This window comes from Arachis hypogaea, chromosome 10 (genome assembly GCF_003086295.3).
Source record: "Arachis hypogaea cultivar Tifrunner chromosome 10, arahy.Tifrunner.gnm2.J5K5, whole genome shotgun sequence".
NCBI lineage: Eukaryota > Viridiplantae > Streptophyta > Magnoliopsida > Fabales > Fabaceae > Arachis > Arachis hypogaea.
The window spans coordinates 30462882-30601117 of NC_092045.1; the positions used below are offsets into that span (position 1 = coordinate 30462882).

Here is a 138236-nt window from a genome sequence, read left to right on the forward strand (position 1 = left end):
CACCACTGGCGTTTAACGCCAGGTGTGCAGCACTGGGCGTTAGCAAAACGCCCAGAAAAAGAATTTTCGCGTTTAACGCCAGCCAGGGCACCTGGCTGGGCGTTAAACGCCCACAATGGGCAACAAATGGGCGTTAAACGCCAGAATGGGTGCCATTCTGGGCGTTTAACGCCAGAAAGGTGGGGGCACCAAGATTTTGATTTCCAATCAAATTTTTTCAAATTTCCCTTTTCTTACCCATACTTTCTACATAAATGCATCTCAACCTTCATCATTCACTTTCAAATTTTCAAAAATCTAAAATCATTCTTCAAATCTCTCAAATCAATCCAAATCTTGTTCAAAACTCACCCTTCTCTCAAATTCTTTCCATATCTTCTCAAATCTCCTTTCAAATTTTCTTTTTTTCGAAATCTCCCCTCCCCACTTTATAAATACACGTTCAGCCTTTAATTGCCCACACCATTCGAATTTGCTCCTCTTCTCTCTCTCTCTTCTTTCCTTTCTTTTGCTTGAGGACAAGCAAACTTCTAAGTTTGGTGTGCTTTTCCGTGATTACTAAGCCAATATTCATCAAGATCATGGCTCCTAAAGGAAAACAAACCAATTTAAGAGGAAAGAAAGAGAATAATCCAAAGAATCTTTGGAATCAAGAGAAGTTCTTAACCAAAGAACATGAAGACCATTATCACAAAATAATGGGTCTGAGGTCAGTGATCCCGGAAGTTAAATTTGATCTGAAAGAAGATGAATATCCGGGGATCCAAGAGCAAATTCGAAACAGAGGATGGGAATTCTAACCAATCCTGAGATAAAGGTTGGAAGGAATATGGTTCAGGAATTCTACTCAAATCTGTGGTTAACAGATAAACAGAGAATGACTGGAACTGCTTACCACACCTACAGAACCATGGTCAGAGGAAAAGTTATGTACTTCCATCTGGACAAAATAAGAGAAATCTTCAAATTACCTCAACTGCAAGATGATCCTGATCCTTTAATAGGAGAATGGTGAGAGCAGATAAAGGGTTGGATCAAGTTCTAGAGGACATATGCCTCCCTGGAACTAAGTGGATAACCAATTCAAAGGGTGTCCCAAACCAATTCAAGAGGGGAGACCTCAAACAATTGCAAGAGGTTGGCTATACTTTATTGGGCGTTCCATACTGCCCACTAGCAACCGTTCTGAGGTAACGATCAAGAGAGCAGTGATGATTCATTGCATTATGCTTGGAAAAGAAGTGGAGGTTCATCATGTGATTGCTTGTGAGATCTACACAATTGCAAATAAGAATTCCACTGAAGCCAAACTGGCTTACCCAAGCTTGATTTCCTTACTCTGTAAAGAGGTGGGGTAAAGATGGGAGTAGATGAATTCATACCCATTGAACATCCAATCACCAAGAAGTCAATGAAGGACAAATGCAAGACAACTATATCAAGAGGAGGGCGCAGGAATTCCTCCCTGAATTCCCTAAGATTGACTACTGGACCAGCCTAGAAGCATCTATCAACAAATTACAAGAAACTATGGAGCAACTGAAGGAAGAACAGCAGAATCAGAATTGCATGCTCTGCAAATTGCTGAAGGAACAAGAGAAGCAGGGGCGTGAACTCCAAGAGTTGAAACGCCAAAAGCCTCATCTCAAGTTGAGGGAGCATCCACTTCTCAAATCAAGGTTGTTGAGTCCTAACTCTGTGAAACTCTATCATTAGGAGCCTATTCAATTTTTGTTTTCTATTTTTATTTTCTAGTCTCATCTTATATCTATTTTTGAGTTTGTTCTTAATTCATAATTAATAAAATTTAAAATTCATGTCTTAAGCTATGAATGTCCTATGAATCCATCACCTCTCTTAAATGAAAAATGCTTTAATCATAAAAGAACAAGAAGTACAGGATTTCGAAATTTATCCTTGAAACTAGTTGAATTAGTTTGATGTGGTGACAATAATTTTTGTTTTCCGAATGAATGCTTGAACAGTGCATATGTCTCTTGAATTTGTTGTTTGAGAATGTTAAAAATTGTTGGCTCTTGAAAGAATGAGGAAAAAGAGAACTGTTATTGAGGATCTGAAAAAATCATCTAATTGATTCTTGAAGCAAGAAAAAGCAGTGGATACAAAAAAAAAATTTGAAAAAAAAGAGAGAAGAAAGAAAGAAAAAGAAAAAGAAAGAAATAAAGTTGTGATCCAAGGCAAAAAGAGTGTGCTTAAGAACCCTGGACACCTCTAATTGGGGACTCTAGCAAAGCTGGGTCACAATCTGAAAAGGTTCACCCAATTATGTGTCTGTGGCATGTATGTATCCGGTGGTAATACTGGAAGACAGAGTGCTTTGGGCCACAGCCAAGACTCATACATTAGCTATGTTCAAGAATCATTATACTTAACTAGGAGAATCAATAACACTATCTAAAGTTCTGAGTTCTTATAGATGCCAATCATTCTGAACTTCAAAGGATAGAGTGAGATGCCAAAACTGTTCGGAGGCAAAAAGCTACTAGTCCCGCTCATCTAATTGGAGCTAAGTTTCCTTGATATTTGGAGTCTATAGTATATTCTCTTCTTTTTATCCTATTTGATTTTCAGTTGCTTGGGGACAAGCAACAATTTAAGTTTGGTGTTGTGATGAGCGGATAATTTATACGCTTTTTGGCATTGTTTTTAGTATGTTTTTGGTATGATCTAGTTAGTTTTTAGTATATTTTTATTAGTTTTTAGTTAAAATTCACTTTTCTGGATTTTACTATGAGTTTGTGTGTTTTTCTGTGATTTCAGGTATTTTCTGGCTGAAATTGAGGGTTCTGAGCAAAAATCTGATTTGGAGACTGAAAAGGACTGCAGATGCTGTTGGATTCTGACCTCCCTGCACTCGAAGTAGATTTTCTGGAGCTACAGAAGCCTAATTGGCGCGCTCTCAACGGCATTGGAAAGGAGACATCCTGGGCTTTCCAGCAATATATGATAGTCCATACTTTGCCCAAGATTTGATGGCCCAAACCGGCGTGGCAAATCAGCCTCAGAAATTCCAGCGTTTAACGCTGGAACTGGCATAAAACTTGGAGTTAAACGCCCAAACTGGCATAAAAGCTGGCGTTTAACTCCAGAAAAGGTCTCTACACGAAAATGCTTCATTGCTCAGCCCAAGCACACACCAAGTGGACCCAGAAGTGGATTTTTACGTCATTTACTCATTTCTGTATACCCTAGGTTACTAGTTTACTATTAATAGGATCTTTTGACATTGTATCTGTACCTCATGACACTTTACACGTTTCTTTGTGTAATTTCCACGGCATGAGTCTCTAAACCCCATGGTTGGGGGTGAGGAGCTCTGCTGTGTCTTGATGGATTAATGCAATTACTACTGTTTCTCATTCAATCATGCTTGCTTCCATTCTAAGATAATACTTGTTCTTAACCCGGATGAATGTGATGATCCGTGACAATCATCATCATTCTCAACTATGAACGTGTGCTTGACAACCACCTCCGTTCTACCTTAGATTAAGTAGTTATCTCTTGGATTCTTTAACCGGAATCTTCGTGGTATAAGCTAGAACTGATGGCGGCATTCAAGAGAATCCGGAAGGTCTAAACCTTGTCTGTGGTATTCTGAGTAGGATTCAATGATTGGATGACTGTGACGTGCTTCAAACTCCTAGCAGGCGGTGCGTTAGTGACAGACGCAAAAGAATCACTGGATTCTATTCCGGCCTGACCGAGAACCGACAGATGATTAGCCATGCTGTGACAGAGCATAGGAACATTTTCACTGAGAGGATGGGAGGTAGCCATTGACAACGGTGAAACCCTACATACAGCTTGCCATGGAAGGAGCCTTGCGTGTTTGATGAAGAAGACAGTAGGAAAGCAGAGATTCAGAGGACAGAGCATCTCCAAAACCTCAACCTATTCTCCATTACTGCAAAACAAGTAACCATTTCATGTTCTTTTGCTTTTCACAATCAATCCTGATAATTTCTGATATCCTGACTAAGATTTACAAGATAACCATAGCTTGCTTCAAGCCGACAATCTCCGTGGGATCGACCCTTGCTCACGCAAGGTATTACTTGGACGACCCAGTGCACTTGCTGGTTAGTTGTGCGGAGTTGCAAAAGTGTGATTGCAATTTCGTGCACCAAGTTTTTGGCGCCGTTGCCGGGGATTGTTCGAGTTTGGACAACTGACGGCTTATCTTGTTGCTTAGATTAGGACTGTTTTATTTTTGTTGGTTTAGAGTCTTTTAGTTGAGTCTAGTTTCATATTTTAAGTTTGGTGTCAATTGCATGCTTTTGTTTTTCTTTTAATTTTCGAATTTGCATGTTCTTAGTCCCTTTTTGATTCATAAAAATTCTAAGTTTGGTGTCCTCTTTGTGTTTTTCCCTTAAAAATTTTCGAAAATTAGTGTTTGATTTTCTAAAAATTTTAAGTTTGGTGTCTTTTTGTTGTTTTTCTCTTTCCTCTTTTCAAAAATCAAATCTTTTTCATAAAAATTTTTCAATCATATCTTTTTAATTGCTGTTTTCAAAATCTTTTTAATTAACTAATTGATTCAGTTCTCAATTTGCTTTGATCTTATTTTCTTTTTTATTTTCGAATTTTATTTTAATTTCCTTTTGTTTTATTTTATTTTTTTTCGGTTAATTCAAAAAAAAACAAAACAAAATTTATCTATTTGCAATCCATATCATTTCCCTTTATCCATTATGGACATAAGTGGGATTGATCAGTCCAGAAGGACTCTGGGGTCATATGCTAACCCCATTACAGCTGCATATGGGAGTAGCATCTGTACACCTCCCATCAAAGCAAGCAGCTTTGTGCTAAATCCTCAACTCATTATCATAGTGCAGCAAAATTGCCAGTATTCCGGTCTTCCACAGGAAGAGCCTACTGAGTTTCTGGCACAGTTTTTACAAATTGCTGACACAGTACATGATAAAGAGGTGGATCAGGATGTCTACAGACTATTACTGTTTCCATTTGCTGTAAAAGATCAAGCTAAGAGGTGGTTGAATAACCAACCTACAGCAAGCATAAAGACATGGAAATAGTTGTCAGACAAATTCCTGAATCATTTTTACCCTCCAAAGAGGATGACACAGCTAAGGCTGGACATCCAAGGCTTTAAACAAGAGGATAATGAATCCCTTTATAATGCCTGGGAGAGGTATAGAGGTATGCTAAGGAAATGTCCCTCTGAAATGTTTTCAGAGTGGGTACAGTTAGACATCTTCTACTATGGGCTTACAGAAAAAGCTCAGATGTCTTTAGACCACTCAGCTGGTGGATCTATACACATGAGGAAGACAATTGAAGAAGCTCAAGAGCTTATAGACACTGTTGCTAGAAACCAATATTTGTACTCTAGCAATGAGTTCTCTCCAAAAGAGGAAGTCATGGCAGTAGTCACTGACCCTAATCCTCAAGAACAGATAATTGAGCTTAATCAACAATTGCTCCTGATGACAGAACAGTTAGCAGACTTTAAAGAGATGCTTCATGAAACTAAAGTTGCTAACAAGAGCATAGAACTGCAGTTGAATCAAGCAAAACAGCAAATATCTAAACAGATAACAGAGGAATGTCAAGCAGTTCAACTGAGGAGTGGGAAGACACTGAATACCTCTGCTCAAAAGAGCAGAAAGCCAAACAACGAACAATTGACAGAGGATAACCAAACCACTGTTCAAAATCCCTCTGAGGACAGTAAGAGCCCAGAGAGGAATATTATTGGCGTTCAAACGCCAGAAAGGGAAGGAAAGCTGGCGTTAAACACCCATTCCTTGCCCAGTTCTGGCGTTCAAACGCCAGAAAAGGGGGAAAAGTTGGTGTTAAACGCCCATTTTCCACCCAATCCTGGCGTTCAAACGCCAAGGGAAGATCAGACACCTGAGAGTGCTGATAGTAATCCCTCTAACAAGGCTTCTTCAACCACTTCTGTAAGGAATAAAACTGCAGCATCTAAGGTTGAAGAATATAAAGCCAAGATGCCTTATCCTCAAAAACTCCGCCAAGCGGAACAGGATAAGCAATTTGCCCGCTTTGCAGACTATCTAAGGACTCTTGAAATAAAGATTCCGTTTGCAGAGGCACTTGAGCAAATACCTTCTTATGCTAAGTTCATGAAAGAAATCTTAAGTCATAAGAAGGATTGGAGAGAAACTGAAAAAGTGTTTCTCACTGAAGAATGCAGTGCAGTCATTCTAAAAAGCTTACCAGAAAAGCTTCAAGATCCAGGAAGCTTTATGATACCATGCACATTAGAGGGTGCTTGCACCAAGACAGCCCTATGTGATCTTGGAGCAAGCATCAATCTAATACCTGCATCCACTATCAGAAAGCTTAGGCTGACTGGAGAAGTCAAACCAACCCGGATATGCCTCCAACTTGCTGATGGCTCCATTAAACATCCATCAGGCATAATAGAGGATATGATTGTCAAGGTTGGGCCATTCGCCTTTCCAACTGACTTTGTGGTGCTGGAAATGGAGGAGCACAAGAGTGCAACTCTCATTCTAGGAAGACCTTTCCTAGCAACTGGACGAACTCTCATTGATGTACAAAAAGGGGAAGTAACCCTGAGAGTCAATGAGGATGAGTTCAAGTTGAATGCTGTAAAAGCTATGCAGCACCCAGACACACCAAATGACTGCATGGGCGCTGACATCATTGACTCTCTGGTAGAAGAGATCAATATGACTGAAAGCCTAGAATCAGAGCTTGAGGACATCTTCAAAGATGCTCAACCTGATCAAGAAGAACCAAAGGAAACAAAGAAATTTTCGAAAATTCCTCAGGAGGAGGATAGGCCTCCCAAACCTGAACTCAAACCACTACCACCATCCCTGAAGTATGCATTTCTGGGAGAAAGTGACACTTTTCTAGTGATTATAAGCTCTGCTTTAAATCCACAGGAAGAGGAAGCACTGATTCAAGTGCTAAGGACACACAAGACAGCTCTTGGGTGGTCCATAAGTGATCTTAAGGGCATTAGCCCTGCTAGATGCATGCACAAGATCCTGTTGGAGGATAACGCCAAACCAGTGGTCCAACCACAAAGGAGGCTAAATCCAGCCATGAAGGAGGTGGTGCAGAAAGAGGTCACTAAATTACTGGAGGCTGGGATTATTTATCCTATTTCTGATAGCCCCTGGGTGAGCCCTGTCCAAGTTGTCCCCAAAAAGGGAGGCATGACAGTGGTTCATAATGAAAAAAATGAACTGGTTCCTACAAGAACAGTCACAGGGTGGCGTATGTGTATTGACTACAGAAGGCTCAATACAGCCACCAGAAAGGATCATTTTCCTTTACCATTCATAGACCAAATGCTAGAAAGACTAGCTGGTCATGATTATTACTGCTTTTTGGATGGCTATTCAGGCTACAACCAAATTGCAGTAGATCCTCAGGACCAAGAGAAAACAGCATTTACTTGCCCTTCTGGCGTGTTTGCCTACAGGAGGATGCCTTTTGGTCTGTGCAATGCACCTGCAACCTTTCAGAGGTGCATGCTCTCTATCTTCTCAGATATGGTAGAGAAATTTTTGGAAGTCTTCATGGATGACTTCTCAGTATATGGAGACTCATTCAGCTCCTGTCTTAATCACCTAGCACTTGTCCTGAAAAGGTGCCAAGAGACTAACCTGGTTTTAAACTGGGAGAAATGTCACTTTATGGTGACTGAGGGGATTGTCCTTGGGCACAAAATTTTAAGTAGGGGAATAGAGGTGGATAAGGCAAAGGTAGAGGTAATTGAAAAATCACCACCACCTGCCAATGTTAAGGCAATTAGAAGCTTTCTGGGGCATGCAGGATTCTACAGAAGGTTTATAAAGGATTTTTCGAAAATTGCAAAACCTTTGAGTAACCTGTTAGCTGCTGACACACCATTTGTGTTTGACACACAGTGTCTGCATGCATTTGAGACCCTGAAAGCTAAGCTGGTCACAGCACCAGTCATCTCTGCACCAGATTGGACATTGCCATTTGAACTAATGTGTGATGCCAGTGACCACGCCATTGGTGCAGTGTTGGGACAGAGGCATAACAAGCTTCTGCACGTCATTTATTATGCCAGTCGTGTTCTAAATGACACACAGAAGAATTACACAACCACAGAAAAAGAGTTACTTGCAGTGGCCTATGCCATTGACAAGTTTAGATCCTATCTAGTAGGATCCAAAGTGGTTGTGTACACTGACCATGCTGCTCTTAAATACTTACTCACAAAGCAGGATTCAAAACCCAGGCTTATAAGATGGGTGTTGCTTCTGCAAGAGTTTGATATAGAAATAAGAGACAGAAAAGGGACAGAGAACCAAGTAGCTGATCATCTGTCCCGAATAGAACCAGTAGCTGGGGCGTCCCTCCCTTCTACTGAGATCTCTGAGACCTTCCCAGATGAGCAACTCTTTGCCATTCAGGAAGCTCCATGGTTTGCAGATATTGCAAATTATAAAGCTGTGAGGTTCATACCCAAGGAGTACAGCAGCGTGCAAAGAAAGAAATTAATTTCAGATGCCAAGTACTACCTCTGGGATGAACCATATCTCTTTAAGAGATGTGCTGACGGAGTGATCCGCAGATGTGTACCCAGAGAAGAAGCACAAAGGATCCTATGGCACTGCCATGGATCACAGTATGGAGGACATTTTGGAAGTGAGCGAACAACCACTAAAGTCCTCCAATGTGGCTTCTACTGGCCTACTCTCTATAAAGATTCCCGAGAGTTTGTGCGTAACTGTGACAGTTGCCAAAGAGCTGGTAACTTGCCTCATGGATATGCCATGCCTCAACAAGGGATATTAGAGATAGAATTGTTTGATGTATGGGGAATTGACTTCATGGGGCCATTCCCACCATCATACTCAAACACTTATATTCTGGTGGCAGTGGACTATGTATCTAAGTGGATAGAAGCAATTGCTACACCCACTAATGATACCAAGACCGTGCTAAAATTCCTCCAGAAACACATCTTCAGCAGGTTTGGTGTTCCCAGAGTACTAATCAGTGACGGGGGCACCCATTTCTGCAATAGACAGCTATACTCTACTATGGTTAGATATGGAATTAGCCACAAAGTGGCAACTCCGTATCATCCACAGACAAATGGGCAGGCTGAGGTCTCTAACAGAGAGCTAAAAAGAATCCTGGAATGGACTGTGATAGCCCGAAGAAAGGATTGGGCAAAGAGCTTGGATGATGCTCTGTGGGCATACAGAACAGCATTCAAGACTCCTATAGGAACCTCTCCATACCAACTGGTGTATGGGAAGGCCTGTCATCTGCCCGTGGAACTGGAACATAAAGCCTACTGGGCAACCAGATTCTTAAACATGGATGCTCAGTTAGCTGGTGAAAAAGATTACTCCAGCTAAATGAGCTAGAGGAGTTCAGACTCATTGCCTTTGAAAATGCAAAAATTTATAAGGAAAAAGCAAAGAAATGGCATGACAAGAAGTTGTCAACCAGAGTCTTTGAGCCAGGACAAAAAGTTCTGCTCTTCAACTCTAGGCTCAGACTGTTTCCAGGAAAACTCAAATCCCGATGGAGGGGTCCGTATGTGATTACAGGAGTATCACCATATGGATATGTTGAGCTTCAGGATATGGATTCTGACAAAAAGTTCATTGTTAATGGACAGAGAATCAAGCATTATCTTGAAGGCAATTTTGAGCATGAATGCTCAAAACTGAGACTTGAGTGATTCTCAGTAAAGGTCCAGCTAAAGACAGTAAAGAAGCGCTTGCTGGGAGGCAACCCAGTCATTAGGAGGTTGTATGAATTGTTCTTACAGAGGCAAGTATCAAAAATGAAGGAATTCACAGAGTTACAGAAGGATTCAGCTCAAAAAGCAGAGAAAAAGAGCTTACTGGCGAAAAAACGCCAGTAAAGGGCATTTTGGGCGTTAAACGCCAGAATGGGTACCATTCTGGGCGTTTAACGCCAGGAATGGTGCCATTTTGGGTGTTAAACGCCAGAATGGGCACCATTCTGGGCGTTTAACGCCAGGTGTGCAGCATCCTGGGCGTTTAGAAAAACGCCCAGTGATAAAAGAATTCTGGCGTTTAACGCCAGCCAGGGCACCTGGCTGGGCGTTAAACGCCCAAAAGGGGCAACAAATGGGCGTTACACGCCAGAATGGGTGCCATTCTGGGCGTTTAACGCCAGAAAGGTGGGGGGACCACAATTTTGTTTTCAAATCAAATTTTTTCAAACTTTCCTTTTCTTACCCATACTTTTCTACAAAAACACATTTCAATCTCTCATCATTCACTTTCAAATTTTCAAAAATCTAAAATCATTCTTCAAATCTCTCAAATCATTCCCAAATTTTGTTCAAAAACTCACCCTTCTCTCAATTTCTTTCCATATCTTCTCAAATCTCCTTTCAATTTTTTCTTTTTTTTCGAAAACTCCCCTCCCCACCTTATAAATACACGTTTGGCTCCCTCTTTCCACCACACCATTCGAATTTCCTCTTCCTCTCTCTCTTCTTTCCTTTCTTTTGCTTGAGGACAAGCAAACCTCTAAGTTTGGTGTGCTTTTCCGTGATCACTAAGCCAAGATTCATCAAGATCATGGCTCCTAAGGGAAAACAAACCAATTTAAGAGGAAAGAAAGAGAATAATCCAAAGAATTTTTGGAACCAAGAGAAGTTCTTAACCAAAGAACATGAAGACCATTATCACAAAATAATGGGTCTGAGGTCAGTGATCCCGGAAGTTAAATTTGATCTGAAAGAAGATGAATATCCGGGGATCCAAGAGCAAATTCGAAACAGAGGATGGGAAGTTCTAACCAATCCTGAGATAAAGGTTGGAAGGAACATGGTTCAGGAATTCTACTCTAATCTGTGGCTAACAGATAAGCAGAGAATGACTGGAACTGCTTACCATACCTACAGAACCATGGTCAGAGGGAAAGTTATGTACTTCCATCTGGACAAAATAAGAGAAATCTTCAAACTACCTCAACTGCAAGATGATCCTGAATCCTTTAATAGGAGGATGGTGAGAGCAGATAAAGGGTTGGATCAAGTTCTAGAGGACATATGCCTCCCTGGAACTAAGTGGATAACCAATTCAAAGGGTGTCCCAAACCAACTCAAGAGGGGAGACCTCAAACCAATTGCAAGAGGTTGGCTAGACTTTATTGGGCGTTCCATATTGCCCACTAGCAACCGTTCTGAGGTCACCATCAAGAGAGCAGTGATGATTCATTGCATCATGCTTGGAAAAGAAGTGGAGGTTCATCATGTGATTGCTTGTGAGATCTACACAATTGCAAATAAGAATTCCACTGAAGCCAAATTGGCTTACCCAAGCTTGATCTCCTTGCTCTGTAAAGAGGCTGGGGTGAAGATGGGAGTAGATGAGTTCATACCCATTGAACACCCAATCACCAAGAAGTCAATGGAAGGACAAATGCAAGACAACTCTATCAAGAGGAGGGCGCAGGAATTCCTCCCTGAATTCCCAAGAATTGACTACTGGACCAGCCTAGAAGCATCTATCACCAAGTTGCAAGAGACTATAGAGCAACTGAAGGAAGAACAGCAGAATCAGAACTGCATGCTCTGCAAATTGCTGAAGGAACAAGAGAAGCAGGGGCGTGAACTCCAAGAGTTGAAACGCCAAAAGCTCTCCTCTCAAGTTGAGGGAGCATCCACTTCTCAAAATCAAGGTTGTTGAGTCCTAACTCTGTGAAAACCTCTATCATTAGGAGCCTATGTTTTTGCGTTTTTTTTCTCATCTTATATTTATCTTTGAGTCTTGTTCTTAATTCATAATTAATAAAATTGAAATTTTATGCCTTAAAGCTATGAATGTCCTATGAATCCATCACCTCTCTTAAATGAAAAATGCTTTAATCACAAAAGAACAAGAAGTACAGGATTTCGAAATTTATCCTTGAAACTAGTTGAATTAGTTTGATGTGGTGACAATAATTTTGTTTTCTGAATGAATGCTTGAACAGTGCATATGTCTCTTGAATTTGTTGTTTTGAGAATGTTAAAATTTTTTGCTCTTGAAAGAATGAGGAAAAAGAGAACTGTTATTGAGGATCTAAAAATCATTAGATTGATTCTTGAAGCAAGAAAAAGCAGTGAATACAAAAAAAAAAATTTCGAAAAAAAAAGAGAGAAAAAGAAAAAGAAAGAAATAAAGTTGTGATCCAAGGCAAATAGAGTGTGCTTAAGAACCCTGGACACCTCTAATTGGGGACTCTAGCAAAGCTGAGTCACAATCCGAAAGGGTTCACCCAATTATGTGTCTGTGGCATGTATGTATCCGGTGGTAATACCGGAAGACAGAGTGCTTTGGGCCACAGCCAAGACTCATACACTAGCTATGTTCAAGAATCATTATGCTTAACTAGGAGAATCAATAATACTATCTGAGTTCTGAGTTCTTATAGATGCCAATCATTCTGAACTTCAAAGGATAGAGTGAGATGCCAAAACTGTTCGGAGGCAAAAAGCTACTAGTCCCGCTCATCTAATTGGAGCTAAGTTTCCTTGATATTTTGGAGTCTATAGTATATTCTCTTCTTTTTATCCTATTTTGATTTTCAGTTGCTTGGGGACAAGCAAAAATTTAAGTTTGGTGTTGTGATGAGCGGATAATTTATACGCTTTTTGGCATTGTTTTTAGTATGTTTTTAGTATGATCTAGTTAGTTTTTAGTATATTTTTATTAGTTTTTATTTAAAATTCACTTTTCTAGACTTTACTATGAGTTTGTGTGTTTTTCTGTGATTTCAGGTATTTTCTGGCTGAAATTGAGGGTTCTGAGCAGAAATCTGATTCAGAGACTGAAAAGGACTGCAGATGCTGTTGGATTCTGACCTCCCTGCACTCGATGTGGATTTTCTGGAGCTACAGAAGCCCAATTGGCGCGCTCTCAACGGCGTTGGAAAGTAGACATCCTGGGCTTTCCAGCAATATATGATAGTCTATACTTTGCCCAAGATTTGATGGCCCAAACCGGCGTGGCAAATCAGCCTCAGAAATTCCAGCGTTTAACGCTGGAACTGGCATAAAACTTGGAGTTAAACGCCCAAACTGGCATAAAAGCTGGCGTTTAACTCCAGAAAAGGTCTCTACACGAAAATGCTTCATTGCTCAGCCCAAGCACACACCAAGTGGACCCAGAAGTGGATTTTTACGTCATTTACTCATTTCTGTATACCCTAGGTTACTAGTTTACTATTAATAGGATCTTTTGACATTGTATCTGTACCTCATGACACTTTACACGTTTCTTTGTGTAATTTCCACGGCATGAGTCTCTAAACCCCATGGTTGGGGGTGAGGAGCTCTGCTGTGTCTTGATGGATTAATGCAATTACTACTGTTTCTCATTCAATCATGCTTGCTTCCATTCTAAGATAATACTTGTTCTTAACCCGGATGAATGTGATGATCCGTGACAATCATCATCATTCTCAACTATGAACGTGTGCTTGACAACCACCTCCGTTCTACCTTAGATTAAGTAGTTATCTCTTGGATTCTTTAACCGGAATCTTCGTGGTATAAGCTAGAACTGATGGCGGCATTCAAGAGAATCCGGAAGGTCTAAACCTTGTCTGTGGTATTCTGAGTAGGATTCAATGATTGGATGACTGTGACGTGCTTCAAACTCCTAGCAGGCGGGGCGTTAGTGACAGACGCAAAAGAATCACTGGACTCTATTCCGGCCTGACCGAGAACCGACAGATGATTAGCCATGCTGTGACAGAGCATAGGAACATTTTCACTGAGAGGATGGGAGGTAGCCATTGACAACGGTGAAACCCTACATACAGCTTGCCATGGAAGGAGCCTTGCGTGTTTGATGAAGAAGACAGTAGGAAAGCAGAGATTCAGAGGACAGAGCATCTCCAAAACCTCAACCTATTCTCCATTACTGCAAAACAAGTAACCATTTCATGTTCTTTTGCTTTTCACAATCAATCCTGATAATTTCTGATATCCTGACTAAGATTTACAAGATAACCATAGCTTGCTTCAAGCCGACAATCTCCGTGGGATCGACCCTTGCTCACGCAAGGTATTACTTGGACGACCCAGTGCACTTGCTGGTTAGTTGTGCGGAGTTGCAAAAGTGTGATTGCAATTTCGTGCACCATGAACCAGAGAAGAAAACCGTTAGAATTTGAAGTGGGAGAGTATGTGTTTCTACGAGTTACACCCAGAACTGGGATTGGAAGAGCAATCAAGACCAAAAAGTTGAATCCGAGGTATATATGACCGTTTGAGATCCTATGGCGTTTCGGGCTGGTGGCATATCAAGTGACTTTGCCACCTCACCTATCTAACCTACATGACATGTTCCACGTGTCACAACTTCGTAAGTACACGTCGGACGCGGCTCATGTGTTGGAGCCTGAGACGGTCGAGTTGAGGAAAAACTTGACTTTCCAAGTGACACTGGTTAGAATTGATGACACCAGTGTAAAGAAGCTGCGAGGAAAATAAGTTTAGTTGGTTAAAGTTGCTTGGAAGCGATTAGGAGTTGAAGAGCATACTTAGGAATTAGAATCCAAGATGCAAAAGGATTATCCCGAGCTTTTCTCAGGTAATTCAAATTTTGAGGACTGACGAGCGGATTTCTATCGGTAAAAAATTTCACAAAAATAATCACATTGTAAGTATAGTTTCTAAACCAACAAAAATCCTTTCATACAAAAGTTTGGTTGTCACAAGTAACAAAACCCAATAAAATTTATAACCGAAGTATTTAAACCTCGGGTCGTCTTCTCAAGGAATTGTAGGGAAGTATGATTTATTATTGATTATGAAAAATAATATTTTTGGGTTTTTGAAAGGTTGAACAGGGAAAATAAATTGCAGGAAAAATAAATTAATAACTAGAAAAATTCTTGACAAGATATGAAAATTGGACGTCCTATCCAAGTTATCCTTATCAATTATGATGAGAATTGGATTTTTGCTCCCACCTTATTAACATCTAACTATGAAGGTAAGTTAAGTGGATGAATCAATTTGATTCCTCAGATCCTAGTCAATTCCTAAGAAAAGACTAGAGTTATTGGAATTCAAATTAATTAGCAAAGATAACAATTATCAATCACAATGAGTTTGATAACTCAAGTGTCTCCAATTAATCAATTCACCAATTAAAGACAAGAATATAAAAAGCTAAGTAAAAATCATAAATCTGAAATACCTCAAATTATATTAATAAAAGAAATCAAATCTAACATGGAATTTCATAAATTAAATTGGAAAAATAAATAAAAGAAACATTGAACCTGAAAATTGAAAAGAAGAAATTCTAATCCTAAAAAAAATCTTAAATCCTAAAATCTAAGAGAGAGGAGAGAGCCTCTCTCTCTAAAAACTACATCTAAACCTAAAATTGTTGTTGAATGAATGTTGTATTGGCATCCTCATGAATGGATACATTCTCCCATTTTATAGCCTCTAATCTATGTTTTCTGGGCCAAAAATTTGGTCAAAAACAGCCCAAAAATTGCCTCCAGTGATTTCTGATACGTCCAGCATGCGGCAAAGTGACGTGTACGGGTCGTCCACACGTTCGCACGGATTGAGTTTTTTGCCGGGTCATGCGTCTGCGTAATCCACGCGTGCGTGTCGCCTAGCTTCATGGCAGCTATGGCAAATTATATATCATTGCGAAGCCCCAGATGTTAGCTTTCTAACGCAACTGGAACTGCCTCATTTAGATCTCTGTAGCTCAAGTTATTACCGTTTGAGTGCGAAGAGGTCAGGCTGGATAGCTTAGCAATTTCTTCAACTTCTTGTATTCCTTCCACTTTTGCATGCTTCCTTTCTATCCTCTAAGCCATTCCTGCCCTATAAGGCCTGAATACACTCAACACACATATCACGGCATCGAATGGTAATAAGAGGGGATTAAATATAGAAAATTTAGGGCCAAAGAAACATGTTTTCAATCATAGAACAAATTCTGGGAAGGAATTGTAAAACCATGCAAATAGTATGCATAAGTTGGTAAAGAGTTGATAAAAACCACTCAATTGAGCACAAGATAAACCATGAAATAGTGGTTTATCAACCTCCCCACACTTAAACATTAGCATGTCCTCATGCTAAGCTCAAGAGAAGCTAAAAGAGTGAATGAGGAAAAGTAAGACTCATGCAATGCAATGCAACCTGTGTATATGAATGCAACTATATGCTAAGATGTTTCTATCTACTTGGTTAAAAGTAAATAAGTTCTTCAAGATTAACATAAATCAAATTCCACTAATTCAAATCATACAATAAGAAGCAATTAAACTTGTAAGAAGATAGCTCATGAAAGCAGGGAACATAGAATCAAGCATTGAACCCTCACTGGTAGTGTATATCACTCTAATCTCTCAAGTGTATAGGGTAATTCACTCTAGTCTCCCCTAGTCATGCTTTCTAAACTTTGTTCTTCACCTAACCAATCAACAATATTTAATGTACACATGCAAATATCATGAGGTCTTTTCAAGGTTGTAATGGGGCTAAGGTAAAGGTAAGGGTGTATATATAAGGCTAAGTGAGCTATAAATTGAATCCTTGATTAGTCTAAGATCTCACCTAACATATACATACTCTATAAAATTTAAAATTATACCTAGCTACCCAAAATTCCCATTTTTTTCATCTCATACTCATGCATCAACATTTCTTTTAATTTTTATCACATATGCATTGATCTTTTTCTTAACTTAACTTAGCATTGGGGTAATTTTGTCCCATTATTTATTTACTTATTTATTGAATATTTTTTTGGATTTTTTTCTCTTTTTTTATTTATTTTTTTTAAATAGAAAAAATAAACATAACTTATCAATGCACATGGATTTTTAATTTTTCTGGTCTCATATGAGTATGTACCCAAATTCTCAATATTTTATCAAAGTAAAAACATAACACATTCCCTTATTAACCCATGTTCCCACAGTTTCTCCACACATAGTTGATACACAATCTCTATTTTAGGCTAACCAAAGATTCAATTGGGGTGATTACTTGTTTTTCCACTTAAGGCTAGTGATGTGGTAAAATATAGAACAAATGGGGATTAAAAAGTCTCAAAGTGGCTAACAAAGGTAAATGGAAGGGTAGACTATTTGGGATAAGTGAGCAAAAACAAATGATGGCCTCAATCATATGCAAGCATGTAACACATGAAACATTGGACATATAGACTGGAACAAAATATAGATTACAATCATAGAGAAGGAAACACACAAGAATAAAATATTATGGTTAAATAATGTAACCACGCAATTAAGCTCAAATCTCACTGGTTTTGTGTGTTCGAGCTCTAAAACCATGTTTCAAATACAACTTCAAACAAGTTTAGCAAAAATTTTCAATTTAAATTAGTAAAATTTTTCAAAAATAGGGTCCTAAAAAGAAACTTATTATTTTTCAACCAAGTAGAACATACATGCAACTAATTATTACTATGCAATCTATCCTATATGACAAAAGAAAAATTTAAATTGGTGTTAAGAGAGATAAGTTACCTCCGGGATTCAGGTACTAACCGACCTCCTTACACTTAAAGTTTGGCACCGTCCTCGGTGCCATCAGTCAGGAACAAAAGAGGGGTTGGGAACAGCATCTTTACAGTCGGGGTCATTATGGCTCCCAGTGCTGGTGGAGTCCGGAGTGTCTGGGTCTTCCTCAGGTGGTTAGTTGCCAATAATCAGCTCCTTGAGGTGTGTAAAAATGCTAATAGATTGAACCGGACCCATGTTAGGCTCAAGTCCAACATATATAAAGGTTCATTTAATGAACCCTAACCTGATAAACACACACACAATTTAGAAATTGAGAAGGAGGAGAGGAAGAAGAAAACCTTATTCACCTCAATCTTCTCAAGCTCATATCTTGAGCTATAGAGCTCCAATTTGCGTGCCGTCAGTGGCTACGCGTTTCTTGTGAAGATCTCTACAAAACCCATCCAAGAAACTCTAGAGGTAAGCTCGAAATTCTCCCAGTTCTTCTCCTCAAAATTTCGGGTATCTAGGGCTTGGGATTAAGTGAGTTTTTGTGATTCTTGGTGTTTAGGTTCACTTTAATCCTTGCTTAGCTTTGGGTTTTGACATCCAAATCTGTGCAAAAGGTAAGAGGCTTTGAAATCTTGTAAAATTTTGATTTATGTTGAGCCCTAGGTTGATTTTGTGGTGATTTATATGAATATAGCTTGATTATTGTGAGTTTGGAGCTTGTTGGTGCTTGTTGGAGCTACATTGGTGGTTGGATTTTGGTTGAAAGCTCATTTGGTTCATATTAAGAATTGGCTAAGATATGGTTTCAGTTTTCTCTATGTAGTATATAATATTCATGGACACTTAGGCTAGTGACCCATAAGATAGGATTGGATTTGAAAGGTTGATGAGTTGTTGGATGTAATTGTATGATGATGCTTGATAACATGATGATTTTTAAGTCTGATATTGATGATCAAAAGTGATATGATGAGGATGATTGATTTGTGACAACGAGGAGTGAATTATGTTGATAAATGTGATATTGGTGTTGATTGATTGGAAATGTAGTTAGAAAATTGTTAATGAAGTTTGATATATGAGATATATTGATGTTGATGTGATTGGCGAGGAAAGATGAAGGAAGAATGTGGTAATTTTGGTGTAATATGATATAAGGGGTTGATTTTGATGAAAAGTGGAGTTTGGAATGGTTTGGTTTGGTTTTGGTTATGTTTTATAAAGAAATTGTGGAAATTATGATTATGGGTAAAAGTTGAATTTTGGTGAACTTTGTCTGATCATACCTTTTGCCTCGATTTTCAAAATTGGTTGAAATTTCTTTAGAATTAAAGATCTTTGAAAACCCTTTAAATCGGTATAAAGTTTGTGAAATTTAGAATTTTGTAGAGGAAGTTATGATCATTCAAAAATTGGTGTTGAAAATCTGAAAATTCTGCAGAGTTACAGAATTTTATGTTTTCTGGTAGGTGCGCACACACACTCTGCATAAATGGTGACCTGTGCACACGCACAGACCTATGCGTCTGCACACACACAGATCTGTGTGTCCACACACGCAGAGGCCGGTAGTCTGCTTGCAGTGCTGGCACAGCCTGTGTGCGTTCACGCCAATGGAAAAATTGCAATCTGTGCGTTCGTACTATGCGCACGCACACGATGGGGAGGCCAGTTTGTTGGGGGTGCTGGCACAGGTTGTGTGAGTGAACAGACCGTTTTATGTTTTGACACCTATGCGTACGCACACCCCTGTGCGTACGCACACTTTTAAAAATTTTCCTGGGCCTACGCACGCACACGCCCTGTTTCTCAAATTTTGCTTTGTTTTCAACTATTTCACCTTCCCGATAAGGTTGTAAGCTTCTATAACATCTTTTTGAGACTTTTGGGCTTATTCTTGGGTGCTCAAACATGGGAAATAGTTCAAGGGGTTTAGATACTATTATTTGGGAAAAAGTTAGCAAATGGAGTACTAGGTTTCTGTTGTACTGGGGAAGGTTTGAGGATGTTTGATGAATGGTTGATGAATGAGATGCGAAATCAAGGAACTGAAATATGAATGAACAGGGGTTGAAAAGAGTCTAGGTCTCTGAATGAAGTGATGGATCCATCTTGTACTAAAAATGTTTTGAAAACCACTGTACCACTTTTTCATTGAGATTATGAGACACTATGTGTCCGGCAGGGGCCGAGGTTGGATCCCGCCTGTCGAGGTAGCGGCGGTGGCGTAAGGGCGGTGGTTCGTCCCGCTTGCGCTTAGATGTGAAGTCGGAGGCAATAGATCTCGCTCGCATCCCTTCGGATCATCAAAGCGTGCAGGCGCAAAATCCTGGACAGTGATCCGAGCACTATATCTCGGGGGTTTCCCGCACCATGAATCTGAAAGGCAACATCTCCATGGAGATTTGTCGGGTTGGCAGTTGAACCGACAATGTGATATCACAGTTAGTAGGACAGGCATTCATCATGTGCATCTTCTACCTGTTTGTATGCTTTCCCGACTTGATATTGTTTTTCCTATCTGTTTAACATGTCTAATCGCTACTTGTATTAATTGTTGTATGCCTCTACTTGTGTTTTACTTGTATTGTATATACTTGTGCTTTTACCGGGGTTGAGGAGGTTCGGAAGGTGATGGCAATGGGATCGCATGGCAGATTGGTTGGTGAAGGCTATGGGACAGTGGTGTTTGATTAGAATAAAAATCCCCTAAGATAGAATACTCTTATATGGTGCTACGGCTTAAGTTTGGTTGAGGTTTTTCATATTATGCTTAATTGTTTTAGAATGCTTTAAGCTTGAATCTTGTGATGGATATAGAGTCTAGGATTGCCTTTGGTGTCCCGGGGTATTATATCCTACATCACTGGCCACTGTTACCATACTAAGAACCTCCGGTTCTCATGCCATATTTCTTTTGTGTTTTTCAGATTCAGGTCGCAACCCACCTCGGTGAGTTGTCTGGTTGGTGATAAAAGCGGAGGATCCGGATACTTCTTTTGAGTCTTTGATGTGTTTTGAATATGTCTCTCACTTTTGTATTTTGTTTCGTCTAGAGGCTTGTGTTTGAGAGAACAAAACTTGTATAAGTTGTTTTTACTGTCTGATTTCATATATGGTCTGTACATGGCTAGCCGGCTTAAACTCCGCAAGTCGTGGCTAGCGTCTTATGATATTATACTATTATACTATGATGTTTTGTTATTCTATATTTGTTCTTATGCGTTAAGTCAGTAGCTTCGTTAGTACGTTTTGCATTTTTGAAATCCTATTTTTGAGTTATATTCTTCATCGGGCTTGTAGATATTAATAATTCCTTCTATATAATATATGTAAAAGCTTAGAACTATCGTAACCTTTGATTAACCTTTGCTTTACGATGCGAGGTAAGGCTTAGGCTAATTAGGGTGTTACAAACTCTATCCATCAACAATTCACATAAAAAAATCGCAAATAAACCAATACGAATTATATGACTTAAGTATCAACATTCATCAACAATCAAGAATTCTCAAACACTTTTAACAGTTCAAACCTACTAACCTAAATCAAACCTATCTTAATAACCTAAATCCACTAAAATTAGAAAATTGAGTGTTACTAAATTAAACTAACTAAAATGAAAACTTAAGATTAGCAATCATATATGTTGAATAATCTCCTCAAAATAGTTTGCATATAAAATACTTAAAATAGTACTTATGCTATCAAACCATCAGGCTAAATCGTCATCCGTATGATGAGAGGTGGTGGAGGAGCATCTGGCTGGGATCCGTGAGAGGATTTTGGCACCATGGTGTCTGTCGCTGGAGTCGGCATCGTCAAAATAGTGAGCTGCTGAGCAGATGAAGGTAGTGGAGGAGTCCACCCTGGTGAAGTAGTCGAATGACTTCCTGGTTGTGGGGATGGCACAGAAAAGGGAGCCACGTAGTTGGGGTTAGGGACTCTGATGAATGGCTGGTCCTGTATACCCATTGCTTGTGATGTCACAGAGTAGTTGTAACAGAGGAGGTGACTGAAAAGTCTCAGGGGTACCAACAAAAACCCTCCCCTCCCTCTACTATGACCACAAAACCAATTCATGACACCTCTACCTGTCGTCATGTCTACAAAGATCATACCAATTAACACAAATCCTCCTACATTTATATTATTTGAAAAATATTTTAACATAACCTCCCCTAAAAAAGTGCTAACATTCACGGTGATAAATCGCACAATAATCAGAAGCTAACTAATCCGTTAAAGATTCTATTCTCAAACTTTAGAACTACTAAAGCATGCAAATCATCAAGCATTAAGAATTCAATCACTACAACAAAATAGCATTTTGGCGATGGTTTTTTTAATGCTAGGTGACGATTTTAACTGTCACTAAATGGTTTTTTGACGGTTAAAAAAGCGTCACAAATTTGAGGGTCGCCAGTTGACACAGTGATAGTTTTGGACCACCGTTGGTAAGGAGTGTCGCTAAATTGTTTGTGACAGTTTTTAAAATATAAAATCGTCACTAATTTGTAACACTTGTAAAGGTATTTTTTATACTGTATTTCGCGACATTTTAAAACTGTCGTTAAATTACTAAGTCTTGTGACAGGTTTTCCTTATATTTCATGACTATTTTAAACCGTCACAATATTTAGTGACGATTTGAACCGTCACTAAGTTACTTGATTTTACAACAGTTTTTAGGCATATTTAGTGACTATTTAAACCGTCACAATATTTTTAGTGACAATTTTTGGATTTAAAACCATTACTAAGTTACTTATTCCCGTGACAAATTTTTCCTGTATTTAGTGACTGTTTTAAACTGTTATAATCTCTCCAACATAAAAGATTTTTATTATCAAAAGTTGAATTCTCCAAAAATGACATTGTATTTCAACAAATCTAAATTCAATCCCATAAGTTTTACAAAAATAACAACAATGTTGGGCTGCCTGTATATCTGATATAGTCCCACTTATTTCAACAGTCATCTTCCCTAGCACGCTCCTTGTCTCCTGAACCGTAACACTTGCTCCACTAGCTTACGCAATAACTTACGCAAATGAACTGCAGTAAGTTCAACGGCCTTATGAACTCCAGCAGGATCACCTCGTACTTCAACAACACTATCATCTCTCAAAGCATACACAAGCAGGTTTTCTGTTTTAAATAGTACATTATTCAAGAAAATTAAAACTCAGTAACCAAAATCTTTTAAGATTAAATATCATAAATATTTCTTGCATATTTTTTCATCAAGTGAAGGAAACATATAATTGCCATTTTTAACAAGAAATTAATGAACTCTCTAAACAATTATATTACAGCAGTCTGATCACTAATGCAGAAGGGAAAAGGGAAAAAAAGGGGGGACTGAATATAAATTGGGAGAATATATAAGATCAACTAAAAGACCACTTGATAAATAATTCTGAAAAAGTTAAGTGTACTGGTTTCCAAATATAAGCAAGGTATCCTAATATAATAGAAAATAGATGGAAACAAACTTAGCAAGGTATCCTAATATAATAAAAAATAGCTGGGAACAAACCTGATCCAAGAACACGTATAATACAACCATAGCCATCTTGAATGGATTTTATGGTGGAATCCTGCTTCCCAACCAGACTTCCTGCTTGAGTATCTACAACTAGAAGGAAAACATTATGGCCAAGTTCTTTCTCTGGCCAACTCTATTCATAAATCATTGTTAATAAATAGTAGTCTAAAGGAGTCAACTGGGCAACACCATTCACCTAACAACATTCGGGCACCAAGTAGCAAACAGATTTCAAATAAAATAAAATGCACAAGTATGAAAAAAAATGTCACAGAAAATAAAAACTGGAGAGTCCTGTAGAATATAAATGAAAGGATAGGGTATCAATGAAAAGACTGAAGACAAGGATTTATTAAAAATTATGAGGCCTTTTCTTCAAATGAGTAAACCACTTATTGCATGAGAAGAAACCACACACAAATTAGCCATCCGAACTACTGGCTTCTGGGGATTATTATCCAATATGCGCATGTTGGAAAGCTCACTCTCAAGGTCAAACCGTGTGAAAGTTATCATTGCAGCGAGCTGAAAGCATTTTATGATTTCCACATTGAAATATAACTGTTACACTACAGGCATTAACGGATCATGGCTGAAAGAAAAAGTTACACATCATTCCATGCAAGAAATTTTATAATTTGCTGACTTTTATGTCACATCCCATGCTTCATCCCATTCAAGTCCTTCATCATCTACAAGTAATCGCTGACCAGATATAGGAGGCAAGAAACAAGTCCAATATATGCGATAACTTCGAATTCTATCATAGTTGATTTTTATCCAAGGTCAGCTAACATATAAAGTGTTTTCAATACAAATCATGTTACTATCATTAAGCTGGTGATTATGAAATATATTTAGTTTAAGAAGAAAGCATCACCTGTATGAGTAGTTCAGTTTTTAGTCGTCTACTTGCTTCATGTTCACTGCGTGCTTCACCGCGTTAACTAATGATTGCATCAATTTCATCAAGAAATATGGTTGAGGGGGCATGGTGTCTTGTAAGCTCAAATAACACCTTTATCAACTTCTCGGAATCACCTGTAATCTAGAATAAATTTTGTAAAAATATAGGCCCAGTTGCCCACTATATTATAAACTAAACAGAGAAGAACAAGGAGCACTTTGAAAGCTCTTTGTCTTCCTTACAAGATAAAGGCAATTTAATCCAAACAAAGGAGGAATCTAGGCATTCAAATGAAGCAATGTCATCTAAAATACAAGAATAATTCTAGATCCTCCTAAGGAATTCTCCCAATAGTCCTCATAATTGCCAAACAAGGAAAAATATTTGAATGCTCTGAAAATGTATTTAGTAACTTCTGAAAAACTTCAATGTCTTTTACACAAGCATATCCTCATTCCATAACTCTTTTAGCTCTTTGATCAACAGTTGTAAGTAAACATCTATATTGTTTCATGGCATCTTTTTTTCAGGAATTATCATTGAAAGAATAAAAGACGTCCGCTTCATACAAATCCAAGGAGGAGTGTTGTAAGGAATGAGAATAACTGGCCAGGTACTAGAATTTGCATTCATACTACGATAGGGATTAATACCATTAGTAGCTAATGCCAAACGTATATTTCGTGGATCCTCTACGAATGAAGTGTTTTTTAAATCAAACATCTTCCAAGCTTCTGAATCTCTAGGATGCGTCATTACACCATCTTCCTTAGGAGCAACATCATGCCATCTCATGGCCTCGGCTGTCTTTGAAGACAAAAATAACCTTTGCAAACGAGGTTTTAGTGGAAAGTAACGAAGAATTTTAGCAGGCACCTTCTTCCTAATATTCCCATCATTTGATTCTTGAATCTCACCACCCTTTGTATCTAGTTTCCATCTAGACCTCTTGCAAACTTTACACATTTCTTTCTACTTGTCTTCACCCCAATACAGCATGCAATTGTTCGGGCATGCATGTATCTTCTCATAATTCATACAAAGCTTCAAGATAGTTTTCTTTGCTTCATAAAATGAATTCGAAATCTTTACATGTTCAAATGCATCATGTAAGAGTTCAAATATCATCGATATTGCCTTGTCAGTCATCCCACATATAATATGATACATCTTCACTAAAAAGGACAATCTTGAATATCTTATACACCCTTCATACAAAGGTAGTTCTGCATGACTTGCTAATTCTTCAAACTCCGCTACATCAGATACATCTGGCATCACTCTTTCAACTCCATCAATGTCTTCATCTGACTCTAACGAGACTTCATTTGCCCAGTGCATATCAGTCCCCAAAAGCATCTCCAAGCATGTCATGAATAGAATCTTGATTAAACAAATCATCAAAAGCATTTGAAGCATCACTATTTGAGAGGTTACTACTGGGATCCCCTACCTTAGTCTCTTCGTGATAAAACCAAAGTGTATATTCTTTCGAGAATTGGGTACATATCAAGTTATCATACATCTCACCCTTTGTCACTATTTTTCTAAAAATGCACTTCAAACAAGGGCATATAGTTGCGTCAGCTAAATTATTTTCAAAGGCAAAACCAATAAACCTCCTAACCCCTCGTTCATACTCTATTGAGTTTCGTGGCTTTGTGATCCATGACTTATCCATTGAACCAATATAAGAATATTCCTTCAAATTTCAAACAAGAGTATATCCTTAATTTTATCTATAATGCAATAAATACTAAACTATGAAAAGTATCATGCAATAAAAATATAGTTTGTGCAGTAGTAAAAATAAATATAAACTAAGAAAAAAACTAACTGAATGTGACGATGCCGCAAGGAAGCTCCACCTTCTAACTCTCTTACTTCCAACAATACTTATATGAACCTTCTCTCTGCATTCATATAGAAAATTCTAATGAGAAAATTCCAGGTTGACTTCAAGGACTTAATAAATATAAACTTTCATTTTCACTTGACCTCAAAATTCCACCGTGTGGGCCAGAGATTATTATCAACGAAAGCAAGCAAATACAAGTCAAACCATGATGTGCATGAGGCAAAACCACATATCTACGTCAATCATATTAGATATGCATTATTAAAATAGTACAATAAGATATTTTTTAAAAATTATCCATCATTTAGTCTTTAAAAAAATTAAAAAATAAGTAACTTTTCATAAAAAATAAGTAACTTATAAAAATATATATTCAAATTAATTAAATAATATTATTTAAATAAAAAAATTGACTAAAAATTGAAAATTTAAAAAATAAATAGCATTTCTCCTATTATATAAAACAAATATAAAATTGAAATGTGCTTCTGCCACTTGAAATCAAGTCCGAGGTTCAAAAAATACTAAAGACTTACAACCAGTCATCCAAAAAATATTAAACTAAAAAAAAGTGCAATAAGCAGACCTGCAAAACTCTTAACTTAACTGTTGAGCGCACGTTATTACCAGAAAGACACTCCCAAACCCAGTTCATAACAACACTTACAGATGAGAGGCTAATTTTTTTTAAGAGCAGATGCAGGTTCAAGGCTTGAGGATAAACTTGCCAGGCTCGATGTATTTTACTTCTAGCTGATCAACTTTGTTAAATTTAAAACTCCTGATTCTCAATGCCTCAGGCTCCTTTGAATCCTTATGGTCGACAATTTCAAGGGTCCAGCCTTTGTTTTGAACTGAACCACTTGCATTAACCTATTAAAAAAGAAGAGAAAAAAACTCGCATTAATCTAAACGTTAAATAAAAAATAAGGTCTTCCATGCATGTGTATTAATACTGAACAAGACAAATTTCAAGATTTGATTAATTTGGGGGTATGTAAAAATAAAATGAAATAGAAACAATGAAATTATAAGGAAAATGAAAATATAAAGTATTTTGGATTCATAGAAAAATTTAAAACTTTTATTTTTTAAAACTGGGATATCTTTACTAGTTATTTGGATAAGTTGGAGTCTAGTAGATTGTAGGATTGACTTGATTTTATTTTAGTCTATATCTGTTATGGTGTTAAAAATTTAAATTATTATCTTCTCTCACCAAACTCTAATTGTTTTATTTGCGCTACATCTAGTAACTATTCCTTCTAAGCAGTTAAGACACAATATGCAAGTCACACAAGCAGATAAAATACCAGAAAACTATCATTATACCTCCGCATTATTAACAGCATCAATGATAAGAGTCCTATCTAAGGACAAATTTTCAATAAAAATATTTTGACCCTTAATCGCCAGAGTAGACCTCTGGAAAATAGAGCTTTTTCCCCTAATTTTGCTCTTGATCCGAGAGTAGGTCAGACCCCATTTTGGCTTCCAAGTGATGCGGGGCCAAACTTCAACCTCTTGCCCATTGAGAACCTACACTACTGGATTAGCTACTTGGACACCAACCTGGTAGAAAAATAAAAAGAAAATACAATTTTTTACAACCTGAACCATATCATCGAGTTAAAGCAGCTAACATCTACGAAAGTCAGATAAAAGCACAAGAGATAAATAAAGGTTATTTTCTTAATTCGGTTATTTTTCATGTATGAAAATACTAATAATAGATAAATAATCTAATAAGAGGAAACAAAGGCATCCAACATATGCAGATTATTGGTCCAACACTTTGGATCCCCTGCATTATGCTGGGGGAACTAGTTCACAAGAAGTGGGGTCCTTTCTTAACATCTTCAAAGCATATAAACAAAAAGCTAACTTAAAGAAAGTCAAGAATATTTTGAAAGCTAAGTGATAGGGCACACCGAGAAAGAGAGAACATATATATTCTTTTTGACTCAACTTCCACATTCCAAAGTTGCTATTAAGTCAATGAAGGAAGATCAAAAAATGATAATGAAGCTCAATGCTTGATTTAAAATTTCGAATTCTTTCCCAATTTTGGGGCATAACAAGAAATTAGGACAGTATTGATGGCCTAGAAACAAATTAATTAGCAACAAAAACATATATGACAAGTCTGGATTTTGTTTAAAGCATCTCTATCTGGCGACAAATCAAACGAAACCAAAGTAGTAAGTTCAATGCCCTTACAATTGTTTATACTGAATCAAAAGTAATTTTCCAACAGGCAGCACATAGTCAAATCATGCCATAACATTAATTTGGAGGATGGTCTTGCATCATGCGTTTAGAAATGCAAATAGGGCTAATCACTATCAATTATTAGAAATGAAAAAGAGGAAGAGACACAATTAGCAATATAAACTCAGAGCCAACTAAAAACATTATTAAATACTCAATTGAAGAGCTAATTCACAATATAATATGAACAAAAGTAAAACATCAAAACGGAGACTATAATAAACCTAAACATAAGAAAATTTTTAATGTCAAACTTATATGGCAATAGCAATAGAAATAAGAGAATGTAAAGAAAAAAATTAAACAGATTTGGTTGAAGCATTTTATCGAACATGTTGAATATTGTGGTTGAAAGAGAAGAAATGGTTACCAAAAGAGCCTAGAGATTAAAGAGTTCCTGCTGAATTTAATCACACATTGAATTTACATCTCATAAAGAGGCAATATCAAGGCTAATATAATAAAATAGATCAATGAATAAAGAAATTTAAAAAGTTGAATCCATATATATTAAGACATCAAGTCATCAATAATCGATTAATCAAAAAATAAGATCTTGAGAGAGGCACAGAAACCAGACGAAAGCAAATCGATCAGTGGAGAGAACTGATCGAAGGCGAGAGAGTTCAGAGGCAGTGACGGAGACTGGGGGATCGGAGCAGAGAGGAGAGCAGCAACGGCGAGAGCAAATTTGAAGCAAAAACAGAGCAATGGCGGAGAGAGGCACAGAAGAGAAAAAGAGAGCAGATCGGAGACGAGCTCAGAGGTGGCAGCAACGGTGGAGAGAGAACAAATAACAGCAGCAAAGAGAGCGGACTGACGCCGGAGATAGAAGTGACATTCTCATTTATTCTCTTCTAATCTCAACGCCAGTTGCCAATTGAATCAGTTAGGATTTTGAAAAATAGAAATGGATATCAGAAATAGAAAATAAGAAAAGAAAAAGAGGGAAAAGAATAGATTGCTATGTTTCTTATTACTCGGACACTTAAATTTTTAGTGACATTATAAAAATTATATAAATAAGTGTCACCATTTTATTTAATAACGACTGTTTAAATAAGGGTTGTAAAATAAGTGTAGTTATTCATCTAATTAGGTGTAGTGAATAAATGATGTTGTAACGAGTACAAGTAAAATTTTAATAACAATTATTAAATTAAACATTATTATGATGAGTACTATAAAATTTGTAATGTACTCGTTACTAACCTATCACATAATAAAAAATTTTAAACTTTATAAAATACAACTTTTTTCATAAACTCTTATTATCAAACTAATTGAATTTGATTTAGCATTGACTCCATATAGATATAATTATTGGTGTATTAAAATAATTGCATGGATTAGATTTATACTATGGAATTTACGTTCAATTGATATTTATAATCTTTTTTATACTTTTTGTAGTATATTTTTTTATATTATATAGTATTTTTTTTAATATTTTACTAATTTCAAATATTAAAAATTAAATTTTAAATTTTAAATTTTATAATTATTTATATACGTGGGGGCTTGATAATTCGAAGCAGCCAACTTCGAACATACTCATGTATAATTCGAATCTATCCGATTCGAACTACTTTCGCTACATGTTTCCATAATTCGAATCTCTCTCAATCGAATTACCATAAATTATATTCGTATTCAAATCACTCTGATTCGAATTACAATTACGACATGTATAATTCGAATAGACTTAATTCGAATTATTAGTAACCCAATTAAATCGAATTAGTCTAATTTAAATTATTATTAGTTTTTCTAATTCGAATTTAACTCATTCGAAATATATAAGACGATAATTTTGAGAAATCCAAATAACGTTTTTTATTTTAATAAAATGGTATAATTTATGCCTACTTTTAGTTTGTTTTTGTGATTTGCCTTCAAATTCATTGAGAAACTAATATATAGTAATTAAATAAATAAATATTTCACAAGTTGATCACAGCAATGAAGAGCACGCTGCATAGGACAAAATAGGTCCCTGTGATTACCTCCCATTACAATCCAAAATTTAGTTTTTTTGAAACGAATTAAGATAATTAATTAATGGAAAAATGCTCAACAAGTGAAAAAAACCTAAAATAGGCGAAGTTGAGAACTAGGAATCATAAAATCAGAATAAAAAATAATAAAAATATTATTTACATACTAATTAATTTTTTTATTGAAAATAAAAAATTTAAATTTCTTAAATAAATATAAAAAAATTATATCATTTAAATTATAGTTTATTAATTATATATTAATGGTCAAAATTAGTTATTATATATTTATATATAAATATATATATAATTTAATTTATTTTTAATATGTATTTTATATTTTAATATATTTAATATTAATAATTAATTTTAATATAAAACTAATATAGTTGAAAAAATAATCTCCTGCCTTGAATGACGCGACACCGTCGGTATCCAGAATAACAACAATGTCAACACTAAATTAAGAAAATAACTAGTTTTTACATACTTTATTCAAATACTAACTCTAATAATTGGATTTAATTATTGTGTCACTTGTCTGTTTTCTCGGTTCAATCTGAAAGCCAATTGCTATTTGAGATCCATTGTTAATGTTGGTATTGGTGTTGGATTTTGGACAATATACAAAGCTATGATGTACAAACACTCGTATAAATATAAAATACGATATGATATTAGATATATAAATTTAAAATTCTTATAAGATATAAAGACATAGTATATATATAAAATATAAAGTATTTTTTAGATAAATTTTAATAATATTTTAATATTTTATTGATATTACAACATAAATAAATTTTTAATTATTTTTAATGTTATTTTTTTAAAGTTAAATTACATAGTTCGTCTCTACACTTTCAGTGAAATTGTAAATTGATCATTACGCTTTAAAAGTTTGTAATTAGGTCCGTAAAGATAATTAAAATTTGTAATTTAGTCTCCATCGTTCAAAAAGTATTTGGTTTAACAAAATATTCTCAGTATATTTTCTATTTTAACAGAATATTCTCAGCATATTCTGAAAATATTCTGTTAAATTAATATTTTTTGACCGACAGAGACTAAATTGTAAATTTTAATTCTCTTTAGGGATCCAATTACAAACTTTTAAAGTGTAGGGATAAATTTATAATTTTACTGAAAGTGTAGGGACCAACTGTGTAATTTAACCTTTTTTAATTATATAAAGTATTTAATTTTTTTTGTTTTAATAATTAATAGATATATACTATTTATAAACTCATTTTAAAAATACTTGTTAAGAATAAGGATGGACACGTTGACACGTGATGGTATTTAGGTGTGTCCAAATATATATGTTCGAAGAAAAATATTTTAATTTTTATTAAAACACGGTTTGACACATAAGACACGCGTGTCGGACGAGTGTCGATAAGTGTCATGTCCAAAATGTGTCTAAACTGCTGACACAACAATTCAAGGAAGTGTATGTACTTCATAGATATGAAAAGAAGTAAGGAAAAAAAGGCAATTGGACTGCATTTGGTTATAGACACCGGTAGAGACATAAAATTCTGTTTGACAGATGAGATATAAACAAAAATATTGTGTCCAGAGATATTGAATTAGTGTATTTTGTATCCTTAATAAAAAAGATACAAACACACTAACCAAAAAATACAACTTATTTTTTATTTTTTTTATTATTTTTGTTAATTTTTTATAATTATATTTTTTTTTAAATTTTTTGAATAAATAAATAAGAATAAATTAAACTTTCATAATTTTTTTAGTTTATCACGAAACAAAATATAAAAACATTCATTTTTTATATTTTTATCTTTTGTATTTTATTTTTAATGTCTTATTTTATCCTATTCTAAAATTTAAGTACAGTCTTAATGAACAGTACAAAAAAAAAACAACACAAGTCAATTCCTCTTTATATATATAGTACTTAATGAACAGTACAAAAAAAACAACACAAGTCAATTCCTCTTTATATATATATATATATATATATATATAATTTAAATAAAAGTTGAATATTTATCAAGTTGTGTAAAATTTAAAACAATAAAAAATTTGCATATTTTTCTTTATATATTTTGTGTAATGTTCCATTTAGCAAAATCCTTTGTTTAAGTTACGGTATTTTTACTGACAAAAATATTACGGCTTTTTCTAATATTAACTACTTAATTACTGAGCCTTTATATCAATATCGTGTTCTAGTTTTGTGAAAATGTTAGAAAATTTTATTCAAATAAAACCATTCATCAAAGATCTTCAGATAATAATAGTCACATAATTATTAATAATAATAAATGTTATTCAAGTAATTTCAAATAAAGTTCAAATACAACACATATCCTTTTGAATAAAATAAAATCTTAAGCGACAAGCACGAGGGGACTCTATGAAGCACTTAACTCATACAAACTCCACTATTCGTCCGCAAATTCATACTGAGTCTTTAAAAATCTGTTATTAAAAGAGTAAAAAATTTTGGGGTAAGAACTGACCAACTCATTCTTAGTAGAGGATGAGAATGTCGTAAAACTAAAGAATAAAATACAAATAATCAACCTATAACTCAAGAATGAGTATCCTAATGAATCCCTTAAAATTCTTCGAGTCCTACTTTAAACAATTTAGTTATTTTTCTTCAAATTACATTATTTAATTAATTTTCAGTTACATTAATTAATTCTCAATCACTCAGTTGACAGTCACTTTTATAAATCAACAAGTTCAAGTAAGATACACAATACAAAGATACAAGCAAATTACGCAAGTCAAATAGCGAAAAATTTTACAGATAACATAACACTGCAACAGAAAGCACACCCAAGCAATTTATACAAATGCATATGATGAATGTCTATTTCTATTCAGGCCGCGAACTCACGTGTCGGTTCGTTACCCGATACCCGATAGTGATCCTGAGATAGGTATTACGTATTGTCATCCCTACCTCAACCAACGTCCTTTCAATTCCATGAGCGTTGCATATCGTCGTCCTCATGGGAAACCTTCCTTCCGATTTCAAGTGGACATTACGTATCGGCGTTCCCACTGAGCCTTATCATTCGAGTCTCAAGTAAGTGATCCCACTGAGCCTCATACATAATATCTCAAGTGAGCATTATGTTTTGCCTTTCTCAAGAGATTGTGCTCAAAATCAAATTCTTTATTAATTTAAATCATTCAATCTTTTTCAGTCTTTTCCTCAATCTTTATTCCTCAAACCTCAAACCTCAAACCTCAATCCTTAATTCCTTAATCCTTAACCTTTAAACCTTAATTTATCAAAACTAACTTCAACTGCATTTTCAAACTCAAAAGTTTTTCTCAAGGACTCAAAAATTTATTTTATTTTCCAACCATAATCTTAATTGAAACAAACATCATTTATCCTAAATAATCATTTTTATTATTTGAAATTCCGGTAAAGCGCCCCAAAAATATAATTTTTTATAATTAATCAAACCAAAATAGTTAATTCCTTTCACAAATTCTGAGACATTAACGTCGCATAATCTTCAATAATTTATAACAGAACAATAACAATATGAATTTCAAGACAAGAGCTATTCACTGTACCAAAAAAAAATTAAGGATATATGACAACAACACCTCCAGTAATGCTTCTGGCGACTACAATGTTGTTCCCGATGACAGAACTGGGCCCAGGCAATGATGTTGATGTGTCCAAGCACCTCCTTCTCACATGCAGCAGCGCCAACATCCACCACCATCACTTCCTCTCTTCTGGTCAGACCTAAATGGACACGGCGGCGGCTTCTGACGAGCTCCGACGACAGTGACGCGAACGGCTACGGGAACAGGGGAGACATTCCTTCTCTGTCACGTTTCCCCTCTCTTTCTCATCTGAGCTCCTCTTCTGGCGACTCTGCGATGGCAATGAAGCACGATGGTGACGCGGGCTTCAACGATAGTGATGATGAAATAGTGATGGCAGTTTGGCGGTGGATTTGCCCTTTGCACGTGCTCTCTCTCTCCTCGCGCATCTCCCTTCTGGTCACGCGGTCCCTCTTTGTCAACATCGCTTTATCTCTCGTCTGGCTCACCTAACTTTGATTTAATTACTTTTGGTAAAAATAGCTTTCTGAAAATAAACCCATAAATAAATATAAGAAATTACAAATAATTCATTACTTAATTTTTTAAGAAATCCGGGGTCTTACAGTGGGGTGGTTCTGAATTCTTCCTCTGTCCTGCCTAACGGCGAGTTGGAGGACTAAGTCCGCCGATTCTCTTCTTTTTTATTAATTTTTTTTATTTTTTATTAATAAATCATTAAATATTAAACAATATATAATTTCACAACCATTTCAATAAATTTATAATTTTAAAAACATAAAAAAATTTATAATTTCTAAATTCACAAACATTAAAGTCTTTATAATTCTAAATATGTAATAAACGTAATCATCAACCAAGTATTTTGAAACAAAATAATAAAATTAACATTGTAAAAAATAAAACAAACATTTTTCAAAATGTATAATTAAATATCTTCAAGTCTCTAATCAATCAAATCTAAAACATAATCCAAATTATAACTTAAAATATCTTCAATTACAAAAAAAAAAATACAGACCCACCGAGGAAGCTCAACCCACCCTACTGAAACCCGCCATAGCCCGCGAGTTAGACGAACTTTTTAATTAGAGTGGTTTTAAATTTTCAACCCAATCCATATTTTTTGGTGAGTTATGCAAACTGGCTCACGGATTTTGACTCGTTTGCCACCCCGCCTTTATAAAAAAAGATATAAAATTGAATTTTTAAAACATTTGTAATGTATTTATTAAAATAAAAAATTTAAAAAATTTTATTAATAACAACCTCGGCATATAAAGACACATAATCTAAATCCTTAAATTTTTTATTTGAACCAAAATCCTAAAAATAGGCAAATGCCCAACAATGCTGACGGGAAGTTTGGACTTGCCAGTATAATTTGAAAAAGGGTTATGCTAGATAATCAATAACTTTTTTAAACAATATGAATAACTATCAATCAAATTAAAATATACTATATTTTTAAATTAATCACCTAAATGTTAATATTAGAATAATCATCTGCATACCTAGTGAAATAAACATTTAATATATCTATTGTTCATTTTTTTAGTATTTTTATTGTCTACTTATACTTAAAATAAAATGAAATATTCTTTATATTTAATAAACCTCGGAAACCTAATCACGTTAACATGCCACAAATTACGTTTTGGGGAGTATTATATAGATGCCAGCTACGCATTTTCTTAGAATCCTAAGTCCTTATTGTAGCAAAGAAGTTGAAACAATGGTGCAAATAAAGAAGCATCACCAAACACTAGTTTTCGTCTTGTTCTTGATTATCCTATTGTCTTTAACAAGCAAGTCAGGATCATCATCATCATCAGAGTCATCAAAAAATCGAAAGCATCACTTTGTTTTAGTGCATGGATCGTGCCACGGAGCATGGTCGTGGTACAAGGTTATTACACTTCTCAAATCATGGGGTCACAATGTGACTGCCTTAGACTTGGCAGCTTCAGGGGTCAACCAAAAGCAGGCTTTGGAGCTCAAATCAATTTCTGAGTACTTTGAGCCTCTGACTAAGTTCATGGCTTCATCAGTGGGTGAAAGTCAAAGAGTAGTTCTTGTTGGTCATAGCCTTGGTGGCCTAGCCATATCCCATGCCATGGAACATTTTCCTCATAAGATTTCTGTGGCGGTCTTTGCTGCTGCTTTGATGCCTGGTCCAATGCTCAATATCTCCACCATTAATCAAGAAGACCAGGTATGCACCTTCCCTCACTGGCAGCTCTTTTTTTCCATGCTTGCTGCTATTTCAACTCCTCAAATTTGTTGTTTCTTTCTTATAGTTTTCGTCTTGTTAAAAAGAATAAAAGCATCTAAAACTTTTTCTCAATTTTTTTTTTAATTTTGGGTTAATTTGAAGTCACTGGAATTCTTTTTAAATAAATAATCTAAATATTTTATTTACTGATACGTTATTTAAAAAATATTTATGAATTTACATCATATTACTTATCTCATTTATAGTAAGTTTAAGATAAGTATATACATATTTTGTCTACACATAAATCACATTCTTTTATTATATCTCATCTGCATTTGAGATATATTAATTATTTTTTGTTCATATCTTATTTATATAAAAAATTTTCTCAATTTACAATATAAACGTGTTAAACAAATTTTCATCTATATAAAAATCACATTCTTTTATTATATCTCATCTGCATTTGAGATATATTAATTATTTTCTGTTCATATCTTATTTATATAAAAAAATTTTTCGATTTACAATATAAACGTGCTAAACAAATTTTCATCTATATAAAAAAGTGCATTTGGTAGTTTTCGTCACAGTTATCTCAATTCTCTTCTCCACTCTTTTTAAAATCTTTTTGGTTTTTCATAAAAAGGGATATAAAAAGAAAAGGCCATTGCTAGACAATTACTACGCTTATGATGAAGGACCAAACAAATCTGCCACGAGATTCTTCTTCGGGCCAAACTACCTCGCTACTTACTTATATCAACTTAGCCCACAACAGGTTACTATTTCTAATTCTCAGCTCTAATTTGTCTATTATTTTATACAATAAATAAATAAACATAACTCGGTTTAAAATGTGCATGAAGTAGTGATGTACTATTTTCGTTTGAATCTGTCTAACAGGACTGGAATCTAGCAACAACACTGGTAAGACCACGAAAAATATTTAGTGATGAAGATATGATAAATGTGTTAGCCCTATCGCACACAAGATACGGTTCAGTGAGTCGCGTCTTTGTTATGACGGAAAATGATCATTCTGTAGATCCGAAATTTCAACGGTGGATGATTACATATAATCCTCCTAATTGTGTTGTTGAGATCTCGGGATCCGATCACATGGTCATGATGTCCAAGCACATTGAGCTTTCTCATAATTTACAAATAGTTGCAAACCGTTATGATTAATAGAATGTGTTTTTGTGTAGAGCGTCTGTACGAGGTATGTCGTCACTTTAAAGGGAGATGTCTTGATTTCTTCTTAGATTAGGTATATGCCAAACTTTAGAAAATATTAAATACATAGGATACTTGTAAAAGACACATTAACGCTCAAGTTAAATAAAGATTCAATAAAATCTAATTTTAGAATGTTGTTACAATGTCTTCGTATATCTTTTACCCTCTATTTTGTTTGGAGGCCACTTACATAAAGACACAAAAAATGTCTTTTTTTTAAAGACATTCATACGTGGCATAATATGATTGGACATTTTTATTAAACCGGTTAATAAGCTATTTTTTAATAATTCAAAATAAAATCGGTTTATTAGAGAAAAATAATAAAACTAATTGTTCGTATTATAATTATTAGATTCGGTTTGTTCCGATCAATTTACACAATATAAACCAAATTATATTTAAATTTTTTATAAAAAGATAAATATATCCTTAATTTTTTATTTTACAAACATCTAAATCTCTAATAATTTAAAAATACAATTAAATTCCTATTAAAAAAAAATTCTAACCCTAATCCATTATCCTGCCCAAGCCCAAATTCAAGCCTAAGGGTGAAATGGTGAAGTAATTTGCAGCCTCCTGGGATTCTCCCTAACTCACTCGATCATGCTCAAACCTGGAAAGAAGGGATGTTCTCGGTAATACAATTCATCAATTTCCAGATTCAAAGTCGCAATCTTTCGAGAATTTACAGGAACTTACAGCAGGTAAAGTGGCTGCTAATCTTGAAAGCCTCAGGTCTGTGATGACTCACTGCAGTGCTGATAGAGTTATGTTGAGAAGGCATTCCTCAAGCCAAGTTCTTCCTTCTGGAAGTAAGAGACTTTGGTGCAAGATGTTTCTCTGGAGCCATAGGAACATACATAGACCTATTTCAAGCAAATCAACACAGGTGAATCCTGGTGTGGCTGTAACGCACAATCCATACGGGTACTCTTCCGACACCCTTGAACCGAAGCACAAGCAGTCACCAGAAAATGTGGAATGGTAAGTAGTATTGTATTCCATTCATTACGATTAATCACACGAAACCTTACCAGTTACCAATTACGAACGTGAGTGTGATTCAGAAGAGAGACGAGAGGATATTTCGGTTGAGTAAGAACAAGGCTTCTTCGAAATCTGCAGCTGATACAAGATTTGAGTTCTGATTCTCTCATTTTAAGGCTCTTCAGGTAATTTAATTTAATTTTTATTTTTCCCTTATTCTTCCATTTACGTTGATAAATGCTAATGCAATAGTGTGTGAAGTAGAGTTCTGTTTTTGTTTTTTTTTTTTCACGTTAGCTTAATACGCTTAGTATGTTCGCAATTGTTGATTCGCGGTGATGAACTGATTATGCGTTTGGTGCGGAATTTGCAATGCAAGCCTCAGAATCTTAGATCCTACTATTGTAATTTGGAAACAGCGAAAACTAGTGCTTTATTTGTTGAATTTTATCAAAGAAGAGGAAATTTATTATGTGAAGAAGTTTAGTATTTTGGAAATGGATGATAATTAATTAAGGTGAACTAAAGTGAAGTTGTTCTGTTTAGCTATAATATAGAATCCTTGAGACTTGAATGTTTTATCAAATGCAAGGGTGTTCTAAGAGGCGGCGCAGAGGTGGCAGTGAAGCGAATATCACAAGAGAATGACGGCGTGAGAGAGTTCCTAGCAGAAATTTCAAGCCTTGGAAGATTGAAGCAGAGAAACTTGGTTGCTCTGAGAGGATGGTGCAAGAAAGACATGGGAAATTTCTTGTTAGTTTATGAATACATGGATAATGGGAGTTTGGATAAGAGAGTGTTTTGTGATGAGAGCATGATGCTGAACTGTGAAGAGAGAATAAGAAATATCAAAGGTGTGGCCTTTGCTGTGTTGTATTTGCATGAAGGTTGGGAAGAACAAGTTCTGCATAGGGACATCAAAGCTAGCAATGTGTTACTTGATAAGGATATGAATGGAAAGCTTGGAGACTTTGGATTAGCAAGAATGCATAGCCATGGCCAAGTTGCTAGCACAACAAAGTTGGTTGGAACAGTTGGTTACATGGCTCCAGAAGTGATCAAGACCGGACAAGCCTCGACTCGCACGGATGTGTACATGTTTGGAATCTTGATTTTAGAGGTCATGTGTGGAAGGAGGCCTATGGAAGAAGGTAAGCCACCTCTTGTGGAGTTTGTGTGGGGACTAATGGTTAAAGGGGAACTAATGAATGCACTTGATGAGAGGTTAAGTGCTAAAGGAGACTTCAATCTGCAACAAGTTGAGAAGGTTCTTCAGTTGGGATTGTTGTGTGCATACCCTGAACCAAAATCAAGACCAAACATGAGACAAGTTGTGAGTATTTTAGAAGGGAACAATGAGGGAGGAGAAGAATCAGAGAATGAGAATGCGGATACTTGTTTGCTTCTAAAGTTGAAATCTGGGGATATTTTTTCTGAGTATTCTAATTATTTTAGCTATTCAACACACCCAACATTTGAAGATATTCGCCAGTCTAATACTTCTTCAATGTCTCTTACTTGGTCTAAATCTGTAGTTGAGGGTAGATGAATCTTTTTCCATCAACGCAATTATGGAGATGATGTGTTTAGGTGATGAATTTTTTGATCCATTTTATCACATTATATGATTGATGTAAATAATGTATCAGAGCATAAATGAATTGATGAACATATGATTGTGATCTAGTAATTCTTTTTAAACTCCTTGATTATATTATTGAGGACATTTTCATAGAAGAAATCCAGCTGTCAATTTTTTTCATATTACATGATGAGGAATGAAAGCCTTTCTTTGGTTAACGTAAAGAAGCAAAATAAGCACAATATTTTATTTATTTATTTATTTATTTTTATGATGTCTTAAGATTGCTGTTAGGTAAAAATTTTTGCTTAGTCTGCACCTAATAAGCTAAAGAAAAGAAAGATACACATTACATAACCAAGAAAAAGAAAACGTGATCATTCATCATTCATTCAACTTGAGATTTGTCAACAAACTACTCATATATAAACCTTAGACAAGTATTATATCAATTTCTAGTTTTTCTATGGTCTTCATTGTATTTTGTTTTCTCTTGAATGACAATACATAAATTAATTAGTTTTTTTTTTAAAAAAGTCTTATTATCTACTCCATGTCAAATGGTTTAAATATCAGAAGGCCACATTCCATAATATTGAATGACTACAGTGACATGTTAAAAGTAAGCAAAGATGATTTATCTTTAAGTTCTAAAGTAATTGTAATCAAGGGGGAAATGTCTAAATCACCAAAATTATACTTTTTTATCCAAATTTTGCTGCTAAAAAAGTTGTATGTTGATTTTAGAATTGTTTTCGATAGTAATTCAGTGTGCGGGAAAATAAAGGAAATAGATGGTTCTGTTAATAATAACAAATGCTGATTCTCTTGTTTGTAGGTACCCAAGGGATGGGAAGCTCTTTGTTAATGTTGTTTCGGTAGAAAGTGGTAAAGCTATTGCAAAGTCAAGCAAGGTGCTGGTGCAAAATGGGAGTTGTCAATGGTCAGATAAACACATTGAAATTATAAACACATAATATAGTCATAAAAAAGTTAATTACAATTAAAGACTTTGTTGGCATTATCCATTGAAGCTGTACTCTCTCATTTTTTACAATGAAGCAAAGCTACAGATTTGTACTTGATTGATTCTCCTATACATATCTCTAAATGTATTTACACAGCATGACTCAAAACCACGACGAAACAAAGCCTCCTTCTAAGCAATGGGTTTGTCAAAAAGCTTAACATCCATGTTCACATTCTAATACTTCTTTCCTCCTATTTGCTATCATAAACCAGGTTCATGAGCCCAAAAAGCATCTGAATCCAGACAAAAGAGAGAAAAATCGTGGATTTCTCTATTTGCTATGTGCCAATTGACAAAGCGAGCTTGTATCGACTTGAACAGAAAAAGGATGACCGGAAAAAGACAGCATTTATCATCTTCCCTGCAAGATCATATCCAAACTTGAAAACAAGGACCAACATAAAATATACTAGAAGCAAAGCAAAAAGCCCATCTAAAAGCAGTTTCTCAAAGGAATAAATAAATGGAGTTATTAAAATTTTTCTTTTTTCATCACAAAGACAGTGTTTTATCTGTGATAACTCAAAACTCCAGGAACAAAAAATTATGAGGGGCATCCAGCAGTTATTGGCAAGTGGTGGGCTACTGGAAAGAAATAAATAGAAGCTACAAACCCAAATTACCTACCTTGGAAATTTGGCATCTCAAGTATTGCTCTATGTTAAAATGTCTATAGTGGACAAATGAAGATGGCACCAATTTACTCAGACCATGCTTACATCAGTACTGTCATAAGCTTACATCTTAGGATTATGCTTTATCTATTAGAACACGTTGTTCATTGGAACCTATATAAATTTTGAAATACCATCCTTCTTTTCCAGAACAAAAAATAAAGCATACTCAAAGTTGTTGGCTATTTTCATTTTTTTTAGTAGATAACATTTTCTCGGTGAGGGTTCTTTACTTGTAGAAAACAACAAATTAAATGCACACAAATTGAGGATTCACCCAAAATTCAAGAATTATGAACATAGAAATCCTATAGGTGTTGACAAAACAAAACAAAATCAATATGCTAATGAATTGTAAGTTGAACAAGCATCAAAATATAGCCAAAAGTGCCTCATCCAAGAACAGTGTGCCTAACATTTTCGCAATTTAATCTTTATAGTAGATACAACACATAAATAAAATGCAAAACATTACATAGGCATTCAATCAAGCATGTGGTGTGCAATGTAGAAATTCAGCATAATCAAGCAATTTTCAGTGGAATTAAATCCATAATAGCCATAATCTAACACTTGCAACTTAACAAAGATCTACTAAACTAATCCTAACCTATCTTAACCGCTTAAATCCACTAACAACATGCAAATTCTAACTAACTAACTAATTAAAGAAAATAGACTAGAAAGCAGAGCAAAGAGAGAACCTGAGGTAATGACTAGGGTTCTTGAAGCAGAGAAACGGGAAAAGAATGCAGTGATGACTAGGAGCGTGACCCTTTGACCGAGCCCCTGTCTCGACAGGGCAAGCGCCGGCGCCTCCTGGAAGAGAGTGTCCTCACTGCCACTGAGGAAGGCGTGTATCAGCCCAAGAGCAAAGAGACTAGGGCTGCCTATGAGGCATGCTGAGTGTCATTCAACAGCATCTTGGCCGGCAGCCTCTTAGCATTGTTAGCGGCGCGACTGATGAGATTCTTGCAGTGCTCAAGAATGATGCTGTTAAGAATCCGGATAAGAAGAAGGAAATTGTGAAGCTTTTGAATCCTATTCCTAATCAAGTGTTTGAGAGGCTGTATTTAAAATAGTGTTAAATAAAATATAAGTCAACTATTTAGGTTCTGAAAAAAGATTGGGTTTTTGGCGTGGTAACCTAGCTAGCTAGATGTGATACGAGGGAGAAGACACTCCAAAGTTGAAATTTCCGGAAATTAAAAGGCGATTTTGACTAAAATTTTAATTTTTGGCGCAAAGTAAATGAGCTGCTTTAAAATAATTAAATATAACAAATTTTAAAAGTAAAATTTTATCTAAAAGATAGATATTTAAAAAATTATATTTAATATTAATTTTATAATATTTAAATTAAATTATGTTTTTAAATTTTTGTTATATAATAATCTTAAAAGATAAATATTTAATAAAATCAACATTTGAAATTAAATATTTCTTTTATATTAATAGATAAGATGGATAAAATAAAATAAATGTCTCGAATTATTTAAAGAAGAGCCACAAATCTAAAAAGTTACGTTGAATATTTATTTTTTTAATATTTAATATACCTTAGTCTTACGAAAAAAATATAATTTTTTTAATTTACGTGATTTCTTATTAATTTTTACCATAAATATGATTAAATCTAACAAAAAAATGAAAGGATAAATTCGACGCGAAAAATACAATTCTTCAAAATGACAAAAAATAACGTTCTTCAGCCAGTTTCGTTTGGTGTATGAGAGGCAAATTGACAGAAGGACTAAATTGTCTTCCGTTTATTAAAGTCAGGGACTTTTTTGTATTTAAATTTTGTTAGAGATGTATTTGTCAAAAATTTAATAAGTCAGGGACCTATCTGTCTTTTTTCCTTTGATTCTTTAGGCTAAGAACAAATAATTAGGTATAATTGTGGTATAACTAGTATAATTTAGTGAAGTGTAACTAGTATTAAATTAGAACAGTTTTCTAGAGATTAAACTAATATAATCCTAATATTAGAATTTAGTTATTTAAATAATACTTATGGTATTGAATTCTAGACCTTAGATATTTATACATTAGCATTGTGTTTGTAATTACAAACAGTAAAAATACCCTGACTAGACTGAATGTACAAAAATCACTCAAATTCAGACCATCTTCTTGACTACGATAGGAAACTAACAATTGTAATATGTTTATAGAAAAAAATAAATAAAAAAAGAAGCTAAGGATATATTTGTGTACTTACACAAAAATATTACTAGTTATAAAAAATAAGGATAAAAAATTCAAGATATTATAAATAGTTATAATAATATATTAGTTTACATAATATTAATAGTATATTGTAAAGATAATTTCATTTAAGTAAAAAGGTTTTTGGAAGAAAAAAAATATTAATAGTATATTAATACTTACAAAAAAAATTGTTACACCAACTATTAATCTAAGTAGCAGAAAAAAATTAATATTTTTAATTTATTATTTTTTTACTTAATGTTATTAGTTAGCCTACTTATGATACAATATTATAGTGTTAAATAAATTTAGATAATATTTTTTTATCAAGAACAAGTCTAAAATAAAATATTAATGATTTCAAGTAAAATTTTATCAAAAAGATAGATATTTAAAAAATTATATTTAATATTAATTTTACAATATTTAAATTAAATTATGCTTTTAAATCTTCGTTATATAATAAATTTAAAAGATAAATATTTAATAAAATCAACATTTGAAATTAAATATTTCTTTTATATTAATAGATAAGATGGATAAAATAAAATAATTGTCTCGAATTATTTAAAGAAGAGCCACAGACTTCTAAGTTACGTTCAATATAGTTATGTTCAATATTTGTTTTTTTTAATATTTAATATACCTTAATCTTACAAGAAAGAATATGATTTTGTTATTTTATGTGATTTTTTATTAATTTTGACCATAAATATGATTAAATCTAATAAAAAATACAAAAGGATAAATTCGAAACAAAAAATAACGTTCTTCAAAATAACAAAAAATATAAGTGTTATCTAGCGTATATGTATTCTATCGAATTTTGTTTGGTTTTACTTAAGGTTATGATCTTTGGGATGGATTCTGAACTGTAATTTGAATTCATTTATTAATGTGAACTTAAAAAAATGCCCATAAATATGATTAAATCTAACAAAAAAATGAAAGGATAAATTGAAAACAAAAAAATAACATTCTTCAAAATAACAAAAAATATGAGTGTTATCTAGCGTATATGTATAATCGTAAGCTCCAATAATTTTATTATACAAAAATTTGCAAAGTTGCTAACTTTTCTATAGAGATGTTTTCGGTAAAAAATTTTTAACTAACTATCATAAAATAATTGCAATAATATTTATATTAATAGAAAAAAAAATATTCATTAATAATACAATTATTTGAATTTATAATTTAAAAACAAATAATTTATCAAATTATCGTATAATTTAAAAAAGGTATAATAGTAATAAATGAGAATATTTACTTTTTTCTAATATTATAATCATATACTCCAAGAATAATGCTAAGACAAATTTTTTATTTTTTAATCATTTACTAAAAAAATAAAAAGGAGTAAATTTTCATACATTTTCTACTTATAAGAATAAACAATTTGAAAAAATGATAGTTTGAATTTAAATTTAAATTTGAATATCAAATAAAAAAATTAAATATCTTAATTATTTGTTACAATATCTTAACAAAAAATTGGATTTAATTTAAAAATTAGATATCTTTTCGCATTTATTAGGATATCCTTATTTCCAAAAAAAAGATTTTTCGTTATCTTTGTTAGTTATCTCTATAAATAACAGTGTTTATCGTGATCTTTTAAATCTAACACTTTTTAGTAATTTTTTTAGTCTAATAAAAATACTGAAATTTATTTGGCTTAAGCAGCTCTCACTGGATGCCTTTGTAACTTATAAGGAAGAATCAGACATGGACTTATCCGCCTTGGATGAGAAGGTAATCCATTTTCTGGGCTACAATACTCGAATATGCATTACTTTCTTGGCATACTCTATTTAACATGTCTTTAATTATCTTTTGTGATGTTTATAGTTGCTGTATTGTAACCTTAGTATACAAGTAACGTGTCTTATTGTATGGCATCTTGTAGCTTGGAAAGGGTGTTGCCGAGACACTGTCGACGATGATTCGCGAAGCTGTTGTGCAAGGGATAACAGCAGTTCTCCCAGAAATTGTGAAAACGGTTGGTTCTTCACCAAAAAGTGGGAGTGACGGTGCAAGGCTTTCAATTACTACTCCAATTGTTAAATCGCCGTCGGACACCTTGAAACGCAGAAAGCTTTCAAATACTCCTGTTACTCCACTGTCAGACCCTTTGAAAGAAATACTTGATGCCAATCCCTCAATGTATTTGGGTGACGAACCAGTCACAAAGAAGAGTACTTGGAGGTGCAAGGGAAAAAAGCGTGGATTACCGGTCAACGCAGTTAAGGTTTTATCTTTTTATTTTTAAATAACAACCATTAAATACCATTTAGGGGTGAAGAACTTTTTAGTATTCTCACATATTGCTATATTAATGTTAAGTCATTAAATACAATCTCTTCCTCAACTTATCTCCTTTTCATTAGACATGATGTCTAGCTTCATTGTTGAGTATTTTAGGCTCGTGAGTACCGATTTTTTCTTTGGTCATCAAATTGTGCATGTTAGTGACATTAGAAGGTTGATTAGAACCCTAGTTAATATTAGGGAGCTAAATTTTATTTGCTGATATTTATAATAATTTTATTGATGTCGTGTCATTTGAGATGATATTATTGACAAATAAGTAACAGCGTCTAAAATAATTATCATATTTTTTGGAGTTGCAGAAAGAATTGCAATTTGCGGAAAAGCATCCTCCGGGGTCTCCATGGATTTACTACGACAACCACGATCCAAATATGGACGGAGATGACATGCCACGTGTGAGTACTTACCTATTTGAAAACCGTTAGTCTATGAAAAATTTTTCATTTATAATACGCAAAAAAAAATATTTGGCCGATTTTGTGTGTACACTTTGAGTATATAGACATAGTCAAACTTTTTAAAACATACGAAAGATTAAACAAATGACATGTAAAGACGGTTAGTAATCATAGTTGGTAATAAAAAAAGATTGAACTTATAAATTATTTATATTATTTTATAATTGTATTTTTTTTTTACTTTTTGTTGATCAAAATAAATGAGTACTAAACTTTTTTTTTGTTGCTATTTTTTTAGTGTTTGGACCTTTTATTTCGGCCAACTAAAGAGATGAAATTTTTTAATAAAGAATTGGCCATTACATATTTGGAAACAATATGGATCCAGAGTAAGTAAAATTAACTTATTTTTTAATTAATATTTAATTTGTCATATAATTTTTTTATAATCTACTATACCACTATAGTATAATATTCTAATTTTATGAATTTAGGGAAGTGCTTGTTCCAAACGATCATTGTAGTGGCACACGCAAAACTCTTCTGACTATAATGCCCGGCAAGCCAATAATTGGTGATGTAAGAATTAGTTTTGTAGCATTTATTTATTTATTATCCTTGTAAAAATATTAAATTTGAATTGGTGCAGAATAACTCTGATTTTTTGTACTCCATAGGTCCTTACCTTAGTTTGTTCGATGCTCACCAAAGGATATTTTGGGCCAAAAGGATACAAATATGCTAACCAATGGTTTCTGCCACCGACATTTTTTGTAAGTCCCTTGGCATATCGAAATTTAGTCTTCAAATTTAATATATCTTCCCAGGTAGACTAGAAATTAACATAATAAGATTCCTAACTTAGTTTAATATTCATGGCAGCAAATTGTGTTAAGCCCGAAACAGAACTGTGTTCGCACAATGAAATACATCAAGGATAACTTCATGGGAGACCTTGCCACTTTACATCAAGTTCGTTAATTTTATTGAACTTTCAATTAATTCATATAATAATATTTCATGACTATTTTTAGTTAAGGTTATTTCCGGATGTTGTTGTAGATTTTTGTGCCAATTCACCTCAATAGCCATTGGTTTCTCATAGTGGTTGATTTACTTAACGAGGTCGTGAAATATCTGGACTCTTTCAAAAAGGGCACATTGGTGACAGAGCGTATGAGTGCCATTAACACTTTGTTAAATTATCTAGAGGAATTTTTGTCCGAAAAGAATTTTGGTGAAACACCTTCCTTTAGAAACATTCAATTTTCAAAGTATAAAGTCAGAGAACCAGATGTCCCGCAACAATCTGCCGAATCGTACGTTTAAATTTACCATTTATCAAAGTAAAAATTTAATTTTCTGGCGGTTTGTTATTTTGTTATTTTTCTTTTGTTAATATGTGCATTGAATTGTGGCAAAGGAATAATTGTGGTATTTGGGTCGCTCAATGGATGCAACTCACTCGCTATTGGAGCCTCGGTAATAAGACATGGGTAAGAAAAATAACATTATTAATGAAGTTATGTTTGTTCCATTTTGTAATATCATTGTTATTGTCTGTTAGGTTATTTCTGATTACACAAGGATGCGTCTAGCTGTGGATTTGGTGAATGACGAAAATAACTCAAAGCGGGATATCATAGAGAAGCTTGCTGTCACTGACTGGAATAAAAAGATACAGCAGTCTGTCATGCAAACTTAGGACGTTAAAAACTTTTTTATTAGAAATTATGGATTGAATTAGGCTATTTTATTTTTCTTTAAAATACAAGCTAACTTTATATCTTGCACTTATTTCTTTGACTTTTTAAATATATGGATTTTTTATTATTTATAATGATTTATATCTTGCACTTAGGATTTTTTTAATTCTTGTTATTATCTTGAAAAATTTGGTGCGTGAGATGATATTTATAGTGTATAATCTACGATTCATGGAATAGTTCACTTTAGTATGTTAGTGACATTTACCTGAACACAGAGCAACCAAAGTGTATACATCTCATTATTGGCGGATTCATTGATAAAAGTAAAATAATATATATCAAAATAATGTGGTATAACTTGGCTAATATAAGGTGATATTTTAGATAAAAAATAATAAAATACACAAAAAAAAACATTGGTTAACGTCAAAGCAGTAGCTGCGATATGGTTTGAACTCAACCCCGCTGCTTGAGTTTCCTACTAAGATCAATGCTCAATGTATCTATCAGGCAGAGTCATGGCTCGCTACTGCACCAGCACAAACATGCCAATTGGTACTGAATATATATATATATATATATATATATATATATATATATATATATATATATATAATTAAGTAAGAAATTTTTGTTGAAATTTTCTTGTACTCAGCCCATAGAAAAGCATATTGACAATATGAACCATGTGTATAGTTACCATAAAACCCTAAAATTGATGCCAAACTAACCTACACTTGCACTGTATTTCGCAGTATTCACTTCATTGTCGTCATCGTCAACTTGCATATATTAATATAAGAAACAACCTTTATTTTCGCCGTTTCTCTTCCAGCCACATTCTAGGGTTAGGGTTTCTTCTGCATCTGCTTCAATGGTAACTCTCTTCCCTCTCTCTCTCTTTCTCTCTCTCTCTATGTGAATTTGGATCTGAATGGAAAATTGAATGAGTGAGTGCAGGGGAAGGGAACAGGGAGCTTCGGAAAGAGAAGGAACAAGACTCACACGCTCTGTGTGAGGTGCGGCCGCCGCAGCTTCCATCTCCAGAAGAGTCGGTGCTCCGCTTGCGCCTTCCCTGCTGCCCGCAAGAGAAAATGTAGCAACTTTTTTTTTAAATAAAATTCAATTTTTTTGGTCTGCTACTTATATTGAGGCAAAGTTCATTGAGACATTACTTATCAATTTTGATTTCCTTCGACCTTTATAATTCTTCAACATATCAATACTGTAAGACATTGTGTTTGTTTAATGAGAGTTTTTTACATCCAAATTTTTGCTCTGAAGTATGGTAAAGCTGTGTTGATTTATCTACTTTGATCTTACACATGCATAGTAGTTTCTCCCGCAGGCCTCGCTTTTCCACTGTGTTGATCAGTCTTTCTTAAGTGTCTAAGTGATTACTGATTGATTCAATGCGGATTCATATAATGTAAATTCTCTAATGTTGAATGTGGCTAATCTATAATTAGATTTTGTAGTAATATGTCTTTGCATATTTGTGTAATTGAATTATTTCAGGTGGAGCTATGTGTCTCGGAGTTTTATTTGCTGCTAATATTTTTCCTCTGCACTAGTTACTTTGCTTGACTTGTTTTTTCTCTAGTTAAAGCAGCCAACATAGGTTTTAATATAAGAAATGAGAACCTGGTTGTAACAAGCTCAGACCACTAGGCATAGAAAGTTAGAAACTTAAGTCCAAATGCACAGCAACCAAGTTAATATATGAAATCCAATCGTATTACCTAGAGAAGAAAGGAAAGCGATAAATGAGTTTAGGCTTTTGGGTGTTCTTGGTAAATGGTATATAAACTTGGCTCCTTTTGGAGTTTACATAGTAAACTAAGATTTTAGCCCCAAAGAATAAACTATTGTATGTAATATTACCAATACGTAAATGTAGTTTACTTTTTTTTTTAAGAAGAATTTATAATTTTTTTAATTACAATATTGAATATAGGGCATTCAAGAGTCTGGAACCAAAAGATTTTGTCGAATTGACTCAGATTGGTTGGGTGAAGTTATGTTTTATAATAGTGTTATATTTTTATATTATATAATGTTATTTTTATTTTAAAATAATTTATTTTGATATAAATGTTATATAATATTTATTAAATTTTAATCTTTAATAGTAATATTTTAATGATGTTATATAAAACTTATAAAATTATAACTTTAAAATTGGCCTTATAAAGTATTAGAATTATTTGAACTAACTAAATCCTGTTCCTTACGGGCCATAAAAACCCCTAATTAAGATCACCCCTAATTAAGATTAACGGTTAAAAATGACTAAAAGTATATTTGAAAATTTTTCAATTAAACAGGTCACCTATTATAAAAATAATAATTATAGAGAATTAGAGATAATTGTATTTAGCTGAGTGACCGATAGAGGGAAGAGAATAACTAACTATGTTGCTATATCTTGTGTAAGTGCTTTATACCTGTCATCGGTCACCAGACAGCAGCTTGCGTTGAGAAATTTCAAGCCCGAAAGAAAAAAAAAACTTACAATGATTGCATTATTCTCAAAATTTACAGTTTTGTTTCCTCAAGACGCCAATACTAATTACAAAACCGAAGTTATGAACGGGAAAATTGCCTTCAACTCATCAACTTGCAGAAAAAGATAGGTGATGGGTTGCAAAGACAAATAGGGTCACCAGAAAATTCACCTTTTTTTCTTTTTTCAGGAGAATAAAAGAAAAGAACAAGGCACAAGCATAATATCTCCATGTACAATTGTGTCTCCGGACCTCATGCAAAATTATACTATTCACTTTGGTGATATGAATTCTCCAAATCTATGATTTTCTTCATGCACTTTCTTGAATACATCATCTAGTTCTGGAAATGCTTGCAACAGGAGCAGCTCAAGGAGGTCAAAAGCGTGCTGCTTCAAGCACACAGATGACTACACAAAATAATGTGTCATGCACCCAAATCATCAAAATATTGCACAGATTCTTGCACAGGGAAAAGTCTAACAATTAGCGCGTAGACACATCACACTGGATGATCAACAGGTGAACACAATTAAGCTTCTTTGAACAACGTTAACATATTAGACAGACATTACCTGAAGGAAAAAATAATGTTGCAATTTATTAGCTGGCATAAGAGGTTTAATTTATGGTTCAGAATTTGATTTCACTACTAGTGTTACCTACAATGGTATAGCATAGACTATTCTAGTCGTATATTTTGCAACTGTACAAGAGACCCTTTTGAATTTTAGCATGAATAAGAATCAATAAGATTTTACTTATATAAATAAAAAACTATTGAAACTTTCTGCACATTTCAGCCGAGTGTAACAATGATAAGTTATGATAAATATCTAAAAATTTAAATATTAAAAATTTATCAACCTCAAAGCAAAGTCTTATTAAAATCCAAGAATTTAACTAACATCTTAAACCATACTCTCATGAGTATATACAAGTACATGCTACTGCATCCCATTGAACTTCGAATAATGTCCTTGTTGTACAACCTGTTCTCCACATCACAAATAAATTTGAGAGAATTAAAAATGACTTCAGCGAATTATAATGTGATTTCAAATAGTTTAAGACTTACCAAAACACTAAGTTTCTCTCAATGCAATTATTCATCTCTTTAAATTTATACCTGTAATAGCCACTGATGACTTCCATACGGTGGGATGGGATTCTCATGGCCATTAATCAATCCTGAATCACCTAGCCCAGACTCTTGCTGCACAGGTACATTTACTTCTGTATTTGGCACTGCTAATGTCTCTTGAGAAGCCATAGGGTCCTTGGAAAGCTTCTATGAAAAATTAATACATGGAGTCAAAAATTCTATCAAGTATAACTACAACATAGAGGTCACCAGTTTATTTTAAATCAAATAACAACTAATGCAATATTGTATCTCACTGACCTCCTTGGTACCAAAGCTAGCTTGTGCGCCATTACCAGTCTTATCCCCCAAATCGTCACCGTCATTCCTCACAGGACATTTATTCTTTACATGACCAGCACTGTTGCATTTAGTGCACCTCCGTTTACCCCTTTCCTTTTTCCCCTTGGGTGCTCCTTTTGTCTTGACCACCGAAGGGTCACCAACAAAGTTTGGCGTGGTAGAATCTGTTGTTTGTCTTTTCAAGTCAGATTTTTGTTCTAGTGTTTGGGTCCAACGACAGACTTCATTCATAGTGTCATGGAAAGAAGGACCATCTTGAACTCCTAAGAATACCATCCACGTAGCTGCCACTGATAATGCGCCATAGCGCATTAAAAATTCTCTTTCTCTGTCTTGCGTAGTGCCTCCAGCAGAACTTTCATCCAGATACTTCTTGGCATCCTTCGACCATCTTCTCAAAAGAAGACTATCTGGCAACTTCTGTAAACCTACCCTTTTCATTGCACAAAACATGTGCCTGCAAGGAATGCCTTCACTACTCCACCGACTACATTCACACTCCATATGCTCAGTATTGCGATCGTAAAGTACGATATAAGTATGTTGTCTCCTGTCACACTCCTTAACTTTTAACACAACAGTGGTTGATATGTTTTCCTCATTTATTACATCTAATGCAACTACTTCTTGAATCTCCTTTTTTACTTCTCCAAGAATCTCCCTAGTGTAAAAATTGGCAGCAAAAAGCTCCAACGCTTCTAGCCCAGTAGTTAGAACGGGCTCCCCATACAGCGTCTTAAATTGAGAAACTAATTCATTGTTTCTATAGTCCCTAAGAGCATGTTCAAGATTTTGGACCAACTCTAGAAGACTTTGGCGAATGCCAATAAACCTCTTAATGAAGTTGTTTATTGCCTCACACCTTGATGTTGTTCTAAATCCAGCACAGAATTTATCCCTCAAGTAAGCGCTTGCCCAACTTTTCCTCTTCTCATATTCACTTAGAACCCATTCATTTTCCTCCAACCCATATTTTTTATCATATTCTCCCAATATTCTTCAAATTCTTCCGGATGCCATGGAGCATACAAACATCTTCTGAAGTCGTTGGAAAAATTTTTGTTTTTTATGTTTGCCGTTACATTCTTCTGAATGTGCCAACCACATAATCGGTGAGTTGCATCCGGGAAGATTTCTCGAATTGCTGCCTTCATTGCTTCATCACCGTCTGTGACCACAACACTAGGAGACTTGTTCAGCATGACTTCTAGAAAGTTTTGCAACAACCACGTATATGTTGCAGTCCGTTCGTCCTCTACCAAGGCAAAACCAAATATACATGTTTGGCGGTGATGGTTACAACCTGAGAAGATTACCAAGGGCCTTCTGTACTTATTCTTCCGGTAGGTTGTATCGAATGCAAGCACATCTCCAAAGCACTGATAATCGGACCTACAAATGCCATCTGCCCAAAATAAATTTGCCAGCCGACCTTCATCAGTAGCACTGTACCTTGTCATGGCCATCGGGTCGACATCTGCTTTCCCAAGTAGATAGCTAATGGTCGCATTGGAATCCCCACCAATGAGCATTGCACGACGAGCTCTTTGAAAGTGATTATCTAGGTCCTTCTTTGTGAACCCGACATTGGCATAACCACCGGCTTGGCCTACCATTAGTCCCATTATTTTAGAGGTTGGAAGACCATGATCATGCATGGTATTCGCCTGAGCTTTTTGTGGCTCAGTCAACCCTCGGTGGTTTGGAATTAGGTGTACCAAACATTGTGGGACAAGATCGTGGTTGTGCTTCTCGACTAATTTTTTAACCCTCCAAGTCGAAGTTTTAGTGTCAAGATACACCGCAAGCATGGCTTCACAACCAGTGCGAGTCAGCGCTCTATGCTCCCGCTTCCTACTCAAACTAGATATGTATTTCTCGACTCTTTTTCCTTCCTTGCTGCAAAAAAACCTCCTTCTACGCTGTGTTCCATCTTTTCCACGTGCTGTATCACCCTTGCGAACTCCAAACCTGAGACACCTCGCATAACGTACATACAAGTTATAAGCTGCATCTGATGTTTCAAAAGTCTGGTTTATAATATCATCGGCCGTCACAGTCACACACTTACTACTGCTGCCACCACAATCACAAGTGCAGTTAACATTTTCTTCCACACTAGTCATCATGGGATCTTCGACGTTGTCTTGTGAACTGAGTGGTTCCGAGTCAACATCCATTGCACTCTAATGATATAGTAATAAGTAATAACTCGTAACTATAGCTAGATATATATGAGCAAGTAGAAGAGTAAGGCATGGTATATATAGAAGTTAAGACTTAGGAGTTAGGAGGAGACATCACGAAGATTGGGTTGCTATGTTGTATCAAATAATGTACACGTAGAAAGAGACAAGCAATTGAAGAGGTTTCTCTCTTACTTTAATTTCTAATTCACAATAAAAAAATGGGTAAGTAAGAAGCGTGATACAGTTGGATACAGGCCATGAAAAAATATAGTAATGCATGCCTAATATATGCTATATGTATCACAATCATCGTAAAGTGATCATCAACATTATAATATATATCAATGTCTTGATGATATTATTAGTTATTACATTATGTTTCAGAATGTGTGGTCCCATTAAGCAAGCTGTCATTGATAACTACATTTTATGAAATAAGAGAGACACCGTGCACTATTTTCAAATTTAATTTAGATCTATTACTTCCTATAATAACTTTACCTAAAGTTCATCAGCCAAATAATTAATAACTCAATATATATTACTAATTAATGAGTTCGGCAAGTGAGAGACCAAAGGATAAGGTATCTCGTGGACCACATAATGCTATATAATGATTCTGATTTCTGAACCACATGTCTCAAGAGCCTTATCCACAAACCGCAACCTTGCTCTAAATGCATGTTCACTGTTTCGATAGAGCAAAAATGATGGCACTAATAATAGGAACTACAGTCTTTATCAACAAAAACAAGATAGAGGCGCGTGCAGGGTCAGGCCATGATCATATCCTGTGCTTCATTTTCTGTCTCTTATAGTTAAATCTTCTTTAATGGCTGCTTGTCATGTGAGTCCTGTGATTTTTAGAACCATGGATATAATGAAGCTTCAAATATTGGCTCCGCCTGAGAATCTTTCAAGGATGAACACCATGAGAATTGGTGACAGACCTCTCTGGTTTAGACCCTTCACCATAGTTAAAGTTGGGGAAATAAACTTTGGCTCAGGCTTGGTTAAGGATGACACACTTGCTGAGAAGAAAAGGGAGCTTTACCAGGCAGTGGAAGGTATCCCATTTCAACAATATTGAATCTACTTTTTCTTTTTCTTTCTCATTATAAGCTTTTAGCATTGTTTAACAATGCAATGCAGAAAGGGTATGTGATATGTTTGAAATCAAATGCAATAAACAATATGTTTCAAGGAATCAACAGGGGGATTTTTGGACTCCCATCTTCCAAGAAATTTGAAATTGAGAGTTTGGTGCAGCAGCTAGAATCTCAGAATCCAACTCCAGAGCCAACTCTAGAACTAGACAAGGTAACTTCAACTCTGCCTAAATTATCTGATATCTGATTGTGATTGCAATTTATGATCTATCCCTATCAATAATTTCTATTACATGGAAGGTGGCTGGGTGCTGGAGGCTTGTTTATAGCACAATCACAATTCTGGGATCAAAGAGAACCAAGATAGGCCTCAGAGACTTTATCTCATTGGATGAGTTTTTTTCAAACCATTGACATAGCCAAGGTACAAACTACAGAATTTTGAGTAGAGAGATTGTATATAACTTTGACATTAGAAGATGCAAACTGTGTTTCCAGTATTTCATCTTTGTAACTTTTATCTACTGAGTTTGAGCATTGGTCATTTGATTCTAAAATGGAGAGCAAAGCGGTTAACGTGGTCGAGTTCAGTGCAAAGGAGTTGAGTTTGTTGTCAGGACAGCTTAGTATTGAGGCTTCTTTCAAGATTGCTTCAACAACAGTTAAAGCTCTACCCTCTTGTTTGACCAATCTTAATTCATTTCTCTGTAATCTATAACTATTGCTGCTGAGTAACTACCTAATTGGATAATACTTGAAATTCACAGAGGGTTGACATTAAGTTTGAAAGCTCTACCATTACTCTTGATCAGGTAATGCTATTAGATACTGCATTTTTTCTCTAGCCTAATTAATCGGATTTGAATATTTGTCTGATTTTTCCAAGTTCAAATTACTTTCTTCCTTGCATTCACAGTTGATGCATGTATTCCGGAAAAACTATAATCTTCTGTTGGGCATCTTCAATCCAGAGGGATGGTTGAAAATCACGTATCCTAAGATCATATCATGGACAAACTAAAGGGCTGTGAAACACGCTTGTTTTTCTCTGTCTTTTATTCTATCATTATTCTATCATTGATGAAAATTCTTGTTGTTTCTTATTTCAATCTTTCTCATAGATATGTTGGTGACACCATGAGGATTGGAAGGGACAACAAGGGATTATATCTTTGTGCTGGAAAAAATTGAAGATAGAAGTCGTAATCCTCAAGGTTAAGTAGTATTTTATTTACGATAAATGTTGGGGTGACAATTTTTAAAAACTCATACTTTGACTCATCACTACATCATCATAAGATAGAGTGTGGAACTTGCTTTGATGGTGGATTCACTCTTCATCCATCCTTTAGTGAATGAATAAGGAGTTAAAGATGAGTTTAAAAAGGTTATGTCATCTTAACATAACTCGATAGGTTTGAGTTAGACATGTATATTTTTATTAATCCATTTTTAAGTATTTTATCCCCTTTTTTTTTCCTTGATAAAACTAGGGGTGAAAATTTGTGATATGTTGATTATAACTACTGTTGCATTGCGAGTATTAGTACTCACTAATGGTAAAGTAATTTTACCAAATGCTTTTTTTTGTAGCTTATGCATATTAAAAGTTACTTTTATTTTGATTTACCAAACATAGCTAATACAAATCTTGAAAAGTTAAAGTTTTATCAAATCGGGCCAAAACTGACTCATCTAGACATCTACTGGACAAGACTTGGTTGTTATAGTTTATTCATAGATTTTCTTTTTCCTGTGTTGTTTTTTTCCCTATATTTGAAGGCTTTTGAGTGTGGTTTATTATGATCTTTGCTTCATGCTTTGTTTAGTTATTTACTTTTTTATGCTTCAACTGCGTTTTGAATAAGTGTTCCCTGAGTAAAATCTTTTGGACAGCCTTGTACTCCCTACAAAGTTAAAATTTGGAGTCCACACTGCGGAACATTCCCTAACTTATACAGAGGTTTCGTGCAGGAAGAGGCGAAACACCAAGAACCAAAGGACAAGGTGGCAGCGATGGCGATGGTGAGGAGGCAAAGGATTTTGGAATGCGAAAAAGAAAACATGGAGAAGAAGCCCTTCATGGACATACAAACTGAGACCAAGAGATTCAGGCAAACAACACTTGATTTGATTTTTCATTTTTAGCATTCAGCAACAATCGTTACAAATCAGTAACAAGTAATCCCTAATCACACTAAACCTAAAATCAATAAATCTAAACAAAAATTTCAGTAATGATTTGATTTCTATTTTTAGCAGCAGCAAGAAAATTTCAACAGAAGCTTCAGGAATTAAAAAAAGAGCAACAGCACAAAATCAATTATTTGATTTTCCATTAACCCAGTCACAGTTTCACATTCAAAAATCAACAACGTCACATTCAAAAATCAACAACAGGGCATAAAAGGAAGAGAAGAACTGAAGTGAAGGCAGTGCCACTAACCTTCGACAACGACATGGACGGCGCCCGGCGAGACGACAGCGAATGGCAACACAGCGGCGAGCTGCTCCAAGTTCGAGAGAATCCAGAGAGGACGGGGACAGGAAAAAGGAGGACGTCGAACTAGGAGAGAGGAAGCAAAGGCGCCGACAGCACGGACGGCGGTGGCACCGCGGCAGAACAGTTGCAGGGAGAACTTAGGGTTTTGGTAGGGTGAGTTTGGAAGGTGCTTCAGGTGATAGTGATATATGTATGATTCACGTATTGGGGAAATGGGTGGGTGCTAGGGAAAATGGGTGGCTGTTAGGGGAAAGGGGTGGGTTTGGAAAGTGGATCAGACCTTTTTACAAGTTGGTTTTTGATTGAACCGGTTAGACCGGTCGGTCTAGCCGGATTTTAAATATTGAAACTGGTTTTATTTTGGTTAATTAAAAAATTAAAAAAAAAACCAATTCACTAAAAACGTCCAATAATATGACGACACGTAGGTGTCTTTATAAAAAGACATTTTCTGCAACTGTGTGGGAGCATTCCCCTTAACATTATTCTATTTCTTTATTTCAAAACATCCAAAGATTAACGTCCACATACATTCATTATTTTGCTCTTAAATCATGATTTAATTACCTTCTCACATCCTTCAATTTGGAAAAATTATTACCGAAAATTCGTCTAAAAGAAAACACGTGTAGGACATATTCTGATCTATATCTAAACATTTAAATATTAAAATTTTGTTAAAGAATCCATCTAATTTTCTAATTAATCTTTTCCTTTTCAAAATAGATGTGGTAATTACAAAAACAATTTAACTGAGGTATTGAAAATTAAGGGAAATACCATCAAAATAAAATTTTTCTTGCAAAACGGGGTTTACTTTCCTTTGATTTATTTTTTCTAATTGTTTGCATTGCTTATATATTTTATTTTTTTATTTTCTCTTTTATATTTTAAACAAAAAATACTATGCACATATAAAAAAATCAATTACTAAATCAATCATCATGTATTATATTCATACATATTAATTCATATCTTTTTTTAATTAAATACTCAATCAATAAAATGATCAAACTTGTATCAAATTTATCAAAGTAGAATAATAAAAAAAATTTACAGAAGAAGAATAAAATTTTATGAAACACCAAAGATATATTTTTATACGGTGAGTGAAATGTCTTTATTATCAATAATGTTGTTAATACATTCATGCTTTATGTTATTGTTATGGATAAGTTTCATACACTCTGTGTAAAGGAAAAAAAAAAACAAAGAAATTAAGTTTCATAGTTTTCATACTCCATGACAAAAAAATATGTATAATCTTAATGTATGAAATACCGTAAATAAAATAATAATTAGTTTAAATCTATCTTTTATGCTCCATCTAATAAAATTTAGGAGAGTTTCATGCACAGTAGAGCTGTTGTGAAGAACAAAATTATTAGAAAAGAACTTGATTTCTTTATTTGTCCAAATATAAATAAAATGGTGACTCCTCCTTTAATTTTACTAGTCATGTAGACATGTAGTGAGGAGAGGAAAATAGAGAAATATGGTGTGGAATGAGATTGTTTGATGTTAAAAGAAATAAACATTGAGGGCCTTTAGCCTTCTTTCTTAAAAGAGAAAGAATTAAAAATGTTTTCACTTTTAAAAAGAAATTCAAATTCTTAAAAAACAAATAGAAAATGTTAAAAGCAAAAAATACAAACCCGTAACATTGAACTGACAATGGAATACAAACCATCGTTTTTAAGGAGATTAAAAAAAAAACTGTTCAAAGTAATAAACAAAGTAACATAAGTAATACTACACTTCAATACACTGTTATAATCCACCATCAATTACAATCACACACCTAACACCTCATTAATGTTTTTTTTTTTTTAACTTATAACCACACTAGACAGGCACTCTCTCTCTTTTTTTTTTTTTTTTTTGATGACTTACAATCACACCACACATGCATTTTTTTTTTTTGCATTTTTTATTTTTTTTTTGGATTTTTTTAAAACAACTATAATATAAAACAAATCAAATTGCAACTGACAAAGTGACAACGAATCTTTTCTCTTCATCAACTCCTTTGATATGGCTTGGTGTTGCCTTTTGGTCTTTAACTCCATCTTCGGAATTGGACTTCTCTAATAGAACTGTTAATATAATTGTGTCAGTTTGAAGAAAGATAAATAAAAACGAAAAATTTAAACTTTATTAGTAGCAGTAAAATTAAAATTTAATGTAATGTGATACTTCACTTTAATTTAAAGTCTACTAGAAAGACAAAATTATTGATAAATAAAATACAGTTTATTTTATACTTAAATTAAAACAAGCTTTAAACTTATGAATTTTCCCTCTACATTTCTAACAAGAGAAGAAAGAGGGAGAGGGAGAGAAAGGGGAAGATTGAACAACATTGCAAAGTTTGGTTGAAGTGTTCACAGTTTTAGAATTTGCATTAAGTGCATGATTCACAAATTGTATTATAAAATCATTGGAAAAATGTAAAGTGAAGAATATGATGAACAAGTAAAGTGAAATTAAAATACTATTTTAATTAATTAAAGGAGTTTTAATACTAGCTAGTAACCAAGTAAAATGTATGATGAACAAGTAGTACAATAATAGAAGAGAGAAGGAATATGATGCATGTCCCTTACATAAATCTCTGAAGTGGGTATGAGAATTATGAATAAGAGCAAAATGCAAAATGCAAAACATTTAACTTGGTAATCTTTTCCTTTTCTGGTCTTTCTGGTTTGTAGGTGATTAGGTCCCACAGGAAAACATACAGGATGCATGCAGAAGAGACCTAATTAACAGGGGTTGATATTTAGGGTATTTACATATTCTGTATACATGATTTTGTAGAATGAGTATCCCTTTCTGTTTGCTTCCTAGCTTATAAAACAAAGCTAATTCTTTTAATAAATTTCAGGAAGTAAGCTTTATTTAATCTCATCAAAACATGGACTAAAAGGATAAAGGAATTAAATACATACCCCTTCAAATACGTTCCGTACAGCGCAATTGAGATCACCCTCAACCAAGAACGCATGTTTTTCTCCAAACGGGTCGACTTCAGTATCTTCATCAAACGGGTCGACTTCAGTATCTTCTTCGTCCTTGAATTGAACTTCCATCCACCTGTTCACAGATACTGTACCTGCACAAAAACTTTCCATCTTGCTGCAATCGATTAGCAACAAATGAACCAAGGATGGAAATTTTATCCCAATGTTGCCATTGTAAAACCTTCCAAGGTTTGGTAGAGAGCGAAGGGACAGAGTTTTCAGTTTATGAAATACTATTATCTCCTCTCCTACATGCCCTGATGACTCTTCTACTTCTTCTTCAGACACAATCTCTTTCAGTGATTCACAGTTTTCTATGGACATATTCTTCAGCTGATGCAGAGTTCTGCTTGTTGAAGGTGTGAACAAATTCACAAGTCCATTGCATTCTGATATGTTCAACTCTATCAGGCTCGAGAACGATACCTCGCTTGGTACTATGCTCCTCAAACTATGACACTTGTCTATTTGCAATTTTTCAATATTTTCAGAAATGTGTTGCACCCAAGAATGCTCTAACCCAATGGAACTCAGCTGAGACAAGGAACTCAACTGAAAACACTTCACTTGTGGAATAATTTCTTTGACACAATCCATGGTAGGTCTTTTCGTGCAGAATATCTCTTTGAAAGAGCTACAACATACAACGAGCTTTTCTATGTTGGGCAGCCGTTGAAGAAATTCATATGCTAAAGTATCTGAATCATCATGAAAACATTGCAATTGAAGAGCTTCTAATTTTGGAAGGTTGTTCACATGCAACATCATCATGATCTCCTCCTTGCTGACGGCTAGAAACTTCAAGTACGGGATTACCTACAAGGGAAAAAAATATTATCAATTCAGCATACTACATAAATGATAGTCAAAATAATCAATAAGACATGCATGTATTAATGTCATAAAGATTAACAAGACATGAAACCTTTTCTGGCAAGAAAATGGCTTCATTCTCTGCTTGTGGATATTGAAATTTCTGAGACTCAAATTGGAATGTCTTCAACTTTTCACAGTGGAATAAGTGCACTTCCTCTAGCTTGGGGCATTCTAGCTTGTGCGGAGCAGGGTAAAAACATTTCAATTCTGCCAAAGACCACAATTTTATGGTGGTCATGCTTTGCAATGCAAACTCTTTAGGAGCTCCTTCAACAACTACTTCATCCTTTGTAACAATTTCCACCAATCTATCACACTCGGTTATTTCCAGTTTCTCAAGTTTATTCAGATTTTCAGCTACAGATATTGGAAACAAGCTTTGAAGGTTGTTGCATCCATGCACGTACACTGCTTGAAAGCTCTGAAAGTAACTAATTTGTTGAGTAGGATCTGAATCCCAAACATGTTCAAGATTTGGTAGCTGCTCAATAGTCAATTTCTTCAAGCTGGACCTTAAAGAATTGATCTTTGTGTTTTTCACTTCATGTGTCACTTCAAATATTGCTTTCACAGAATCACCTTGTCGCACTACCAACTCTTCCAATTTACATAGCAAACTGAGTATGTGAGAGGGTATTACAATAGACGTGAATTCACATCTTTCCACAATCAAGATCTTCAATCTGATGAAGCACAAGGATGGAACTCGAAATGGACCATTCCATATTCCATGTATCATTGGGTGTTCACTGAGCTTCAATTCCTCTATTCCCCTCACAAATGTTGCAACCTGTGCATGAAATATAACGAAAATGTTAAATTAATCGGTCCACATGTTAATTGACTACACAAAATCTAGTATTTTGATCTAACTTTAATTCTCATTACGTATACATTTTTCATTACATCCTTTTTAGAAATTAAACATCTTACATCTTCATAAATTTTTCTAATTTTCACTTAAAAAAGTCATATCATCAGTTAAAACTATCACATAAATTTTTTGCTTTATATCTTGAGTATTTATACAAAATTTAACTACTTAAATATATTCTTCTAATTCTCTTATAATCTTTTTATTCTAACTAAAACCCTTCCACACATTTATACATAAACAGAAAGAAATCAAAAGAGGTGGAGGAATAATTCATTTAAAAATTTATACAATACAATTCTTCTCAATTGTTAAATTATTAATACATATATAAAATATTTGTGCAAATTGTGTAAAAATTATATCATCCAATGTAAAATTAATGGAAATTTTGCAACAATAATGATGCACATCATATCTGTTTTTAATCCAACATCGGATATAGGTCGGCATATTAAAAACGTGCTATATATATAGCATATCACTTGACTAAAACTGTGTCGATCAACGCTAATTCAAGTTACGATACGAATTCTGACAGTTAAAGAATAAAGTTTGGTAAAGTAAGTAATTTTTTCTCGTTACAAATTAATATTTGTTGTTGTAAACACTTAAAATGTATTGAAAAAGTTTGTCTCTTAAAGGAAAAGTAAGAAAGAAAAAAATAAATACATACATACCTCTGTCTTATAATTGTTTCTTAAGGTAAAATTGAGATCAACTTCCAATGGGATTCTATCATCTCCAAGTATAACAAAGACTACTACTTCTGATAACTTGTTTGTATTGATGGTACCTTCACAGAAAGATTCCATGCTGTTGCACTCAATCACTTTCAATTTCTCCAATGATGGAAAGCTTAAGGTAAAACCCCCATTATAAAATCTTCTAAAGTTGTTTAAACTCTCAAGTTGTAACTCTTGCAGCTGCTCAAATACTATCTCATCATGAATTGATTCTTCTCCTTCATTAGACACGATCCATTGCATGGATTTACAATTAGATATTTTCATCTCTTTGAGTTGAGACAAACTTTTAGCTGTTGCAGATGTGAACAAATATATCATGCTATCGCATTCAGATACAGTCAAATGCGTCAGATTGGAGAAACATACAGGAGAAGAAACTAAACTTGTTAAACCAGAGCAGCTTTTTACTTCTAAGGTTACCAGAGTTTTGAGAATTGATGATTCTCGTATCCAAGAGCGTTCAAATCCTATGGAAATTAGTTCAGAAAGAGAAGCCAACTTCAATTCCTTAAGATGTGGTAGAAATTGGGTGCAATCCAAACTAGGCCTTTTAGAGCAGAATATCTCTTTGATTGAACTATTTTTCAGTTGGAGAGTTTTTATACAGGACACCTTTTGGAGAAATGGAAGTTCATCAGACTCAAGCTCAACATTAAAACCCTGCATATCAGAAACATTTGTGTCGCCAAAGTGGCTTCCATCACATTCTTCATGTCCAATCATCTTCGCTTCTCTTTCACCAAACAACAAGTTGGTCAATTTAGGAGTAACCTGGACAGAGGAAATGAGGCCATCAATTCAAGTTGTTAGAGAAATAACTAAACCAAATGGACTTAAGCTTATATTATTAAAATTATAAGAATGAACACCATACAAGAGAAAAATATAGGCTATAGCACAACAAATACTTTATATAATTGATAATTTTGTTTTTGGAAGTGGGAACGAATATATAGACTCGTGATGCTGATCGCAAGACATGTCCACCAATATATTTTGAAGAAAGATAAAAGAAAATATAAAGTACATTATTTTTACATATAAATCATACAGTAAGAAGAATTTATAGGCACTGTCATACAACACAATTCATTATCCATATTACAAGATTTTTTAACATATTTACCATTGGTAGTCTCATGTAGGAAATATAAAGCAATCGCATGATTAATAAGTACCTCTTTGAAAGAGATTTGGTCCTCAATTTGCGGATCATCATGACCATTCGGTGCCTTCAACAAGACACAATGCAATGAACAGTAAAAACAATTGAAACTTGGTAAATCCAACAGTATCAATGAAGTCAAACGTGGGAACTTAATAAGGTTTGAAATTGCTCTTTCTGGCATTGTTTCAATCCCAGCAATGATTTCCACCAAGCTTTTACAATGTTTCAACTCTAGATTTTCAAGATTGACAAGATCCTTGCCTACTGATTTTGGGAACAAGCTTGCAAGTCTTTTACATGTATCAACATGCACTTGTTGTATAAGTTGAAAGTCGAGTACCCTGTCAGGATCTTCATTCCAAATGCTATCCAAATCCGGCAGCTTTTCTAATACCAACTCCTTCAGTGAAAATTTAACTGGTAGGAGTGTCTTGTCTTTTGTCATGCATTTCACATCAAATATAGTTTTCACAGAACTACATTTTTGAACTTGCAATTTTCGCATGTTATTTAAAAAAGGAAGTAAATGAAGAGGTATTACTTCGAATAAAAAATCACATCGATGCACAATTAGGGACTCCAAATTACGGAAGTATGCTTCAGGAACTGGCATTGAGACACGCCACATGTCTTGAAAATATAGGCTTTCTCTGAGACCAATCTACACGTGAAAACAAGAAACTTAATTACTCCTTGTTTGGTTCTCTTGAAAGTTATTTCTCATAAGCACCTATATAAATTCAAATTTAAAATAGAAAGATGCTACTAGGATTCGTCTTGCTAATGTCATTCATTATTTAACGGCATCTTATTGAAATGTTCTAATATTACTTCAATGTTATGCGAGTCTAAGTTTGTAACTAGTGTATTTAATCCACCCTCTTATTTATTTATTCTGTGTAAAAATAATAAACACAATATTAGTTTAGATGGTAAGTTCTTTTATTTTTAACTAAGAGATTTTATATTTAAATTTTACAAATAACTATATATATATAATGAAAATTTTGTATATCAAACTTCTTTCAATATTTATATAATAGATAAGTATTGTGTTAGTAATGAAAATTACTAAAATAAATAATCTTCCAATATATCATGACATATCTTTTATTTTGATTTTATGCGACAAATTCCATTATGATATCATATAGATTTAATTAGATGATAAATCATTTAAGTTAAAATGTTTATAGTTGAATTTTTATTCCACGCACTAAATATTATTATAAGAATTTAAAAAAACATTTATTTTTTTATAGTGTCATAATTATTTACATGTAATACGTAATTTTTTAAGATCCTGCAAGTTACAAAAATATAATGATAAAAAAGTTATAAAGGAAGTCAAATGAAAACTGAATAAAGTCATAGAATTTCAAAAATATTGTAACCTCTCCTTATGAAAGTAAAGTTGTTATATAACATTTCAATATATAAAAGCAAAGAGCATCTATATCAAATAAAATATTATAACCTCTCCTTATATATATAATATACTAAACCTGGAATTTGTTTATTTTTTGTCTATCATTCCAATTATGTAGTTTATAATATGAGGGACATTTTTACTTTGAAAGAATAAAAGAGGTACTATTTTGTTATTCATTTTGCGAATGGTGGTATCAACATCATCTTCCCATTGGACTTCATATGGTTTATAGCTTTGTCCTGAGCGCAACTTGACTGAATTTAGATTCATTATGTGGATGTGGGGACAGAATGTTGTCATCCTCCAGAGTGTGCGGCCAACGATGGATAAGTGTTGCAATGATGGAAAACACAAAGTACGTTTGCCTGAGTAAAACCATCTCAGCATTGGCAGCTCTTCAAGATGCAAAACCTGAAGCTGCTCAAATATTATGTTCTCATTAGATTCATCATCCTCTTTGCATATTATCTCTCGCATTGAACTACAATTGCTTATCTCCATATGCTTGAGTTGACTCAAACTTTCTGCTGTTGAAGATGTGAACACATACAACAAACCATAGCAATAATCTACAACCAATTTCGTCAGACTAGAGAAAGACACCTTGCTTGCTACTAAGTTCTTTATATGCCAACACCACTTCACTTCCAATGTTTGGATATTATGAAGGATGGGGTGTATCCAAGAGTGCTCCAAACCAATGGATTTGAGTTTAAAAAGAAAAGAGATGCTTAACCCTTTGAGATCGAGATGCGATAGGAGTTCAACATCATCAGCCTTAGGTTTTTCCTCAAATAGCACCTCTTCTTCTGACTCTTCAAATTCAAGTTTTCGAGATTTTACTTCCCAAGTCAACTTGGCGCCTCTCATATCAAATGATAATTTCTCCAAGCTCTGAAATAGGAGATTAACCTAACAAGCAACACAATCAATGGACTCGTTTTAAGAACAAAATAAATTACTTTGGAGATCTAATACTGAATAAATAATGTAATTCATATAGAAAGTTGATTTCTTTATTTCTTACTTTTTTTGAAAATTTTATGGGAGAGAAATAATTTCTGCAACTTATTTTTTGTATTCTATTAATTGCTATAAAATTATAAAATCGTTATAAGAAGTACCTGCTGGATTGGAAGTAGAACCTGCTGATCTACAAAAGCCTCTGCCTCTTGACAATTGAGTATCATCCATTTACAGACTTGTATATATAGTTCTTTTAGCTTCGGAAATTGAAGCTTTTGTAGTCCCGGATAAAAGTATTTGAGCATTGGCACCTCTCTTAGCACTAGTGAAGTCAAAGAAGGAAGCTCAAATGTTTTGGTGTCTCCTAATTCTGAAGTTCTTTTATCTTCTGCAAAGATTTTTACCATTTTCTCACAGTCTTCTACTGAAAGATTATTCAGCATGGCAAGGTCTTCAGCAATAGATGTTGGAAACACATATTTCAAACTCTCACATTTGTTAATGCTTAAATCTTGCAGAGCAGAAAAGTGAATAATTTCAATTGAATCTTTGTCCCATACATGTTCCAAATTTGGTAGATTTCCTAATGACAAATTTTTCAGACGGAACATACCCATTGCTTTTAGGACCTTATTGGCATTCAATTTTGATGTTCTTTTCTCCTGTGCAAATATTTTTACCAACTGCTCACAGTTTTTTATTGAAAGATTGTTCATGGCGAGGTCTTTAGCAATGGATATTGGAAACACATACTCAAGACTATCACATATATCAATGTTCAAATCTTGCAGAGCTTGAAAGTGAATAATTCCTTTGGGATCTATGTCCCATACATGTTCCAAATTTGGTAGATTCTCTAAAGATAATTTTTTCAAACGAGACAACCCCATTGCTTTTGTCACCTGCTTATTGTTACTCTCATCCATATTAAAGATGACTTGCACTTCATCGCAATCGGATACTTGCAGATCTTCCAAATTCTTAAAGCAATGAAGCAAATGAGATGGAATTACATGCACAAGATAACCACATCTCTTCACAACCAAAGATTTTATATTCTGAAACCTGTTCACTTGCACCAAGGTTTTGTCACACCATTGTTGTTTTAACTCTGGATAATTTGAAAGTTCCAAACGAACCTATAAAATGATTGCGAGAAGAAAAAAGGATCATTTCTTTGCTTTTGAAACTACTGTATGTCATTGAATTATTGTCACTGAATTATTTTCCTACAGAAATAAGTTGTTTAATTGTAGAAAATTACTGTCATTGAATTATTTTAGTTATAAAGGTTTAGTTATAAAAAATATATATATATATATATACATACAAGCTTTTGTTAAGTTATTTATTCTGAAAATAAGAAAAAATGCTTTTGCTCATGAAAACTTGGACATGAGAATCCAATATGTTAGCAAAGAATTAGAATATATGAAATTCTTCGACAGAAAATTTAAAATAACTTAAGTAAAATCAAAATCAAAAAAGATAGATGTGTTAATATAAATTACAATATATATATATATATATATATATATATATATATAAGTAAAAAATTATACGATTCATAATGAAATTAAAAACATTGAGAATATGAATAAAAATTTTCAATTGAATATAGTGCATGTCGAAATATGACTAGTATAAAAAAACAATACAAACTTGTAATTTAGTTCAATATTTAGGAACGTACCAAATCCAAGTAGAAGGGAATTAAGAACAAAAATATGAAAAATGAGCATTTAATTGTATAAATGAGGGAGCACGAAGTACCTTATCCGTAAACAGCATTTGAATGGTGGCATTCAGGTCTCCTTTCCAATACCCTTTCTCTTCCTCATCATATCTTTCCCAGGCAAGTACGATTTGTAGCTTGGGCGCTGTTATGTGCTTTGCGGTGAACGTTTTCATCTTGGGACATCCTCTCAGAGTCAATTTTTCCAACAATGGCACCGAAAACTCACAATTTGAGTTGCTACAGAAACTTGTGAGGTTGCTTAGTCCTTCAAGTTGTATAGTTATCAACTTGGCAAAGACAATTTTAATCCCCTCGTCATTTTCCTGCTCATCCTTGGTAACTATTTCATTTAATTGAAGACAATACTCTACCTTCAAGGTGGTGAGTTGAACCAAGCTCTTTGCTGTTGAGCATGTCATTAGAGTTTTCAATTCACCACAATAATATACATGCAAGTATGTCAAGTGAGTGAAGGACATCGAGGAATGTGCCAATCTCCTCAATCTGTAGCAGAATTGCAATTTCAGGCGGTGCAGTGATCTCTGAAGAGCAGGATCTCTTTCAAATCCAATATCCTTCATCTCTCCTGCCGACAAAGTTAATTCCTTAAGTAGCAATACGGTTCCCAATCTTTGCTTCGGTGCGGTGTTTCCACTTGGCACGAACTCTCTAATGTTAGAATTATCACTCAAGTACAAGATTTGTAGATTAGGAATGGTGTGGAGGAAGCAGTATAGAGTCTCGTCATGATCACTCTGCCAATCCTGCAAGTAAAGTTGTTTCAAAGAGGTAAAGCGGTACTTGCCTGTGTTGCTCATTAACCACTCTACTCCTTTAGAGTCGATATCCAGATGCTCCAAGTTGGACATTACCTATATACATCAATTTATACAACTCATTATCAAATAAACTCCAATTAAACCTATCCAAAACCTGTCATTTATTTTTTATTTTTTACCAAGATAAGGAGACTCGAACTTACGACTTCTTAAGTAAATGAATATAAAGAGACTATGCTATTTAAGCTATAACTCATTCGCTCTCCTTTATTCTTTGAAAGGGGAAATTTGTGTGCATACATAACATTTTGTTTTGTGTTATGGCTATGTTTTCATGTTAAAGCAAACCATATACTGATATACACTAACAAGGGTTTCAGGGTTTGTGCTTCATTGCTCCTCATTATTATAAAAACAATATTTTAATACAACAAATTATCGGATATAATATTTTTGTAAACATAAGAAATTTTTTAATATACATTTTAACTTTAAAATAAAATTATATTTTATAAAAAGATATTTGTATAAAAATAATTGAAAAACAATGATCATACTTCTTAAATATATAATAAACAATAATTCAGACACTTAAATCTTCTTATTTTCTATAGGAAAAGTCTAGGGACTAGCAACTTTGTTAAATTTTGGCCAGCATGTAACCAGTAAAGAAAAATGAACCATTGGATGAAATTTCACACTAATCTCACACCATTAAAATCATTATTGATAGTTATTTGATGACTACAAATCACAAAAGTTGCTGGTCCCTAGCATTTCTCTTTCCTATATATCTTTTTCCACTTCTTCAATCTAATAAGTGACTGTCAAACACCAATCGCGGCAATGGAAGATTATTAACCGTTTAAAACAATGAATCAATGATACATCTTTAATAAAAACACGCATAATATATAATTGAATGATAGTTTATCTAAAACTAGAACAAGAAAAAAAATATAATTAATAGATACTTTATCTAAAACTAGAATAAGAAAAAAAATTTACTGAGTGATAAATAGTTTAGATTGATTGCATAGTTAAGATTACTAAAATTTAAAAGGTTGATTTTTCTGAAAGCGTATCTATATTTTAATTTGGTGAAGAGAATTTTATTTCTATGCATAAAAAAATAAATATGCATTTTATTTTGAAATGATGATATATTTCTATTAGAAATAATAAATAAGAATGTAAGTATCTATCATGGCTTCAATTTTGATGCACACAGTATCTTTGGGTGTTTGAATACACACATGAATTCGTATTTTATAAATTTAGACTTGTACCCCCTTAAAATCTTATTCAATAGTGTAATTCTTTTCTTTGTTTATATACAATTTTACAAAAAAAAAGGGTAAAACTAAGAAGGATTATGGCAGTGATGTAGTTAGTGAAACATCGGAACTAAAGAAATTAGGCAAGCACCAGAATCACCGAAAAAATGTTAGAAATTTATCATTTTTTATCGATACTTGACCAATCTTCTAAATCTTAATTATTAAATTTTAAATTTTAATATTATAAAAATAAAATGTATTATTGACTAATATTGATAAAAAAAATATTTAGTCTTTATATACACATTTTCACATTGAAATTAATTTTTATCTTTATTATTTATGATTCTCTGTATTTCTACCTTAAAGATAATTTTCAAAACCATTTAAGGTACTAAAATGATATTATTAAAATTTACAAGAAAAGGAAATGATTTGAGGATATATATTGACTAATTAGAAAGAAAATTTCACCATTTTCTTGAAATGATATGAGATTTGTTAATAAATGTCTCCAAAATATTTGTTAAGAATACAAAGTAAAATAATTTTATTAATAAGATAAGTTTTGAAGATTTAATGATATAAATGCATATAAATTTACTATCTTCTTATATTTATCAATATTAACTCTTGTTTTGTTTACAGGAATATTAATTTTCCTTAAGCAGCGTACTTAATAGTAGTAATTTTTCTTTCAATTTATGCTTAATGTCTATGAGGTCATGACCATTATGTGGTGGATATGGACTGCAGAAGACAATCACATCATAGGTTTTGGTAAGCACTCTTACCTTTTCAGCCGATAAGAATGCTCTTTGTTCTTCATTGGCACTTTCTGTTTTGAATATTTCCAGATTTGGACACTCAATCATTGTCAGTTGCGTCAAGTTTGGACACTCTACAATATGTCTCCCTTTGTAGAAACATCGGATGCTTGGTAAGCTCCTAAATGACATGGAGACTACTTCAGGAAACTTCAATGTTGTTTCTGATCCTTCATCACACGCAATGATTTCTTCCAAATTACCACAATATTGTATCGAAAAGCTTTCTAGTTTTCCCAGATCCTTGGCTATAGATGCTTGCAACACATTGCTCAATGTGTTACATGAAGAAATCTCTATGCTCTGCAGATTTGTGAAGTTAACCACTCCTTTTGGATCTCCACTCCATACTTGCTTTAGATAAGGGAGATCACCCAAATCAATAACCTCCAATAATGCAGATTTATTTGTGTCATTTTGTTGCAGAGAACCTTTGATATTAAAAATGGATTCCACCAACGTGCACCGATGAACCTTTAAGCTTTTCAAATGCAAATACCAGCATTTCGTGTGACTAGGGAAAATGATTTCAAGCTTATTGCAATATCTAATATCAACAAAAATGAGACTTGGAAATGAATCTGCACTGACTTCGTCTTCATGTGGCCATATATCTTTTAAAATCTCCATTTGACTCAGCTGGATTTCCTCTAACTCAGGAAGGATACGAACCTGTTTTGATGTAATAAAAAGTCATTATTCAATGAGTCACGTAAACAATGATCAACATTAGCAAATAAAATGCATGATTGGTGAGTAAATAATAAAATTATAATAATGTAACATGAACAAAAACATAAAAAATTTATTATAAACTTTATCATTGTCTCACGCACCTTTGAATTCTCATTCTTTCTTCCTTCTGTGATGAATAACTTTTCCATCAATGGACACCTACTTATAGAAATGCTTTTTAATTTATTGAGATTGCAAGCCACAGACAATGAACATATATATGTCAAGTTACAACAGTCTTCCATAGTTAACTTTATCAAGTTCTGAAACCAACTATTTGAAGGTGGATTGCTCCATATCTTGTGAACCTTGATTGAAAACAACTTCAAAGTTTCTAAGTTTGGAATTTCCACCTGCAGGAAAAAACCAAATACAAACTCTGTTACTCTATTTGAAATCATAGGTCTTAAAATGATAAATACATATTACTTTAATTTGGAAGAAAGCCATACATTTTCATTAAAGAGAGAAACTGAAGTTGTGGCACTCTGCTCATCCGTTGCTGGGACAATTTCCCTGTCATTGATATTGTAAAAACTGACAAATGACAGTAAATCTTGTAGTGCCAAAGAGCATAACTTGTGAAACTCAACCTTATTGTTGGATCCTTCTCCTTCCTCACCAACAATTGCCTCTAAAGAATCACATTTAGAGACATCAAATGTTTCTAGACTAGTAAGAAATTTAACAATGTAAAGAAAGAATATGCTCTTCAATTGGGGGCACATTTTCACTTTGATTGTCTTTAGTCTAGAGAATGATGAATCTGTAACAGGACTACAACATATCTTCTTTATGTTAATTAGGTTGAAGAGGCTAAGAAACTCCAAATTGGGAAACACATCTTGAGGTTGTGACAACTCCATTGAATTCACAATATATTCAATTTCTTTGTTATTTACTGTCGACAAGTGTTTCAAATATGGAAATCCATCCAAATTTAGCTCATAAAATGCATTTTGAACTCCATGCAGATCTCCCAATAGCAAATTCTCCACTTCTTTGAATAACAATTTAACTCCTTTGAGAGAGTGAATATCCATGTCAGGTTCTAGCTGCAGTGCCAATGATCTTGAAGTTTCATATTTGTTGGGCATCTTGAAATCTCCAGTGGAAAGTGTCTCAAAGTCTCCAATCACAATCTTGTAATCATTCAACTCGTGAAAGAACAAGTCTGTTGGCAAAAACTCAGCATTGGGGATGCAAACATCTATAGTATTCAATTCATGCAAATGTTTCACCTGAGAAAGAATTGAAATTTGACTATGATTTACTTCTCCCTCCACGTCCAGTTTTATCAAGCTGTTTCTTATATACAGTTCCTCCAAACTGGTGAAGCTTGATAAAGAAAGAGATCGAGTAAATCTGTTTATTAAACAGTCGCTAATGTCTAGCAACTGTAACTTGCATAAGCACTCTAACTCTGGTAGCCAATCTTCAATTCTAGATCCTGAAAGGCTAAGAATTCTTAAATTTTTTAGTTTATTTATAATTGAAAAGTTACCAAGAGTGCATTTCTCCAAGCAAAGCATTCTGAGGTTTGCTAAGCATTCAATTGAAGACGGCAGAATTGATAGATGGAATCCTGATAATACTAATACTCTGAGATCTTCCATTCTTTCAAAAAATCTGTCTGGTATTTGCAAACTTGGATCATCATTGTCGATATGGAAGAATTTGAGTTGAGGGCAGTTCAAAACTTTTGGGAGTTCAACCATGATATGACTCTTGTGTAGATGAATTCCAGTAAGCCTCTGAAGTTGCTTCTTGTCAGGCCAAAAATCTAGTTTGTCATTTCTCAAGATAAATACCTTGCGCTCCTTGCATGCTATGGATAGAGCAGCATCTCGAACTATATCATGCATCTCGAAATGATCAATAGAATTACAATCCAACATCAACCCTGAATCTTTTAACAACTTGATTGATGACTTGGATATTCTGTCGTGAGCTTCCTTCAGTGTGTGGACACCTTTAAGTATGCCCAAGCCATAAGAATACTTCACCAAGTCTGCAATCAGTGATTGATGACTTATTTGAGCAGAGACTAGAAAAATAGACTTGAGCTCCTCACTTGCTAGATGATCATAATTCTTCTTCACGTAATTCTCCATGTCCTCTCTTGCTTCATTTGGTTCTTGGTTTCCGAGTCTTTGTAGTTCATCTTTTAACTCCGACTCGCTCTTATTTCTTAACGACTTTCCGAGTATAAGAACAAGCATGGGTAACCCTGCACAATACTTGTCAAGCATATCGGATAACTCCGGATTTTCATTTGGTATTCCCACCACCCTCGTAAACAATGCTGAAGCTTCGCCAGGATTTAATTTTGGCACAAGGAAAGTTGACTTAACATTCATTTTAACACGCAAAACTTCTTCAAATCTTGAAGTGACCAAAATCTTGCATCCCTTGGTGTTGCCAGGAGAATTTTCTTTTTTCGCTCTTTGCTATTTTGCCTCATTTCTTTGATTGTGCATGACATCACTTGAAACATTGTCATCATCAAATGGAATCCCTATCTTGTTCAAATCCAGTTTATCCCAAAGGTCATCAAGGATCACAAGGGTATTCTTCTGCTTCAACACATCTCTCAAACGAGCTGCTCGCCTGTCGTCACCTTCATTTGCAAAAGTCAATCCAAAATGGTCGGCGATATCTTGCTGAACTTTTCGAAGGTCTGGATCTTTCTTTACGGTTGCCCAGGCCACCTTCTCAAACAGTATTGTATTGCAAGTAGCTTGCTCTGCAATTTTGTAGAGCAGAGAAGTCTTGCCCACACCACTAGGCCCATGCAGCCCAACCATCCTCACCCTCGAATCTTTTAATTTCTCCATGATCTTGTCGATTATACCCTTTCTTGATTCAAACTCATGATAGCGATTGCTATCCGCAATCTTTAGAACTTTTGGACCACCAGAAATCGCTTTTGTAACTTGGGAAAATTCCTTATTTAGATTGTCAATACTGGGTGCCAATATCTTCTTTGCTTTCCTGCCAAGTTGACGCCTGTGCCACAAGAAAGGCAGAGCCCCGCTAGAGCACCCCCCGCTAAAGCAACTTGTCTTGGATTCAAGCATTTTGTCATCGTGAAACTCCTTACTTTCTTCCCTCTTTTCCGCCACCTTCTTAAGCCAACCTTCAGCAGTTGGTGTGATTTCTTCTGCATTATTTTTTGCAGCGTCAACAAGGTGCTTCACTGTTAGCTCATTCTTCTCAAGCTTCTCATCGAGTTCTTTTATATTCTTAACGTGATCTTCGTAATAGATAATATAATCAAGCTGGCGAATACTCGCTTCAAGGAGTAAGTCAATCACTTTTTCTAGTGGTTTACACGCAAGGTTCCCCATTCTTCTAGATGTTCTACTGATATACCTCCATCCTGTAATGCAACGAATCCACGTGTTCTTAGTACCTTGGTTTAAATATACTAGAATGAGACCCGCGTGATTCACGGACGATAAATTAATGATAGTATATAGATATTAAAAATGATTATGTTTTGTAGAATTAAATTAAATATGTGTAAATTAAAGTTAAATTTAAAAGGTGTTATTGTTAGAGTTGTTGTTTTTTTCTTTGTGTCGTATATTCTTGTTAAAGCATGTTTTTTATGAATTGTTGAGTTGTATGCACTGTATATTGTGTTGTTTGTTCCATCTTTGTATGTATGTTCTTCTTTCGAAGATGTATCTTAAATTTGTATGGTTTTCTTTCTCTTTACTCTCTTAATGTGCATACAGTTTTCTAATGACATCTACAATAAAAAGAATAAAAATGTGCAGAATTTTTTTTAAATAAGTTATTTTTAATAAGAATAATTGAAATAGTATAAAATGAAATTACTTGTTAATATTTTTCTTTGACCGACTCTGTGATAATGTCTCAAGTGATACAAATTCAAAATAGAGTTGGAAAATGTTCAATTTAAAAATACAATTTAAAAATATAATAAATATATTTATTTTATATTTTTTTATCTAATATAATCATTTCTAAGTAAAGAAACTTTTCTTCATTTGTAGGTGTTAATGTTTTACATAGACGAACCACACGAACTTTGATAAACTAATTGTCTGTTTATTTGGTGATATGATATTGTCTAAAGAATGATATTCTATTGAGTAAGTTTGAGATGTTGTGTAGTACGAAAATAAATTTCTTGTGATAAGAGAGTTATATAAGTAGATCAAATAGTATGTAATTTAAATATTTATAACGTAAAATTTATTATGATTAATAGATTATTATGATATTTGTAATATGGATGTTTATTATATTTAATGAGTTATTTATAAAAATTAATAAATTAATTATTGGGGTTATAAATTTATTGTATTATTTATAACAGTAAAATATAATAAATATAGGGATATGAATTCTTGTAGGTTACAAATTTGGTTAGATATTATTAATTTTTAATTATTGTCATTGGTAATTATGTAGCCTAATTTGCAAATATTTCTATTACTTGTATTTTTTTATATATTTTATCTTTTTTGTTGATTTGGAAATAATAGTTGATTTGGCAAAAAATTAGTGGTTGATTATAAAATTTTCCCAAATAAGTAATATTGCTGACATGTCATTAATAAAAAGAGAAATGTGTCTTAAAAGTAACATGAGTAAACTTATGTATCTAATTTTATATATTAAGAATAAATTGGTTCATTTTTATTTATAAAAAAACAACGACTAAGAATAATAAAATAAAAAGTGGTAATAGTAGATCCAAATATTCTTGAATTTTATTTCTTAATTATTTCACAGGATTTAGGTTTTCTAAATTTTGAATTTTATTTTAGAGGATAAAGTATAATTTTTTATCATTTATTTTATAAATGAGACCAAAAAAATACGAGAGAGAAAATGTTTAATAATAAAAAATAATATTTTATTCTCTAAAGTAAAAATTCAAAATTTAAAGAATCTAAATTTATTTTACGATAATGGTCTCAAAATAAAAATGTTTTAAACAAGAATAAACACTCAAAATCACTATTAAATGAGAATCCGAGGGCTAATAAAGTTGCCATCTTATAAAACTAACAAATCATAAGCATTAAAAAGCATATAATGAAGGTAATAAATGCCTCAAAAGCAGTTACTCTGAAACAAAGGAATAAAAGGTGGGAGAATTCAACACGTAAGAATTTTTAAGTGATACAAATTTAAAATAGAGTTGGAAAATGTTCAATTTAAAAATACAATTTAAAAATATAATAAATATATTTATTTTATATCTTTTTATCTAATATAATCATTTCTAAGTAAAGAAATTTTTCTTCATTTGTAGGTGTTAATGTTTTACATAGACGAACCACACGAACTTTGATAAATTAATTGTCTGTTTATTTGGTGATATGATATTGTCTAAAGAATGATATTCTATTGAGTAAGTTTGAGATGTTGTGTAGTGCGAAAATAAATTTCTTGTGATAAGAGAGTTATATAAGTAGATCAAATAGTATGTAATTTAAATATTTATAACGTAAAATTTATTATGATTAATAGATTATTATGATATTTGTAATATGGATGTTTATTATATTTAATGAGTTATTTATAAAAATTAATAAATTAATTATTGGGGTTATAAATTTATTGTATTATTTATAACAGTAAAATATAATAATTATAGGGATATGAATTCTTGTAGGTTACAAATTTGGTTAGATACTATTAATTTTTAATTATTGTCATTGGTAATTATGTAGCCTAATTTGCAAATATTTCTATTACTTGTATTTTTTTATATATTTTATCTTTTTTGTTGATTTGGAAATAATAGTTGATTTGGCAAAAAATTAGTGGTTGATTATAAAATTTTGTCAAATAAGTAATATTGCTGACATGTCATTAATAAAAAGAGAAAGGTGTCTTAAAAGTAACATGAGTAAACTTATGTATCTAATTTTATATATTAAGAATAAATTGGTTCATTTTTATTTATAAAAAAACAACGACTAAGAATAATAAAATAAAAAGTGGTAACAGTAGATTCAAATATTCTTGAATTTTATTTCTTAATTATTTCACAGGATTTAGGTTTTCTAAATTTTGAATTTTATTTTAGAGGATAAAGTATAATTTTTTATCATTTATTTTATAAATGAGACAAAAAAATACGAGAGAGAAAATGTTTAATAATAAAAAATAATATTTTATTCTCTAAAGTAAAAATTCAAAATTTAGAGAATCTAAATTTATTTTACAGTAATGGTCTCAAAATAAAAGTGTTTTAAACAAGAATAAACACTCAAAATCACTATTAAATGAGAATCCGACGGCTAATAAAGTTGCCATCTTATAAAACTAACAAATCATAAGCATTAAAAAGCATATAATGAAGGTAATAAATGCCTCAAAAGCAGTTACTCTGAAACAAAGGAATAAAAGGTGGGAGAATTCAACACGTAAGAATTTTCACCGTAACAAAAATATTGAGTACCGTCAGATTTAGTGTCGTAAAATAGCAACAAATTTATCGTTAGATTTATCGGCAGTAACGATATCAAATTCGTAAGGTTAAATAATTATCGGTAGATTCTGTTTTTCGATAATAAATCCAATGATAATATTTAAAAGAAAAATAAATTAAATTGGTATGTTTATTATCGTTGGATTTATTGTCAAAAAAATCCGACAGTAATTTTAATTAGTGAAACATTACGTTTTGGTGACTTGCAAGGGTTTATTGTCAAAAATTTTTGACAGTAATTCTAACGATAAAAGAGGCATAAATTCAAATCACGAATCCTCTTCTTTCTCATTCGGACCTAACTACTCTCTCTCTCTCTCTCTCTCTCTCTCTCTCTCTCTCTCTCTCTCTCTCTCTCTCTCTCTCTCTCTCTCTCTCTCTCTCTCTCTCTCTCTCTCTCTCTCTCTCTCTCTCTCTCTCGTTGTTACTACTATCTACCGCCACCGCAACGTTGACGACCACCGCTCCAACATCCACATCTTCCCTGATTTCTTGTTATGTTCTTTATTATAGGTTCTTGAACAACTCTTTTTTAATTCCTTTAATTTTAGTTTAATTTAGTTTATGTTTGAGTAGAATTTCCATTTTAAGTCTGAATCAATTTCAAAATTAGTTCAGTTTAATTTTCTAATCTTAGTGGATTTAAGTTGATTAAGTTAGGTTAGATTCAATACATTAGGTTTTGAATTGTTGAAGTGTTTAGAATTGTCTAATTGTGTTAATTGTTGTGTCGATGACTATTTTACTAAGAAAGTGTTGCTGAGATTGTTTGATAATTATTTCATTTTAGTTTAATTTAGTTTAGGTTTGGTTGAAATTTCAATTTTAATTTTGAATTAGTTTTAAAGTTAATTTAATTTAGCCTTCTAATCTTAGTGAATTTAGATTAATTAAGTTAGGTTAGATTCAATACATTAGGTTTTGAATTATTGAAGTGTTTGAAATTGTCTAATTGTGTTAATTGATGCGTTGATGACTATTTTGATGAGATTGTTTGATAATTTGATATTTGTAGACATGCAATCAGGCTGCTGGCCGTAGTTGTAGCCATGGTCGGGGTAAAGAGAGGGTTTCTTCTAGTACTACCGGAACTTCTGGATCCTCTCCCTCTACACCAACCACCCCGGTGACGCCACCTTGACACTTATTGAATCTTCCTATTATTGGTCTCAAAAGAGAGATGAAGTGGAGAGTCATGTGAAGACTTGTCTTGTGTGCCAACAAGATAAGATTGAAAATAAGACACCAAGTGAATTGTTGGAACCTTTGCCTCCGTCAGAGCGACCGTGAAAAAGTGTGTCTTTGGATTACATCTCTGTTTTATCAAAGTCTGAGAAATTTGGATCTATTCTCATAGTAGTAGATTGATTTTCGAAGCATGCTACATTTATATCTGTCCCTATTGATTGCACTGCAGAGGAAGCAACACGATTATTCTTCAAGAATGTGGTGAAGTATTAGGAATTACCTAAGAGCATCATCAGTGATCGAGACCCAAGCTTCACAAGACGACTATGGACAAAGCTGTTCAAAATACATGGATCGGAGCTTCATTTTTCAATAAATTTTCATCCTCAAACTGGTAGACAAACTGAGAAAGTGAATGCCTTACTCGAGTGTTACTTGAGGCATTTTATAAGCGATATTCAGAAGGATTGAACAAAATTCTTACACATCATTCAATTCTCATACAATCTGCAAAAGGGTGAGTCTATAGAAAAGAGCCCGTTCGAGATTGTGATTGGACAACAACCGCTTATACCATACTCTCTTTCTTCCTCTTACTCAGAGAAGAGCCCTTAATCTTGTCATATGATTAAGTCATGGGAAGAACAAGCAAATGTCACTCGTTCTTACCTTGACAAAGCTGCAAAGAGGATGAAGAAATAGGCAAATAAGAAGAGGAGTCATGCAAGCTATCAAGTGGAAAACAAGGTAATGATTAAACTTCTTCCACAACAATTCAAAGTCTTTCGCAAGGTTCATGAGGGCTTAATCTGCAAATACGTAGGGCTATTTGATATCATTGGGCGTGTTGGGGAGGTTGCTTATAAAGTACAACTCCCTCCCCTATGAAGATTCATCCAGTCTTCCATGTGAGTATGCTTAAACTATATCATGAAGACCAAGATAAACCGAGCAGAGGTGACTCGAAGCGAGCTCCACCTGTGATAATTAGATCATTTGACAAAGAGATCAAGGAGATCCTAGCTAATTAGGTTCTGCGATGAAGAGGAGTACCACCAAGTGTCTAATATTTAATCAAGTGAAAAGGACATCCAATAATAAAAGCTAATTGGGAAGCTCGTAAAGATCTGCGGCAATTTCAAGAATACCAAAAGCGTTATCATAAACAAAACATGACGAGAACGTTTGCATAATATGTGGGGAAGAATGTCACGGTAAATTTTAGAAAGTTAGATTTAATGGTGTTTGTATAGTTTTCTAGAGTGTTTAAGAATGCTGTAGATAGCTCCAGAACATTCTAGAATGTTCTAGAAAGTCGCAAAATACTCTAAAAGGCTCTAAAAGACTTTGGAAGGTCATAGAGTATTCTAAAAGAGTGTAAATGCATATAGAAGTATAAAGAGCAATATGAAATAATCTAAAAGTATTTAGAAAAATGTGGTAAGATAGATATTTGTAGTGAAAATTATGGATGATCAATCTGGACCGTTGATTAGATTTAATCATAACAATTCATTGAGAGAGTGAATGGCTATAAATAGGAGTGAAAGTTAGAGTTTGGATGTAGAAAGCATTTGTAACAACTAACAAACACTTTCTTTCCACTAAAGCTTCATTTCTCTTGTGTTATCTTATATTCTTAGCTTTTTTGTTAAACTAGTATTTTTACCCGCAATACTATTACGGGAATATAAATCTTTTAAAATTATGTCGATCCTGATATTATAGATTATGACACAAAAAATTTATAGCATTAAACTACTTTTATAAAATGGTCGGAAGGGACAAAAGTCCCCGTTGGCTAAGAAGATCAGAGTCTTAAACAAAATTAAATAATAAGTTTTTTAGTTATTATTTTCAAATGAAAGAGTTTAATTTTTTTTACTTAATTTTTCATTCGTTATCTAAAATTTGAAAGAATTTAACGTATATATTTTTATATTTGATTAGATATTAAGTTTGCTATACAAATAGAAATAATTAATTTTTATGCTTGTTATTTAAAAATAATATTTTTTCTATATATATAAAAATATAATTAGATATTAACATAAAAAAAATTATATTGATACTTATAAAATTAACTTATTTTTTTTTAAATTGAATCTTAATTTTAACTTTTAGTCACAACATTAGTATTTTTTTAAAATTATATGTAATAAATATTTAAAAGAAAAGAAGTGAAAATGTATATTAAAAAGATAAGCAGTAAAAATTTAAAATTAAATAAAAAATATGTATATAATAATATTTTTATTTAAATTATATTATGTTGTTAATTTTATTTTTTGTAGAATATAAAAGTAGAGAAAAATAAAAAATGAGAGAAAGATAAAGAAGATGAATAAGAGAGGGAGTTTTTTAATTTTGGAAGTTAAGAAAATTTTTTATTTTAATTATAATGAAAATATCTGGTGACACATTTTGATTTGTCAAATTACTAATATAAAATATGAATTATAAATTATATATAGAGTGGGAAGGATAAAGAGAAATAAAAAAAAGAGAGAGGTAGATAAGAAAATATAAGAAGGATGTTTACTAATTTTAGAGAAAAATATTTTCTCTAAATTTTAATGAGTGTCATGTGACACATTTTAGTTATTAAATTAGTTAGTAATATATAAATATAATATATAATATAGTTATATTTCAATTTTAGTATTTTAATTTTAATTTTAATTTATTTTAAATACAATTAGAGAATGTTATGTTATATATTTTGATTGTCAAATTCGTAATTAGTCATTGATAATCATATATAAGAGAGATAGAGTGAGTGAAAAAATGAGAGAGATAGAGAAAGGAAGAGGGAAGAGAGAAGAGAGAAGAGTTCTTTAATTTTGGAGAGAAAAATTTGATTTTAATTACAATAAAAAAGTGACATATGTCACATTTTGACCTTAAAATTATATATATATATATATATATATATATATATATATATATATATATATATATATATATATATAATATTGAGAGTTAGACTGATTTTATCTTAATTTAAAAGGTTGAATAAATCCGAATATCAACACAATAATATTAAAGTGTGTGCAAAACCGTAACGAAATATTCTACTAATTTAAATTCTTTCTAAAGTAACATTTTTTTTTGTTAATGTAAGAATGTCACTTAATACTCAAAAAACACCTAATTATCCATGTTCTTTTAGTATCCTTTAAATAGAGGTTTACATGGACAAGTTTTATGATTTTTATGTGTTTGTAAAATGTAAATTATATTTTTTATTTTTTATATTTATAAGATTATTATATCTTTAAATTATTTATTAATTTGAGCGTTGAAATATTTTTTGCTTAAAGATAAAGTATCACAAAATATTTCCACTGCCACCAATCAGCGAGGACATCCTCTTCTGTCGTGCAATCGTCCAATTCGTACGTTAATTCAATAAGTTCTTCGAATTTGACGACATTTTCAAGTCACTGGAGTTGTAGTTGGAGGGTCGACGCCAAAAAATTTCTGAGCCGCATAGGCCGGCCGAAGAAGGATTCGACGAGCTCCCATTAGATTAGCAAAAGAGTTGAAGCAGAGGGTTAGATTTTTCAAATAGTCCAAGAAACTGAGGAGAGAAATGAAAAGGTGTAAGGACGGCGAATAAGAAGCAAAAATTTATAAGGCTGCCTGCAATTGAAGATGGGAAGAAGTTATTGATTGTGTAGAATAATTACTGTGAAATAGAAGTTCAGGACATCAAGGGCAAGAGAATTCAAAGATGGAATTTTGGAGATCCTTGTTGTGTGTTCAGTCTCTTTTAAATTTGTGGCGTATTCTTTAACTTTATCAGCCTTTTAATTTAAAAGAAGTCTAAAAAGTCAATTATAACATACGCAAACTCAAGTTAATTTTTTGTAATTTTAGTTTTGAAATTTAAAAAAGAGGAATGTTAGGGCCAGCAATTTTAGTATTTTGTAACTATTAATTGGTTATTAATAGTGTTTTTAATGGTGTGAGATTACATCTAATGGTGAGAAATCACTTACTTTTTTTATAGTTAAATACTGGTCAAAAAACACAAAAATTGCTGACTCTTAGATTTTTTTTTTAGAATAGTGGAAGTTATTTATTTTATACGATTCTACTAGAGAACCAATTAAGAGTATGTAGCCAATTAGAACTACTAATTTTAAAATAAGAGATCTGTTATACAAAAAAAATAATTCTCTACTATTTTTAATTTTTTGAATTTTAAAATTAAAAATACAAAAAATTAATTTTAGTTGACTCATAATGTAATTGATTCTGTAGACTTTTTCTTTTTATAACATATCTGTTTTTCAACTAATTGAATCTAGTTGGTTACATATTAGTTTTCTAGTAAAATCGTAAGAAATAAGATAAATTTTATTCAATTTTTTTAAAATAAAAAAATAAGTTACTCCTTGTGGCTGTTAATAATAATTTTTTTGATCTATATGTTGGTGTTGGTAGTGATCATGATCAAAATTATTATTATAATGACAAGAAAATTGTAAATGATATTTTTTACGTCTAAAAATTGAGTGATAATAATTTTAATGAATATAAAATTATGTTTTGTCTCATTTGATCGCTATCGTTACTAAGTGGTTGTAAATATATCGTTATTAAGTGGTTGTAAATATATTGAGAAGCATAGCAATGATATTCGTCCAAAGTGTTTGATTTTCGCCGATAAAAATCCCTTTTAAATTGTGTTATTTGGAGTGGGTTATAAATTAAACTACTATTAGTGAAAATTTTTTATTATTATATTACATTATGAACAAATTAAAATATGTAAGGGAGACTTAATAAAAATAATGGTGGAAAGAGAGAGACTTAAGAAGTTCTCTACGAAGAATAAAAAAGATTTTTGAAAAAAAAATAAGAACAAGAAAGAATTATCACAAAAAAATTTAAAATTTTTAAAATTTTATATCCTTGGTTTTTTATTTTTAAATTTTTTATTTTATGGCTGAAACTAATTAATAGGTGTACATTATTAAATAAAATAAGAAATATAAAATTTTTATAATAATTTTATAATTTGCAAAAAAAAGTTATAGTATGAATAACTGGCTAGGTTATCAAAATTTAAGTTAAATTAAAAATTAATCTTAATTATGATAAATCAATCAATTTTATTCAATAATTATTAGATATATATTATAAAAGATTATTTATTTTTTATTTTAAAAAATATTGCATAGAATTTATTAAAAAATAATCTTAAAAAGTAAAAACGATAAAATAATTTTAAAAAATTTAAAAATACGATAAAAATGATAAACAATAATTACTCTCATTTTTATTAATAAAAAATAATAAAGTGGTCAATAGAAATAATGACATAACAAAATTGAAAAAATATGTAGCATTGTCAATTATTTAAAATTAAAAAAATTACAATTTTTTCAAACAATCCCGACCAACAACATTTCTGCCAATATCTGCTAACTCTTATTTATAAGTGTGTTTAATAGAAGTGCCTTTGTGGATGTGTCTAATAAAAATGTCTTTTTTTATAACTGTGTTTAATAGAAGTGTCTTTATAAATATATTTTTTGGATGTGTCTCTTTATATATGTGTTTAAAATATAATAATAATTAATCATTATTGACAATAAATTGGCAGATAATATATTGATACCCTATACTTTTCCTTTTTCAAATCATCCCTAATTTCCTTTCTCGATTTCTCCTGTTTTTATCTCTTTCCAATTCCAAATAATTTCCTTCACAGCTTCTTTAGATTTTGTTCCATTTTTCCAAATCAAATTTTCCACAGCCACTATCCTCTTTTTTCTTTTCTTCTTATGCATCATCCTACGGCACATGTCTTCTTCTTTTGCGTAAAAATCCTGTTACTCCTTTTTGTCATGACAGGCCTCACTTGTGGAAACATATTAAAATATTATTAGAGTTATTAGTAATTGGAAACTTAATTAAGTTAATAATGACTAATAATTAATAGATAGATGCCTCTTCCTCAACCATTTTATCGAAATTCATTTAAGATGGGATTACTGGAGAAGTGATACTATTCAGAGCCACCAAGCTATGACGATTTTCATTAAAATTCATGCAAATTATAATATATATACATATCTTTTATCAAATAATTTATCGCTATCTAATTTATTTTAAATTTAGTTATAAATTCACTTATTCTTAAATGAATTATATTTTTATTAAACAATAATTATAAATTCGTTTATTTTTTTTATAATTATATAATATCTATTAGTATTATTTTTTAACAAATATTTGTAGTATATAATAATATAATAGATATAAAATAATTAATAAATGATTAAAATTTAAAAATAATAGTTATTTTAATATAAAAACAAAATAAAAATATTTATGATAGAGTAAAAATAACAAAATACTTATTATTTTAAAATAACTTAATATTTTTAAAATATTAATAAAAATATATTTTTTAAATTATAATTTTAAATTTTTGACTATTTTTATTTTTATTTTTTATTTATATAGTACCGAGTCAATCAGTTCAACCAGTGACCTACTAATTTAAGCAGTAATCCAATGACCTAATAACCTGATCGGTTTGATCATCCCATTCGATTCTAACAACTATAGTTCCAATTACGGCAACCACATCATCCTCCTTTGTCGTTGCCCTCCACCTTTCTCTTTTTTCTTCTTTATTCATGCTCTATTTCTTTGTTCGTCCCTCTCTTCATTTTTTTCTTTATTTTTTTGTTATATATATTTTTATTTTTTTTACTGGATGTTGTGATATTTCTAATTTTAATGTGGGTTTTGGTATTATTGTGTCTGTTTATTGTTGTGATTCTAAATATTGAAAAGAAATGTGTTTGTAAAATTTCTTAAAAATCTCTTTCGTTCTTTAAGATCTCTTTTATAGTGGGTGTTAAGTGGAGAGAAAAGAGAAAAAAAAAGGAAAGACAAAAAAAAGCAAGAAGATATGGGATAAGGGTTGAAAAAGAATTTATTATGTCATCTTTTTTATTAGTCACCTAAGTATTTTCTGTAAACAAAACCAGGAGTAATTGATATATAATTTATTTTGTCAAATTTTAAAAGCTTTTAAAAATTATTGTGTCATTCAATTTTTTTTAAATTATTTTTTAATGTTAAAATCTTTCGAATATATATTTAATAGTTTAGTCTTCTACCTGATTATTAACTTATAAAGAGTTTATCCCTCATCAAACTAATTAGCAAACTCAATATTTTCTATTGATGAAAATGAAATTAAATGATGGTTAGTTATTTTTGTTAAATTTAATATCATTTTTTAAAGGTCAATCTTTTGAAGTTATTTATTTTTGTCAACAATAAATTAGATATTATTTTGATAATTAATTCTAAATTTTAATTTTATCTGTACCATTAAAAGTCTTGTTACCACGAGTCATAAATGCACATTTTTAAAATACCATAAAAAATATTTGACTAAAAACATTTTAAAATAAATTTTTATATTTTTAATAAATTAAATATATTAAAATTTAAATTTTTTGTTATTATGTTCTTAATATGCTCTGTTAAAATATATATATCTAAGTTAAATAAACGATCTGTGATATATTTATTAGGAGTTATATACCAACAAATAAGTTATAAAGCAAGTTATTTAATTAAAATGTTTAGAGTTAAAAATTATCATATTATAATTTTTGAAAACTTAGACACAATTTTGAAAACTTAGACGCAATTACAATTTTTATATTACTACAGAAATCGCGATAGAATATGAGATTTAGAAAATGAAGATAAACTGTTATAAAATGTAGCAGTTTATATTGGAACGCGTACAAATAGAAATCGCTACACCCTGTAGCGATTTCTGAAGGATTTTAACAATGAAAAAATTGCGACACTCCTCTAACAGTTTTTTCACAAATGACGCGCTTAGAAAACTGTTTGAGCCTATAGCAGTTTAGGTGAGGACTATAAATTCGTCTGAGACTGTAGCGGATTTCTCATTCGAAGAGTTGCCAAATTTTTTAGAGAAAAAGTAGAGAGAAGTAGAGAGAGGTAGTTGTGCATCGAGAGAGAAATTGAGAGAGGAAAGAGGAGGGTTGGATAGGATTCAAGGTTCTAAAAAGAGGCCAACATTAAGTAGAACTATGGCGGACGAAAACAACTTGTACCGATTCAACGAAGTTGCTTACGTTACCGGCGGCATCAATGAAGAAGTAAATTTATGCTCTTTTAAGTATTGATTTTTATAATACAAAACCTAGTATTCAGGGTATAAAAATTAGAATATAGGCCATAATGTTTGTAGCTTTGTATTTGATATTGATGATTTTTGATAAATCCCAATTTTATGATTTATTTTGTGTTGAATTTGGTGGGTTTTATCAATTTTTCTCATATTTATTCAATGAAATAGCATGGTTTTGTAATTTTTCGTAATTTGTACTTAAGAGTGAAAACATGCTTTTTAGACTTTTAAATTACTAATTTTAATTCACTTTAATTCTATTCGATACCTTGATATGTTTTTGAGTGATTTCAGATTTATAAGACAAGGATTGGATAGAAGAAATGAAGAGAAAAGCATGCAAAGTGGAGAATTCATGAAGAAATGAAGATTTGCTAAATTCAAGGCCATGCACACGCGTGACGTTGGTCACGTGACCTCATTAAAGTGAATACGCTGGGGCGATTTCTAAGCCATTCAGGCCCAAATCCAACTCATTTCTGAAACTATTTGATGCAGAAATCAAGAGGGGTCAAAGGGGGAGCAATTAGGTAGTGTAGAAAACATGTTGTAGGTTAGTTCTAGAGAGAGAAGCTCCCTCTTCTCTCTAGAATTAGGATAGATTTAGGTTAAACTTTCTTTAATTTAGGTTTTAATTTCTTGTTTTTAATTAGTTTCCTTTATTTTTTCTTGTTCTATTGCTTTAATTTCCTTAGTTCCTCTTGTTAAATATTTCTCTTTTGAGCTACTTTTTTAGTTTGATGAACTCTTGTTAATTTCAATTTCCTTTAATGCAATTTGAGATTTTATGTTCTTTTCTTGCTTGTTTGAGTTGTTATTGTTAATTTCTTGCATTGGGTAGTGGTAGAATTTATTATTCTTGCAATTTAATATGCTTTCCTTTTATGCCTTCCAAGTGTTTGACAAAATGCTTGGTTAGATTTTAGAGTAGATTTCGAGCATTCTTGACTTGAAAAGAGAAATTAGGTGCTCTTGAATCATTAATACCCAACTTATGTTGGTGATCTAGAGTGATTAGTTTATCTTGTTTCCATTAATATTACTTATAGATTGGGATTAACTAGTCCTATTTGACTTTTTCTTAATGTGAAGATAACATTATACTTTCTTTCGATGTTGGAGATGACGAAATAGGATTAGCTCTTGTTAGTTATCGTATTATGATTAATGACTAGGATAGAAAGTCTGGATTCTCAATCCTTGCCATGAATGCCTCTTTTTATTAATTGTTATCTTTAGTTGTTTGATTTATTTTCTTGTCACTTTAATTTTTTTGTCATTTAAGTTCTTGCTTCTTTATCCGCAAACCCCCTTAGACCTCATAATCGATAACACGCATACCTCACTGCAATTCATTTGAGAGACGACCCGAGATTTAAATACTTCGGTTTTTATTGGGTTTGCACTTGTAACAAACAAAATTAAACTTTGATTGAGAGTTATTAATTGGTTTGAAACTATGCTTACTACGAAGTTCTTTTTTATTAAAAAATTCTAGACTAACGATAATTCTCACATCAATTTATAATTTAAAATTTAAGTTTTAAAATCTAAAATTGAAAAATTTAAATTTATACTCAATAATTTATAGGTTGCAATTACTTAATAGTTTAAGTTGAAAAATTTGCATGTATACTTAATAATTTATATCAAGTTATTGGGGCTACTTTGTGAACTTATGTTATCACATTTGATATTCCCGATTACTTATCGTGTTTTTGTTTTTTGTGATCGTTTCCCAATTAATTATACATAGGCACTTCGTCTATTGATTAATGATAGACCGATTTATTTTAAATTTTTGTAATTTTGGTTGTCTAACAAAATATATATATAAAAGAGAATTATGTTTAAAATTTGAGTTAAAAATTGGATAAATAATAAATTCATAGTTTTTGTATTGGAATAGGACATTATTTGATCATTATAAATTATGGTTTAGACTTATAAGTATTAATTATTATAATTTAATTAGGATGTAGTTATTTTTGTCACATCATGCAATCAAATAGGTGTATCTATAGTGTTTGGAGGTAACATAATATGTTGTTGTATGAAAGGATCATACTTTACTTGGAGAGGACTGGTTTGTACCACTTGACTAGGCTGAATACTCGTTGGTTTTGGTTGGATGAGTCTATCTCTGGTTAACGCATTCATTGAAAGGTGGCGCCATGAGACGCACACTTTTCATATGCCATTCGAAGAGTACACCATCACGCTTCACGATATGGCATATCAGTTAGGATTGTCCGTGGATGGGAAGGCTGTATCGAGATGCCTCACAGACTTTGATCAGAATATGGAGGATGGCAGACCGGCCTAGGAGTATTCGGCGAGCTACCACCGCCGAATAAGGTCAAGCAGTTCACAGTCCACTTCACATGGTTCCATGAGAGGTTCAGGGTGCTACCGACTGATGCGAGTGAGGAGACTGTACGCAGATACGCACATGTGTACATTATGATGTTGTTATCGACTAAGCTATTTGGTGACAAAAGAGCAAACCGGGTACATGTTCGATGGCTGTCATTTGTGGCGAGACTTGACGAGATGGGCAGTTATAGCTGTGGTTCAGCCGCATTGGCATGGCTATATCAATGCATGAGTCGGGTGGCCAATAGAAAAGTGATGAACTTGGCGGGTCTCCTCAGCTACTTTAGTCTTGGCCAACAGAAAGATGTTCGAGTTCTCATCTTTCGCGACAGCTAGAAGCAAAGTACCGCCATACCTGCCATACAAATGAGTACCGTCTATGCTGGCTAATGACTTGCAATGTCAAAATGCCTCAATGCAAGGAGGAAATGTCCAAAAAAGATGATAAAAGTACACGGTAGATTCATCAACCTGATCACCGACTCGCACCGGAGAAGTCTTCAACAACGCCACTATTCCCTCCATGGTGGACTACACACCAAGGATCCAATGGGACAACTCGGCATATGACTCTTCCCAATCACCATAGATCTGTGCTATTGCCTTCTGTTTCGCCATCCAGAACTTCTTGTAACTAGGCCTGGATTTGTAGGTTGCTTCAGTAGCTTCCTGTAACACCTTTATCGCGACCGCTACATCGACTCTAACCAATGAAAATATCCTCGCACAAATGACATGATAATCAAACTGTCGGTGATCGCTTGAAATAGATGTATTCAAGCAAGTGTGAGGTCTGTTGTACCTTCTAACCTCTCAAGTACTCTTTCACTGTCGAAGTGTGATGCGAATCAACCACGTGCAACTTTTACTGAACTCCTTGCTTCTACCATGATACTTGAGATGATCTGACTTATCACCCTGTACTCAACTCTCCGACAGATGTTATAATCCTTTACACTCAACACAGCTTCCTCCTTAGATTTGAAAGATTAGTCAATCTGAAATTCCAAAGTAGCATTTTTCTCATGTAATCCTTGACCCCCAAATGTGGCATCTATGTCCGGTTGCTATCCGATGGCTTCCAAGTTTAAGGTTGAGAAATGTGAAGAATGTTGTTGTGTGCGGAGCTTGACGGTCCCCGATGTGTATCTGGGTTGGTACCGGATTCCTCATTACTGTCCCCAACAATGTGAGCAGGCTCTTCATTCGAATCATGCTCTCGCTTCGTATTTTCAACCCGATCCGGTTCACCATCACTTGCAATATCCGGAATGATACGGGGTGACCTAGTTATTCCATTTGCAACAGATGGAGGGTCAACCAACAGACAAGCAAGTGCAACGACAGGCATCGAGATAGAAGCATCCCACCGTAGTCGACTGAGGATTCGGCGCTGATGTCCCAGAACTGTCGACGTCATCTTTTAACTTGACATACAACTCGTGTATTCTCACTTACGAAAAATTTCGCCGACAATGAAACAAAACTTGCATATCTTCATCGGATCCTATCACAAATGTTTCATACTTCACACAAGTTGACACAACCACAATAAAAATATTGTAAAACAACTCTTCACCCACTTTGTCCCACACACCCCCACCTTTTGCAATATGCTCATTTTTAATTCTGACAATGTATTTGATGACCGAATAAAAACACTCACTGATTTTCTATTAATAAACTTAACGTAGTGCCTTTTTCTTTTCTAAATTTTTTCAGAGAAATGCACTAGAACTAAAAAATTCTCCTCATCCTCCATTTGTGAATTTGTGAAAATGACAATCTACTATTACACCATCTCCTCCTGCGGCTGCTGGGTATTTATAGGCAATTGTTACATAAAGGAACCGCGACAGAGTCACACGATTTCCAAAGCTACCCATTTGTGAAGAAATCACTAGAGAGATGCCACCGTTTTTTTATTGTTGAAATCTTTCAGAAACCGCTATAGGATGTAGCAGTTTCTACTTGTACGCGTTTCAACGTAAACTGCTACACCTTGTAGCGGTTTATATTCATTCCCTAAATTTTTATACCCTGTCACAACGGTTTTTATAGTAATATATTACAATTGCGTCTACAATTTTCAAAAATTGTAATCTGATCATTTTTAACTCCAAACATTTTAATTTGACAAATTGCCCTAAGTTATATTAAACATATACATTTACATTGACAAAATTAAATAAAATGCAATATGCTTACAAGTCACAAATTTTCGAGTCCTTTTTTAGATTTCCTTTATTTGAAAAAGGCACTTTCAATTAATTTTACAAAAAATTATATACACATAAAAAATTAATTATTAAATTAATTATTATGTATTAACTTATAAATTTTTTTAACTTAATAATCGGTCATCAAAATTACCAAATTAATAATATTACAATAATAAAACTTAGAATAGATTAATAATAATTTTTTATAATAGAATAATAAAAACTTTTTTTTGAACACCAAATACATATATACAATTATTGACGTTTTGTCGTGTACTGTAATATTATCGATAATTTTATAATTATTTAACAAGTTAAGATGCAACTCAAATTTGACACAATGCAAGTTTTTTGGTATTCAGACACACAAGTTTATAACACCAAACAAAGTTTTTAACCATTTTGTTTTAATTTGTTTTCAGCGATTTTAGTTAAAGTTCTCAACATTTTTCTTTGAGCAATGCTAGGGGCCAGCAACTTTGGTATTTTATAATCATCAATTGGCCATCAATAGTATTTTTAATGGTGTGAAATTACATCTAATAGTAAGAAATCACTCACTTTTTTTTTTAATGGTTAAGTGCTGGCCAAAAAACACAAAAACTACTGCCCCTAAACTTTTCCCTTTTCTTTTTCAAAAATAAAAGACGATAGATAGAGATAACACAATGATAAACATACGTGCTTTATATATACTGCTCATTCAAGACCAAAGAGTAAAAAAGTTAAAATTACAAGATTATATTTTAGTTTTTAATTCACGTATTATAAAATTTCTTTGAAAAACAAATTACTTCATATATGCAATTTTAATTTATTTATTTTAAAAATTCTTTTTCCTAGAATCTCAAAAATAGTATACAGACGTGATATAAATCATGACCAAAAAAAAAAAAAGACGTGATATAAATATGCAATGGACCTATTACCTTAGTCCTTAAATATCATCAGCAACCAACTGCAGTTCTACATTTTTTCTTCTCCAGATGCGACACCTGTTCATATATGTTCTTGAATGTTGACCAATCACCACAATCCGAAGTTTCTGCACTGCAAAATCTCATTCGTATAACAAACTTTTTGTTAAAGAACTTGAATTACCTTCCACACCTTTATATATATGTGTGCGCGTGCGTGATTAGTGATGTTTTATAATTTTGATTACTTTTTTCGTATATTTGATTGATAAGAAAAACAAGATAAGAAACATAAGCCATAAACGTTTAAAAACAGCTAACTTCAATCAAATTGAAGCTCGAACAAATCTTGATAAGGCTGAAAATTAAAGAAACAAACCTATTTTTATCTAAAGTTCGATTGGGATGACGACGAATTAAGCAACTGGCGCGAGAAGAGATGAATGAAGAAGTTTGCTCCCTTAACAAGAGATTGCAAAAGAAGCTGAAAAATGTTTAGTATTCATAAGCTGCTACTATGTGATATTGTGATCAGTTATGGATGGAAAATGAGCGCGTGTGACAAATAAATGGCGAAACACCACTAGCCATCTGGTCCCTTGGCATCTTTTCCTAGAAAAGAAAAAGAAAAAGAAAAAGATTATATTCTATATGCATTGAAAAAAGTTAGGAATCAACATATTTTATTAATATTAATTAACAATATTTTATTTTTATATTATTATAATTTAAAATTTATTAAAATTTAGTATTTAATAAATATTGATTAAAAATAATAAAATTTTGTTAGTTATGTAGTATATTACACATAAAAAATGCTTTTAAAATTTGATGAGAATAAGTTTTATTGTATTGTCATTAAATTAGTTAATATTATATGAATTAATATATTTAAAACGAGAATGTTTAAATGGTTGAGAATCTTATTGAGGACTGAGGAGTGATTAACGAATATGATTTAATTTAAGTTTGTTCCATTTTATTCTATCTTAATTCGTTTCACATTTTAGTTATATTAGACTTATGAATTTAAAAAAAAAAAATTAAAAACTTAAATGTTGTAGTTTATAAGTAAACTTTTTAACTAATAATATTGATATCTGTTCTTAATATCAATATTAGCTAAACATTCAATATTATATATTATTATACTACTGTGTATATTTTTTAAACCTGTTTTTATAAATATTAAAATTAATTACCATATATTTGTATATAATTTTATAATTAAATAATTAAATTTATTAAAATCAAATAATTAAATATTGTTACAACAGTATAATTTTTTTTAAACACTAAATACGTACATATAATATGGTATGGTATCGCACTTTTTATTAGTTGCTTTATGGCAATACATAATTCTCGGAACACAAATGCTTGTTGGATGGACAATATTTCGTTAGAGGACAAATGAAATTAAAAGTTTCAAGTGTATGTCCGTCAAGCATTATTGGACTGCATATATATCAAATATTCTTCTTTTATATACTTAAAAAAGTAACTAAAAAATAAATAGAGTTCAGTTCCAAAAATATATAATCTTGGACAGCAACGCGCCTGTTATTTTTGAGAATAGAATAAATAAGATATGAGAATAAAATATAAATAATAGAAATATAAATTTTTGTGTTTTTATATTTTATTTAATGATAAACTAAAATAAATTATAAAAATTTAATTTATTTTTATTTTTTTCGTTTAAAAAATTTGAGTAAAAAATATAATTATAAAAAATTAACAAAAATAAAAAATAAAAAATAAATTGTATTCTTTATAAATATTTTTGTATTTTTTTTGTTATAATAGACACAAAATATACTAATTCAATGTCTATAAATATAATATCTCAGTCTATATTTTATATGTTAAACACAATTTTATATATTTGTATATTCTATTTCAGTGTCTTGTCTCTATAAACAAATGTAGTACAATCAATAGCTGCAAACGTACAATACCAACATATAAAACAGCAAGACCAACATTGTAAAATGTAATTTTATATCATAGAAGAATTTCTTTTCACATGTTTTTTTTTTGTCTCATTCAATTTTATGTCATATGAAATCATATTTTACAAAATTAATTCCATATGCCGTGGCAAACGCAGCTTCATAAATTAAAGTTTCTATTTTCTTATTTACGGAGTAACTAGACCCTCACAAATTATAAAATTAACATCTTGCTTCTAGCTAGGGTTTCATTGAAACATAACTTTTTCTGATTGAATATTGATGTGTCATTCCTTGTATTCCACGGCTACCACAACGCCGAAAAAAGAAAAGGGAAGCGGTTCTCGTATACCACCTTATTTTATTGGAATATTTTTGTTCCCATCATTATGACCATTAAGATTTATAATAAAATATATAGAAGGATAAGATGAAAGTGAAAATTTTGTATATGAAATATTTTGTCTGGAGAACATGGTGAAGCTACAACTTATTTTTTTCTTCACCCATAAAATAAGAGATAAAATTACAGTCTAATCCTATGATGTGCAGCTTCAACCAACTTATATTGGAAAGAGCTGAAGCTAGGTTGTGATAGACTAACATGACATGAATGAGTCCCTATTTAACAAGCATTCATTTTACTCTAAAATAATTATTATTCTAGTAATGTTATTTAATGAAAGATCTTTATTTAAAAAAATATTATATATATACATATATATCTTTAATATTTAAACTTTATTAATATTTATTCAACTTATTTTTATATATTACTCAATTATTATATAATTTATTTACAGTACATACATATCTAATAATTTAATAATTTGTTATATCTTTTTTATTTTAAAGCATTTTTTTATAAGTTTATTTTATAATATTCATTTTAATATAAACCTTTAGATCTATCATCTAATAATCTCAATGGATTATATCCAAAAAAACATTAATATTTAAATTTTTTACCGAAACATTTTAGATGCAACCATAAAAATATATATTTTTGTTGTGATTAAAAATGATGGTGTATATAAACTATATAATGAAATGTTTTTACATAATAGCTCAAATGGCATAGTCTCTTCATACTCACCTATAAATCGCAAGTTCGAATTTTCCTATTTTTGGAGAAAAATTTTTTATACTATTTTTGTAGGTGAAAATATTACTTTCAAATAATAATTCATGGAAAAAAAATACACTATTAATTTTCAATATGATTTTAAAAACTCAAACTTCTAGTCTTCTATCATTTTATATATTCTCGCAATTTCAAATTTATAAAAGTAGTTTTACCTGCAATTCAAGAATTTATATTTGGTGATGATTAAATTTTAGTTACTACGTTATATTATAATATTTTATTTTTATGCCAATGGTACATGAGTAAATAACGAGTTAATTTTGACAATACTTTCAAATTGATAATGTCCCTTGCTCACCAAAAAAAAAAAGAAAAAAGAAGGGGGTTGAATCTTAGCCCCCTTTTTTGCTTGTTAATCTTTGCTGACCTTTGAAATCACTTTTGGAAATTTTTTGTCCTTTTATCTCGTGTCTAGCCACGAGACTTTTTCTTGTGTCTCGTCCCCAGCCACGAGACTTTTCTTTTTGTCTCGTCACTTGGCACGAGATATTTTTCAGATTTAGCTCCTGTGCAGTAGAAACAGAAATGGAGTAGGGAAGAAAAAAATTACACCCAGATATATCCTGGTTCAGCTGCTAAGTGCAGTGCAGCCTACATCCAGTCTCCATCACAAACATGATGGAATTTCACTATAATCTTCTTGATTACAGACTGTAAAGTGCTAACCCAACTTACAAGGGGATTCCCACAGAATCATGAAACACAACATAGATGAACAAAGAAACTCTAAGGACATCTATGGCTTTTTCTTTTAATTTTGCACTCTCTGCCTTTTTCCGCTCTATGGCTTTTTTATTACAAACCTCATTGTTTGTCTTTTTTCCATGAGACTCAAGACATAACAAAATTAAACAGAAAAATTACAAAACAGAATACATTGAAGGAGAAGAGAAATCTGTTAGCTCAGGTAGCTCTGAAAACTCTGTGCCTTGCACTCTCACACTTTCTCCTTACTTCAAACCCTGACTGTTCACCCGTACTTATAGGGAGAAGCCTCCAAGGTTGAAACCAAAAAAAACCTAGCCAACTTCTTCTTCTCCAAGAAACAGAACCGGTTCGGCCAGAAAGAGAGAGAAGAGATAACCCATGCAAAAACCAACATGCAATTACCTCTAGTCCTTCCTTGGTCATCACTCTTCATCAATCCGAGCGCTCCATCCTTAGCTTGCTCTCCAAGATGGATTTCTGGCCCTTGATGCTTCATGATGATAATAGCTTCATCTGCTCCACTTTTGCTTCCTCTCTCACGTAACCACCCTAGTTACCTTCTGTGATGAGTGAACTCAAAAGTAGAGACAAGCCATCCTCTCCATGGATCTTCTCCTTGCTGGCCGAAATCTTTCTTGTCCATTTTTGGTATGGAGAGGCTGAGATCTCATCATCATATCTTTTCTTTCATGGTTACAGATCTTAGCCACTACATTTTTTATGTTTTCTTGCCATCATTTCGATGGTCTTGATGCATGTAGCTTCTTCTTCCTTTTGGTAGCTCAACTTAGCTTCCATAGTTCTTTGTGACATGACCGAAGGGAAGAAAGAAAACATGAGAGAGAAGAAACAAAAATTTGAACATTAACTAAAGGATTTTGATAAAGCAAGATTAAATGTCTACTTCCCTTTCACTGAGCAACGTATAGCTTAATCATATCCATCAAATCAATGACCAACTCTCTCTCATGTTTCCAATACATGTATTAATTCTTCTCAATAAAATTTTGAGTTCCATCACATGCTTAAAGAAGAGATCCGTTGAAAGCATAAAGCAATAACAACATTTGCTTTCCTGGTTATTTGTTTTCGGATCATGCATTGGGTGTATAGCAAAAATAATTAACTTGGGCTTGTAACAATAATGGATCAATTTGGCCCAAGTAATGTAACCATTAATTCAGCCATATGGATCAAGAGATTTTTGTATCAATGCTGAATGTTAACTTTAATTTGGGCTTATGATGACATTTGAGTTCTGGCCCAAATAATCACAAATTGCTTCAGCCATATAATATAGGAAACATTAATCAAGGCTGATTGGTTTTAAGCATATTGGACTTGCAATAATTTTGCTTTTCTGTTCGGCCCAATAAGAAAACCTACATCACAAAATTATTAATTAACATATGTTAAATGAAAATCAAATTAATAATTTTGTAATTAATTATTTCAATAATGTTTGTTCATCATCAAAGTAAATTTGAGTTTTCCAAACTCATCAATCTCACCCTTGATAACAAACATTATTAAAATTGAAATGGAAAGAAATTTAAGAATTAGAGTATAGAGTACTCCCTTTGAAGATTTGAATTTCTCCCCCTTTCTAATTATCACATGGCTCCCCATTAATATATGCTATTTTATCAAGGGAAGTTCCAACCTGTAACAATTTTATCAAGCCTAAAGTAACAATGTTATTCAACATATAAAATTTTGTGATGTTGAATGGCTTGATTTATGAGCAGAGTTGAATGATAATCAAAACTCATTTGTTATCAATAATTTGATTTTCTGCTCAATATTACACACATCAATTGAGTACATAAAAAAATTGCTATTCAAATGATTTTCAAATATTTTTCAGTCAAGATATCATAGCAATATAATTATGATAAGGAAAATATTTTGAATCACACATAATCATCTCAAAACATGGCAGCTGTTAGATTTTATTTACATATCACAGCTTAAAGGAACTGCCAAAAAAAATTATCAAGCATATTTACCAAGATGAGTCAGAGTATTCCTATTAGTAGCAAGCATATTCATCCAGATAAATCCATCACAAGAATACATGTTAACAACCAATTAACAACCAGACAGCTATATACTCAAAACAAATATCTCACAATTATAATCAACCAAGCATATCAAGCATCAGGTGTATCCTTTTAACAAGGGTGATCATGAACTTTGATGGTTTCAGTGGCTAAGAGAAGGGGGGTTGAATCTTAGCCCCCTTTTTTGATGTTAACACTTGCTGACCTTCAGAGAAGACTTTTCTGTTTTTGCTCGTCACTGGACACGAGCAACTTTGTTTTGTCTCGTCCCTTGCCACGAGACTTTTCTTTTTGTCTCGTCACTTGGCACGAGATAATTCTGGTTTTTGCTCCTATGTAGTAGAAAACAGAAATGGAGTAGAAAGGAGAAAAAGATTACACCAGATATATCTTGGTTCAGCTGCTAAGTGCAGTGCAGCCTACATCCAGTCTCCATCACAAACATGATGGAATTTCACTATAATCAATATGATTACAACTTGTAAAGTGCTAACCCAACTTACAAGGGGATTCCCACAGAATCATGATACACAACATAGATGAACAAAGGACCTCTAAGACATCTATGGCTTTTTCTTTTAATTTTGCACTCTCTGCCTTTTTTCGCTCTATGGCTTTTTTATACAAACCTCACTTGTTTGCCTTTTTTCATGAGACTCAAGACATGACAAAATTAAACAGAAAAATACTTAAACAGAATACATTGAAGGAGAAGAGAAAACTGTTAGCTCAGGTAGCTCTGAGAACACTGTGCCTTGCACTCTCAAATTTTTCTCCTTGCTTCAAACAGTGGTTGTCCACCCTTATTATAGAAGAGGGGAGCTTCCACTTATTGAAGCCAAAACCGAACCAAATTCTTCCTCCTTCAACAAACACAGAACCGGTTCGGCCACATAGAGAGAGAAGAGATAACCATGCAAAACCAACATGCAATTACCTCTAGTCCTTTCTTGATCATCACCCTTCATCAATCCGGGCTCTCCATCCTTGGCTTGCTCTCCAAGATGGATTTCTGGCCCTTGATGCCTCATGATGATAATGACTTCATCTGCTTCAATCTCTGCCTTCAACCATCACTTCGCCACTCTAGCTACTCCCTGTGGTGGTTGAACAGAATCAAAGACAAGCCATGCTTCAAGAATCTCTCCTCTTGGCCGAATCTTCAACGTCCATTTTTGAGCATGTAAGGCTCAAGATAGCCTCACCAAATCTAACCACACTTGGTAAGTATCTTAGCCACATCTCACTTTTATTTTGGTGTGTTTTCTTGCCATTATTAGCTTGATGGTCTTGATGCATGTAGCTTCTTCCTTTTCTTTGTTGATGAGCACAGCGTCCATGGTTTACTGGACAAAGACCGAAGAAGGAAGAAGAAAGAGATGAGAGAGAATGAAAGAATCTGAAGAAAAGCAATGTAAAGTGGTTAAACACATTAATTTGAGAATAGCTTGCTTTTACTTCCCTTAGCTTAGAGTGGCGTGTTTGTCATAATAGCCATCAATCAAATCAGCTGAATTTCTCTCTCATGTTCCCCATGCATTAATTGACAATGTAATAGATTTTGAAATCCATCACATGGTTAAAGGCTTGGTTCCGTTGGAAGCACTTTGCTTTCATTTTTCCTTGGTTTCGGACCAAGCTTGGAACCTTTTATCACTAATAGAATTTGGGCTTGTAACATTGAGATTAAAACTGGCCCATTTGGTTAACATTTACTTTCCTGATAAAATTGATTTCGGATCAAGCATAGAGCACATAAGAAAGCATTTGTTTGGGCTTGCAACAATAATGTTTATTCTGGCCCATTTAAAAATTCAGCCTCATATAGCAATGCTGATTTTTAATTTTGGGCTAGCAACATCTTTGTTTTCCGGCCCAAGGTGAAATCTGCACAACAAAATTATTAATTAAGCAAATATGAATTAAGATCAAATTAATAATTTTGTAATTTAATATTTTAATAATGTTTGTTCATCATCAAAATTTAATAAGAGTTTTCCAAACTCATCAATCTCCCCCTTGATGATTGATGAGCGGATAATTTATACGCTTTTTGGCATTGTTTTTAGGTAGTGTTTAGTAAGTTCAAGCTACTTTTAGGGATGTTTTCATTAGTTTTTATGTTAAATTCACATTTCTGGACTTTACTATGAGTTTGTGTGTTTTTCTGTGATTTCAGGTAATTTCTGACAGAAATTGAGGGACTTGAGCAAAACTCTGAAAAAGGCTGACAAAAGGACTGCTGATGCTGTTGGAATCTGACCTCCCTGCACTCAAAATAGATTTTCTGGAGCTAAAAAACTCCAAATGGCGCGCTATCAACGGCGTTGGAAAGTAGACATCCAGAGCTTTCCAGCAATATATAACAGTCCATACTTTATTCGGAAATTGACGACGTAACTTGGCGTTGAACGCCAAGTACATGCTGCTGTCTGGAGTTAAACGCCAGAAAAACGTCATGATCCGGAGTTGAACGCCCAAAACACGTTATAACTTGGAGTTCAACTCTAAGAAAAGCCTCAGCTCGTGGATAGATCAAGCTCTGCCCAAGCATACACCAAGTGGGCCCCGGAAGTGGATTTATGCATCAAATACTTACTCATGTAAACCCTAGTAGCTAGTCTAGTATAAATAGGATAAGTTACTACTGTATTAGTCATCTTTTGATCACTTTAGATCTTAGGATCAGATCTCTGGACGCCTAGTCCTTAGACCATGGGGGCTGGCCATTCGGCCATGCCTGAGCCTTTCACTTATGTATTTTCAACAGTGGAGTTTCTGCACACCATAGATTAAGGGTGTGGAGCTCTACTGTACCTCAAGTTTCAATACAATTATTATTACTTTCTATTCAATTCTCTTCTATTCTTATTCCAAGATATACGTTACACTTAACTTTGATGAATGTGATGATCCGTGACACTCATCATCATTCTCACCTATGAACGCGCGTGACTGACAACCACTTCCGTTCTACTCTAGGCCGGGCGCATATCTCTTAGATTCCCCAACAGAATCTTCGTGGTATAAGCTAGATAGATGGCGGCATTCATGAGGATTCGGAAAGTCTAAACCTTGTCTATGGTATTCCGAGTAGGATTCTGGGATTGAATGACTGTGACGAGCTTCAAACTCCTGAAGGCTGGGCGTGATGACAAGCGCAAAAGAATCAAGGGATTCTATTCCAACCTGATTGAGAACCGACAGATGATTAGCCGTGCTGTGACAGAGCATAGGAATGTTTTCACTGAGAGGATGTGATGTAGCCATTGACAACGGTGATGCCCTACATACAGCTTGCCATGGAAAGGAGTAGGAAGGATTGGATGACTGTAATAGGAAAGTAGAGATTCAAGAGGAGCACAACATCTCCATACACTTATCTGAAATTCCCACTATTAATTTACATAAGTATTTCTATCCCTTTTATTTTCTTTTTATTATTAATTTTCGAAACCCAAAACTATTTAATCTGCCTAACTGAGATTTACAAGGTGACCATAGCTTGCTTCATACCAACAATCTCTGTGGGATCGACCCTTACTCACGTAAGGTATTACTTGGACGACCCAGTACACTTGCTGGTTAGTTGAACGGAGTTGTGTCCACACATAAGTGCCATAATAATGATTCCATACAACAACAAAAAATACTACATTGATGTGATCACAATTTCATCCACCAAGTTTTTGGCGCCGTTGCCGGGGATTGTTCGAGTATGGACAACTGACGGTTCATCTTGTTGCTTAGATTAGGTAACTTTCTTTTCAAAAACTTTTTCAAAATTTTTCTTTTTCGTTTTTCCAAAAATATTTTCGAAAAATTTAATAAAAATACAAAAAAAATTAGAAAATCATAAAAATCAAAAATATTTTGTATTTCTTGTTTGAGTCTTGTGTTAATTTTTAAGTTTGGTGTCAATTGCATGCTTTTAAACTTTTTTCTTGCATTTTTTCGAAAATCTCATGCATTCATAGTTTCTTCATGATCTTCATGTTGTTCTTGATAAGTCTTCTTGTTTGATCTTGATGATTTCTTGTTTTGTGTTGTTTGTTGTTTTTCATGTGCACTTTTGCATTCATATTTTCCATGCATTAAAGATTTCTAAGTTTGGTGTCTTGCATGTTTTCTTTGCATCAAAAATTTTTCAAAAATACGTTCTTGATGTTCATCATGACCTTCAAAGTGTTCTTGGTGTTCATCTCGATATTCATAGTGTTCTTGCATGCATTATGTGTTTGATCCAAAATTTTCATATTTTGGGTCATTCTTATGTTTTTCCTCTCATCTTTAAAATTTCAAAAATCAAAAAAATATCTTTTCCTTATTTCCCTCCAAATTTTCAAAATTTTGGGTTGACTTGGTCAAAAATTTTTAAAAATTAGTTGTTTCTTACAAGTCAAGTCAAAATTTCAATTTTAAAAATCTTATCTTTTCAAAATCTTTTTCAAAAATTATATCTTTTTCATTTTTTTCTATTTTTTGAAAAATCCAAAAATCTTTTTCAAAATATTTTCAAAATCTTTTTCCTATCTTTACATCTAATTTTCGAAAATTAGCTAACAATTAATGTGATTGGTTCAAAAATTTGAAGTTTGTTACTTTCTTGTTAAGAAAGGTTCAATCTTTAAGTTCTAGAATCTTATCTTGTAGTTTCTTGTTAGTTAAGTCATTTTAAAAATTAAATCTTTTTCAAACATATCTTTTTATCTTTTATCTTATCTTTTTCAAAATTTTTATCTTTTTCAAAATTTGATTTCAAAATATCTTATCTAACCTCTTATCTTCTTATCTTTTCAAATTTGATTTTAATATCTTTTTCAACTAACTCTTTGACTTTTTGTTTGTTTCTTATCTTTTTCAAAACCACCTAACTACTTTCCCCTCTCTAATTTTCGAAAATATCTCTCTCTTTTTCAAAAAAAAAAATTTCTTTTTAATTAATTAAATGTTTTAAATTTTAATTTCAATCTTATTTTATCTTTAATTTTCAAAAATTACTAACCCCTTTTTCAAAATTGTTTTCGAAATTCTCCCTCTCTTTTCTTATTCTATTTATTTATTTAATTACTAACACTTCTCTTCACCCCTCTCCACCTAATATTCGAATCCCCTCTTCTACTTTCTTCCCCCTTTCTTTTTCTACTAACATAAAGGAATCTCTATACTGTGACATAGAGGATTCCTCTTTCTTTTCTTGTTTTCTTCTCTTTCATATGAGCAGGAACAAGGAAAAAGGCACTCTTGTTGAAATTGATCCAAAACCTGAAAGGACTCTGAAGAGGAAACTAAGAGAAGCTAAATTACAACAATCCAGAAGTAACCTTTCAGAAATTTTCAAACAAGAGAAGGAGATGGCAGCCGAAAATAATAATAATGCAAGGAGAATGCTTGGTGACTTCACAAAGCCAACGTCCAAGTTTGATGGAAGAAGCATCTCCATTCCTGCCATTGGAGCCAATAACTTTGAGCTGAAACCTCAGCTAGTTGCCTTAATGCAACAAAACTGCAAGTTTTATGGACTTCCATCTGAAGATCCTTACCAGTTTTTAACTGAGTTCTTGCAGATCTGTGAGACTGTAAAGACAAATAGAGTTGATCCTGAAGTCTACAAACTCATGCTTTTCCCTTTTGCTGTAAGAGACATAGCTAGAATATGGTTGGATTCACAACCCAAGGATAGCCTAGACTCATGAGATAAGCTGGTCACTTCCTTCTTGGATAAATTCTTTCTTCCTCAAAAGCTGAGCAAGCTGAGAGTGGATGTTCAAACCTTCAAACAAAAAGATGGTGAATCCCTCTATGAAGCTTGGGAAAGATACAAGCAGCTGACCAAAAGATGTCCATCTGACATGTTTTTAGAATGGACCATATTAGATATATTCTATTATGGTCTATCTGAATTTTCAAAAATGTCATTGGATCATTCTGCAGGTGGATCCATTCACCTAAAGAAAACGCCTGAAGAGGCTCAAGAACTCATTGACATGGTTGCAAACAACCAATTCATGTACACTTCTGAGAGGAACTCCGTGAATAATGGGATACCTTAGAAGAAAGGAGTTCTTGAAATTGATGCTCTGAATGCCATATTGGCTCAGAATAAAGTGTTGACTCAGCAGGTCAACATGATCTCTCAAAGTCTGAATGGATGGCAACATGCATCCAACAGTACTAAAGAGGCAGCTTCTGAAGAAGCTTATGATCCTAAGAACCCTGCCATGGCAGAGGTTAATTACATGGGTGAACCTTATGGAAACACCTATAACTCATCATGGAGAAATCATCCAAATTTCTCATGGAAGGATCAACAAAAGCCTCAACAAGGCTTTAACAATGGTGGACGCAATAGGCTGAACAATAGCAAGCCATATCCATCATCTTCTCAGCAACAGACAGAGAATTCTGAACAAAACACTTCTAATTTAGCCAATCTAGTCTCTGATCTATCAAAGGCCACTTTCAGTTTCATGAATGAAACAAGATCCTCCATCAGAAATCTGGAGGCACAAGTGGGCCAGCTGAGTAAGAAAGTCATTGAAACTCCTCCCAGTATTCTCCCAAGCAATACAGAAGAAAATCCAAAAGGAGAGTGCAAGGCCATTGATGTGATCAATGTGGTGGAGAAGAGGGGGTTGTGTTGTGTGAAAATGAAGTAGAATGGAAGGGTATTTATAGGGAGAGGGGGGAGTGTATGTTTGGCCATTTAGGGTGGGAATGGGTGGGAAAATGTTTTTGAATTTTTGAAGGTAGGTGGGGTTTATGTGGAAGAGTGGGTGGATGTGAGTGGTGAAGGGGGTGCTTGGGAAGAGGAATTGAGGTGATTGGTGAAGAGTGTTGGGAAGTGTGACATGGGGAATACAAATAACAAAAATAGGATTAGGAGGTAAGGTGGGAATATATTAGGTGGGGATCCTGTGGGATCCACAGATCCTGAGGTGATCCTGTGGGGTCCACAGATCCTGAGGTGTCAAAGAATTCCATCCCTGCACCAAATAGGCATGTAAAATGCCTTTGCATACCATTCTGGCGTTTAAACGCCCATTGGTGCACGTTCTGGGCGTTCAACGCCCATGTAAAGCATGTTTCATTGGACCTCAAGCCTGTGGCTAGAGGATGGTTGGAGTTCATTCAACGCTCCATCATTCCTACTAGCAACCGATCTGAAGTTACTGTGGATCGGGCCATCATGATTCATAGCATCATGATTGGAGAGGAAGTAGAAGTTCATGAGGTCATCTCCAATGAACTATACAAAATAGCCGACAAGTCCTCCACCATGGCAAGGCTAGCTTTTCCTCACCTTATTTGCCATTTATGTTACTCAGCTGGAGTTATCATAGAAGGAGATATCCCCATTGAAGAGGATAAGCCCATCACCAAGAAGAGGATGGAGCAAGCAAGAGAGATACCTCAAGGGATGCACTTTCCTCCTAACAACTATTGGGAGCAACTCAACACCTCCTTAGAAGATTTGAGCCACAATGTGGAACAATTAAGGGTGGAACATCATGAGCACTCCATCATTCTCCATGAAATAAGAAGATCAAAGAGCAATGAGGGAGGAGCAACAAAGGCAAGGAAGGGACATAGAAGAGCTTAAGGACATTGTTGGACCTTCAAGAAGAAGACGCCACTAAAGGTGGACTCATTCCTTGTTCTTTATTTCTTTCTGTTTTCGGTTTTTAATGTTGTGTTTATCTATGTTTTGTGTCTCTACTTCATGATCATTAGTATGTAGTAACCATGCCTTAAAGCTATGAATAAATTCCATTAATCCTTCACCTCTCTTAAATGAAAAATGTTTTAATCCAAAAGAACAAGAAGTACATGAATTTCAAATTTATCCTTGAATTTAATTTAATTATATTGATGTGGTGACAATACTTTTTATTTTCTAAATGAATGCTTGAACAGTGCATATTTTTGATCTTGTTGTTTATGAATGTTAAAACTGTTGGCTCTTGAAAGAATGATGAACAAAGAGAAATGTTATTGATGATCTGAAAAATCATGAAATTGATTCTTGAAGCAAGAAAAAGCAGTGAAAAATAAAAAGCATGCGAAAAAAAATAGCGAAACAAAAATATAGAAAGAAAAAGAAAAAGCAAGCAGAAAAAGTCAATAGCCCTTAAAACCAAAAGGCAAGGGTAAAAAGGATCCAAGGCTTTGAGCATCAATGGATAGTAGGGCCCAAGGAAATAAAATCCAGGCCTAAGCGGCTAAATCAAGCTGTCCCTAACCATGTGCTTGTGTCATGAAGGTCCAAGTGAAAAGCTTGAGACTGAGTGGTTAAAGTCGTGATCCAAAGCAAAAAGAGTGTGCTTAAGAGCTCTGGACACCTCTAACTGGGGACTCTAGCAAAGCTGAGTCACAATCTGAAAAGGTTCACCCAGTTATGTGTCTGTGGCATTTGTGTATCTGGTGGTAATACTGGAAAACAAAATGCTTAGGGCCACGGCCAAGACTCATAAGTAGCTGTGTTCAAGAATCAACATGCTTAACTAGGAAAGTCAATAACACTATCCGAAATTCTAAGTTCCTAGAGAAGCCAACCATTCTAAACTTTAAAGGAAAAAGTGAGATGCCAAAACTGTTCAGAAGCAAAAAGCTACAAGTCCCTCTCATCTAATTAAATTAATATTCATTGATATTTTGAAATTTATAGTATATTCTTTTCTTTTTATCCTATTTGATTTTCAGTTGCTTGGGGACAAGCAACAATTTAAGTTTGGTGTTGTGATGAGCGGATAATTTATACGCTTTTTGGCATTATTTTTAGGTAGTTTTTAGTAAGTTCAAGCTACTTTTAGGGATGTTTTCATTAGTTTTTATGTTAAATTCACATTTCTGGACTTTACTATGAGTTTGTATGTTTTTCTGTGATTTCAGGTAATTTCTGACAGAAATTGAGGGACTTGAGCAAAACTCTGAAAAAGGCTGACAAAAGGACTGCTGATGCTGTTGGAATCTGACCTCCCTGCACTCAAAATAGCTTTTCTGGAGCTAAAGAACTCCAAATGGCGCGCTCTTAACGGCGTTGGAAAGTAGACATCCAGAGCTTTCCAGCAATATATAACAGTCCATACTTTATTCGGAAATTGACGACGTAACTTGGCGTTGAACGCCAAGTACATGCTGCTGTCTGGAGTTAAACGCCAGAAAAACGTCATGATCCGGAGTTGAATGCCCAAAACACGTTATAACTTGGAGTTCAACTCTAAGAAAAGACTCAGCTCGTGGATAGATCAAGCTCAGCCCAAGCATACACCAAGTGGGCCCCGGAAGTGGATTTATGCATCAAATACTTACTCATGTAAACCCTAGTAGCTAGTCTAGTATAAATAGGATAAGTTACTACTGTATTAGTCATCTTTTGATCACTTTAGATCTTAGGATCAGATCTCTGGACGCCTAGTCCTTAGACCATGGGGGCTGGCCATTCGGCCATGCCTGAACCTTTCACTTATGTATTTTCAACAGTGGAGTTTCTGCACACCATAGATTAAGGGTGTGGAGCTCTGCTGTACCTCAAGTTTCAATACAATTATTATTACTTTCTATTCAATTCTCTTCTATTCTTATTCCAAGATATACGTTACACTTAACTTTGATGAATGTGATGATCCGTGACACTCATCATCATTCTCACCTATGAACGCGCGTGACTGACAACCACTTCCGTTCTACTCTAGGCCGGGCGCATATCTCTTAGATTCCCCAACAGAATCTTCGTGGTATAAGCTAGATAGATGGCGGCATTCATGAGGATCCGGAAAGTCTAAACCTTGTCTATGGTATTCTGAGTAGGATTCTGGGATTGAATGACTGTGATGAGCTTCAAACTCCTGAAGGCTGGGCGTGATGACAAGCGCAAAAGAATCAAGGGATTCTATTCCAACCTGATTGAGAACCGACAGATGATTAGCCGTGCTGTGACAGAGCATAGGAACGTTTTCACTGAGAGGATGGGATGTAGCCATTGACAACGGTGATGCCCTACATACAGCTTGCCATGGAAAGGAGTAGGAAGGATTGGATGACTGTAATAGGAAAGTAGAGATTCAAGAGGAGCACAGCATCTCCATACACTTATCTAAAATTTCCACTATTAATTTACATAAGTATTTCTATCCCTTTTATTTTCTTTTTATTATTAATTTTCGAAACCCAAAACTATTTAATCTGCTTAACTGAGATTTACAAGGTGACCATAGCTTGCTTCATACCAACAATCTCTGTGGGATCGACCCTTACTCACGTAAGGTATTACTTGGACGACCCAGTACACTTGCTGGTTAGTTGAACGGAGTTGTGTCCACACATAAGTGCCATAATAATGATTCCATACAACAATAAAAAATACTACATTGATGTGATCACAATTTCGTCCACCAAGTTTTTGGCGCCGTTGCCGGAGATTGTTCGAGTATGGACAACTGACGGTTCATCTAGTTGCTCAAATTAGGTAACTTTCTTTTCAAAAACTTTTTCAAAATTTTTCTTTTTCGTTTTTCCAAAAATATTTTCTTTAATTTCAATATACCTCAGAGAATTGTTTTTAATTTGTCAACCTGGCTGCATCAATTTTAAAAGGAAAAGATTAATTAAAAAATCTTGACACATATATATTTGTATTTGATAGAGAGTTCTACGAGAAATACTGTGATGCAATGAGCAATCTAGCCCTTCAAATCATGGAACTTGTGGGAATGTGTTTAGGAGTTGGGAAATACTTTAGAGACTACTTTGAAGAAAATAACTCCATTATGCGACTGAATTACTACCCACTTTGTCAAACACCTGATTTGACCTTAGGAACTGGGCCCCACTGTGACCCTAATTCGCTTACCATTCTTCATGATGATCAAGTTGCTGGTCTTCAAGTGTTATTCGATGCCCAATGGTACTTGGTTCCTCCAAGACAAGGTGTCTTCGTTGTTAACATTGGTGACACATTTACGGTAACAATATTATTTATATTGTAATCTTGTTAGTTGGTAATTGGTTGATGTAAAAATAATAATTAAAAATTGTTATATAATTTAATATATTTAATTAAACTGTTTAATATAATATATATTTATATTTTAACTATTATTTTTATATAAAAATATATTGAATAGATGCCAATTAAAATTAAATATCGCATATATTACAGTATGGTGTAATTATATTCCTGAGTACATACATATACCGATTGAGTTGAATAATTGACATTTTAATTTTATTCTGCGTGATTTCTCAAAATTAATAGCTAATATTAATATACTTCAAATAATAATAATAATGAGTGTTAATTGATTTTTATAAAAATATTATGTCTACACAAAAAATTAATCATTAAATAATTATTATATATTTATAAATAAATATGTGTATTATTAACTTATTATATTAATATATCTTTTAATACAATACTGATTTAGTAATTAATTTTTAATATATGTATAATATAATTGTTATTTTTATTTATTTATTTTCAGGCTTTATCAAATGGAGTTTACAAGAGTTGTTTGCACAGAGCTGGAGTGAATGACAAATCAGCAAGAAAATCACTTGCTTTCTTCCTGTGTCCTAAGAGGGACAAAGTTGTCAATCCACCAAAGGAACTCATTACTGAAGAGAATCCAAGAAAATATCCAGATTTCAAGTGGCCAACCTTGCATGAATTCACTCAGAAACATTACAGGGTTGATGAAGGAACTCTTGAAACATTCTCCAAGTGGCTTTTAGACAATAAAACTTCAACCAATTAATTAAGAGTGTCTCTTGTATATATATATATATGCCATCCAAATTAAACCAACAAGTATGTAATAATCGAACTTTATTTTCTTATGTTTAGGTGTGGATGATGATCATATATAGTCGAGACTCTTAGGAATGATATAATAAAGTGCTTGGTGCATGTCTTTATCGACTTTTGAGTCCTTATATATAATAATATTATCATTTTTAAGCTTTTAAAATCATTTTCTCTTTTTTGATTAATTATTAATGAGTTGTTTTTTCTTTTCAATGAAACAATAATATTATTAAGTTTTAAAGTGGTCTTTAAATTTTCACTTAAAATTTTAAAATTGATCATTAAATTTTCAATTATTTCAATTTGTACATGAATTTTTATTATGTAATTTATATTAGTCCTTCATTAGTAGCGTGTTAATTAATATGACATCATGAATGAACAATTAATAATATGTAGTCTAATCAAACTATATCATTTAAATTACGGGCCTGCTACACATACAAGTCTACAAGCATATAAGTTGGCCCAGCCTAAATAGAAGTTACGCGCATGAAGAGAGATAACATGGCGCGTCAAAATCACGCGCTCAACACTCGAACGGTTACGTATGGCAGACTCTTCCACTTCTTCCACTTCTTCCATTTCTCAAGGCGCTTTGAAAACAAGGAAACCCTCCCATTTTCGAGCGAAAATCAAAGTTCAAAATATAGAAATCGTTGTTCGAAAACTCCATCAAAACACCATCAAACTCTCCGTGAAGAATCTGAAGAGAAAACAAAGCAACAATACTCAACGTAAGTCCATTAAGATTCCTGTATATTTTACTTTTCTTCTACGTCGTTCTTCTACGGTTTACTATTATTCTTGCTTCTTTGTTACAATGTTCTAAGTTCTACGTCGTTCTACGTTGTTGTTCTAAGTTCTCCTGTTATTGTTGTTGATTTTTGGGGGTTTATTCCGTAGATTCGGGGGTGTATACTGCTTAACCTTGTAATGTGGCTTGATATTGAAGCATGGTTGAGTGATATCTGACTAATATTTATACGCATGTATCTGAATAATATCTATGGGTGTATCTCACTGTTATCAATGGGTGTATCTTGCTGATATCTTTGGGTGTATCTGACTCATATATATGGGTGTATCTTACTGTTATCAATGGGTGTATCTTATTGTTATTAATGGGTGTATCTGACTCATATATATGGGTGTATATTACTGATATCTTTGGGTGTATTTTTTGTTTCAGAGAAAATGGCAGCAAGAAACCAAACAAAAGACCTTAAGTGTGCCACACATCTCCTGAGTGATAAGTTCAGAAACATGACTGAGGAGAAGAAGGCGATTGTGAGGGATCTCGGATTTGGTGGCTTGATGCACATCCCACCACTAAGGGTGGATCACCAACTCTTAAGGGAGCTGGCAAACAACTTCAAACTTGGGGAGAACAGACTGAAGACAGGATATGGTTCTTTCAAATAACACCAAAAAAAATAGGTGATGCGCTTGGCATCAATGCAACAGGTAATTAGCTCAAAATTATAGGTGTATATTAAGTTATTGCTTGGGTGTATATTAAGTTGATGCTTTGGTGTATTTGAACCGACTTGGATACTTTGTTGTCTTCCTTTTTGTAGGAGATCTATTTCCTGAGAAAGTTGAGTATAAGAAACTTTCTGATAATGACAAAATAATTTATAGAAGATTCCAGGGTAAGACCCTCAAAAGTCTTACCGATGAAATGATGGAAATCGGCGTTGGCAACGAAGAGGAACGCCTGATGTTCAAGAGGATATTCATCCTCTACATACAGATGGCGTTCCTTTTGCCAACAACGATAAACAAAATATCGCCCGTGCACCTGGCCCCAATTTTTAAGATGGACGGCATATCGGAGAGAAACTGGGGGGGCATGTTTTGACCTTCATGGTCAAGGGCATCACAGACTACCAGGAGAAGAAGAAGAAGGCAATTAATGGCTGCCTCTTCGCCCTGATGATAATCTAGTTTCATCTTTCAAAAAACAAAGGCAAGAACAGGGCTGAAAGACCACCAAAGCCCTGGATTGCCAACTGGACTAAGGAGCAGTTGGTGGAAAGAATGACTGCAGAAAGAGAGGAAATTTTGGTGAGTAATCATAATAAGTTGGTGTATTTTATTTACCTGAATGCTGCTAACTAAAATATCTCATGTTTCAGGGGATTGTGAAGATGGCAGAGACAAGAGAAAAAATGAAAAAAAAAGAAAAAAAAGAAAAAAAACAAGAAATCAAAAAAACAAAAAAAAGGAAGGCGAGTCCAACATCGTCTTCGGAGACAGAAACTACTGACAGTGACACTTCTACCTCTGCGTCTGAGGCTCAAGAAGACTCAGAGGATTCGGGAAGAAAACACCCCGGCAAAAAGGGGAAAAAGTAAGTACCATACTTGGGTGTAATTTCTTTTTTGAGTTGGGTGTATTTTGTTTGATCACGTTGGGTGTATGTAGTTTATTAAGCAGGGTGTGTTTCGTTTGCTGCGTTGGGTGTATATTGTATATTCAATTGGGTATATCTCGTGAATTCATTTGGGTGTATTATTAGTATGTTCTGAATGATGATTGTTTGCCTTCCAGAATGGACTCCAGAAAAAGAAAGCAGAGGCAAGAGGAGTCAGATTCTGATTCAGAATCTGAATCTGAACCAAGTGATGAGTAATGTCCTGAAATTATTACTCCTTTCTTTTGGCTTCATTATAAAGATTTTGTGTATTAACTGAAGTGTCTATTATTAACTTATAGGAGCGAAGAATCATCACCTGCGGAGAAGGAGAACAAAAAGAAAAAAACAAAAACAACTCCAAAAAAGTAAGCAATTCTTTGGATAAAATTCTGTGATAAAATTAATTTTTTATTTCTGATTGGTACTGTTTTTTTTCCACCCAGAACACAACAAAAAAAGAAAAAAGTTGTTGTGGAGGATTCACCTCCTGAAGAAGATCAATACTTTGACGGGTACAGTACCTTGTATGCTATACTATGGTCTATCATCGTAATTATTTTTGTTAACCTCTTATTTTATAAAATCCCTTTATTATTTTATTCAAGAAAAAAAAGGCAGCAAAAAAAAGCAAAAACTGCAAGTATGTAAGTTTTCAAAAAACAAAGCCTGGCTTCTTTTTGAATTGTTCGGGTGTATTTTTTGACCTTCTTTGGGTGTATTTTAGGTTGAGTCCCACTGATTCGAATATGATGGTTGTGAGGGAACAAACACCGTCCGAAGCGCTTGCAATGTGAGTTTTCCCAAGAATATTTCAACCTTATAACCTTATTATTTTCAACTACGTTGTTAACCTTTCATTTTTCTTCTTGTTTATAAAGATTTTGTGTATTAACTGAAGTGTCTATTATTAACTTATAGGAGCGAAGAATCATCACCTGCGGAGAAGGAGAACAAAAAGAAAAAAACAAAAACAACTCCAAAAAAGTAAGCAATTCTTTGGATAAAATTCTGTGATAAAATTAATTTTTTATTTCTGATTGGTACTGTTTTTTTTCCACCCAGAACACAACAAAAAAAGAAAAAAGTTGTTGTGGAGGATTCACCTCCTGAAGAAGATCAATACTTTGACGGGTACAGTACCTTGTATGCTATACTATGGTCTATCATCGTAATTATTTTTGTTAACCTCTTATTTTATAAAAGCCCTTTATTATTTTATTCAAGAAAAAAAAGGCAGCAAAAAAAAGCAAAAACTGCAAGTATGTAAGTTTTCAAAAAACAAAGCCTGGCTTCTTTTTGAATTGTTCGGGTGTATTTTTTGACCTTCTTTGGGTGTATTTTAGGTTGAGTCCCACTGATTCGAATATGATGGTTGTGAGGGAACAAACACCGTCCGAAGCGCTTGCAATGTGAGTTTTCCCAAGAATATTTCAACCTTATAACCTTATTATTTTCAAATACGTTGTTAACCTTTCATTTTTCTTCTTGTTTATAAAGATTTTGTGTATTAACTGAAGTGTCTATTATTAACTTATAGGAGCGAAGAATCATCACCTGTGGAGAAGGAGAACAAAAAGAAAAAAACAAAAACAACTCCAAAAAAGTAAGCAATTCTTTGGATAAAATTCTGTGATAAAATTAATTTTTTATTTCTGATTGGTACTGTTTTTTTCCACCCAGAACACAACAAAAAAAGAAAAAAGTTGTTGTGGAGGATTCACCTCCTGAAGAAGATCAATACTTTGACGGGTACAGTACCTTGTATGCTATACTATGGTCTATCATCGTAATTATTTTTGTTAACCTCTTATTTTATAAAAGCCCTTTATTATTTTATTCAAGAAAAAAAAGGCAGCAAAAAAAAAGCAAAAACTGCAAGTATGTAAGTTTTCAAAAAACAAAGCCTGGCTTCTTTTTGAATTGTTCGGGTGTATTTTTTGACCTTCTTTGGGTGTATTTTAGGTTGAGTCCCACTGATTCGAATATGATGGTTGTGAGGGAACAAACACCGTCCGAAGCGCTTGCAATGTGAGTTTTCCCAAGAATATTTCAACCTTATAACCTTATTATTTTCAAATACGTTGTTAACCTTTCATTTTTCTTCTTGTTTAGAGTCGCGATCCAGGTTTTTGTGCCGGCATCCCAACAAACAACCACTGACACAGATTTCGAACCAACCCCTATGCTACAGATTGAAGGGACTAGAGAAACGTAAGAAAATAGTATTGGGTGTATATTTATTTAGAGTTTGGGTGTATATTTGCTAACAGTTTGGGTGTATATTGTTCCTGACCAATTTTTTTTACGCCATGATTAATTTTGTGTAACTGTGCAGCACTCCTGAAACCCCCCAAACAACTTCAAGAAACCACACCCATGATTCCCCCAGCTCCAACTAAAATGTAAGTTCATCAGACTAAAATCAATCTTTGCTTATCATCCGTATATTCTTATTCTTACTCTTATTGTTATACATCATGACGCAGTCATCCAGCCGCAGAAGACGCTGCTGCCCTGTTGATGATGGCACGGATAGCAACCTATGTTCCTAAAACAGATCCAGGGATGCCATCATTCAGCCTTGGATTGACTGATTTAAGCCAGGAGAGGGCGTCAACGCAGGAGACAGAAAGGGAAAAATCTCCAGAAACTGCAAGTATGCTAGAACAATTAGACAGTTTGGTCCAAAAATTAGCAAGCAGTGCGGCGAAGGGAAAAGACGAAAGTCCACAAATTCAGAGGGAGACTGGGGGAGAAAGTTCTGCAAAGTTTGAAACTCCTGGGGGAATAAATCGAATTCCAGATGATATGAAACAAAAGTGCTACATCTGGGGGCCGAGACTGAAGGAAGACGCAAATGGCGATACTAACGAGTATGAGGAGATTTGCACTCTGATTGGCTAAGGAGAATACATTTTGATGAGAATGCACCTTGCATCCCTCCAGGCAAAAAGTGATATAGAATCTCAGGTAATTTTAAACTAACATTAATGTTTTTACACCAAAGTCAACTGCAATGTTTATTAATTTAAAATTGATTTCGGCATATATTTCTAGATTGTATCTGCCATCTGCCTCATCCTAAACCAGAAAAATGAAAAGAGGTTTCAGGAACAAATATACTGACTCCCCCCCGATATTGTGGTAAGTGTTACTTCTACGAACTTTGGGTGTATTTTTTGTATTGATTTGGGTGTATTTTTTAGGTTCGATTGGGTGTAAGTTGTGTATTTTCAGTATTTCATTTCTTGTTTCGCAATTCTTGCAGAGCATGGCATTTTCGGATCACCCAAGGGGGAAATTCATATCCCCGAAAACGAAAAAGGAATTCAGGGTGGAAGCCTACCCGAGTTTCATTCACTTCATAGATAGAAAAAAATTAAGTTCGCATCCATATGTAAGTTTTCGTTTGCTAAATTTGTTAGTACGCTTATTTACTTATATGCCAAATAAAATAACACACTGTTGAAATGTGGCAATCCTTCAGATTTTTGCTCCTGTTTGCCACTCGTGGCATTGGTGGTTATGGCTGATAAATACAACAAAGCGAAAATGTCAAATACTTGACCCGCTACACAAAAAAGCTCCAAGCGATGAGAGAAAGGACATTAATAAATTCACTGTAAGTTGCCTCTGTCTTCTTTACTTTAATAGATAGGTCTATTTCGAAGGTTGTGTTGGGTGTATATTCCATATTCAGTTGGGTGTATCCTGTGCATTCATTCGGGTGTATTACTGATTTGTTTTGGTATTTAAGGGATATGTATTTTCAAGATTGATAACATATGCCGGCGGGAAACCTCTGGAGAAAGGCGAGAAGGAGAAGGAAATTAAAGCATCATATGTTAAAATATCAGGCCAAAAAACAAGGTATAGATTTGTGACTCTGAACATTAAACTTTCCTAAATGAGATTTATAATTTATTTTCTTCGTTTTCAGCTATGACTGCGCTATCTACGTTATGAAGTGGCTTGAGTTAATTGAGCCGGAAAACATCAAAAAGGGGAAGTATGAATGGGATAATTGGCCACAGGTAACTGTCTTTAGAACTATATAACTCTGTATTACTTTACTGAATTAATATTGCTGTTTAAACAGAATATACTTTTTAATTGTAGGAGGAGGTGGACCACTATAGAGTGGAGTATGCTTCCCGGATACTATTCAGTGAGATGAATAAACAGAGAGATCGGACAATTAGAGAGAGTAGTGTTGTAAGGCTGTCGAAGCCATCCTCTGCATTATTGAGTCCGTTTTGTCAGATTAATTCTGCTGATATAGAAACTGGGTAATCCAACTGCTGGGTAGTTTGTAAATTAAACAAATGATGTAAATATTTGCCAATTATCAACAACTTCTATTCCATGTATATTTTTTCCCATAGTTAAACTATCTGTGCTGGTAAACTGTCTGTGATGTATTCAAAAACTGTATTACAGGTGGTAAACGCAAATTATAAACGCAAATTATAAACTGTTACACCCAACGCAAGTCTAATAATACACCCAAGATTGCATAAAATATACACCCAACTGTTTGCGCTGTATTCAAAATGTATGAATTACATGTACTAAAATATGAAGAAAAACATCAAATGAAATATACACCCATAACCTGCGAATTTTTATAGCTTTTGTTCTATATGTATCTATATATGTGTCTATATGTAAATTGTGAATTAACAAAAATACACCCAAAAGAAATAGTGCTTTTACACCCATATACTATAAAACTATACACCCAACGAGTTATCCCCTGCTGCTGGTACCCTGAGCTGATAATTCATAACGTGCCCTTGATATTGGTTGGAATTTGAATGCGCCACTGATGCAGCATCAAACACATTTATCTAAATATAACACTCACACATTAGCTAAACTATTAACGAGAAAAATAAACTCAATTGCCACAAATTTAAAGAACATTTCCTTGTAACTCGCTTAAAACTTTCGTCTTCTTCTTCTTTGTGGCATTTGCAATCTGTTTCTCCAGCTTTGAACCTAGCCTGTTTTTTGGACGTCCTCTTGTTCGAATCCTTGGCGGGCTTTGAAGCTCGTTAACGGATTCCAAGTTGGCGTCTTCATGGGATAAAGAAGATCTCCCCTTCCTTTTGGCTTTTAATGCTTCCATCTCGGCCATGACGTTATCGTACGCACGGTGTAGAATTGCAGTCAGCTCCTCTGATTCAGAGGCAAATTCGCAAATATTTTGCGAACGAAAAACCAATTGGTCGAACCTCTTGCTTCTTGGCTCCATTAGTGGCTCGTCGTGGCTACTTTTGATGTGTGTGTGTCGCCTCTTTACCTTCTTACTCCATCGTTCCAGTATATATTTAGGAGACACTTGGCTTACTTGTTCGAAGCTTAACACGCTTAGTGCGTGACGGCACAGTATCCCTCTCGACTTGAATAATAAGCATTGGCATTTTACCTCGGCTACAACTGAGTCGTAGGTAACTACGAACTTGTTGAATATTGAGCTGGAAACTTGTTCTCCGACTTCGTATATTGAATAGCCTAGAGCGGAATTCTTTAATCTGGTGATGCAAGTCGCCTTTCCTCTGAATTGCGCTTGGACTTCCCTAAACTTTGCATGAGTGTATGCATCTTGAAACTGAGCTTCAATGGAGGATTTGGTTGCACACGGTATGACCATATGAAAATCTGCAGCATCTGATTCTCTCTCAGCTTGCTCCCTGCTTCCGAGGCAATTATCGTATTGCTTGACGAACTGAATAAGCGAGCTGTTCCGGGTGATGTACTTGTTAAAAAATGAATGCATGCTCTCACTCCTTTGTGTGCTTCTCATCCCTGCCCAGAAGTGGTGATCCAGATAGATAGGAACCCATATGTGACGGTCTTCATACAGATCTGCATAATACACCCAAACACAGACTGTAAAATACACCCGAGAGAACATACAATTTACACCTCTGCTGCAGATTTTAAAAACACATTACCTGAAAGCCACTTGTTGTCCGCAAGACCAAAATTCAGCAGAAAATCGTTCCAATTCCTATCGAATGAGTCTTTGCTATGAGAGTTCCAAACAACATGGCTCATTTCTTGTTCGATATCGGCATGTCCCTTGTACCCGTTTAATTTGCTTGGAATCTTCTTCATGATGTGTCAAATACACCAGCGGTGAACTGTTGTTGGCATACAAGCCTCTAAAGCCCTTTTCATTGATGCGCACTGATCGGTGAGAAACCCTTTCGGAGCGTTTCCTCCCATGCAACGAAGCCAGCATTGAAATAACCATTTGAATGATTCAATTTCTTCGTTCTTCATCAAAGAGCATCCGAGAAGTGTTGACTGACCGTGGTCCAGAATGCAAAATTACCATGGTCCAGAATGCAAAATTATTAGGTACACCCCAACAAATGCTTCGAATACACCCAATGAGACAGCCAATATACACCTGTGCTGCGGGATTCGTAAAAATAAATTAATTTAGCATCATAAACAGGGACTATTTGTTACCTGTTTGTATTGTAGGTGGTGTCGAATGAAATGACGTCTCCGAAATACTCAAAGGCGGCTCTGCTTCTTGCATCGGCCCAAAAAGCCAACTTAATCGATTGATCCTCCTCGAGTTCGAGCTCAAAAAAGAAATTCGGATTCTTCTCTTTCATTCTTACGAAATATTTCCCGAATTCCTTTGCATCTTCTTGTTCGGAAACATTCCGCACTTCCCTGGTAATGTAATTCCTCACGTCCTTTTCGATAAAATTTAACTCGCGGTGACCCCCGGCAGCGGCAACAAATGATTGGTAGGTTTTGCTTGGTCTGATACCGGCCTCCTCGTTATTCTCTATCGTACGACGAATGGACATGCTTAGTTCCCTGTGCTGTTTGAGCATCTCTGCTTTGCTTGGACAGCAGGGGTGTGAATGATCCAGCACAACCTTTGAAATGATCCAAGCACCGACATCCTTCAATGTGTGTATATAAATTCTTGCAGGACAGTTTAAACCGGCTGTCAGATTGGTCTTCTCGGTCGGAGATATTTTAGATCTCCATTTTCCCTCTCTGCTACATGTAATCAGTTGATTCTTAATCTCGTTTCCCTTCCTATTTGTGCACCGAACTCTTGTAGAGAAACCTGCAGCCTTGGCGTAGTTCCTGTAAAATTTTCCGGCATCTTCAAGGGTGGTAAAGGTCATTCCGACCTTCGGAACAAGCTCGTCATCAACAACCGAGAGAGGCTGCACAATACACCGTGTCAGAACTATGAATACACCCATATATATCATTCAAATACACCCAATCATGTCTAATATGATACACCCGAACCGCAACAACTCAACTACAGAATGACCTTTAAAGCCATAAACTGTAAATACTCAGGCTGCAGAATACACCATGTCAAACACTAAAAACACACCCAATCATCTCTGATATAATACACCTGAACAACAACAACTCAATTAAAATAACAAAAAACCAGTAAAGTGTAGATACACCCACACTTCTAGCTAAAATACACCCAAAGAAGAATTGATCTACACCCGAGCGTCTGCTATAAATTCCAGGTAATTAATCACAACTAATACATTGAATGGACAGATTCATGTTAACGTGTTACTTTCACAGTCAATGTTCGGCAATTTTCAACTACACAATGCTATACAAATTACTGAAAGAAAAATCATACTAATCTTATGTAAATCAAACCTCAGAAAATTCGTTAAATTCAAATTCATAATCCACTTCGCCTGGATTCAGTTGACAATCAGAGGTTGAATGATCCATTATCTTCAAAACGAGTTCAAACTTTGATTTCAGAAAACAACAAATCAAAATAGAAAACGAAGGTCGAGTTGCAGAGAGAGAAAAAGGTAACGTAAACGAAGAACAGACCAATGAGAAAAGGACAGGAAAAGAACGATGGAGAAGGAGGGAAGACGCGTGAGAAGAAGAACAACCAAATCTCAAAATATCAAAAACGAAGAAGGAAACAAATATTTTAAATTTGGTAGTTAGATATACGCAGGATGTTATATAGCGCGTGTAATCAATGTACGTGGAGCAGCGCGTATTTGTTTAATGAACTTGTAAAGCATACAAGCCCTAATAGCTTGTATGCAGAGCTTTTCCGTTTAAATTATAACTTATTAGCATAAAATATCAATTAATTGCACATATAATAAATAGCAATTTTACGTATTATAAAACAATTTATTCATATGTCAATTGATATCATTATGTATGTATCACAATATAATTTGTTTATATATTACTGACCATTAAAATTTTAGAGATAAATTTAAAATTGAGAAAAAAAATTCAAGTAACACTTTTAAGACTTAATTTAACATTAGGAGGCCACTTACATAAAGACACAAAAAATGTCTTTTTTTAAAGACATTCATACGTGGCATAATATGATTGGACATTTTTATTAAACCGGTTAATAAGCTATTTTCTAATAATTCAAAATAAAATCGGTTTATTAGAGAAAAATAATAAACCTAATTGTTCGTATTATAATTATTAGATTCGGTTTGTTCCGATCAATTTACACAATATAAACCGAATTATATTTAAATTTTTTATAAAAAGACAAATATATCCTTAATTTTTTATTTTACAAACATCTAAATCTCTAATAATTTAAAAATACAATTAAATTCCTATTAAAAAAATTCTAACCCTAATCCCTTATCCTGCCCAAGCCCAAATTCAAGCCTAAGGGTGAAATGGTGAAGTAATTTGCAGCCTCCTGGGATTCTCCCAAACTCACTCGATCATGCTCAAACCTGGAAAGAAGGGATGTTCTCGGTAATACAATTCATCAATTTTCCAGATTCAAAGTTGCAATCTTTCGAGAATTTACAGGAACTTACAGCAGGTAAAGTGGCTGCTAATCTTGAAAGCCCCAGGTCTGTGATGACTCACTGCAGTGCTGATAGAGTTATGTTGAGAAGGCATTCCTCAAGCCAAGTTCTTCCTTATGGAAGTAAGAGACTTTGGTGCAAGATGTTTCTCTGGAGCCATAGGAACATACATAGACCTATTTCAAGCAAATCAACACAGGTGAATCCTGGTGTGGCTGTAACGCACAATCCATACGGGTACTCTTCCGACACCCTTGAACCGAAGCACAAGCAGTCACCAGGAAATGTGGAATGGTAAGTAGTATTGTATTCCATTCATTACGATTAATCACACGAAACCTTACCAGTTACCAATTACGAACGTGAGTGTGATTCAGAAGAGAGACGAGAGGATATTTCGGTTGAGTAAGAACAAGGCTTCTTCGAAATCTGCAGCTGATACAAGATTTGAGTTCTGATTCTCTCATTTTAAGGCTCTTCAGGTAATTTAATTTAATTTTTATTTTTCCCTTATTCTTCCATTTACGTTGATAAATGCTAATGCAATAGTGTGTGAAGTAGAGTTCTGTTTTTGTTTTTTTTTTCACGTTAGCTTAATACGCTTAGTATGTTCGTAATTGTTGATTCGCGGTGATGAACTGATTATGCGTTTGGTGCGGAATTTGCAATGCAAGCCTCAGAATCTTAGATCCTACTATTGTAATTTGGAAACAGCGAAAACTAGTGCTTTATTTGTTGAATTTTATCAAAGAAGAGGAAATTTATTATGTGAAGAAGTTTAGTATTTTGGAAATGGATGATAATTAATTAAGGTGAACTAAAGTGAAGTTGTTCTGTTTAGCTATAATATAGAATCCTTGAGAATGACAAGAGAATGACGGCGTGAGAGAGTTCCTAGCAGAAATTTCAAGCCTTAGAAGATTGAAGTAGAAAAACTTGGTTGCTCTGAGAGGATGGTGCAAGAAAGACATGGAAAATTTCTTGTTAGTTTATGAATACATGGATAATGGGAGTTTGGATAAGAGAGTGTTTTGTGATGAGAGCATGATGCTGAACTGTGAAGAGAGAATAAGAAATATCAAAGGTGTGGCCTTTGCTGTGTTGTATTTGCATGAAGGTTGGGAAGAACAAGTTCTGCATAGGGACATCAAAGCCAGCAATGTGTTACTTGATAAGGATATGAATGGAAAGCTTGGAGACTTTGGATTAGCAAGAATGCATAGCCATGGCCAAGTTGCTAGCACAACAAAGTTGGTTGGAACAGTTGGTTACATGGCTCCAGAAGTGATCAAGACCGGACAAGCCTCGACTCGCACGGATGTGTACATGTTTGGAATCTTGATTTTAGAGGTCATGTGTGGAAGGAGGCCTATGGAAGAAGGTAAGCCACCTCTTGTGGAGTTTGTGTGGGGACTAATGGTTAAAGGGGAACTAATGAATGCACTTGATGAGAGGTTAAGTGCTAAAGGAGACTTCAATCTGCAACAAGTTGAGAAGGTTCTTCAGTTGGGATTGTTGTGTGCATACCCTGAACCAAAATCAAGACCAAACATGAGACAAGTTGTGAGTATTTTAGAAGGGAACAATGAGGGAGGAGAAGAATCAGAGAATGAGAATGCGGATACTTGTTTGCTTCTAAAGTTGAAATCTGGGGATATTTTTTCTGGGTATTCTAATTATTTTAGCTATTCAACACACCCAACATTTGAAGATATTCGCCAGTCTAATACTTCTTCAATGTCTCTTACTTGGTCTAAATCTGTAGTTGAGGGTAGATGAATCTTTTCCCATCAACGCAATTATGGAGATGATGTGTTTAGGTGATGAATTTTTTGATCCATTTTATCACATTATATGATTGATGTAAATAATGTATCAGAGCATAAATGAATTGATGAACATATGATTGTGATCTAGTAATTCTTTTTAAACTCCTTGATTATATTATTGAGGACATTTTCATAGAAGAAATCCAGCTGTCAATTTTTTTCATATTACATGATGAGGAATGAAAGCCTTTCTTTGGTTAACGTAAAGAAGCAAAATAAGCACAATGTTTTATTTATTTATTTATTTATTTTTATGATGTCTTAAGATTGCTGTTAGGTAAAAATTTTTGCTTAGTCTGGACCTAATAAGCTAAAGAAAAGAAAGATACACATTACATAACCAAGAAAAAGAAAACGTGATCATTCATCATTCATTCAACTTGAGATTTGTCAACAAACTACTCATATATAAACCTTAGACAAGTATTATATCAATTTCTAGTTTTTCTATGGTCTTCATTGTATTTTGTTTTCTCTTGAATGACAATACGTAAATTAATTAGTTTTTTTTAAAAAAAAAGTCTTATTATCTACTCCATGTCAAATGGTTTAAATATCAGAAGGCCACATTCCATAATATTGAATGACTACAGTGACATGTTAAAAGTAAGCAAAGATGATTTATCTTTAAGTTCTAAAGTAATTGTAATCAAGGGGGAAAATGTCTAAATCACCAAAATTATACTTTTTTATCCAAATTTTGCTGCTAAAAAAGTTGTATGTTGATTTTAGAATTGTTTTCAATAGTAATTCAGTGGGCGGGAAAATAAAGGAAATAGATGGTTCTGTTAATAATAACAAATGCTGATTCTCTTGTTTGTAGGTACCCAAGGGATGGGAAGCTCTTTGTTAATGTTGTTTCGGTAGAAAGTGGTAAAGATATTGCAAAGTCAAGCAAGGTGCTGGTGCAAAATGGGAGTTGTCAGTGGTCAGATAAACACATTGAAATTATAAACACATAATATAGTCATAAAAAGTTAATTACAATTAAAGACTTTGTTGGCATTATCCATTGAAGCTGTACTCTCTCATTTTTTACAATGAAGCAAAGCTACAGATTTGTACTTGATTGATTCTCCTATACATATCTCTAAATGTATTTACACAGCATGACTCAAAACCAAGACGAAACAAAGCCTCCTTCTAAGCAATGGGTTTGTCAAAAAGCTTAACATCCATGTTCACATTCTAATACTTCTTTCCTCCTATTTGCTACCATAAACCAGGTTCATGAGCCCAAAAAGCATCTGAATCCGGACAAAAGAGAGAAAAATCGTGGATTTCTCTATTTGCTATGTGCCAATTGACAAAGCGAGCTTGTATCGACTTGAACAGAAAAAGGATGACCGGAAAAAGACAGCATTTATCATCTTCCCTGCAAGATCATATCCAAACTTGAAAACAAGGACCAACATAAAATATACTAGAAGCAAAGCAAAAAGCCCATCTAAAAGCAGTTTCTCAAAGGAATAAATAAATGGAGTTATTAAAATTTTTCTTTTTTCATCACAAAGACAGTGTTTTATCTGTGATAACTCAAAACTCCAGGAACAAAAAATTATGAGGGGCATCCAGCAGTTATTGGCAAGTGGTGGGCTACTGGAAAGAAATAGATAGAAGCTACAAACCCAAATTACCTAAAGTGGATGGGACCTTGGAAATTTGGCATCTCAAGTATTGCTCTATGTTAAAATGTCTATAGTGGACAAATGAAGATGGCACCAATTTACTCAGACCATGCTTACATCAGTACTGTCATAAGCTTACATCTTAGGATTATGCTTTATCTATTAGAACACGTTGTTCATTGGAACCTATATAAATTTTGAAATACCATCCTTCTTTTCCAGAACAAAAAATAAAGCATACTCAAAGTTGTTGGCTATTTTCATTTTTTTTAGTAGATAACATTTTCTCGGTGAGGGTTCTTTACTTGTAGAAAACAACAAATTAAATGCACACAAATTGAGGATTCACCCAAAATTCAAGAATTATGAACATAGAAATCCTATAGGTGTGACAAAACAAAACAAAATCAATGTGCTAATGAATTGTAAGTTGAACAAGCATCAAAATATAGCCAAAAGTGCCTCATCCAAGAACAGTGTGCCTAACATTTTTGCAATTTAATCTTTATAGTAGATACAACACATAAATAAAATGCAAAACATTACATAGGCATTCAATCAAGCATGTGGTGTGCAATGCAGAAATTCAGCATAATCAAGCAATTTTCAGTGGAATTAAATCCATAATAGCCATAATCCAACACTTGCAACTTAACAAAGATCTACTAAACTAATCCTAACCAATCTTAACCGCTTAAATCCACTAACAACATGCAAATTCTAACTAACTAACTAATTAAAGAAAATAGACTAGAAAGCAGAGCAAAGAGAGAACCTGAGGTAATGACTAGGGTTCTTGAAGCAGAGAAACGGGAAAAGAATGCAGTGATGACTAGGAGCGTGACCCTTTGACCGAGCCCCTGTCTCGACAGGGCAAGCGCCGGCGCCTCCTGGAAGAGAGTGTCCTCACTGCCACTGAGGAAGGCGTGTATCAGCCAAGAGCAAAGAGACTAGGGCTGCCTATGAGGCATGCTGAGTGTCATTCAACAGCATCTTGGCCGGCAGCCTCTCAGCATTGTTAGCGGCGCGGCTGATGAGATTCTTGCAGTGCTCAAGAATGATGCTGTTAAGAATCCGGATAAGAAGAAGGAAATTGTGAAGCTTTTGAATCCTATTCCTAATCAAGTGTTTGAGAGGCTGTATTTGAAATAGTGTTAAATAAAATATAAGTCAACTATTTAGGTTCTGAAAAAAGATTGGGTTTTTGGCGTGGTAACCTAGCTAGCTAGATGTGATACGAGGGAGAAGACACTCCAAAGTTGAAATTTCCGGAAATTAAAAGGCGATTTTGACTAAAATTTTAATTTTTGGCGCAAAGTAAACGAGCTGCTTTAAAATAATTATATATAACAAATTTTAAAAGTAAAATTTTATCTAAAAGATAGATATTTAAAAAATTATATTTAATATTAATTTTATAATATTTAAATTAAATTATGTTTTTAAATTTTTGTTATATAATAATCTTAAAAGATAAATATTTAATAAAATCGACATTTGAAATTAAATATTTCTTTTATATTAATAGATAAGATGGATAAAATAAAATAATTGTCTCGAATTATTTAAAGAAGAGCCACAAATCTAAAAAGTTACGTTGAATATTTATTTTTTTTTAATATTTAATATACCTTAATCTTACGAAAAAATATAATTTTTTTAATTTACGTGATTTTTTATTAATTTTTACCATAAATATGATTAAATCTAACAAAAAAATGAAAGGATAAATTCGACGCGAAAAATACAGTTCTTCAAAATGACAAAAAATAACGTTCTTCAGCCAGTTTCGTTTGGTGTATGAGAGGCAAATAGACAGAAGGACTAAATTGTCTTCTGTTTATTAAAGTCAGGGACTTTTTGTATTTAAATTTTGTTAGAGATGTATTTGTCAAAAATTTAATAAGTCAGGGACTTATCTGTCTTTTTTCCTTTGATTCTTTAGGCTAAGAACAAATAATTAGGTATAATTGTGGTATAACTAGTATAATTTAGTGAAGTGTAACTAGTATTAAATTAGAACAGTTTTCTGGAGATTAAACTAATATAATCCTAATATTAGAATTTAGTTATTTAAATAATACTTATGGTATTGAATTCTAGACTTTAGATATTTATACATTAGCATTGTGTTTGTAATTACAAACAGTAAAAATACCCTGACTAGACTGAATGTACAAAAATCACTCAAATTCAGACCATCTTCTTGACTACGATAGGAAACTAACAATTGTAATATGTTTATAGAAAAATAAATAAAAAAAGAAGCTAAGGATATATTTGTGTACTTACACAAAAATATTACTAGTTATAAAAAATAAGGATAAAAAATTCAAGATATTATAAATAGTTATAATAATATATTATTTTACATAATATTAATAGTATATTGTAAAGATAATTTCATTTAAGTAAAAAGGTTTTTGGAAGAAAAAAATATTAATAGTATATTAATACTTACAAAAAAAAATTGTTACACCAACTATTAATCTAAGTAGCAGAAAAAAATTAATATTTTTAATTTATTATTTTTTTTACTTAATGTTATTAGTTAGCCTACTTATGATACAATATTATAGTGTTAAATAAATTTAGATAATATTCTTTTATCAAGAACAAGTCTAAAATAAAATATTAATGATTTCAAGTAAAAGTTTATCAAAAAGATAGATATTTAAAAAATTATATTTAATATTAATTTTACAATATTTAAATTAAATTATGCTTTTAAATCTTCGTTATATAATAAATTTTAAAGATAAATATTTAATAAAATCAACATTTGAAATTAAATATTTCTTTTATATTAATAGATAAGATGGATAAAATAAAATAATTGTCTCGAATTATTTAAAGAAGAGCCACAGACTTCTAAGTTACCTTCAATATAGTTACGTTCAATATTTGTTTTTTTTAATATTTAATATACCTTAATCTTACGAGAAAGAATATGATTTTGTTATTTTATGTGATTTTTTATTAATTTTGACCATAAATATGATTAAATCTAATAAAAAATACAAAAGGATAAATTCGAAACAAAAAATAACGTTCTTCAAAATAACAAAAAATATAAGTGTTATCTAGCGTATATGTATTCTATCGAATTTTGTTTGGTTTTACTTAAGGTTATGATCTTTGGGATGGATTCCGAACTGTAATTTGAACTCATTTATTAATGTGAACTTAAAAAAAATGCCCGTAAATATGATTAAATCTAACAAAAAATGAAAGGATAAATTGAAAACAAAAAAATAACATTCTTCAAAATAACAAAAAATATGAGTGTTATCTAGCGTATATGTATAATCGTAAGCTCCAATGATTTTATTATACAAAATTTGCAAAGTTGCTAACTTTTCTATAGAGATGTTTTCGGTAAAAAAATTTTAACTAACTATCATAAAATAATTGCAATAATATTTATATTAATAGAAAAAAAATATTCGTTAATAATACAATTATTTGAATTTATAATTTAAAAACAAATAATTTATCAAATTATGTATAATTTAAAAAAGGTATAATAGTAATAAATGAGAATATTTACTTTTTTTCTAATATTATAATCATATACTCCAAGAATAATGCAAAGACAAATTTTTTATTTTTTAATCATTCACTAAAAAAATAAAAAGGAGTAAATTTTCATACATTTTCTACTTATAAGAATAAACAATTTGAAAAAATGATAGTTTGAATTTAAATTTAAATTTGAATATCAAATAAAAAAATTAAATATCTTAATTATTTGTTACAATATCTTAACAAAAAATTGGATTTAATTTGAAAATTAGATATCTTTTCGCATTTATTAGGATATCCTTATTTCCAAAAAAAAAAGATTTTTCGTTATCTTTGTTAGTTATCTCTATAAATAACAGTGTTTATCGTGATCTTTTAAATCTAACACTTTTTAGTAATTTTTTTAGTCTAATAAAAATACTGAAATTTATTTGGCTTAAGCAGCTCTCACTGGATGCCTTTGTAACTTATAAGGAAGAATTAGACATGGACTTATCCGCCTTGGATGAGAAGGTAATCCATTTTCTGGGCTACAATACTCGAATATGCATTACTTTCTTGGCATACTCTATTTAACATGTCTTTAATTATCTTTTGTGATGTTTATAGTGGTTGTATTGTAACCTTAGTATACAAGTAACGTGTCTTATTGTATGGCATCTTGTAGCTTGGAAAGGGTGTTGCCGAGGCACTGTCGACGATGATTCGCGAAGCTGTTGTGCAAGGGATAACAGCAGTTCTCCCAGAAATTGTGAAAACGGTTGGTTCTTCACCAAAAAGTGGGAGTGACGGTGCAAAGCTTTCAATTACTACTCCAATTGTTAAATCGTCGTCGGACACCTTGAAACGCAGAAAGCTTTCAAATACTCCTGTTACTCCACTGTCAGACCCTTTGAAAGAAATACTTGATGCCAATCCCTCAATGTATTTGGGTGACGAACCAGTCACAAAGAAGAGTACTTGGAGGTGCAAGGGAAAAAAGCGTGGATTACCGGTCAACGCAGTTAAGGTTTTATCTTTTTATTTTTAAATAACAACCATTAAATACCATTTAGGGGTGAAGAACTTTTTAGTATTCTCACATATTGCTATATTAATGTTAAGTCATTAAATACAATCTCTTCCTCAACTTATCTCCTTTTCATTAGACATGATGTCTAGCTTCATTGTTGAGTATTTTAGGCTCGTGAGTACCGATTTTTTCTTTGGTCATCAAATTGTGCCTGTTAGTGACATTAGAAGGTTGATTAGAACCCTAGTTAATATTAGGGAGCTAAATTTTATTTGCTGATATTTATAATAATTTTATTGATGTCGTGTCATTTGAGATGATATTATTGACAAATAAGTAACAGCGTCTAAAATAATTATCATATTTTTTGGAGTTGCAGAAAGAATTGCAATTTGCGAAAAAGTATCCTCCGGGGTCTCCATGGATTTACTACGACAACCACGATCCAAATATGGACGGGGATGACATGCCACGTGTGAGTACTTACCTATTTGAAAACCGTTAGTCTATGAAAAATTTTTCATTTATAATACGCAAAAAAAATATTTGGCCGATTTTGTGTGTACACTTTGAGTATATAGACATAGTCAAACTTTTTAAAACATACAAAAGATTAAACAAATGACATGTAAAGATAGTTGGTAATAAAAAAAGATTGAACTTATAAATTATTTATATTATTTTATAATTGTATTTTTTTTACTTTTTGTTGATCAAAATAAATGAGTACTAAACTTTTTTTTTGTTGCTATTTTTTTAGTGTTTGGACCTTTTATTTCGGCCAACTAAAGAGATGAAATTTTTTAATAAAGAATTGGCCATTGCTGCCTACATATTTGGAAACAATATGGATCCAGAGTAAGTAAAATTAACTTATTTTTAATTAATATTTAATTTGTCATATAATTTTTTTATAATCTACTATACCACTATAGTATAATATTCTAATTTTATGAATTTAGGAAAGTGCTTGTTCCAAACGATCATTGTAGTGGCACACGCAAAACTCTTCTGACTATAATGCCCGGCAAGCCAATAATTGGTGATGTAAGAATTAGTTTTGTAACATTTATTTATTTATTATCCTTGTAAAAATATTAAATTTGAATTGGTGCAGAATAACTCTGATTTTTTGTACTCCATAGGTCCTTACCTTAGTTTGTTCGATGCTCACCAAAGAATATTTTGGGCCAAAGGATACAAATATGCTAACCAATGGTTTCTGCCACCGACATTTTCTGTAAGTCCCTTGGCATATCGAAATTTAGTCTTCAAATTTAATATATCTTCCCAGGTAGACTAGAAATTAACATAATAAGATTCCTAACTTAGTTTAATATTCATGGCAGCAAATTGTGTTAAGCCCGAAACAGAATTGTGTTCGCACAATGAAATACATCAAGGATAACTTCATGGGAGACCTTGCCACTTTACATCAAGTTCGTTAATTTTATTGAACTTTCAATTAATTCATATAATAATATTTCATGACTGTTTTTAGTTAAGGTTATTTCCGGATGTTGTTGTAGATTTTTGTGCCAATTCACCTCAATAGCCATTGGTTTCTCATAGTGGTTGATTTACTTAACGAGGTCGTGAAATATCTGGACTCTTTCAAAAAGGGCACATTGGTGACAGAGCGTATGAGTGCCATTAACACTTTGTTAAATTACCTAGAGGAATTTTGTCCGAAAAGAATTTTGGTGAAACACCTTCCTTTAGAAACATTCAATTTTCAAAGTATAAAGTCAGAGAACCAGATGTCCCGCAACAATCTGCCGAATCGTACGTTTAAATTTACCATTTATCAAAGTAAAAATTTAATTTTCTGGCGGTTTGTTATTTTGTTATTTTTCTTTTGTTAATATGTGCATTGAATTGTGGCAAAGGAATAATTGTGGTATTTGGGTCGCTCAATGGATGCAACTCACTCGCTATTGGAGCCTCGGTAATAAGACATGGGTAAGAAAATAACATTATTAATGAAGTTATGTTTATTCCATTTTGTAATATCATTGTTATTGTCTGTTAGGTTATTTCTGATTACACAAGGATGCGTCTAGCTGTGGATTTGGTGAATGACGAAAATAACTCAAAGCGGGATATCATAGAGAAGCTTGCTGTCACTGACTGGAATAAAAAGATACAGCAGTCTGTCATGCAAACTTAAGACGTTAAAAATTTTTTTATTAGAAATTATGGATTGAATTAGGCTATTTATTTTTCTTTAAAATACAAGCTAACTTTATATCTTGCACTTATTTCTTTGACTTTTTAAATATATGGATTTTTTATTATTTATAATGATTTATATCTTGCACTTAGGATTTTTTTAATTCTTGTTATTATCTTGAAAATTTGGTGCGTGAGATGATATTTATAGTGTATAATCTACGATTCATGGAATAGTTCACTTTAGTATGTTAGTGACATTTACCTGAACACAGAGCAACCAAAGTGTATACATCTCATTATTGGCGGATTCATTGATAAAAGTAAAATAATATATATCAAAATAATGTGGTATAACTTGGCTAATATAAGGTGATATTTTAGATAAAAAATAATAAAATACACACACAAAAAAACATTGGTTAACGTCAAAGCAGTAGCTGCGATATGGTTTGAACTCAACCCCGCTGCTTGAGTTTCCTACTAAGATCAATGCTCAATGTATCTATCAGGCAGAGTCATGGCTCGCTACTGCACCAGCACAAACATGCCGATTGGTACTGGATATATATATATATATATATATATATATATATAATTAAGTAAGAAATTTTTGTTGAAATTTTCTTGTACTCAGCCATAGAAAAGCATATTGACAATATGAACCATGTGTATAGTTACCATAAAACCCTAAAATTGATGCCAAACTAACCTACACTTGCACTGTATTTCGCAGTATTCACTTCATTGTCGTCATCGTCAACTCGCATATATTAATATAAGAAACAACCTTTATTTTCGCCGTTTCTCTTCCAGCCACATTCTAGGGTTAGGGTTCTTCTGCATCTGCTTCAATGGTAACTCTCTTCCCTCTCTCTCTCTTTCTCTCTCTCTCTCTATGTGAATTTGGATCTGAATGGAAAATTGAATGAGTGAGTGCAGGGGAAGGGAACAGGGAGCTTCGGAAAGAGAAGGAACAAGATCACACGCTCTGTGTGAGGTGCGGCCGCCGCAGCTTCCATCTCCAGAAGAGTCGGTGCTCCGCTTGCGCCTTCCCTGCTGCCCGCAAGAGAAAATGTAGCAACTTTTTTTTTAAATAAAAATTCAATTTTTTTGGTCTGCTACTTATATTGAGGCAAAGTTCATTGAGACATTACTTATCAATTTTGATTTCCTTCGACCTTTATAATTCTTCAACATATCAATACTGTAAGACATTGTGTTTGTTTAATGAGAGTTTTTTACATCCAAATTTTTGCTCTGAAGTATGGTAAAGCTGTGTTGATTTATCTGCTTTGATCTTACACATGCATAGTAGTTTCTCCGCAGGCCTCGCTTTTCCACTGTGTTGATCAGTCTTTCTTAAGTGTCTAAGTGATTACTGATTGATTCAATGCGGATTCATATAATGTAAATTCTCTAATGTTGAATGTGGCTAATCTATAATTAGATTTTGTAGTAATATGTCTTTGCATATTTGTGTAATTGAATTATTTCAGGTGGAGCTATGTGTCTCGGAGTTTTATTTGCTGCTAATATTTTTCTCTGCACTAGTTACTTTGCTTGACTTGTTTTTTCTCTAGTTAAAGCAGCCAACATAGGTTTTAATATAAGAAATGAGAACCTGGTTGTAACAAGCTCAGGCCACTAGGCATAGAAAGTTAGAAACTTAAGTCCAAATGCACAGCAACCAAGTTAATATATGAAATCAATCGTATTACCTAGAGAAGAAAGGAAAGCGATAATGAGTTTAGGCTTTTGGGTGTTCTTGGTAAATGGTATATAAACTTGGCTCCTTTTGGAGTTTACATAGTAAACTAAGATTTTAGCCCCAAAGAATAAACTATTGTATGTAATATTACCAATACGTAAATGTAGTTTACTTTTTTTTTAAAAAGAATTTATAATTTTTTTAATTACAATATTGAATATAGGGCATTCAAGAGTCTGAACCAAAAGATTTTGTCGAATTGACTCAGATTGGTTGGGTGAAGTTATGTTTTATAATAGTGTTATATTTTTATATTATATAATGTTATTTTTATTTTAATAATTTATTTTGATATAAATGTTATATATATTTATTAAATTTTAATCTTTAATAGTAATTTTAATGATGTTATATAAACTTATAAAATTATAACTTTAAAATTGCCTTATAAAGTATTAGAATTATTTGAACTAACTAAATCATGTTCCTTACGGGCCATAAAACCCTAATTAAGATCACCCCTAATTAAGATTAACGGTTAAAAATGACTAAAAGTATAATTTGAAAATTTTTCAATTAAACAGGTCACCTATTATAAAAATAATAATTATAGAGAATTAGAGATAATTGGTATTTAGCTGAGTGACCGATAGAGGGAAGAGAATAACTACTATGTTGCTATATCTTGTGTAAGTGCTTTATACCTGTCATCGGTCACCAGACAGCAGCTTGCGTTGAGAAATTTCAAGCCCGAAAGAAAAAAAAAACTTACAATGATTGCATTATTCTCAAAATTTACAGTTTTGTTTCCTCAAGACGCCAATACTAATTAAAAACCGAAGTTATGAACGGAAAAATTGCCTTCAACTCATCACTTGCAGAAAAAGATAGGTGATGGGTTGCAAAGACAAATAGGGTCACCAGAAAATTCACCTTTTTTTCTTTTTTTTCAGGAGAATAAAAGAAAGAACAAGGCACAAGCATAATATCTCCATGTACAATTGTGTCTCCGGACCTCATGCAAAATTATACTATTCACTTTGGTGATATGAATTCCCCAAATCTATGCTTTTCTTCATGCACTTTCTTGAATACATCATCTAGTTCTGGAAATGCTTGCAACAGGAGCAGCTCAAGGAGGTCAAAAGCGTGCTGCTTCAAGTACACAGATGACTGCACAAAATAATGTGTCATGCACCCAAATCATCAAAATATTGCACAGATTCTTGCACAGGAAAAAGTCTAACAATTAGCGCGTAGACACATCACACCGGATGATCAACAGGTGAACACATTAAGCTTCTTTGAACAACGTTAACATATTAGACAGACATTACTGAAGGAAAAATAATGTTGCAATTTATTAGCTGGCATAAGAGGTTTAATTTGTGGTTCAGAATTTGATTTCACTACTAGTGTACCTGCAATGGTATAGCATAGACTATTCTAGTCGTATATTTTGCAACTGTACAAGAGACCCTTTTGAATTTTAGCATGAATAAGAAATCAATAAGATTTTACTTATATAAATAAAAACTATTGAAACTTTCTGCACATTTCAGCCGAGTGTAACAATGATAAGTTATGATAAATATCTAAAAATTTAAATATTAAAAATTTATCAACCTCAAGCAAGTCTTATTGAAATCCAAGAATTTAACTAACATCTTAAACCATACTCTCATGAGTATATACAAGTACATGCTACTGCATCCCATTGAACTTCGAATAATGTCCTTGTTGTACAACTTGTTCTCCACATCACAAATAAATTTGAGAGAATTAAAAATGACTTCAAGCGAATTATAATGTGATTTCAATAGTTTAAGACTTACAAAACACTACGTTTCTCTCAATGCAATTATTCATCTCTTTAAATTTATACCTGTAATAGCCACTGTGACTTCCATACGGTGGGATGGGATTCTCATGGCCATTAATCAATCCTGAATCACCTAGCCCAGACTCTTGCTGCACAGGTACATTTACTTCTGTATTTGGCACTGCTAATGTCTCTTGAGAAGCCATAGGGTCCTTGGGAAGCTTCTGTGAAAAATTAATACATGGAGTCAAAAATTCTATCAAGTATAACTACAACATAGAGGTCACCAGTTTATTTTAAATCAAATAACAACTAATGCAATATTGTATCTCACTGACCTCCTTGGTACCAAAGCTAGCTTGCGCGCCATTACAGTCTTATCCCCAATCGTCACCGTCATTCCTCACAGGACATTTATTCTTTACATGACCAGCACTGTTGCATTTAGTGCACCTCCGTTTACCCCTTTCCTTTTTCCCCTTGGTGCTCCTTTTGTCTTGACCACCGAAGGGTCACCAACAAAGTTTGGCGTGGTAGAATCTGTTGTTTGTCTTTTCAAGTCAGATTTTTGTTCTAGTGTTTGGGTCCAACGACAGACTTCATTCATAGTGTCATGGAAAGAAGGACCATCTTGAGCTCCTAAGAATACCATCACGTAGCTGCCACTGACAATGCGCCATAGCGCATTAAAAATTCTCTTTCTCTGTCTTGCGTAGTGCCTCCAGCAGAACTTTCATCCAGATACTTCTTGGCATCCTTCGACCATCTTCTCAAAAGAAGACTATCTGGCAACTTCTGTAAACCTAGACCCTTTTCATTGCACAAAACATGTGCCTGCAAGGAATGCCTTCACTACTCCACCGACTACATTCACACTCCATATGCTTAGTATTGCGATCGTAAAGTACGATATAAGTATGTTGTCTCCTGTCACACTCCTTAACTTTTAACACAAACATGGTTGATATGTTTTCCTCATTTATTAATTAATGCAATATCCTTGAATTCCTTTTTTCTTTCAGATCTCCTAGTGTAAAAATTGGCAGCAGAAGCTCCAACGTTTACCAGTAGTTAGAACGGGCTCATACAGCGTCTTAATTGAAACTAATTCATTGTTTTATAGTCCATAGAGCATGTTCAAGATTTTGGACACTCTAGAGGCGATGCCAATAAACCTCTTAATGAAGTTGTTTATTGCCTCACACCTTGATGTTGTTCTAAATCCAGCACAGAATTTATCCCTCAAGTAAGCGCTTGCCCAACTTTTCCTCTTCTCATATTCACTTAGAACCCATTCATTTTCCTCCAACCATATTTTTTATCATATTCTCCCAATATTCTTCAAATTCTTCCGGATGCCATGGAGCATACAAACATCTTCTGAAGTCGTTGGAAAAATTTTTGTTTTGTTTGCCGTTACATTCTTCTGAATGTGCCAACCACATAATCGGTGAGTTGCATCCGGAAATTTCTCGAATTGCTGCCTTCATTGCTTCATCACCGTCTGTGACCACAACACTAGGAGACTTGTTCAGCATGACTTCTAGAAAGTTTTGCAACAACCACGTATATGTTGCAGTCCGTTCGTCCTCTACCAAGGCAAAACCAAATATACATGTTTGGCGGTGATGGTTACAACCTGAGAAGATTACCAAGGGCCTTCTGTACTTATTCTTCCGGTAGGTTGTATCGAATGCAAGCACATCTCCAAAGCACTGATAATCGGACCTACAAATGCCATCTGCCCAAAATAAATTTGCCAGCCGACCTTCATCAGTAGCACTGTACCTTGTCATGGCCATCGGGTCGACATCTGTTTCCCAAGTAGATAGCTAATGGTCCATTGGAATCCCCACCAATGAGCATTGCACGACGAGCTCTTTGAAAGTGATTATCTAGGTCCTTCTTTGTGAACCCGACATTGGCA

General features: G+C 33.3%; 8 protein-coding genes, 3 long non-coding RNA genes and 1 pseudogene across 26 annotated transcripts; 7 read left to right on the top strand and 5 right to left on the bottom strand.

Annotated features, from left to right (window-relative positions):
• Positions 1-22342: 22342 nt before the first annotated feature.
• Positions 22343-29076, bottom strand: LOC112715494 (uncharacterized). 9 transcript variants are annotated; one of them, XR_003159721.3, is made up of 7 exons: positions 28689-29076; positions 27175-27414; positions 26510-26715; positions 25822-25897; positions 23958-24118; positions 23069-23161; positions 22343-22677 (listed from the first exon to the last, which is right to left on the bottom strand). It is a non-coding gene; the product is annotated as an uncharacterized lncRNA (long non-coding RNA). The 9 variants fall into 9 exon arrangements; XR_011866547.1 differs by having other exon boundaries at positions 23958-24125; XR_011866549.1 differs by having other exon boundaries at positions 23069-23837; positions 23958-24125.
• Positions 29077-35406: 6330 nt separating this feature from the next.
• LOC112717467 (methyl jasmonate esterase 1-like) lies at positions 35407-37143 on the top strand. The gene is made up of 3 exons (XM_072204757.1): positions 35407-35898; positions 36551-36682; positions 36808-37143. Exons 1-3 carry the CDS (start codon positions 35419-35421, stop codon positions 37090-37092), a joined length of 897 nt encoding a protein of 298 aa, XP_072060858.1. The 5' UTR covers positions 35407-35418; the 3' UTR covers positions 37093-37143.
• Positions 37144-38680: 1537 nt separating this feature from the next.
• LOC112715495 (L-type lectin-domain containing receptor kinase VII.1-like) lies at positions 38681-39822 on the top strand. Its single transcript, XM_025767273.3, has one exon. It carries the CDS (start codon positions 38876-38878, stop codon positions 39683-39685), a length of 810 nt encoding a protein of 269 aa, XP_025623058.1. The 5' UTR covers positions 38681-38875; the 3' UTR covers positions 39686-39822.
• An 8873-nt stretch (positions 39823-48695) lies between these two features.
• LOC112715497 (uncharacterized) lies at positions 48696-49347 on the top strand. Its single transcript, XR_003159733.3, has 2 exons — positions 48696-48954; positions 49038-49347. It is a non-coding gene; the product is annotated as an uncharacterized lncRNA (long non-coding RNA).
• A 1231-nt stretch (positions 49348-50578) lies between these two features.
• On the bottom strand, positions 50579-54792 carry LOC112715498 (uncharacterized). Of its 8 annotated transcripts, none has more exons than XR_011866542.1 (4): positions 51990-54353; positions 51714-51875; positions 51507-51576; positions 50579-51159 (listed from the first exon to the last, which is right to left on the bottom strand). XR_011866542.1 is itself a non-coding variant. In XM_072204755.1 (4 exons), exons 1-3 carry the CDS (start codon positions 52533-52535, stop codon positions 51532-51534), a joined length of 753 nt encoding a protein of 250 aa, XP_072060856.1. In that variant the 5' UTR covers positions 52536-54217; the 3' UTR covers positions 50579-51159; positions 51507-51531. The 8 variants fall into 8 exon arrangements, 4 of the variants coding, with proteins under 4 accessions (XP_072060856.1, XP_072060855.1, XP_025623062.3 ...); XR_011866541.1 differs by having other exon boundaries at positions 51493-51576; XM_072204755.1 differs by having other exon boundaries at positions 51990-54217.
• LOC112715499 (fibrillin protein 5 homolog) lies at positions 54791-58235 on the top strand (annotated as a pseudogene).
• Positions 58236-60768: 2533 nt separating this feature from the next.
• On the bottom strand, positions 60769-64164 carry LOC112715500 (uncharacterized). The gene is made up of 3 exons (XM_025767278.3): positions 63283-64164; positions 61778-62518; positions 60769-61668 (listed from the first exon to the last, which is right to left on the bottom strand). The coding sequence occupies exons 1-3, from the start codon at positions 64072-64074 to the stop codon at positions 60769-60771; spliced, it is 2433 nt and encodes an 810-aa protein (XP_025623063.2). The 5' UTR covers positions 64075-64164.
• Positions 64165-65973: 1809 nt separating this feature from the next.
• Positions 65974-94252, bottom strand: LOC112717471 (uncharacterized). Its single transcript, XM_025769489.3, has 8 exons — positions 94046-94252; positions 93679-93799; positions 72729-75658; positions 72378-72629; positions 71509-72213; positions 68691-69527; positions 67076-68056; positions 65974-66863 (listed from the first exon to the last, which is right to left on the bottom strand). Exons 3-8 carry the CDS (start codon positions 74634-74636, stop codon positions 66036-66038), a joined length of 5511 nt encoding a protein of 1836 aa, XP_025625274.2. The 5' UTR covers positions 74637-75658; positions 93679-93799; positions 94046-94252; the 3' UTR covers positions 65974-66035.
• Positions 74727-75626, bottom strand: LOC140175625 (disease resistance protein SUMM2-like). Its single transcript, XM_072204151.1, has one exon. It carries the CDS (start codon positions 75624-75626, stop codon positions 74727-74729), a length of 900 nt encoding a protein of 299 aa, XP_072060252.1.
• Positions 92306-111323, top strand: LOC112717472 (gibberellin 20 oxidase 2-like). Its single transcript, XM_025769490.2, has 4 exons — positions 92306-92347; positions 95573-95655; positions 110185-110503; positions 111026-111323. Exons 1-4 carry the CDS (start codon positions 92306-92308, stop codon positions 111296-111298), a joined length of 717 nt encoding a protein of 238 aa, XP_025625275.1. The 3' UTR covers positions 111299-111323.
• Positions 111324-123469: 12146 nt separating this feature from the next.
• Positions 123470-124526, top strand: LOC112715501 (L-type lectin-domain containing receptor kinase VII.1-like). The gene has a single exon (XM_025767279.3). The coding sequence runs from the start codon at positions 123580-123582 to the stop codon at positions 124387-124389; it is 810 nt and encodes a 269-aa protein (XP_025623064.1). The 5' UTR covers positions 123470-123579; the 3' UTR covers positions 124390-124526.
• Positions 124527-133499: 8973 nt separating this feature from the next.
• Positions 133500-134028, top strand: LOC140175480 (uncharacterized). Its single transcript, XR_011866293.1, has 2 exons — positions 133500-133633; positions 133719-134028. It is a non-coding gene; the product is annotated as an uncharacterized lncRNA (long non-coding RNA).
• Positions 134029-138236: the final 4208 nt, after the last annotated feature.

Coding starts and splice junctions, on each gene's coding strand:
- LOC112717467 (XM_072204757.1), top strand. CDS start 35,419: ATGGTGCAAATAAAGAAGCATCACCAAACACTAGTTTTCGTCTTGTTC. Junction 35,899..36,550: donor CCATTAATCAAGAAGACCAG/GTATGCACCTTC, acceptor TTTCATAAAAAG/GGATATAAAAAGAAAAGGCC. Junction 36,683..36,807: donor ATCAACTTAGCCCACAACAG/GTTACTATTTCT, acceptor TCTGTCTAACAG/GACTGGAATCTAGCAACAAC.
- LOC112715495 (XM_025767273.3), top strand. CDS start 38,876: ATGGGAAATTTCTTGTTAGTTTATGAATACATGGATAATGGGAGTTTG.
- LOC112715498 (XM_072204755.1), bottom strand. CDS start 52,535: ATGGAGTGTGAATGTAGTCGGTGGAGTAGTGAAGGCATTCCTTGCAGG. Junction 51,876..51,989: donor CTAGCTTTGGTACCAAGGAG/GTCAGTGAGATA, acceptor AATTTTTCATAG/AAGCTTTCCAAGGACCCTAT. Junction 51,577..51,713: donor GTCATCAGTGGCTATTACAG/GTATAAATTTAA, acceptor TGTGGAGAACAG/GTTGTACAACAAGGACATTA.
- LOC112715500 (XM_025767278.3), bottom strand. CDS start 64,074: ATGATTGGACATGAAGAATGTGATGGAAGCCACTTTGGCGACACAAAT. Junction 62,519..63,282: donor GAAACAATTATAAGACAGAG/GTATGTATGTAT, acceptor TTTCATGCACAG/GTTGCAACATTTGTGAGGGG. Junction 61,669..61,777: donor CCATTTTCTTGCCAGAAAAG/GTTTCATGTCTT, acceptor TTTCCCTTGTAG/GTAATCCCGTACTTGAAGTT.
- LOC112717471 (XM_025769489.3), bottom strand. CDS start 74,636: ATGAATGTTAAGTCAACTTTCCTTGTGCCAAAATTAAATCCTGGCGAA. Junction 72,630..72,728: donor TTTCTCTCTTTAATGAAAAT/GTATGGCTTTCT, acceptor TTTTTCCTGCAG/GTGGAAATTCCAAACTTAGA. Junction 66,864..67,075: donor TTCTACTTCCAATCCAGCAG/GTACTTCTTATA, acceptor GTTGCTTGTTAG/GTTAATCTCCTATTTCAGAG.
- LOC140175625 (XM_072204151.1), bottom strand. CDS start 75,626: ATGGGGAACCTTGCGTGTAAACCACTAGAAAAAGTGATTGACTTACTC.
- LOC112717472 (XM_025769490.2), top strand. CDS start 92,306: ATGACAATCTACTATTACACCATCTCCTCCTGCGGCTGCTGG. Junction 92,348..95,572: donor TCTCCTCCTGCGGCTGCTGG/GTATTTATAGGC, acceptor ATTCTATTTCAG/TGTCTTGTCTCTATAAACAA. Junction 110,504..111,025: donor ACATTGGTGACACATTTACG/GTAACAATATTA, acceptor ATTTATTTTCAG/GCTTTATCAAATGGAGTTTA.
- LOC112715501 (XM_025767279.3), top strand. CDS start 123,580: ATGGAAAATTTCTTGTTAGTTTATGAATACATGGATAATGGGAGTTTG.